The sequence below is a fragment of the Sus scrofa genome, chromosome 8 (assembly GCF_000003025.6).
Source record: "Sus scrofa isolate TJ Tabasco breed Duroc chromosome 8, Sscrofa11.1, whole genome shotgun sequence".
NCBI classification, from domain to species: domain Eukaryota; kingdom Metazoa; phylum Chordata; class Mammalia; order Artiodactyla; family Suidae; genus Sus; species Sus scrofa.
Genome location: NC_010450.4, coordinates 11,211,302 through 11,354,786, shown reverse-complemented (window position 1 = coordinate 11,354,786; position 143,485 = coordinate 11,211,302). Strand labels below are relative to the sequence as shown.

Genomic DNA, 143,485 nt, shown 5'->3' with positions numbered 1-143,485 from the left:
AGCAGTTAATGAACCCTACTAGGATCCGTGAGGACGCAGGTTCAATCCCTGGCCTCTCTCAGTGTGTTAAGGATCCAGCGTTGCCATGAGCTGTGGTGTAGGTTGCAGACGTGGCTTGGATCCCAAGTTGCTGTGGCTGTGGTGTAGGCAGGCGAATACAGCTCTGATTCGACCCCTAGCCTGGGAACCTCCATATGTGGCCCTAAAAAGACAAAAAGACAAAAACAAGAAGAATGTATTCTAAGAATGTAATATTTACCACAGTTCTTAACATGAATCAAAAAGATGTCTAAAAATGTGGAATGTTTAAATAAATTATAGTTCATCTACATAATAGATAAAGTGTAATAAAATCTTTATTGACGTAGAAAAATATATATTGCTAAGCGAAGAAAAACAGGCTAAAATACTATAACATGAAACTATATAAAAAGTCTTTTTTTTTTTTTTCTTTTTTGGCTACTGCACAGTTAAGAATGCCTGATTCTTATCCCACTCTGCCAGGCTGGGGATCAAACCTGTGTCCCAGTGTTCCAGAGACACTGCCAGTCCTGTTGTGCCACAGTGGGAACTCCAAAGAGTCTTTGTGTGTGTGTGTTGGGGGGCACCTGTGGCATGCAGAAGCCCCCTGGTGAAGGATCAAACCCAAACCACAGTAGTGGCCTGAGCCATAGCTGTGACAATGCCAGATCCTTAACCTACAAGGCCACCGGGGAACTCCCTTTAAAAGGTCTTGACAAAACCTCCAAGCACAGGATTAAACAGTTGTGTGATCATGTGTATGTGAGGGCTTTACTCTCTCCACATCCTTAAAACACCTGCTGTTATCTTTTGCAGGTGCTGTCCTTGACACTGTGGTGATTTATATTTATATAGTGTACAGTTCCCTATTTTACAATCAGTGTGTATCACTTATAATTGTGAGGGACATGCTATTTACACAACCCATAAAAGTTGTGAGTGAGAAGTTCCTGCTATGGCTCAATGGGATCCACAGCATCTCTGGAGTCCTGGAACGCAGGTTCAATCCCCAGCCCGGCACAGCGGGTTAAGCATCTGCGGCTAAGGCATAGTTCGCAGCTGCAGCTGGGATCTGATCCCTGGCCTGGAAACTCCATATGCTGCAGGGTGGCCAAAAAAGAAATTCAAAAAATGTTGTGAGTGAAAGTGGAGAGAAATGCAGGTTCAATCGGGAAAACTGGGAGGGACAAGCCAGGTTGAAAGAGTCAGCACTGGCCTGAGTGTTGGCTTGAGAGGGATGGGTGGTCCCCCACCCCTGCTGTCCTCTGAGGCCCTGCCCCACTGAAGGGCTCCCTCATTTTGTTTCCCCAACTCTAGGGAATGCTCTTGGGTTGGCTCTCCCTGGTTGGATTTGGGATTTGCCTCATTCCGCTCCTTACCAAGTGGGCAGCAGAAAATTCTGCATGAATGAAAGAGCTCTTGGGATATTTCAAGAAGATGCTGGAAAGCATCTTTGCTATGTCCTCTCACAGGCAACATCACCGCTGCCAGGGCCAAGCCCTCATGGAAAGATGAGGCTCAGAACTACTCCCTTATCCCCAGGACACTGAGGTTCAGTGTAACTTGGTGCCTCTAAGAGTTGCCAAGTACACATGCGTGACCAGAACTGTGCTCCTGGGAGTATGGTATCAATGGATAATCAAATAACACAGACTTTCCCCCTTTTCTTTATTATTATTATTTGCTTTTTAGGACCACACCCACAGCATATAGAAGTTCCCAGGCTAGGGGTCAAATTGGAGCTGCAGGGGCCAGCCTACACCGCAGCCACATTATAGCCAGATCCCAGCCACATTTGCGACCTACACCACAGCTCACAGCAAGGCTGGCCACCGAATGAGACCACAGGTTAAACCTGCATCCTCGTGGATATGAGTCGGGTTCATTTCTGCTAAACCAAGACGGGAACTCCTACTTTTCCCTTTTAAATGCAAACCTAATGATATGACCATTGCGTAACCCAAGTTACAGATTTCACAACAATAGTAATGGCAGCAGCTACTGGGAATTGAAGACTTGGTGCCTTTAGCTCTGCTAGCAGTTTATACACCTCTTTTATCCTCTTGAACTTAATAGCTTCCTTGTGGCTGTTTCCTCACCTTCCACAAGGTTGCAGAAGCCATTGCTCATCCAATTAGTCAGTTCTTCAGTAATAAACAAATCATATTCTTGTATGAATCAAATCTTTTGCTCTTTTTCTTTTTTTGGCTGCACCTGAAGTGTATGGAAGTTCCTAAGTCAGGGATCAAAGCTGAGCTGCAGCTCCAACCTACACCATGGCTGTGGCAATGCTAGATCTTTAAGGTACTTTGCCACAATGGAAACTCCTTCTTCTGTATTTAATTAATTTATTTATTTATGGCTGTGCCCGGGCATGTGGAAGTTCCTGGGCCAGGGACTGAACCCGTGCCACAGCAACGACTCAAGACTTTGCAGTGAAAATTCCAGATCCTTAACCTCCTGCACCATAAGAGAAGCCCTTATTCTGTATTTTTAATGCTTTGACATCTTGGAGCTTTGGTGACCCTGGAGCTACTACTGCCCCTCCCAGCATAGCTGATTCCTAGAAACGGGCAACGGCTGGTTTGCATGCATGAGTTTCCTTTGCAAATCTGCCAGTTCAGAGCCCATACCCCCAACCACCTCCTTGAGGACTTTCACCTTCTGAGGCACCAGCCACCTGCCCTAATTACCCCAAGGCCAAGAGCCAGACAACTAGGGATGGCATCTATGCCCCAGAGTCTGCTGAAATTACTGACACCAGTCAATCCCAAGCTTGCTTACTCTGCAGCAAGCTCCTTCCCTGGAAACCTTACTAAAGGCTCTTATTCATATTATCCCCCTGCTCCCTCTGCCTCTGGCTGACCCTGGTGCTTCCCCACGTGGCCCTACGTATCGTGCTATGCCTCCCGTTACTAGGGATCTGTAAGAATAGCAATAACACATTTCTTCCTTGGCGACAGTCATTTTCATGTCTCTATGTCTCACCATAGTGATGAAATCAAATCCTATCCCTCTTTAAACACTCCTGAGGATGCCATCTAGAGCCCCCCCTTCTCTCTCCTCTCTCCCACCCCCCCTCGCTCCCCAACAGCCTTTAGATGACTTTGTAAGCACCTAATTCCGGGTATTAATTCTCTTTTTGCCTAGAAACCACTAGAAGGTTTTCTTTTCCCCTGTGGTTAACCCTGATGGGAAAGCCACGTACCCAACTGCCCAGATGGCTAGCAACAAAGACCCACACCATCCACTCCAGCACCCATGCCCTCAACCAGGAAACCCTGCTCTGTTTACACTGATATTTGTATCACCATCTCCAGTCTCAAAGGTTTTCCCCGTCTCTGAAAGTACTTCCCCAACCACGGAATATTGCCCTGGCCATTCGATGACCTTCCTTGGCCAGCCTCCAGCTAGAGCAGTTGCCAGAGCATATGCTTTACCATTGCTTGAAGTCTGCATCCTTTCCCTGCAGGGACCAGGGCCTCCAGGTTAGGTGTTGGTCCCTGGAGAAGAGGAATCCAAGACTTGCGTGAAGCTGAGCTGAGTGTTCTTTCCATTTACAGGAAAACCTAAAGGATGGAGGGGAATCAGAGATAAACTCCTGTCATCCCCACACCTTCAGAGAGGCACAGTAACTCCTGTTGAAGCTTCGGGAGAGGGTTCCTATCAGAACCCATCAAATATTTCTACCTGCACGTTTCCTGTGGCTCAGGAAGGCAACTTCCCATGTGATATAGGTGGAATCTGAAGCTTGTTCTAGCGATTTTCAGATAGACTCTTTTCAGATAGTCTAATCTAGGCCAGATCCCTTTTTTTCCCCCTTTTCCATCCAACATCCCATTGGAAATAGTGCCTTCCCCCCATTTCAGGCAGAACAGCAGCAGAAATGGGGGGTGTGGTATGTTTTCCAGTTCACCTTTCCCTCTTCTCTCCCTCTTAGCCTTGCTGTGTCTGGCTTCTCCGGAGCTGGAGGAGAAGGATGGGCAAAGAGAGAGAAGAGGTGAAGATGAGAGCATTCTGTGGAATTCCTGTTGGAATATCTGGCTGCCAGCACCTGCGATGTGGCGGATGCTCAAAGGCTGGTCCTCATGCTAATTTCCTAAGGCTGCCGTAACAGAGTGCCACAAGCTGGGTCGCATTCATGAATAGGAATTTATCTTCCCACAACCTGGAGACCAGAGGTCCAAAATCAAGGTTTTGGGTAGATCCGTGCTCCCTCTGAAGTCCCCACGGGAGGATGCTTCCAGCTCTGGTGGCCCCTGGTGTCCTTGGTGGTAACAGCATCATTCCAGTCTCTGCCTCTGTCTTCTTTCTGTGCCTGTGTCCACATTTCCCTCTCCTTATAAGGACCCCAGTCAGAGCAGATTAAGAGCCCACCCTACCCCGGTGTGACCTCATCTTAAGGAATGACATTAGCTACCACCCCATGCCCAAAAAAGGTCACATTCACAGATACTGAGGGTTCGGACCCCAACTTTTTTGTGGGGGGGATACAATTCACCTGTTATAGCTGTCTTTCTCCTCTCTCCTTCATCAGGTGTTTTTGTGGGCTCTTCAGGGAATGTCCCCCTCCCTTCCATCCCATACTTGTCACCACCTGGGGCTCTTGGCGTACGAGGTGCCCTGTCTGACCTCTCACAGCTTCTTCTCATCTCCTGCCCTTGGCATTCACCCTGGAGGTCCCCTTGACCAGCAAATCTTTCCAGAAAAGCTCTGGCTCCTTCCTTGACTTCCCTTGGTCCGACCAGCCCCCGGAGGGGTGCAGTTGCTCTCCTGGCTACTACTCCTTGCTGGCATCAGGACAGCTCCAGGGGGGTGTTCCCGTTGTGGCTCAGCGGGTTAAGAACTCCACTAATATCCACGAAGACGCAGGTTCGACCTGGCCTCTCTCAGTGGGTTAAGATCCGGCGTTGCTGTGGCTGTGGTGTAGGCTGGCAGCTTAAGATCTGATTCAACCCCAGCCTGGAACTTTCATATGCCACAGGTGAGGCCCTAAAAAACAAAAAGAAAAGAAAGACAAAAAAAAAAAAAAAAAAAAAAGGACTGCTCCAGGAAAGTGGTGCTGCTGCTTGCCTGTGACTCCCCAAAGCTCAGGGGCCCTCAGTCCACGGTGTCCCCGAGCTCTACGCTCTGGTCTCGCTGTGCCCAGCCTGCATCTTGGCAGCTTAGGGCACATTCAGGAGTTTGAAGTGAGGCAGCCACCAGCCAAGGAACACCTGGAAGCCCCAGAAGCAGCAAGAGGTAGGAAGGACTGGCCCTTAGAGCCTTAGGAGGGAGCACCGCCCTGGCAACACCTTGGCTTTGGACTTGCTCCAGAACCATATGGGAATAATGTTCTATTATTTCAGGTCACTAGATTTGTAGCCCTGGGAAATGAATACAGTAGACATTCAATAAAAGTCTGCTGAATGAATGAATGAATGACTGCAGCGTCCAAGGTAGCAGGCTCCCCCCTCTCTATGGTCCCGGAGAACTGGCGCATCATGATGTCACTCCATGGAGAAGCAGGTGTCGAGACCATGGAATTCGAGTCCTAGCTTTGCTGCCTGGCCTCAGTCTCCCCAATGGTCCCCAAGGTCCCAGGGGTCCCCATGATCTAACAGGAGTGTGCAGAGACCGAGAAGCTTCTCTCCAAGCAGCTCTCCCCAGGCAGGGGAGAGGCCTCAGCTGGCAGGGGCCCCCCGCAGGAGTCCCTCCGGAGCAGGGCACAGGCTGAGTGCCCAGCAGCGGCAGCTGCTGCGAGTCTGTGTCTGTGTGCCCTCAGGGCCTTGGGTCACCTTAGCGATCGGCTCTGTCCCAGGCTCCCCGCGGCAGATGGGCCCAGCTGGCGGCAGGGCTGGGGGAGAACCGTCTCCTGGCTCGGGGACAACACTGGTGCCTCATGGAGGACTTAACCTCTGGGTCAGGGTGGAGGACCAGCAGTTTAGGGAATTCTGAGCTGCGCTAAAGGCTCCTTTACCACGTCATGGGTGCAGGAAGCGCCCTGGTGTCCTCAAGGCCCTGGGACGTCTGGCCGGTTTCCCCAGCGCAGAGAAGGAAGGCTATTTTTGGCAACTTGTAAAGCTCTACAGAAATTTATTTACAAGCCCTGGCTCTGTTTTCTCCCTTGAGGACTGCTGGATGGCCAAGCTGGACGGTTAATTTCAGCAGGGTTGGGTGGGTTTTTAAAAAAATTGAGATCTCAACGTTTTTGAGCTGAAGTTGGGCTGACCTCAGCCTTCTGGCCTTTCCAATGACCGATTCCTCCTGCTGCCTATCGGCGTGTTCACAGCCCCTGGCAGCTGGGGGCAGCCAAGGGGACATTGGCCGAGGTCCCAGGACACAGGGGCATGAGGACAACCTGTGTGACTTGGAAGAAGTGGGTCTTAGCAGACTCTCTTGGGAACAAGCGCTCCCCGTGTCTGCTGTGCCCACTTCCAGAGGCAGAGAGAAGGTTGGGGCAGGTGGGCAGATAGGCGCTGGGGAAGGACTTCCTAAGAAAGGGCCTGGGGCACCCAGGGTCATGGATGGAGAGGTTGGAGGAAGAGACGTGTGCAGTATAGGCTTCCCTTTGCCCAAAGGAAGGTGTGGCCTCTGGCTCCTGGGAGGTGACCTCTAAGCCCTTGGAATGTCCTGCTGGGTACAAGGGCCTTTGTTTACCCAGGTTTGGGGCTATGCAGATAATTTTCACTCACAGTGTGATCTGGGGGGACCCTTGAACCCGGTATCAGCTCGCCCCCCTTTCCCCAAGGGGCTGGATGGGAAAGTCAGCCACGCAGGCAGTCTTGCAGTGTCTCTGTCGCTGACCCCCATAAAGACTCTGGGAGATCCCACTGGGGCTCAGCAGGTTAAGAACCTGATGGGTATCCATGAGGATGCGGGTTTGATCCCTGCCTTGCTCAGTGGATTAAGGATCCGGGGTTGCCACAAGCCAGTATAGGTCGCAGATGTGGCTTGGATCCCCAGTTGCTGTGTCTGTGGTGTAGGCCAGGAGCTGGAGTTCCGATTGGACCCCTAGCCTGGGACCTTCCATGTGCTATGGGTGCGGCCCTAAAAAATGGGGGAAAAAAAAAAGAAAAAGATTCTAGACACCGAGGGTCCAGTGTGCAGTCTTGGCTGGCAAAACCCTGTGTGTGCTGTGTCACGTGGGTGCTGGGAGGAGTGAGCAGTCCTGACTCTCCTGGGAGAGGACAACAGGCAGCTGCCCTCTGGAATTCTCCTGGACCCGGCCCCAGGTTCCTCCTCATGCTGCTGATTCTAATCTGTAAGCTTTTGCTGTAATCAGCCACACCCGTGAGAATGATGGCTTTGCTGGGCTCTGTGTGTCTTTTTGGTGAATTACTGAACCTGAGGGTGGCCTTGCAGGCTCCACGCTGAACTTGCGCCAGCAAACCGTGCAGTCGGACAGGACCTCACACTTGTTTCAAAGTTTGGCTGTCACCATCTTGAAATTTTTCACAAGTTTTGAACAAGGGACCCACATCTGGTTTTGCACTGGGCCCTGCAAATTCTGCAGCCTGTCCTTCCTGGAAGGCATCGAGCATCAGAGAAATGTAAGAGCTGGTTTTATAACCTTTCTTTACCAGGAAATGATCCGATCCATCAAAACTGTTTTCACAGCTGCCTCTTTTGTTATTTATTTAGACTTAGACTTGATGAAACTGCCATCTGCCTTACCTGTTACACCCCCTGGGCATCACCCCGTGTAGCACCAGAGGCGTCTGAACCCCAGACCCACTCGCTTGCTCTGCTGTTGTCAGGCCCACTTGACTTTGACCTTGCGGGGCTGCCGCTGCCTTTCTCCTTCTGTCCAGAAACGCTCCTGCCTGGACTCAGCTATCCTGTGCTGCCAAGATTTGCTCCTTTCTCTGGCTGCTGCTTCTTCGTCTGACAGGTGAGCATCACTGGGCCCACAGCATGGACCACGCATGGTCCAAATCTAATGTCATCATCTCAGGCCACCTCTGCTCTCATCGTCTAGCTTCTGCCCCTGTGACCATGAGCCTTCTGGCTTCACCAGTCTCCACGTCTTTCTTGCATCTCTATTGTTATCTTATTTACTACATGTCCGTCAATACCATCATGCCTATAATATTTCCAAGAGTGTGTTGGGTGTATCAGAATCTCTGGGCAGGGGGCTGGGGGGAAAGGTATGTCAGTCAGCGAAAGCTGCCTGGAGCTCCTGTTAAGTCCCTCAAAGGAAGCACACCTCTAATACCTCTAAATACCAGTTTAGAATCATTGCCCGGGCGTTGGTGGCCATCTGTGTATTAGTTACAATATTTATTCAGCTGCTTCAACAATGGTTCAAATAAGTCACTCAATCAAGACTGACACCCATGTCTCTCTCACAACACAGTCCGTTTGCATGCAAACACGTCTGGCCTCCGCCCTCTACCCCATGGTCCAAAACGCCTTCTGAGCTCCAGCCATCACTCCTGCATTCCAGCCTGCAGGATTGGGAGAGAAAGAAGGACACTTTATAAAAGTTAGGCAGGATAGGGTGCCTCCTTTCCATTGGCTAGGTATCTGAACTGCAATAAACCATCCAATCCACACAGTCATAAGGTGGGATATTCTATGGAGTTCCTGCTGTGGCTCAGTGTATTAAGTATCCAACATTGTCTCCGTGAGGATATGGGTTCGATTCCCAGCCTCACTTAGTGGGTTAAGGACCTGGCATTGCTGCAAGCAGCAGCGTCGGTCAAAGATGAGGCTTGGAGCTGGTGTCGCAGGCAGCTGCAGTTCCAATGCGACCCCTAGCCTGGGAACTTCCATATACTGCAGGTGTGACTGTAAAGAGAAAAAACAACAAAAAAACCAGGTGGGATAGTCCTCATCTAAGGAAGTTAGTGTTAGTGGAGAGAAAACCATACCCAGACACACAAGCACACGTTGTGCGGAACTTTCAGGACAGCTCGTTGCAAGGAGGGCAGTGTACTCTTGCTTCTCCCACTGTCTATTCCTGTGGCCTCCAACTTGGCCGCCAGGTACTGAACGTGGATCAGGGGTTGACCTTGAAGAGGTGTGAGGATGGAGAAGCAAAAAGCCGAAAAGACTCTCAGTCTTGATGGCCGTGGAGTCAGCCTTCTACCCTGAGCAGTCTGCCTCCAGACTCCTCCGCTACCTAAGAAAGAGATAAAGCCCTGTCCGTTTATTGCTCGGTCACATGCAGGAAAGCTGACCCTGAGCTTAAATGATACGGGAGTGAAATGAGAGCCAGGCATGAACTCCAACTGCGATTTCCCTGCCTTTCTATGAACCAGAGACGAAGGATGTCACACAGCCCCCAAAAGTGCTGGGGAATCTCTGCCAGAGAATTGACAAGAGAAGCAGAAGTTTGGCAAAACAAGGCAGATTCAAGACTTCAGGTCCAGAGGGGAGTTCAGGGGATCTGAAGATAGTCCAGAAGCTGGTATTGGAGCTCATTCTGACCCAGCCAATATGCACTTTGGGAAAGGCCTGGACTATAAACAGAAGAATGATGCGCAAACCATAGAGACGCCCGTCAGTGTGGTCATGGCTGCGGCTTGGTGAGGCTTGGAAATACCGGGATAATGAGCACGTGCGCGCGCGCTCGCGTGTGTGTGTGTGTGTGTGTGTGCGTGTGCGTGTGTGTGTGTTCAGTGTGTGCATTCTGGAGGTCACCAAATGTGCACTTGACCAAATTCAGTCTTTGGTCAGAACCAAGACAAAGCTGACTGTTACCATCACAGAAGGACGTTTTAGGAGAGTGTGATGGACTGGGTTTCTTTCTGCCATGAAGCTACCCCACCTGTCCAGATGCCATGTCCTCACTGGGACAGAGGCAGCGTTATCTGAGCCAGGCACACAGCAGGGCCAACAAATATTTGTTGAGGAAATGAACGAATGAAAGGCTTTCTGCTCTCGGGGCCCCAAGAACTCAGGGAGGAGGTAATAATTAACCTGCCTGCTGGAGGGTCAAATGCGAGCTACAGTTCAGGGATCACGTTTTCAGGTTCAAGCCCTGTAACAAGAATGCTGGTAAAATAGTTTTGTCAGGTTGTTAAATATATTAAATGAAAATCTTACAGAGGTATTTGAATTGAAATGTGCCTGACTGAAAAAAAATAAAAAATGAAAAAGGGAGTTTCTGTCCTGGCGCAGCCATAACGAACCTGACTGGTATCCATGAGGGTGTGGGTTTGATCCCTGGCCTCGGTCAGTGGGTTAAGGATCTGGCGTTGCCATGAGCTGTGGTGTAGGCGGCAGAGGCGGCTCAGATCCTGAGATGCTGTGGCTGGGGCGTAGGCAGGCAGCTGTAGCTCTGATTCAAACTCTAGCTGGGAACCTCCATAGGTCTCAAGTGCAGTCCTTACAAAAGCAAAAAAAAAAAAAAAAAAGAAGTGTACCCAACTGCTCCCTTCCTGACCAGAGCTACGTCATCTCATGCCAGGCACCTGGGGTCATTTCCTAACCTTTGTCACCTCCCAGTGAGTGGTCCAGGGGCTTCGTATGTGGACACTGGGCAAGACCGTCCACTCTTGGTCTCCATCCAGCGCGACAGGATGGGAGCCTTAGGTGCTGCTGCTCAGGTTTTCTGCCACTTGAAGAAAGGTGGTCAACACTCAGGAAGAATAAAACAAAGCCCTGGCCACATAATTTGAAGCCCTGTGTCCAAATGTGCCTGGATCTGCCTCTCTTCTTTCCGATCCCTATGTCAACAACTTCCCCTTTGTGTTTAAACTCCTTTGGAGCCAGGTTTCTGTCCGTTGCAAACAAAAGACTTCTGGCAAATGCAAATTTCTACGTCTCAGTTTCCTCTTCTGCCAAGTAAGCCGCCTCCTCCTCGGCCTGGGGTGAGGATCCAATGAACGAGTATTGCATCAGAGCTTGGGGACTCTGAAGTAAAGTGATTGGTTGTCATGGACTGGCCAAAAGCACTTAGTAGCTAGGATGCTTTGGGTGGCAAGAAATAGAGCATCAACTGAAATTACTTTCAGCCATGGTGGTCCCCAGCTCAGCATCAGCACCATCTGGGAGTTTGTCGGAAATGCAAATTCAGGAGCCTCATTCCAGCCCCAATTCACATCCCTGTGTTTTAACAAGCTTCCTGAGTGATGCTTACGCATGCTGACGTTTGGAAATCAACGGCTTCAGCAACTAAGGATTTATTACCTCCTATCCAAGTAGTACCAAGGTAGCTAGGAGTAGGTTGCTTAATTTTATCAAATGCCTGGCTGCTTTCTACACTGCTTCTGGGTTTTTTGGCCTTTGTCCCCACTATCCTCATAGTTGAAAGAGGGTGGCCTCCGCCTCCAGGAGCATAGCTTCACAGAGTGATGTCCAAAACAGGAGGGGAAATTTCTCCCCACCTCCTTTCCATCGAGGACCAAATCCCTCTCTAAATCCCTAAAGGACCTCTTCTTCTGCCTCAGAAGCTAGGGTTGCATCCCACGCCCATGGCTAAGTGATCATGGATGCAGGGAATGAAGGGACCACAAACGGCTCGAATTAAGCCACATTCACTCCCTCGAGTAAGTGAGAGAGAGACTGACCAGATCTGGCCAGGGCTTTGCCAGCCGGGGAAGAGACAGCTTGCACAAACAGTCTCATAACGGAGACCCAGTAAGGAACGTGGAGAACTTGGGAGGGGGCCAAAAAAGGGCTGGAGACACTAGCTCATAATATGTCTTATAAAACGAACTGGAAGGATATGGTGAGGCCCAACAGGAGAGAGGACCAACCTCCCAGAATCCTCCGGGCTGGAATCCATCTTGGCTCTAAGGTGCACGGCCCCCAAGAGAGAGACCCTGAGTCAGAACGAATATGGGCCAAGCAAGGCCATTGGCCACAGACCACCCAGAAACTAACCCCATTCCCATAAAACCAGAGGCTGGGAGCCACATGGCAGAGCCGTTCTCCTGGGCTCTCTTACCCTGCTGCTCTCCACCCATGCGCCCCTTCCCAATAAAGTCTTTTGCTTGGTCTGCATGAGTGTCTCCCGGGACAGCGTTAGACAGTGTCAGACAAGCGCCCACGCTCAGAACCTGGAAGGGGTTCCCCTTCCTGCAACAGCGTTGCTTTGTTCTCTGATTCCTCCATTAAAGTCCAAGGCGTGGGAACTCCTCCATGTCCTGGGAACTTTCTCCACGGGTCCTGGATGATGAGGATTTTCCAGGCATGTTAAGTGAGTTTCCGTTAGTTCAGAGAGGCCCAGGAAAGAGTTGGGAGGCAGAGGCCCCGGGGGTACCACACGTCCACAGGTCTATCCCTTGTGGACCTTCTGAGCCTTCCCAGGTGTCAAGGCCACACCCAAATGCCAACAGTGTCCCCATTCTGTGCAGCACAGCACGAGAGGGCTGCACACGAGCTCGGTCATGTCATCAGCTAGTGGGTGCTTGACATCCTCAAGGCAGAGTCCAAGGCGTTGCAATCTCTAAATTCACGACTGAGGAGGTCCTGCTGTGGCTCAGAGGTGATGAACCCAACTAGTATCCATGAGGATTCGAGTTCGATCCCTGGCCCCACTCAGTGGTTATGGATCAGGCGTTGCCATGAGCTGTGGTATAGGTCACAAACATGCATCAGATCCCGTGTTGCTATGGCTGTGGTGTAGGCTGGCGGCTGTAGCTCTGATTCGACCCCAGCCTGGGAACCTCCATATGTCACAGGCGTGGCCCTGAAAAGACATAATAATAATAATAATAATAAATTCACAACTAAGCCTTCACCTGTGGATGCCGTGGGAGCTCAGAAAGCCGAAGACCTACCTGAGTCCTGCCAAGTCCCCAAAGCTGGAGGACTCTGGGAGCATCACTAGGGAGGGCTGGCCTGTTTCCAACTCCTGCTGGGCAGGCCGGCCGGGCAGCCCCCAGATGGGGCTCTTTGGGGCTGCCACGCCCTGGGTGTCTGTGCAGGCCTCTAGTCCCAGGGACTAGAGAGCAGCTCCTTCTGAGAAGTACTCTGGTCTCTGGAGGCCTCCAGAAAGGCGGAGGGCCACGGGAACAAGCATGCTCTGGAGGGAATTGAGCAGCAGCCTGAACCCTGGGTCCCCGTGGCCCTTCAAGTTGAATTATTGGCAGTGCTGTGTTGGTAAGGGTTATATTTTTAATTAGCATCCTGGGAAAAGGCTGCAGCCTCAGAGCTCTCCTGGGGAACCTCAGGGAAAGTGCTACAGCCCACTGGATTGTTTTGGTAACAGCATCACAGACTGACCGCGGTGAACTAGCGGTGCTTCGGGCTCAGGCCTGAACCATCTTCCTTGCTTGTCCAGGCGGCCTGAGGCACTTCCCCGTGTTTTGCAGGGCTCGCCCGGCTCCAGGGCAGAGTTGGGAGGCTTCAATGGATGGCGTCTGTGAAGGGAGGCCAGGCGCCTGGCTCTGAGCTGGCAGCAGGTGTATCCTGGGGAGGCCTCGCTCGAGGCCCTGGACTGTCTCTCAGCAGCACCCGAGCGGTTCTGGCGGCAGAGACCCGGGGACTGACAAGCCTGCGTCCACAGGATGTTTGCCTCCGCTCTGCTTTGGGGAGGCCCTGCATGAGCATCTCCAGCTACAGCCCAGAGATGGCCCGAGCAAGCAGCCAGGGAGGAAGTCAGCAGCAGCCCTGGGAAAGCAGGTGGGCAGAAGCAGATGCCTGGAGCCACACGGAGGTGAGGGGCCCCAGCCACGTGACTCTAAATCCCAGATCAGGGGTCTTCGTGACATGGGAGGAAGCAGGGGGGCTGGAGGGAGGAAAATACCAAGCCTGTTAAGAACCATCTCTGCCCCAACCTACTGTGTGACCTTGAACCCACTCACCTTCTCTGCAAAATGAAACAGGAATAATGACCTGGCACACACAGGTTCTCCAAAAAAAAAAAAAAATTCTGCTTCCTTTTACCTTTTGTAAAGTTACTTGACCTCTCTGACCTTCACTTTCTTCTGCTGCAAATGTAATAATTGCCATGACATTGAGCTCGGGGAAAAATATGATACTAGCTGATGTGTCTACCGTTTTCAGTGCTTCACCTGTATTATTCATTCATCTATCCCCTCAGTGAACCCACAGAGTAGGTACCATTATGGTCTCCATTGTACACGTGAGGAGAGGAGGTAAAAAGAGGTTAAGAAACCAACCCGGGGCACAGAGCTGGGTAGAGTAGCCTAGAGGCTCATCAACATTTGCTTCGGGAGAAAGTGGAAGATGTGTCCCTGAAATGTTAGTACAGTTATTCTGAGGGATGGGGCTGGGAACAATGTCAAGTTTCTTTGAGATTTTCTCAGTTGCCAGATTCTACCATGAAATATATGAGGTTCATTATCGCACACACATGAAAATCTCAACAAAGGTTAACATACGTCAAGATGAAAACCACAGTTCGGCCCTTCTCGACCTGTTGCTCTGCAGGCTGTTAAGAAGAGGGAGGCGTGTATGTATACGGATGACGGGGTCACTTTGCTGTATGGCAAAAATTGACAGACCCTGGTAAACCAACTATAATAGAAAAAAACAAAAAATCTTACTAAAAAATAAATAGAAAAGGGAGTTGTACGCTTTCATTTGTGGGGAATATCCAGAAGAGGTGAATCCATAAAGACAGATGCAGGGTGGGGGCAGCCAGGGGCTGGAAGGGGGAAGGGGTGCACCTGCTTAGCGGGAGGGGGCTTTCCTTCGGGGTGAAGAAGATGAGTTGGAGCTGGGCGGCAATGGTGGTTGTGCAAAGTTGTGACTCTACTAAGGAAGCTCTTTCTCAAGGAAGCAGCTTCAGTTGAGAAATTCTCTTCCTGAGACTGTGCCTGATGCTCTGGCAGAGGCCTTTTCTGGATGAAATCCTGTCCCCGCGCTTCCTGTCGGCTCCTTGGTGCCGCACAGACGTATCCTGGTGCAGCCCTCCAGGACCAGGCGGGTGCATGCATGCGTGCGTGCGTGCGCGTGCTCGCACACACACTCGGCGGGTCATTGTTGTTGTTCCCTTTCCTGGACTTAACAGTTGTTCTTGACCTGTGATGTGGTCGTTCAAGGGGAGTCATTTTCCCCATCAAGTCCCTCCATCCTTCGCGTCTGACCCCCTGGGTCACCCTGAGCCACAGGCGCCAGAACTTGGGTCACAGGATTATCGGGATGGAAATAAGGTGGCAGAACTTGGAAGCACCCCACCCCCCCACCCCCCAGCAATCTCATGACCCAGAATTTTCTCTTGGCTCTGCTGCCTCGGAGGAGAAGCCTGTTTTACAAAAGTAGCCACGGCTGGATGGTCACGTTGCATCTGCTTTGTGGCCTCGGGGCCTCAGTGGCAGGACCAACCGGGTTCCCAATTTCAATAACACTCGTAGGAGACTGAGCCGGTGAGAGACAGGAGAGAGCACAGAGGATCTCCAGACAGGCTGGGAAGGTGGCCCGTGTCATCTTTCTCCCTCTCCTTCCGTCCTACACGCAGCAAGCCCTCAGCACCAGACCCCAGTGCTGGCATGATTTCTAGGGCGGGACCAGAAAAGGGTGTGTTTGAATCTCAGCTCTGCGCCTAACTGGCTGGCTGGATTTGGGCTGCTTTCTCTGCTTCCTTGAGCTCTGGCTTCCTTCCCGGTCCAAGGGGGACCTGGGAGCAGCATGAGAGGCTGGGAAGGGCGGACGGCTGAAGGGCAGCAGGCTGCTGGGAGCGGGTCAGTGACCCTGAGCTGTGATGGGATGGGGTGACCCCAGCATGAGAAAGGGGACTGCCACCGAGGGCCACATGCTTTGACTTTGAAAAATGTCCCGCAGCCACCTTATTTGCTTTCCTAGTTCAGCTCCCGGGTGTGTTGGCTTTGCGATGCGATGTAAATAAGGAAGCTTTCCTCCTGGCTCCCAGGAATCAGAGCGCCTTCTGCCTCCGGGAAGGACGTGTCCTGTCCCGCCTGAGCTGGTGTCCTGTCCTGAGTGGCCTCCCAGGAGATAATTGGAATCGTCGCTACCTAAGGGCAGAAGGGCAGTGAGCGATCATAATTGCAATCAGAGGCTCCTCTGCTGCAGCGCGAGGGTGCAGCTGACCCTGAGCGTGGGAAGAGCCCAGGGCTCCCCACCCCCCAACCCCGCGCCCAGAAGAGCAGCTGGGGGCAGCGGGAAGAGGCTTAGCAGCCAAATCTCGGCCTCTTCCGGATGCAGGGACCCTTGAGGGGGGAAGGAAACCTCTCTGAAGCTCTGTCTCCCCAGCTGGAACACAGAGACAATAACGCTGTCCTTGTCGGGTGTGGATCCGTTTTCTAGAGCTGCTGTAACCCAGTATACACCCTGGTGACCCAGCAGACAGGCAGGCACCGTCTCACAGCCAGGGAAGGGTCTGTCCCAGGCCTTTCTCCTTGGCTGGTAGTCGGCCATCTTCTCCCTGTATCTCGCACGCCGTCTTCCCTCTATGTCTGTCTTTGTGTCCAGATGTCCCCTTTCCATGAGGACACCAGTCATGTTGGACCAGGGCACACCCTAACGACCTCATCTTTTCACATTACCTCTGTAGAGACCCTGTTTCCAAAGAAGGCCCCACCGTGGGCTATGAAGGGCGGGGACTTCAACATCAATTCTGGGGGATGCACTTCAACCCATGTGGGTGGCTGCCATGACGACAGGTGATGGGGTGAGGAAGCGTTCAGAACCGTGCTCGCCTCTCTCTCCTCGAGTCAGTGGCAGCCCTGGTCTTGGGGACACTTCTATCATTCTCTTCTTGCCTTAGCAGTAGTCATGACTCCTGTAGGACTCTTGCTGGTGGTTCCCTACTGTGTTCCAGATGATTCCACTGTGCCCTCGACAGTGAACCATGAGCCATGAGCTCCACATGCAATGTCATGGTGGTCCAGAAACCTGCTGCAGTGAATTCTTCCAGATTTTGTTTTCTCTCCTCCAAGCTTCAGGCTTATTTGCTTCAGAAGCAGTCTGGTGCCGTAGCCAAAAATCCCAGGTCTGGAGTTCCTGTCGTGGCTTAGTGGTTAACGAATCCGACTAGGAACCGTGACGTTGTGGGTTTGATCCCTGGCCTTGCTCAGTGGGTTCAGGATCCAGTGTTGCTGTGAGCTATGGTATAGGTCGAAGACACGGCTCGGATCCCACGTTGCTGTGGCTGTGGTGTAGGCCAGCGGCTATAGCTCTGATTCGACCCCTAGCCCGGGAACTTCCATATGTCGTGGGAGTGCCCTAGAAAAGGCAAAAAGACAAAAATCAAATCAAATCAAATCAAATCCCAGGTCTGGAGTCAGGCCAGTCTGCATCCAGCCCCGCACCTCATTCCTCAGCAATGGAGCGTTGCCAAGTCTCTTGGCCTTGGGAATGAAGAGCGTGGATCACAAGTGTTGTGTCTGAGATAAAGAATGGTCTTGAATCCAGTCTGTCGAGTTTACATATATTCACTCTCAGTATAAACACCTGCGTTACAAGGCAAGTTCCTCTTGTTCTCTGTCCTCCAAGCTCATGCAGTTTCTGCTCCTTTTGTCTCTCCTTTGAATTTGGACAATGGCTTTGCTCCATTTGTTTTGGTATCTAACTCGTAAACAGGGCGAGAGTTCTTCCGCTCAAGGCATGATGGGTAAAAGGAGCCAAACCCCCCTCCCCTGCCTGTAACTAGTGGGTCTTCAGGACACCCCTGGGGCGCCAACTGGCCCCTAGAGCCAAAGACTCAGCACCGCAGGCAGAGTTTGGGGCAAGAGTTCAGCCCCTCCCATTCCCCCACCCCCAATGCTGGGACTGCTGAGCAGAGATGAGCTTCCTGGAGCCAGGCCAGGTGGGAACGCCTGCCCCAGGCAGCTCCGGACACCAGGTGGAGCTGGGAGGAATCCTTCTGCAGGAGAACAGTGACCTCTGAGGGGCCCTGAGGAAACAGCGCTCTTGTTACTGAGCAACGACGCATGTGCCTGAGATGCCCAAAGCCAGTGTTTGCAACAAAACAAGCGTTTATTTGCCAGGCGCCAAGCGAGGCGAATGGGCAGCTCACACTACAAAGACTCAAACGCCCTGGCGGCTTTCAGGCAGGGTGGAGAGGATCTTGGGCTGCATGATCAGCCCGCGGACCTTCTTCTGATTGGTTGGTGGGGAGGCAAAGGGATGGTGGGTCAGGAGTCTCCATCATCACCTCCTGGTGCCCACCAGTCTGGCGTCAACAAGCTTGTGGTCAGCAGGTAGTCGCCACCCTCCATCTGGGTGGGGGTCTTGGTTCTTACAGAACAACTCAAAGATACGCACCGGATGGTTCTGTGGATCTTCAAGGGGTCCTTGACTCCTGTCCTCATCATTAACCTCTTGAGTCTGCTCTTTGGGACTTGGGGAAGCCTAGGGGAGTTTTTTTTTTTTAATACAGAAAAGGGGGGGTGCCCGGGGGCTTTTGCACTCAGGAGGGACCCACAGGATCCTTCTTGGTTTCAATTCCCTCTTTTTTGGCTGCGCCGGTGGCAGGTGGAAGTTCCTGAGCCAGGGCTTGAACCCATTCCACTGCAGCGACCCAAGCCACAGCTGTGACAACCCTGGATCCTCAACCTGCTCAGCCACAAGGGAACTCCCATCTTTTTTCTCTCTTTCTCTTTTTAAAAATCTTTTTCGGCCACATCCACAGCATATGGAAGTTCCCAGGCCAGGAGATTCGACCTATACCACAGCTGCAGCAACCCCAGATCCTTAACCCACTGTGCAGGGCCAGGGATAGAACCAGCGCCTCCACAGGGACAAGCCAGATCCTTAATCCACTGGACCACAGTGAAAACTGCCCACCAATCCCCTCTTTTCTTTGATATTCCTCAATCCTCAGGGGAACAATACGGGGACAAGAAGGGAAAAGAAGTTTCGGATAGAGAGGTTAACCATAAACTCAGTAAGGGAACTCGGTTTTAGAGGGACTCCGTTTCACTCATGTGACAAAGCTGAGCCTACAAGCCCTTGGGGTTCTGGGCGGAGTCTCCAGGTGGTCCCTGATGTCAATCAGGCGGGAGAGGAGGATGCTGGGACAGGAAGTGGCTTGGAAGGTGGGCCTTAAACCGGTGAGGAGCTGGCCGCCTGCTTTTCTGTGGGCCCGTCTGTGGGGACCTGGACCCCAGGGGGAGCGGGGAGGGGGGCCTGGTGCTGAGGAGCAGACGCTGCCGCCCAGGAAGAGGCTGAGCCAGGCAGGGGACAGCTGTGGGTGGCCTCGAGTGTTCTGAAAGCAGCCATGTCGGTGGCAGTTGTCAGTTATTCTATTTATGTCCCTTGGTGTTCCCTGAGTCCTCAATAAAATCTGGCTAAACCATGCAGCCTGGTGTCAGCAGGGCTGTGGCAAAGTGATGGAAACGTCTGTGTTCAGGGTTAGAGCAGAGAGCGTAGAGGACCGGTAGGGGTGTCATGACACCAGGGAACCCCCCGAGGGAAGTGGGAGTCCAGAGCCGAGCCTTCCGTGGCCCTCCTCACTGGGGAGCCTGCCTCCCCGCCGCCAGCCTAGAGAATCAAGGTGAGAACTTGACAAGGACACCAGTGGGGGAGGTGTAGCCACCTAAGCGACCAGATTCCTTCTCTATGAGTTTCCTTTCCAAAGACCTGTGCCCAGGATTGTGTGCCCTGGATGACATCAGGGCCCAGGTCTCCTGTAAGGGCAGAGGGAGCTGATAGGGGGTCAGGAGAATCTTCTCTGGAAAGCTCAAGTTCAAATTCCAGGAAGACCAAGCTCAAAAAGTCGGAGCGTGATTGTAGAGCAGTCACAGAGGTTAGGGTTTAGGAACCTCCATCTGTGTCTTCAAATCTCCGAGCTTGTCTCCTAGCACAGAGCTGGAAGCACCCAGGCCCCTTGCTGGTCCATGACCTTAAGACGTGGCTCTGTCTCAGGGCCTTTGCACCTGCCATGCTGTTCCCTGGAACCCTCCTCCCACAGGTATTTATTAACTTCATTAACTTAGGTCTCTGCTCAAGGACCACTTCCAAGAGACCACCCTGTGAAAAGTAGCTCTTGTCTCTCCCCTACTTTTTTTTTTTTTGGTCTTTTTAGGGCCATATCCAAGGCATATGGAGGTTCCCATGCTAGGGGTCTAATCAGAGCGGCAGCTGCCAGCCGATGCCACAGCTTACCTTAGACCTCAGTGAAAGCAGGTTTCCCAATCTGGCATAATTAGGACACAAGAGGGATCTGTCCTCCTTAGAAGACAATGAGCTTCTTAAAGATTTTGAATGAAGGGCTGGTTATCTCCAGGACTTTGCATCTAATAAGTGCTCAAATCATGCTTGCTTAACTGGATAAAATGGACACTCTCCTCTGAGCAGATGGGGAAAGGAAATGAATGTGTTGGGTGTGCTCTACCCTGTGCTAATAGTGCTGTCACCTACCGCAGTCCCCCAACCCTTCTTTCCAAAAAATTGCAATCTTACAGCACATATATCTTATGGATGTATATTACCATTTCTCTCCGTTTTACAACATTTTGTTGGAATATAGTTGACTTACAAAGTTGTGTTTTTTTGCTCTTTTGCTTTTTAGGACTGCACTTGTGGCATATGGAAGTTCCCACGCAAGGGGTCGAATCCGAGCTGCAGCTGCCAGCCTACACTCCAGCCACAACAATGCAGGATCTCAGCTGCATCTGCGACCTATGTCAGAGCTCAAGGCAATGCCAGATCCTTAACCCCTGAGCGAGGCCAGGGATCGAACCCTTGTCCTCATGTACACTAGTTGGCTTCTTTCTGCTGCACCACAACGGGAACTCCAAAAGCTGTGTTAATTTCAGGAATAAAGTAAATCAGTTACAGATGTACTTATATCCATTCCTTTTCAGGTTCTTTTCCCATATAGGTTGTTACAAAATGCTGAGTAAATTTCTCTGTGCTATTCAGTAGGCCCTTGTTCCTTCTCAGTTTTATACACAATAGTGTGAATATATCAATCTGAACCCTCTAATTTATCTCTCCCTCCCCCCACCACGTTTCTCCTTTGCTAAACACAAGTTTGATTTTGAAATCTATGAGTCTGTTACTGTTTTGTAAGTTCTACTGTATCATTTCTGTTAGATCTCACATATTAGTGATCTCAGATGATATTTGTCTTTGTCTTGCTTACTTCACTTAGCATGATAATTTCTAGTTCCATCCATGTTATTGCAAATGGCGTTATTTCATGCTTTTTATGGCTGAGTAATATTCCATTGTATGTATGTACCACATCTTCTTTATCCAGTCCTCTGTTGATGGACACTTAGGTTGCTTCCATGTCTTGGCTATTGTGAATAGTGCTGCTGTGAACACCAGGGTGCATGTATCTTTTCGAATTATACTGTCTCTCTTTTGTAATTGAGAGTCAGAGAAGTTGCATGAGCTGCCCAGGGGTGCACAGCTAGTAAAACATAAAACAAGGGTGTAAAATCAGACTTATGCATTTAAAGACAAAATGACGTCTATTTAGTTGAATGGCTTATATTCAAATTATTTTTATCCTTGTCAATTCAGAATGAAATTCTAGAATATGATGTAGCTAGATGTGAACAGGCATGGATTTGCAAACCTGATTCGAAAACACCCAGGGGTAAAAATCATAAATGGCATTTTCCCCCAAGGATGAGAATAACTACGTTGTCTTTTGTGTGTGTGTGTGTGTGAGGCGTTTCAATGAACTCCATAGACATCTGCCCCAGATGAATCCAAGCAAGTGGCTACAATGAGATTCCATAAACTGATGATGCCTAAGTAACATTTTTCTGGAAGCATGAACAACAAGCACAGATTTACTCAGGGCTTGAAAAGGCAAGACAGATTTATAGCGACAGTAACAGCTGATTGCTAGTATTTGTATGCCAATTAAATTTATTCTAGGAAATCTTGTAATTACCAAGTTTGGTAGCTATCACATTGGACTCATCAGCTGAAGCCACAGTTTAAAGTTTTATTTTTAAAACCTCCATCAAAGCTAAGAATAGAAAAATAACAGGGTTGGTCTGAAGAGGTGTCGCAGGGCAAACTTAGCTCACGGAATTTCACTCTGTCCCTGATGAAATAAAACTTTAAGACAGCTTAAATGGAATAAAAAGCGGTCCAAAAAAGCATCTTTCCAAATAATGCACGCTGCCATTTAATGAACATATGAGAACATGAAACTGTCCTTTAAAGCATATCCGTGAATCCCTTAAACTAAATACTTCTAGAGTGAAAACTAATGCGTTCTTAAACGCTCATGCTTTTTTCCTAGAAAACCTGGTTACCAAAAATGTACCACTTACAAACTTGAACAACAGAAAAACTTTAAACCTAAAAAATATATGTAAAAAGAGGGGTAGGATGAAGATACTTTTATAGGATTGCAGTGATTTTTTTTTCCTTCAAAGAAAATCTCTACCTTTTTTTAAAATATAGTCGATTTACAATGTTTCTCCAATTTCTGTTGTGCAGCAACTCACACACAGTTCCCTGTGCTGTACGGCAGGACCCCATTGTTACAGTTCCATCCATTCCAAATGTTACAGTTTGCATCCATCTTTTAACGATAATGCTTTCAGGCAAAAGCGTTTTTAAATAGAACATTTGGGGAAAACAGAAAATGTCTTAAAAGACTAGAAAAGACAAAGACTCAGAAAAAAAAAAAAAAAAAGAAAAAGGCTCTGTCTCACTTCTCCCCAGAAACAAATGTGGCGAACATGTTGATTTTCTTTTGCTCTGTTTCCTTTTTTCTAAGCTTGGTCTTTATGGTTTCTGTGTTTGCAGCTACTCATCTGCCCCTCCTTTTGCTCTGAACAATGCCGGTGACCTGGCGGACCGAGGTCCTGGGAGCCCCAGGAGGCTGAGCTGCTGTCCATGCAGGTGAGTTATTTCTCTCCTCCGGGCCAGAGGTTGACACAGGTCAGTTCTGAGAAGCTGAAACAATCAAGCACCCTCTGTCCACAGACCAGCACAGAGACCACCACCGCCTGGCACGCAGGTTCAGGGTCCCGGTCCAAACCCCTCAGCCAACGAGGAGCCTCAGGTTCAGCACTTGTGATCCAGGTGATTTTAAAGACCCTTTGGCAGCGATGTCTCTGCCTTCTCAGAGGGCTTTCACATGGCCTCACTTCTTGTTTACATCCCTGTGAGGTCTGGGTAAGAAGTGAGACGGTTGCCCAGGCCTCCCCATGCAGACTGCTTGCTGTCTCTGTGCATCTCGCAGGTAGATTGTAGGAGGGGGGAGGGGGAGGACTGCAGGCTTTCCACGCCTGATCCCAAGTCACTGCCGGAGACACTCAGTTGAAAACCGTCCCTCTGGGTCACAGTCAGAAAAGAAGCCATCAGCCAAGGCTTAAGGAAGGGTTTTGTTTTTTTCTGTCCCTGCAAAATGGTCCAGGTTCGTTACATGCCCTGGCACGCATTTGATGCCGCCCAGGGTTATGGCCACACCCAGGCCCTGACCATACAGGGTCCTGGGACAGCAGGACAATGACTAGAGCTGCCAACCTCCCAACAGCCTTAGTCACAGTGTGTGGTAACTGTGACACACACACCGCGTCCTCCTGGGACACAACCAAGCTTGTGGCATAAAACCTGCAGGTCAGTGGGGAACAGGGCCAGGGGCTGGCGGGAAGGGCAGAGGGCCTAGTGGAGCAACTGGGGGCCCAGGGGCAGATGGTACCGTCGGAAGGACTTTAACAGAGTGTGGAAGACGGGGATGAAGGTAGAAAGAAACAAGGAAGTACTCGGTGCTTATGAACCCACTGCTCTGTATACAGCAATTCTGTCTTATTCAAGCTTCTCAGACTTGCCAGAGGGGACTTGCTCAGCGACTTATTCAACAGGTATTATGGGCTGGGGTCTGCATTAGGGCACAGCCTGTGGGGAGGGGTGCTCGGGCCCGGGCCTCGCTGGACACGTCGGATGTCGCTCTGAGTGGAGGTTGGGAGGGCGACCATCAGGGACTTTTAAGCAAAGAAGGGACAGGATCCGGTTGCCGGTGGGAAAGGGAGAGAGCGGGGGGCACAGGGAGACCCCTCGTTCACAGATGAAGATTCAGAGGCTCGGGAAATATCAATATCCTGGCACCGTGACCTTTCCGCATCTTGGGGCGACTTCCCTTCACCCTAGACTAGAGCGCATGTGCAATGGAGTACCGCGTGGTCCGCCGCCCCCTCCCACCCCGGTCCCCCCGCTACCCCAGCGTTTCCTGGATTTCACCCTTGACTCCTCAAGAGGCCTGTGCTCAGGTGGGTAGCTCTGCGCCTTTGACCTGTTAGCTGTGTTGCTCTCATCCTGCCTGCTCACTTGGCTAAATCCTAGTCCTCCTGCGCCTCCTTAACCACCTTTCCTCAGGGAAGCCCCTCCTGTCCCCCGAAGACCAGGCCAGGTTGCTGGGTGCCGCTGTGGGGTCCCCGTCCACTTGGGTGGCATGCCTCACCTTTGGGGCAGGGGGTCCCTGTTCTTTGGTAGTGTCCCCTCTGAGCTCTGGAACACCCACCTGGCTGGCTGGCTTCTCACTTTCCACCCATCAGCGCTTCAGCCAGGCGCACGGTCTCTTGACAGAGGTAGTTTGGACTCTTGATCATGAAAACTCGGTGAGTAGAACACTTGCCAAAAATCACACAGCGAATAAATAGAAAGACCAGGATTCTGGCTTCTGAATCCAACTCCCTTGTAACCTTAGGACATGGACTTAAGGCTTGGTTTACCCCGGGACCTGGGCGCCTTTTTTTTTTTTTTAATTTTATTGAAGTATAGTTGATTTACAGTGTTGTGTTCATTTCTGCTGTGCAGCAAAGTGATTCAATTATACAGGTATAGATTCTTTTTCATATTCTTTTCCATTGTGGTTTATCACAGGATATTGAAGATAGTTCCCTGTGCTGGACGGTAGGACTTTGTTGTTTATCCATCCGAGATAAAAAAGTTTGCATCTGCTCATCCCAAACCCCTATCCCTCCCCCCATTTGGCAGCCTCAGGTCTGTTCTCTATGTCCGTGAGTCTCTTTCTGTTTCATAGATACGTTCATTCGTGTCATATTTTAAATGCGTATGTAACTGATATCATATGGTGTTTGCCTTGGTCTTTCTGACTTACTTCGCTTAGTTGAACCATCTCTAGGTCTAGGACCTGGGCACTTGTTAAGAATACCTGTCCTTGGCCTCATTCCAACCTGCAGAATCACGACTCTGAGATGCATTTGGAATCCTGGTTCTGTTTGCTTGTTAGTTTAATCAAGATCCCCAGGTTATTTTCATCACTGAATGTATTTTGGAAACACACCCGAATGGGACTTCTTCCCAGGGGAGGGTCCAAAAAAAAGGTCAAGGAGGAGGTGAGAAGAGGATTCCAGTGACTATTTCAACTCTAACAGCCATTCCTTCTCAGATGTCTTCTCTCTTTTATAAAAGGAGACTGCAACTGAAACCGGATATTTATTTATGTGAATTATTCTGGGGGCCTAATGGAAGGTTCCTGAATTTCCACTGAGAGTATAATTTCCTGGACAACTCTAAATAGCCCTGCCTGACAAGCTTTGACCAGGTCTGGATTAAGGAACACTCAAAAGGAAAACAAACAAAGGCAGGGGAACCTCTCAGAGGCCCTGAAAGGAGAGACAGAGACCAGAGAGGTTAACCAACTTATCTGAAGACACCCAGCTGGAAGGTGGAGAGATGGAGCCAGACCCAGCTCCCTGTACCCTGGCTGGTATTCTTCCTTCTCAACCATGAGAGTGTTGGCAGGGCCATGTGGCCTCTTTACAGAAACAGCGATGCTCACACGTCAGGGAAGAAGTGCTCTGTAAATGTTACCTTGGTGACCACCCACTCTTAGAACAGTGTTTGGCACACAGTAGGACCGCGGTAGGTAGTGGCTAAGTGACTGACCAATCCCAGCGGTCTATCCACTGGGACCTGGACACGTTTATTATTTCCTTCTGATTCTCACTCTGCTGTTTTCTCACCTCTGGGAACCTCAGTGTTCTCATCTGGAAAGTGGGGGTGATGCCTCCCTCATTATGTTGCGAGGATTAGATGAGATACTGCAGAGCACCTGCTCAGAGCCGGTCAGCATTAGTTAAGAGAAAACGAACAAGCGAATGACAGGAGGGAAGTGCTTCGTTCCACCTTAAATTTGGAATTTGTCCTCCCTCCTCCCAGCCTCTTGCTCTATCAAATGTGCAGCAACTAGAGCCAGGCCGTTCCTGAATGAAGAGTCTGTGGTTGGAGGGAGAATGGAAGTCCAAATACACTATGCTAATAAAGGCAGAAATGAATGACAAATAAAGAAGCCCTCACAGAATGCACCGTCTTCCATTGAATGTGATAGATTGGCATTTTCTTACTTATGAAGAAGTTTGGTTAGAAGTAACAGGAAACAACAAAAATAACTGTATCTTAAGCCTCATAGAGATTTGTTTGTCATTTATGATCACAGTGGTGGGAGAAAGGCAGAGTGGGGGTTCGAGTGATGCTCCACTGTTCCTTTCATGTTGCTCTGCTGTGCATGGCTTCCATTTTCAAGCTCACCTCATGGCCCAATATGGCTGCTGGAGCTCCGCCATCAGTCCAAATTCAGGGCAGCAGATAAGAGGAAGAGATGAAGAAGGAGAGATCGTCTCCTCTATGCTGGTTCCTTTTATGTGTCACCTTGACTGGCCCCAGGTGCCCAGTTTAAACATTGTTTCTGGGTGTGTCTGTGAGGCTGTTTCCTGATGAGATTAGCATTTGAATCAATGGATTTCATAAAGTTTGATGACCCTTCCCAGTGTGCTTGGGCATTGCCCAATATGTGGAGGGTTCGAATAGGACAAAAGATGGAGGAAGAAGAGATTCTCCCCCTTTTTTTCCCCCCTGCTTGTGCTGGGACATTTCCTTTCATTTCTCTTGACCTTGGACTGGGATTTACATTATCAGCTCCCCTGGTTCTCCAGCCTTCAGACTTGGACTGAATTCTCCCACAGCCTTCCCGGGGGCTTCAGCCTGCTGAGAGCAGGTCAAGGAGCTTCACCTCCAAAATCACAGGACTCATTTCCTAGTAATATGTCTCCACGGAGACATCCTATTGGCTCCGTCTCTCTGGAGAACCTTCATTAATACGCCCTCCAAGAGCACGTCTCAGAATTGCAAACCCCACTCCTGCCTTATTCTGGGCGACCAGAATTTGGGGATATGGGCACACCTGGCTTTGAGGAAGGCTGGGAATTGTCATCTTTACTGAGGAGGCCGTTGCTTCAAGATGCGTGTGAGTGGAAGCAGCCGGGGAGAGTGGAGCATTGTTGGCAAAGAGCAGTTCTGGCCGCATGCTTATGGTCTCTGTGCTGCTTGACTACTAGTCAAGGTCAAGGCTTCTCCTGGGCCAGTTTAAGATGTTGAATTAGGGTAGGAAATAGATTCTTTTTTCCTACATGAAAATCTCATTTAATAACCTAACACGTAACTGACATTTGGGCATTTGGTCCCCTTGAAGTAGAGAGTCTGGCACATGTAGAAGGTATTCAGTGCATATTTTTAGAAGAAGAGGTGGGAAGAAGGAAGACAACAAAGAAAGGGGAACAGAAATTAGAACCTTCTGGGTGCTAAGCACCCTCCGTAGTGTCACTTTAGTTTTATTATTTATTTATTTGGTCTTTTTAGGGCCACACCTGCGGCATATGGAGGTTCCCAGGCTAGGGGTTGAATTGGAGCTGCAGCTGCTGGCTGACACCACAGCCACAGCAACACACCATGTCTGCGACCTACACCACAGCTCATGGCAATGCCAGATCCTTAACCTACTGACTGGGGCCAGAGATGGAACCTGCGGCCTTGTGGATGCTACTGAGCCATGACGGGAACTCTGTCACCTTTAGTTTTATTTGCATACTAATTTATACCTCCCTTTACTTCTGAAATACCTGGAGGCAGCCATAAGCACAGTGAGGCCATTTCCAATGAGGAAGCTTAGGTGTTGAGAGGTAAAGGGATTAGTCTAAAGTGACTCAACTAACGTGTAGCAAAGCAGGCTTTGAACCCTGTTGGGGAGCTTATTCTATATTCAGTCATTCAAGGCATATTTATTGAGCTCCTCCTCTGCACCAGGCACCGTTCTAGGCTGGTGGAATATTTTAATGAGCAAAGCAGGTAACCACTGCTGCCCTCGCAGAGCATTCAGTTTGTGGGCATCTAGAATTTCAGTGATGTGTGCGGAGGAAAGGGCAGGGGGCTTGCTGGGAAATAGTGGCCAGGCAGGCCTTCCAGGCTGCATCTTGGGCTGAGCGCCTTGGCCATCCTATCTCCATCTCACCCTTCGTCATGTGCTTTGCCTGGGGGACAGTGGCGGAGACGCCAGGGAGCCTCTTGCCTGCCTGCTCCCCTGGGAGGTCTGAGGGCTCGAACTCTCCTAAACAGAGGGGTAAGATCCAGAAGCTGATGCAATAGTTCACAAGATTCATGAATCTCTGAATATTCATAGCTGCTTTGAGTCCAACTTAGGGCCCAGGTTTGGGAACAGACTGTAATCCCCACATCTGTGCATCCTGGAGGGATGTTGGGTGGCTCCTGGCCTTGACAGGAATCTGGAGAACCGAATCAGAATCTAGGGCAGTGAACACAGCCTGGCACCTGGCACCCCATCTTTGGAGCACCTGGCACCTGGCACCGCCATCTTTGGAGCAACACACACTCCAAGGTCAGAGTCACAGGCAGGAATGGCCAACTGGTTGAACCTGGGTAGAGCCATGCCTTGAGTGCATGACAGGTGAAGGGGGATAACTCTTTGGCTTTTGTGGTGGAAGATGCTGGACTGTAACCCACTACTGCTCCCCACAAAGGTGAGCTCGTCCCGGCAGGAAAGGGGCTGCATGTTACAGAAATCAACAAATGACAAATACTTAATACAGGCAAGGTTGAATTCTCTCTTGGGAGACTGGATAGAGCCATTAATTAAGATGGAAAATTCTGGAGAAGGAACAAACCTGTAGTTTTGGGAAAATGGCGGAAGGAAAAATCATAAGTTGATTTCATTTTCAGACACGTGTTCTGTTTTCTTGCTGCCTCTGAAGACCAGTAGGACACCTGTGGTGGTTTGCTATGGAGGTGACATGCTGTGGCGATGATGTGGTCCTTTGACACCTTGCAGCACAGCCGTACCAAAGAGCTTCCTTCTTGCAGTTGCAAGTGGGAGATGGGAGGTGTCGGAACCATCCTATACCCTATAGCTCTGGGGTCTTTGTGATACCGCTTTATCCAGCTCATCCAGCCAGCCTTAGACCTGCGGGATGGTGAGAGCAAGGCTGGAGTCTTGAGAAGGATCGTGGTCTTGCCCTAAATACAGTCAACTGAGGAGTGGCCAGGAGAATAGAGCCACTGGAACCCTCCAAGGACAGGGGCCATATACACCTTCCCTCACTAATGCTCTCAAAACCCAGCAGTGCTGCCAGCATTCATTCCATTTTACAGGTGAGCAAACTGAGGCCCCATGCGAGCTAGGTAACACATCCAAGGTGACACATGGCAGTAGGTGTGCCAGAGTCAGACTGAAACCCAGATTGGTCTCTTCCAGAGTCCTCGTTGCTGTGTGGCCCGTAACTGAGAGACACTTGACATTTCATCCCTGGCCCTTCCCTATTCAATTTTTGAAGCATTTGACATTTTCCTTTCATAAGAACTACTGTGACAAAAGTGGGCAAGAGGAGACTGATGGCAGAGCTTGCCTGGCTTGCTAACTCTGGTCTTTCACCCCACACTCAACTCAACCCTGGGGCTTCAACCCTGCAGCCATTACACCCTCGCTGGGGCTTGCAGACAGGCCACAGCCACCTCCCATTTCCCAGTGGTCCAGCCATTGACATTATTTTTTCTTTTTTGAAAAAATCTTTCTATGGAGTTCCTGTCATGGCTCAGTGGTTAACGAATCCAACTAGGAACCATAAAGTTGCAGGTTCGATCCCTGGCTTTTCTCAGTGGGTTAAGGATCTGGCGTTGCCATGAGCTGTGGTGTAGGTTGCAGACGTGGCTTGGATCCCACATTGCTGTGACTGTGGTGTAGGCCAGCAGCTGTAGTTCCAATTCAACCCCTAGCCTGGGTACCTCCATATGCCTTGGGTGTGGCCCTAGAAAAGCCAATAAATAAATAAATAAATAAATAAATATTTCTATAATGTAAAACTTCAAACCAGCACAAAATAGAACCCCCCGATACCTTATTACCCAGCTTCAATTATTTTACTGATTTAAATTTGACATCAGTGCACCCTTACAGTATCCACAGTATTATCTGCCTCTCTTGGTCTCTTTGCAAGGAGACTTTTCCTTAGAATCAACTTTGTAATTTTTGTGTGTGTGTCTTTTTTAGGGCCGCACCTGGAGCACATGGAAGTTCCCAGGCTAGGGGTTGATCAGAACTGCAGCTGCCAGGCTACACCACAGCCACAGCAAGTTGGGATCCAAGCTGCTTCTTCGATCTACACTGCAGCTCATGGCAACACCAGATCCTTAACCCACTGAGCAGGGCCAGGGATCGAACCCATGTCCTCATGGATATTAGCTGAGTTTGTTACTACTGAGCTGTAAGGGGGAACTCCTAGAATTAACTTTAATTTTACTTTCTTGCTCCTTCCCTGCCCTCACTCCTCTACCACTTCAAATTAGGTACCTCTAAGATCCTTTTGGGGGGTTATGCATTTTAGCACTTTCAGAGGGCGTTACATGGCTTCTGAAATGCTTTGAATAATGACATACCTACAGATGGTTCCTTTTGAAACCTATGATTCTGCTTTTTGTCCTCGAGAATGCTGAAATGAACATTTGCTAATAGTTGCAAAACTTGCCACTGTCCTTTGGGCAATGAAATGTCATGTTTGGGATTGTGTTTTCAACAGGATGGAAATGAAATGTCTCTCCTGGAGAACATCCATTTGCATTATTGCTGGTGTTCTACAATTTTAACTTCTGCCCTTACAGAGTTGTGATTTAGCCTAGTCAATAGAAATGCAATCAAATATACAACTCTGTAGAATCAAATCATTCCCAGAAAGTCCTTTAGATCATGCCCCTCACTCCTTTGGAAAGATGCCCAGTCATCCTCTTTGCAAGTTTCCATGTCTTGGACAATTTTTTCTACAGAGCAGAGGTCAGAATATTTCCAGCTCCTTCAGCCTTTCTGGCTTGGAATTTTAAAAATCCTTGGGACATATTATGTAAATATTTCTGGATGGACATTCAGCTTGTGGACACAATATTCCTACACCCCTAATTTATGAAATTGGAAATTAAAATGGGGGGGGTAGGGACGGGAGAGAATTAGGCAGAAAAATAGCAAGAGCAGAAATGATAGCTGCCATTCATTGCCTACTGTGTGCCAGGTATGTGCATATCTCATCTCATTTAATCTTTTGTAAAACCTGTGTTTTGTAGCCGAGGAAGCTGAAGGTCAACAAGATCACGTACTTGTTGAAGTGAACATGCTTATTGACTTGTCGGCTCTGTGTCTCATGGCCTCCTTTATGAGGAGTTTGGCTTTGGGAGGCCAAGAGCGTCCTTGGTTTTATTCTCTGCCCTGTCTCTTTGCTCAGCCTGGCCCACAGGTGCTCAGTCAGCATCTCTCAAAAGCACATGTAAGTGAATGAATGAATGAGAGAATGGGTAAGTGAGTGAGTGGAGTAACAGAGCTGGACTCATTCCCAGGTCTGTTCAGCCTCCACCTTCCGTGCTTTCCCCACTCCACCACCAAACATAGCTCCTCCTTTCACTCTCTGGCATGGGTAGCGTTGGATTATAATTGAACACCTTAATTTCTCTGGCAAAAGTGAAGAGCACTTTAATTAGAAGAAAGCTTAGTGGGTTTAAAATACATATCTGATTATAGCCCAGGTAGCAGATAAACTGTGAAGCAAAAGGAAATTTTGCAGAAAATACTCTTTTTTTTTTTTTTTTTTTTTTTTTAAGAAAGTCTCACAATGAGGGAAATAGGCAAAGGACAAGAGGAAAGATAGTGTTTGATAAAAGATTTTTTTCATGAGTTTCATTTAAATGGTTACCAGAAGACAGATTCAACACATAAAATGTAAAGCTCTCCCACATCTGCCCACACACTGTACGTGTGACTGACTTTTCATAAGTATATCCTGATCAGAGTAACTGAGGTCTCTAGCCCCTGACAAGTAGTCGTGTTACGGAACTCAGGTTTGGCTGCTCATCGCCCAAGAATCCAATACTGAGAGAGAAGTGTTGGTAAAAGGAAAGATAGCTTTATTGAGGAAGCTGGCATTCCTGGGGAGAAGGTGACTCATGTCCTAAAGATTCAACTCCCAGCTCCCTAGGTTTTGCTTGGAGATTATATTGAAGAAAAGAGGAAGGGGCTAGTCTTGAGGAGCAGGTAGCCTTCTATTTTCAGAGATGATTGTCTTGATCACATGTTTCCAAGTAGCTGTCAGGTCTTGTCTGCAGTTGGAACATTATCTGAGCCATATATCTGGGTAGCTAGGAGAGCCTCCAGAATCCTGCTCTGTTTCAGTAGATGCTGAGTAAATATTACTGAATAAATGAGTGAATGATTAACAGATGCTTAATAAGTGCTTTCAGATAGTGAGAAAGATAAATTCAAATTAATAGTTCTTTAGAGGAAAGTAATAATAGTAATTACTTCTGAAGGAGTAAAACACTGTGTATCTAGATCTAAATTTTGTGCTGTATAAACTAAATGTTCCTGGGTGAATCTTTTATGAGACATGATACAAACTGAAAACTGTAGAATCAGAAATTGTGGAATTTTCCTGCCTGCCTCCTTCTGCAATCTCTTAGTAGCATTTAGCTGGAAAGAGCCTTGCCTTCCTTAAGAAAGTGAGAGTGAGTATCCTAATGCTTTATAATTCTCTCACCTTCTACTGCTCTCATTTTTTCCGTACAGTTACTAAAGGCAAATTGTGAAGCCCCTGCCTGCCTTCTTCTGCAATCTCTTAGTAGCATTTAGCTGGAAAGAGCCTCGTATTCCTTAAGAAAGTGAGAGTTAGTATCCTAATGCTTTATAATTCTCTCACCTTCTACTGCTCTCATTTTTTCCGTACAGTTACTGAAGGCAAATTGTGAAGCCGGTTTGTGTTAGTGGATGTTAAAAAATGATGTCAGAGGAAAGGCACAGATGAAAGCCAGCCTTAGAGATAAAGCATTTATTCAAAACAGTTTCTGAAAGACAGATTCAGAACATAAAATATAAAACTACCCCACACGTTGTGTTAAATTGTAACTGAGTTTTCCATCTTCTCCTGAGGTTTTATGTGTGTGTGTGGGGTTTTTTTTTTTTTTTTTTTTTGTCTTTTTGTATTTTTGTCTTTATAGGGCCGCACCAGTGACACATGGAGGTCCCCAGGCTAGGAGTCCAATTGGAGCTGTAGCCGCTGGCCTACACTAGAGCCAAAGCAACACACAATCTGAGCTGTGTCTTCGACCTACACTACAGCTCATGGCAATGCCAGATCCTTAACCCACTGAGTGAGGCCAGGGATTGAACTCACGTCCTTATGGATGCTAGTCGGGTTCATTAACCACTGAGCCACGACGGGAATGCCACAAATTTCCGTCTCAAGACAAGACAGTGGATGTGGCGATGACACAAACATGTTCTACTAGAGGATCATCTGATGCCGTATTTGTTGACCATACAAACACGTTTTGGAAGGAACATAGTTATTCATGATAGAAATTGTCAAGGTAACATGAATAATATACTCAGTAGCCTATTTTGTTTTAGTCCTAGAGACGCAGAGAAAAATATCCTTTACGAGGAACATCTTGTCAAAGATTGAGGACTGTGGAATGACCATGTGTTGTATATGTACCCTGACAGTGACTGATGTCAATCAATTATCAGTCGCCTTCATTTCCAGTGTTACGTAAGCCTGGAAACTTTCCTTGAAACTTAAGTTTCCTTCTTCAGTCCTGCTTTGACGTTTTCCTTTATGATGGTTCACGATCCAGCAGACCTGTCTGTGATGATGGAAATCCTGTATCTGCACTGTCCAAAAGGGTGGCCTCTAGCCCTTTGTGGTCACTGAGCCCTGCTACTGACCAAGGAGGAATGTGAAACTCAGGGAGGTTACACGACTTACCAGGGGCCACACTGGCAGTTGGTGACTGAACCAGAATGCATCTTGTGGCTCTTTCTAGGGTGCCATGCTGCTCACATTTATCTATTTTTTATTTATTTTTTATTTTTTAGGGCCACCCCTGTGGCACATGGAGGTTCCCAGGTTAGGGGTCACATCAGAGCTGTAGCCCCTGGTCCATACCCACAGCCACATCTGAGCCACGTCTGTGACCTACACTACAGCTCACGGCAACAAGAGATCTCTAACCCACTGAGCGAGGCCAGGGATCGAACCTGCATCCTCCTGGACCCTAGTCAGATTCGTGTCCACTGCACCATGACGGGAACTCCTGCCTCATGTTTAGATTTCATTTTGGCAGGAAAAATGAGCAATTTCAGAAAGAGACACCTCATTTTTGCATCTAATGACTGAGGGTGTATATGGGAATAGCATCACCCCCTCTGGCCTTGCATGTAACAGATAATAGAGAAATTCAGTTGTGCTAAAGCAAAACCACAATTAGCAAATAATAGTACAAATAATACAAATAGTAAATAAATGCTGGAGAGGGTGGACAGAAAAGTGAACCATCCTGTACTGTTGGTGGGAATGTAAACTGGTGCAGCCACTTTTGTGGAAAACAGTATCCAGATTCCTCAAAAAACTAAAAACAGAGCTAGTTACTATATGATCCTGCAACCCCATTCCTAGGCATATACCTGGAAAAGATGAAAACTAATTTGAAAAGATAACATGAGCCCAAGTGTTCATCGCAGTACTATTTACAATAGCTAAGACCTGAAAATAACCTAAATGTCCATTGACAGATGAATGGATAAAGAAGATGTGGTACATATATACAATGGAATATTATTCAGCCATAAAAAAGAATGAAATATTGCCATTGCACTAACAGGACTGGACCTAGAGAGTATTATCGTTAGTAAAATAAGTCAGACAAGAAAGACAAATACTAGATGGTATCATTTATACGCAGAATCATAAAAATAATACAAATGAATCCATATACAAAACAGAAACAGACAGGAGTTCCTGCTGTGGCACAGTGGAAACTAATCCAACCAGTATCCATGAAGATGCGGGTTCCATCCCTGGCTTCGATCAGTGGGTGAAGGATCCAGTGTGGCTGTGAGCTGTGGTGTAGGTTGGAAGATGGGGCTTGGATCTTTCATTGCTGTGGCTGTGGCCTAGGCCAGCAGCTACAGCTCAGATTGGACTCCTAGCCTGGGAACTTCCATATGTCGTGGGTGTGGCCTTAAAAAGCAAAAAAACCCCAAACAAACAGACTCACAGACATAGAAAACAAACTTATGTTTACCGAAGGTGGGGAGGGGCCAATTAGGAGCATGGGATTAACAGGTACAAACTGCCGAGTTCCCCTCGTGGCTCAGTGGAAATGAATCCGACTAGCATCCATGTGGACGCAAGTTTGATCCCTGGCCTTGCTCAGTGGGTTAAGGATCCAGCATTGCCATGAGCTGTGTGGTGTAGGTCGCAGACATGGCTTGGAGCCAGTGTTGCTAATGGCTGTGATGTAGGCCAGCAGCTACAGATGGATTCAACCCCTAGCCTGGGAATGTCCATAGGCCGTAGGTGCAGCCCTAAAAAGACAAAAAAACAAAACAAAACAAAAACCCCCAAAAACAAAAATAAAACAAAACACAGGTACAAGCTGCTATACATAAAATAGCTAAACAACAAGGATTTACTGTTGTTTTGCATAGGGAATTCTAGTAAATATCTTGTAACAACCTATAATAGAATCTAATCTGCAAAAAATAAATAACTGAAACTAACATAATATTTTAAATCGACTACACTTCAATTAAAAAAAACAAAGAAAAGAAATTCAATTGCACTAAATAGAAGGATTGCAGGATGAGGGCTCCAAGGTGAATTTAATGGAGCAAATCATTAGGTCTTGGTCACTGTCTGCCTAAGGCTACTGAGAACATGTCTTAATATTATGTTCTGTGTTAACTATTTATTCAGTCACTTATTAAACACCTACAATAGTCCGTACAGAGTAGGTATGGGGGGTTATAAAATAAGATAAAAACAGTTGAAACATTCAGTGTCTGCAAGAAGACAGATGGTTGGTCATTTCAATCCACACTACATTATCTGTGAGGGAGCACAGGCCCCGGAGGGTTTTCCGTTTTCTGTCAGTGCGCAGGTGTGTTCGGATGATCATGGGCCCTGGAGGCCACATCTGGGTTCAAATTCAGTGCTTCACTTAATAGCACGACAACCTTGGGCAAGTTACTGAAATCGTTTTAGCCTCATCTTTAAGATGGAGATAATACTATGTGTTGTTATTGCTAAGATTACATGAAATAATGCCCATAAAGCTTTGGCAGAGTCCCTCAATTGGTAGCGAGTATTGTTTTTAGCTCTCAACACTACTGCTGTTGTCAAGCACGCACAGTTAAGATCAATTTAAACCTCAGATCACAGAAATGATATTCTTTCCCGCATATGCGAGATCCTGGGTTAAGTGAAGGAGCTATCAAGTTAATATTCCTCTCCATCATTCGTTGTCTGACCATCCTTCCATCCATCCATCCATCCATATTATCACAGACATTAAGCACCTCCAATGTGCTAGACACCGTCTTGAAGGTGCTTTTCTTCCCTAAGTCTTCTTTTTCCTACCAGCAGGTATTCTTGGAAGTTGGGAGTGAGTGCGCGAGATGAATGAACCTTGGGTGAGCACAGTTAGAAAAGAGTAGTTGCTTTGGGCAGAAGTCTCGAACCACTCAGTCTGTGGGGACAGCCGGCAACTTAGAGCCAAAAGACCAATGTGAAATCAGTATTTAAAGCACTCAGTGTGCTGGGAGCGAGAGCGGATGCCTGCGTGCATATATGGGAGCCAGGGCTGCTTTTCTCTGATTTCATAGTTCCAGCCACGAGCATTTGGACTGGTACACACCAAAGCACCAAATGATTGGGTTTTGTTTTATTTGGATAAATTAGGAAAAAAAAAAAGTCTTGGAATCTGGCAACAGAAGCATCTGGAGCGGCAAGGGGGAGTCAACCGAGGCAGGTTTGAATTGGAACTGGAGGGATGAGAGGATTTTTTTGTTTGTTTGTTTTTGTCTTTTTTGCTATTTCTTGGGCCGCTCCCGAGGCATATGGAGGTTCCCAGGCTAGGGGTCGAATGGGAGCTGTAGCCACCAGCCTACGCCAGAGCCACAGCAACGCGGGATCCGAGCCGCTCTGCAACCTACACCACAGCTCATGGCAACGCCGGATCGTTAACCACTGAGCAAGGGCAGGGACCGAACCTGCAACCTCATGGTTCCTAGTCGGATTCGTTAACCACTGCGCCACGACGGGAACTCCGAATGAGAGGTTTTGACGAGAGTAGCGGCGTTCCTAGAAGACGGCTCCGCTGCGTGGAGGTGGAGGAGGCGCGGTGCTGCGAGAAGGGCGTGCACGGGTAAGCTAGGTCCCAGTGGGTGCCCTGGGGGCGACGTGGCCGAGCTGCACCACTGGTCCAACTGGAAGCACGTGCAGATCCCAGACTTAGCTCTCTCTAAAGTACCGAGCCAGTGCCCCCGGACGCCTGGCCGCGCGCTCAACTCTTCCGTGCCTGGTGAGTACCTTTCGGGAAGCAGCGCATTCCCGAGGCCGCACCCCCAAGTCCCCGCCCGGGAGCCGGGGAGGCCGCAACAGGTCCCCGCGGGCACGCTGGGTCCCGCCGGCGCGCCTCCAGGGCTGGCGCCTTTCTGGGTCTGCCCCGTCCCTGGGTCTGGCCAGCGCGCGGGACAGAGGGGCTGCCTCTCCGGAAGCCTTCCTGGTGGTCCTAGAAGCCGACTCATAAATCATTCATGAGCCGGAGCCGGGCGAGCAGGACTGGGAGGGAAGGGGGGCCGCGGCGGCGGCGGCGAGGGCTGCGAGGGAGCTGGACCCGGCGCACGGTGAGTGGCCGCGTCCTCACCCCGGAGCCCGGGAGGCGTCTGCGGCCTCGACCCACAGGCAGAGCGACCCCTTTCCAGAAAGCTGGGGGCAGGGAATGGGGAGTAGAGGGGCTCGTTCTGCTCCCTTTTCCTCCCAGTCCTCCGCACCCCCTCTCCGGCCCCGCGGCAGGTGATACGAGCCCCGAGAGTGGCGGGGGAGCCAGCGGGGCTGCAGAGCCAGCGGGGCTGCAGGGCCTGTGGGGTGGACCGGGCGCTGGGCCAGCGGGAGTTCCGGGCAGGATGCAAACAGGCGCAAACTTTGCAAGCAGCCTGGTGGGTCTTCTTTCCACCCATGGAAAGGGAGCTGGCGGCTGTGGCTCACCACGTTACGAGGAGCGAGCAAGCGGTGGGAGCTGGAGCGGGACCCGGACCCCGAGGCCTCGGGCTCGCTTTCTGGGAGAGCAGCGGACGAGGGGAAGGTTCATCCTGAGCTTGGGAACTGTTTCGCGGTGAGCAGAGTGCTGGGGGGTGGGATGGGAGTGCGGGGCACTGACCCTTCCAGGCTGAACAGAGTAGGGGTCACCTTCCTCTGGTTTGCTAAAAGGAATACGAGGTGCAACCGACAGTCACAGGAGGGGGTCTCTGGGGGTACCGTGGGAGGCCTCACGGCCGTGCCCATGTGGGAGCACATACATCTCCGGCTTGAAGCACCCCCTAGGGGTCCGCTTTGGGTGCACAGTGCGGGGACTTCGGCGATTGCCACATGGAGAACTGTATGGTGGAGGCACACCCCGCCGGTAAGGCGCCCGTTAGGACAACAAAGGGAAGCGTGGACAGAGGAGGAGCTTCGCGGAGCGGGAGAGTCAGGGGCCCGAGGTCAGTTTCTCTGAAGGCCCGCGCCGAGGGAGGTGCGGGATCCGATCCGGCGGTTTGGGGCACATCACTCAGGAACCCCCCCGCTGAATGCCGACCCCCCCCCCCATCCACTCGGATTTGCGCCGCGACTAAGAACCTGCGCCAAGTTACTCGGGCAACCCCCTCTCCCAGGCGGCAGCGGATTCCAACAGTCTCCTTGCTTCCCGCGCTCGCCCTGCCGCCCATCCTTTGTCGCGCAGCCGGGGAGAAGCTACCGCCACGGAGGGAGCGACGGCAGGAGGGGCCCAGCCCGGCGGTGGGGTGGAGGGAAAGGTCGGGGAAGCGGGCGCCACTCACCGCCTGGAGCAACAGGTTGTGCCTGGAGCCCGCGGCGGTGGCTGACCTTTCTCCTGCCTCTGCTCCCCCCGGTTCCGGAGCGCAGGGCTGATCTTCGTTTTAAAAGCAGGTGTGAGGTTGAGGTCGTGGAACGTCCCCTCCCCACGCCCCAACATAGACCCACAGGAGAATCGAACAGCTGCTGTAGACATCAAAGACTTGAATATCGGCTACCGCCTACCATTCAGTGTGTGTGAAGTGACTACTTAGTCTTTTCTCACTCATTTGTGAGTTTCCTCCTTCAATATCCTGGAAATTGACCTGCCTGTCAGGGCGATCCTATGAGGAAGAGGAGTATTGCTGATGGGGGGGGGGCACAGACGCTCTGTTGATACCACGTGTGTGTGCCACCTGCTGTCCTGTTCCATCCCCAGCCCTCTGTCGCTGTTTGAAACTCCATTGTTCAGCTGAGCAAAAAGGAAAGGCATTGGCGATTGTAAACAACTGCAGTCACAGAGGCAGCACTGGGACTGGAGATGCTTGTCTCAAGAGGAGGGCTCTTGTTCCTGCCGCAGTGTCTTTTAGTTTAGTTTTCTTAATGTATCCCATCATTCTTTAAAATGAACTTCCTTATGAATTCCAGGTTGGATTATTTCTGTGTGTCTAGTGTGGTGAAGCAAAGTGCATCAAAGGACAGGTTGAAAATAAACTTTTTTTAATTTTTTTTTTTTAACACCAAATCCTGTTTTGTTGGTAAGTAAGGCTTAAAATATGAAGGAATTCAGTTTTACAGGGACCAGGAGCTGGCTCTGAGATTTATGAAGGTTCTGGCTGCTTTGCTACAAATGACAGAAGCCAACTCTGGGTAATTTTAGCATTTATTTATTTATTTGTTTATTTTTTTGTCTTTTTGTCTTTTTAGGGCCGCACTGGTGGCATATGAGGTTCCCAGACCAGGGGTTGAATAGGAGCTGTAGCTGCCAGCCTACACCACAACCACAGCAACATGGGATCCCAGCTGCATCTGCGACCTACACCACAACTCATGGTGATGCTGGATCCTTAACCCACTGAGCGAGACCAGGGATCGAACCTGCAACCTCATGGTTACTAGTCGGGTTTGTTAACCACTGAGCCACGATGGCAACTCCAATTTTAGCATTTAAAAGGACTGGATTCTGAGTGGCTTAGAGAAGTGACAGGAAGGCTGGGTAGCCAGGAGGATTGGGACTCAGGGCCTGCAAGGGGACTCCTGATGGATGCCGGCCAGGCCCCCATCATGAGACTCTGACTGTGTCTGCCAACATGCCATCATCACTGCTAGGCTGAAGGAGATACCACCTCTGCTTTAGTGTGTCTTTTGCACAAGCCCAGGAGTAAGCGTCTGATTGGTTGAGCTTGGGCTCAGTTTGGGTACCTCAGCCCGCCTCACAATGAGAGGCAGGGCTCCCACCCACAGGACTCACAAAGGTGGGCTCAGAAGTTGGGCAGCTCCCATTGCGCCCCCCCCATAAACCCTAGATAAAAACATTTACACAGATTCTTTTAAAAGAATCTACATCAAAAATGCCATCCAAAAAAAAGTAGAGAAGAAATGAAACCGAGTGGTCATCATACTTGCTTTTAAACCAGTGTGGCTGGAAGTGCAGATCTTCGGACCACAGACTCAGAATCAAGTGAGGTTTTTGCCTTAAATTCATGTCCTTGAGTCCCCTTTCCAGTTTCAATTCAGTGAGTTTGGAGTGGAAACCCGGAATCTGCACCCCGTAAGCCAGAAAATGGTGAGCCAGTCTCACCGATTAATCTAGTGCCTGTGTGAAGAGAGAGGCCCTGAAGGAGCAGTTTCTAAAGCCCGCTATTTCAGGGGTCCCAGCTGAAAGTATGGTGCCTCAGAATGGTAGACCAGTTGTTCTGTGGGTGAATCCCGGCAGGAGGCACCCTGCTGCCTGTGCTGGCAGAGACAGAGGCAAGGGATCCATTGCATCCCTTTCAGAGGCTGTAGACTGTTTCTAAACAAATGCCTGGTCAATTTTGAAATAAGTAAACATGACCATTTATGTCGGTCTTCCCTCTCCCCACTGCCATTTGATTTCAGCAGTCCTTATTGAGTGCCTGCTGTGTGCCAGGCTCCATGGGCACAGGGAAGGTGAAGAAGCCCAGACCCCACACAGCCGTTGGGCTGGATCACTTCCACACAGTGTAAGAAGGACGCCTGGGGAGCTTTTGCTTTACATAGGTGGGTCTGTGGTTATTTTGGGGAAGATTGAGGTGTCTTTGGAAAGTGGCATGGATGAGCCAGGTCAGAACACAAGAACAGTGCTGGCTCTCAAACCTTAGTTGTCTTAAGAATCACGTCACCAGGGGAACGTGTTAAAAATGCAGATTAGGAATTTCTGCTGTGCTGCAGTGCATTAATGATCTGGCTTGTCTTTGCGGAGGTTTGGGTTTGATTCCTTGGCCCAGCATAGTGGGTTAAGGATCCAGTGTTGCTGCAGCTGTGGCATAGGTTGCAGCTCTGGCTCCAATTCAACTAGGAACTTCCATGTGCTGCAGATGCAGCAGAAGATGGGAAAAATGCAGATTACCTGGCCACATATTCAGAGATGAGGTGAGATCTGATAACCTGCCTTGTCAACAAACATCCCGTTTTTGTGCTCATGTAGCTGTTGGTTGGGGGGAAGCCTTCCTGGCTTTTCTGCGGGCAGTTCCATGAGCTGCTCGCTGGGTGGCGCCCTCTACCCAGTGTGATTCCATTGGGAGGCGGCCAGACCTTTTTTAGGACAACTGATTAAAACTGGGATGCAAACCTCTTCCTTTTGGACTTGACGTTTATCCATTGTCTAGTGCTTCCTAGGTAGTGAGATTTTGATATGTTCTTAAAATTGGCTCTGAACTTTAAGAGGGATGTACACTCGGAAGAAAGGCGTAAAGAAACCTGGTCATGCTCCTCGGGTACTGCCCTTAGTGGACACCCCATCTTCGCATTGCCTTTGGGGTTTCCTTTCCCCTGCTCTTCCCTGAGGGCACCCGGAAATGGTTATGCATAACTCCCCTGTGGGCCTTGTGACATCTCCCTGCGTCCCTCGCTGAGACCTGATGGCATTACCGGGAAGTCAGCCTTTCTCAGCAGCTGAGCCTTTAATCCTTCTGGCTACTGTGCCCCTAACAGCCCTTTAGCAGAAAACCAGATAGGATGTGAGCGTGGTGTGTGTGTGTGTGTATATGTGGTGTGCAATTGTGTGTGATATTTGTGAGTGCCTCTGCATGGTTATATGTGTGGTGTGTGTCAGTAAGTGGAGTCTATGTACCTGGCATGTTTCCTCGGTGTATGAGTGTTGTGTGTATGTGAGTTGTGTGGCAGTGTGAGCGCGTGTGTGGTGTGTGTGGTGTGTGGGTACCTGCCCACCTGCCTGCCTGAAGGAGCACGCTCGCTGCTCCTATTCTACCTGAATCACCCCCCCATCTTCCTCCTGCCCCATGCGGTGCCACAGGCATCCAGAGACAGGCCTCGCGGAAGCTGACTTGCTTTGTTTCCTTCTTCTTATCTGTTCTTATCTGAAATGATTTGAAGACTGAGCGGACCACTGATTCCTGGGAGAACGAGCGAAAGCCTAGAGCACTTAGAGCCGAGGACAGGTCGTTGGCAGTGGCTGCGCCTGGCAGGGTTTTTGCCTCTTGGAAACACCGACCAGGGTCCTGGTGTGTCTGTGGATGAGACAGACTTGGAAGCTGGGATTCGATGAGGTTGGCCCTGAGTGCTGCTGGCGATCCCTGGCCCAGGATTTGATAACGGGAGGGTGGGGGGTCATTCCATGGGCAGGTCTGTGCAGTGATTGGAGGGGACGGGGGCTCAGGAGAGGAGGCGGTATCTAAGGGGACCGGATGTGAGATAGGATGGATACTATGTTTTGTGGGGTTTTCTCTTTTGGGGCGAGCTCACAGCATGTGGACGTTCCAGGGCCTGGGGTCGCACCCTCGCCATATCAGTAACAATACTGGATCCTCAACCCACTAGGCCACCAGGGGAACTCATGAATGAATACTGTGAATATTGACTACTCCTGCTTGTCTGGAGCTCTCTGGTTGGGTAGGATGTGGATGGTAGGGCCTCTGGTCCTTGTTCAACGTGTCGCTTCCTTGGCGGTCCCTCTCCCCCATCTCTCACTGTGTTTCAGGAGCACATGACTATAGTTTGAAATTTGAGAGTTCCCGTTGTGGCTCAGCAGGCTAAGGACGAGGCATGGTCTCAGTGAGGATGCAGGTTGGATCCCTGGCCTCGCTCAATGGGTTAAGGATCCGGTGTTGCCATGCACTATGGCTTGGGTCGCACATGCAGCTCCGATTTGACCCCTCGCCCGGGAACTTCCATATGCCACAGGTGTGGCCAGAAAAAGAAAAGTTAGTGAGTGTATATCTAATGTACAAATAAAATCAGAATATTCCTGATCCCAGAAGAGAAAGGACAGGCAGAGCATCCCAGTTGCTCTGGGGGGTTCTGGGTGTCTTTTTTGGTTTTTTTTTGTTGTTGTTGTTTTTTTTTAACTGTATGACTACATTTATATGTCATTTCTCTTTTAAATTTTTTTAATTGAAATATAGTTGATTTACGATGTTGTGTTAGTTTCAGGTGTACAGCAAAGTCATTGTTACACATATATATTCTTTTTTAGATTTTTTTCCATTATAGGTTATTAGAAGTTATTAAGTCTAGTTCCCTGTGCTATATAGTAGGTCCTAGTTGGTTGTCTATTTTATATATAGTGGTGTTTTGTAAATAAGTTCCTTTGCATCATATTTTTTTTAGATGCCACATATAAATGCTATCCTTTGATATTTGTTTTTCTCAGTCTGGTTTATTTCACTTAGTTTGACAATCTGTAGTTCCATCCACGTTGCTGCAAATGGCATTATTTCATTCTTTTTATAGCCGAATCGTATTCCATTGTGTATATGGTAGGTTTTGTTTTGATTCACCTGGCCTGATGTCGTCGCACAAGCAAAGCCGATATTTGGCTTTAGTTTATCCTCAGAGCTCTTACTGACCCTGGGGTAGAAACGCAAGAGCACAGGGTCCGAGCTGCCCTCACTAGACACTGGGTTGGTAGATGATTTTAGGTTCCTGACGTTCCCCCTTCTCCCGGGGTGTGTGTGGGGGGTGGTGGGAACCTCCCTCTGCTCTGCCTCTCATCACCTGGACCGGAATTATCCAGGTGGTGACTTGCGACAGGGATTCCCGTCAGAGCCACCAGGCGAGTGTGCTGGACAGATTCCCGTGTCACCCAGCCTTAAAGAGTCTGGTCCCCGCCCTTGAGAGCATGCTCTTCGTTTGGGTCGGGGGTGAGTGGAGAGACGAAATACCAGGAGCACGGTAGTGGAATAAAAGGTGGACTAAGACATATCTCCAGAAATGAGGAGAACAACCCAGAACTGGAGAAAAAGCAAGCATCTTGTCTAGGGCTGGGGGCCTCTGCTTCCTGACTGAGAAGGAGGCCTCTGTAGGAAGAGCGTCTTAGAGACCTGGTTAGAATTTGGGCTTGGAAAGCACACTACTGGGTTTGAATTCTGCCCCACTGTTAAATCAGCTGTGGCCTCAGGCACGTTGCTGAAATCCTCCTTGCCTCAGTTTCCTCATCTGTAAAATGGGATCATTTCTGTGAAGCAGGTAGAACATATCTGGAATATAGTGCTTCATACAGGTCAGTTTTTAAGTGAGCACACTCACTGCACTACCTGGTATTTTGGGGTCTGGTTCCTGGCCTGGAACCTTCTAGCTTCCCTGCTGTGCACTCGGAAGCAGGCGCTGTTTGCCTCCCCCGCAGCGGATTAGGCTGAGGGCTGCTCTAAAGCTTTGCAGCCTCTTCTCCAGGGAAGCTGCCAGCGCTTAGTGACCCCCGCCCCTTCTCTCCCTGCCAGGGATGGTGCCTTGAGCTGCCGACACCCCGGAGAGCCTTCTCAGCCGCAGACCCGGTCCTCACCCCGCCTCTTCTGCACAGACACACACCGCTGTCTCCCCCAAGGCTTCCAGAAGCTCTGAAGCGGGAGGCCCCCAGTTCCACCTCATGACTGGGGCATCTCACTAGCCATGGCCCCCGTCCTCGGCTTCCTGCTGCTGCTGGGGCTGTGTGGGGACACCGTTTCAGAGGGGCCGCTGACATCCACAGACAGGTCTGTTGGGTTGAAATTTGAATTTCCGCCGGTGAAGTACGAGACCGAAGAGTCTTATGAAGCTGGACCCATCAACATCCTCTTCCAGATCGTGCACGTCTTCCTCCACCTGGTGCAGCCCAACCCTTTCCCTGAAGGTAAGTGCCCACTGCGGGCCAAGCTAAGGTTTGTCTCCAGACCCACGCGCATGGGCGCACCCACAGCCTTGTTCACGACCATGCGATCAGCGTGGAATGTCATCGTATTTTAAAGTAGGAGATTCCAAGTGATCGAATCGCACGGGAGCAGAAAACCGAGTTCAACAGGTTGTCAGGAAGGTGATGAGAAGAAATGAGATCAAACTGCTAACTTTGTTGTTTTTCCAGGTCTTTGTCCTTCTTGTTCTTTTGGGGGGAGGGTGGGTAGAGCATTAATTAAATTATTCTCAAGTACATACCGAAGGTGCCCATCAGGGTAAAAATGCAAATTCTCTGTCATTGGATGACTAATAATGACTTCTCTTGGCTGTTTAAAGTCATAAACGTGACTCCCTTCCATTCATGGCAAATGCAGTCTTGACGTTGCTTAGGGCAGGGCCAGCCCCCTCCCCACCCCGCACCTGTTCCTGGGGAAACTGCTTCAGTTGTAAGAGTTTGGGTGTGAGGACAGGCAGGAACTTTCTTCTGTGTACACACTCCTTGGCCTTACCATTGCCGCTCGTTTGTCCTCGGAAGCCTGCGGGTGTGTGTGTGTGTGTTTTCAGGAACGAGATTATGAAAATTTCAATGGGAAGTGTCTGCTGTTAGGGTTTGGCAGTTTAAATTTTTATTGATTTAATGTTAGATCTAGCTTAAATAAGCTTGTTCTTTAAACTATAAAGATTTGGATACTATCTTTGATTATTAAGTATTATAACATTTCTAGTAATCTTTATCATTTTCCTTAGCTGGTCAGCTGTTGTTCATAAGAAGATTGTGTGTGTGTGTGTGTAAGAGGGGGGCAAGGAGGGCGGGGCGGAGAAATGGAGAGAATGGATTTAGTGAACTTGGGCACTTGTTTGTATCGTGGGCAGTTTATAGATTTTCATTATTCTGCCTCTTTATATTCATTTGTTGTATTTTTTTGATTGCACATCATACAGTGTTGGTTTTTCTCTGTCTGACTTATTTTACTAAGCGTAATACCCTCCAAGTCCATCCCTTTTGTGGCATCATTACTATACATTAATGTTGAAAAGCATTTTTTACATTTGTCTCAGATTAAGCAAGTGTAACAGTTTGAAGTGTCGTTCTCAATTTTTTGTTAAATTTCAGTTCAATGAAATAAGTCACTCTGAGCCCTTCTGGCATAGAAAAAAGTCCTGGACAGGTACTGCTTACTGTTTCTATCACGGGTTAAAAGACTACATTTGAAATTACAAAGGACAGAAGTAGAAAATAAACTGCATTTTATTAATTCATGTTGAATATGAGTTCACTATTCTCCATAAATATCTCTTGCTGTAAATGCAATTGAGTAAACATGTGCCTACTAGTTTTTTAGTCTGGACTTCTGTTTTTTTTTTTTTTTTTCTGTAAAAGGCATAGAATTCAGTTGTTTACTATGAATTTACAGCGACTTTAAAAAGATTGTGACGTCTCCACATGTCATTCTAGGCCGGATCATGTAATTAGTTTTAATCCTGTAATCTCTTTCCATATGTCGTTCTATTTTTCTCCCTGTAGATTTCAGGGGAAGGCTTCCTCACACATATTTCACAAGGGAAAGCAGTATTTTTTTTTTTGTCTTTTGTTTTTTTAGGGCCACATCCGGGGCATATGGAGGTTCCCAGGCTAGGGGTCCAATCGGATCTGCAGCTGCTGGCCTACACCACGGCCACAGCAACGCTGGATCCGAGCCGCATCTGTGACCTACACCACAGCTCACGGCAACGCCGGATCCTTAACCCACTGAGTGAGGCCAGAGATCGAACCTGAAACCTCATGGTTCCTAGTTGGATTTGTTTCCGCTGCGCCACGACGGGAACTCCCAAGGATTTTCTAAAGGTCTTCTTTCAAATGATCAGGTTAAAGGACATCCTGTCTCCATGGCTTTCTCAAGTTTCCAACTCCAGTAGTCTAGAATTAGGCTAGAATTGAAATCCTCACGTGAGCTGAGGGCTTTAGCCTTGCCGGGCCCTTGATTTTCATCAGCACTTACTACTTTGGAGAAGTAAATTCCTAAAAGTTTCAAAAGTGGATCAGAGCAGACCAGCACCTACCCTTTTCAAAAACAAATTGTCAGGTTGCTTAGAGGATTTCATATCGAATAAGCAGGTGAGGTCTTGGAGTGTTGGCTTTCTTCCACCGTCCCATTATTTATATCCATTCGCCCAGTTACCAGACTTCATCATAGTCTCAAAGTGCCCACTAGGTGGTTTGTACATAAAGGACATGATGAGACAATCATGATTTGTCCCCCCCCCCCCCCCGCCGCCACCTTTGGCATATAGCTTTTTAAGAAAAAATTGCAGTGTGGTTGATTTACGATGTCTTCTCAGTTTCAGGTGTACTGATTCAGTTATATGTATATTCTTTTTCAGCTTCTTTTCCATTATAAGTTAGAACAAAAGATTTCTTATTTTATTTTATTTTTTTTGCTTTTTAGGGCCACACCTGCGGCACGTGGAAGTTCCCAGCCTAGGGGTCGAATTGGAGTCACAGCTACGGGCCTACACCACAGCCACAGCAACACGGGATCTGAGCCACATCTGCAAGCTATACCATAGCTGTCGGCAACACTGGATCCTTAATCCACTGAGGGAGGCCAGGGCTCGAACCCGCATTCTCATGGATCCTAGTCAGGTTTGTTACCTCTGAGCCTCGATGGGAACTCCAGGTTATTACAAAATATTGAGTAGAGTTCCCTCTGCTACACAGTAGGTCCTTGTTGTTTATCTATTTTACATGTACTAGGGTGTATCTGTTAATCCCAAACTCCTAATTTTCCCTTCCTCCCTCCCCTTTCCCTTTGGGCAGCATGAGCAAAGGTTTCACTCATCTGAGCAGCAGTATCGAAAGGCCCCGCCTCCTGTGGTGCACCTTGCGGGCTGCTGTGAGCCAGCGTGGAAGTGGAATTGGGTTTGGGGAAAAGGATCCTACAGCAGCTGGTAGGGTAGGTCACAGGGAGGGGTGGACTCACGTAGAATGAGGCAAAAGCAGTGGGGGAAGTGAAGGCAGGATCTGTTTTTTTGTCCGAAAGACTTAACTCCCAGCTCCTCCCTTTTACCTGCAGGGTGACCTTGGCCGTGTTAAACTTTCAGAGCCGTGGTTCTCATTGATGTAATATGACTAATCATACCCACCTCTAAAGGTTTTACCTGTGAGGCTTAAAGGAGATGATGCATGAAAAGCCTGTGTTTAAAACCATGCCTGAAAGGCACAGAGAAAAATCCTCAGGAAACGTGGCTGCAGTTACTATTACTTGAGAATTGACCAAATTTGATGCCAGAATTGGTGTTGGGAGGGATGTACCAAAAAAAAAAAGGTGTCTCCAGGAGGGATCTCTTTTCTAAATTTTTTTTCTGAATGTTATGGCCGCACCTGTATATATGGAAGTTCCTGGGCCAGGGATTGAATCCAAACTATAGTTGCACCCCACGCTGCAGCTGCAGCAACACTGGAGCCTTTAACCCACTGTGCCCGGCTCGGGTGGAACCCATACCCCTAGTGACCCTAGCCGCTGTAGTCGGGTTCTTATCCATTGTGCCAACTGGGAACTCCCCAGGAGTTGCTGCTTCCTCAGGAACATGCTATAAGGAGTTACCTTGTCAGAAGCAGAAGCGGTTCTCGTAGCCCTTACGTCTCGTGGGCTGAGTCTCCCCAGCAAGTCCCACCCAGTCCTGGAAGCCAGGACTTGGATGCAGTGCTAGTTTGCTGAGTAGTCTGTACTCCCACAAAATACCTGAATCTCACAGACTCTTTTTTTTTTTTTTTGGTCTTTTTGCCATTTCTTGGGCTGATCCCACAGCATATGGAGGTTCCCAGGTTGGGGGTCGAATGGGAGCTGTAGCCACCGGCCTACACCAGAGCCACAGCAATACGAGATCCGGGCCGCGTCTGCGACCTACACCACCACTCACAGCAACGCTGGATCCTTAACCCACTGAGCAAGGCCAGGGATCGAACCCACAACCTCATGGTTCCTAGTCGGATTCGTTAACCACTGAGCCATGATGGGAACTCCTCACAGACTCTTGTTTACTCTGTTCTTTCCTGTCGTCCCCAGGATCTGCTGTAGGGGATGCTGGGCAAAGTCCCAACTCATTTGAACTTCCCAACAGTTTTGGGAGGCAGATGATGGTGGTGGACGGTGGTCTTATTTCCATGTATCACAGCCCCCTTTACGGATGGGAAAACCCAGGTCAGGACAAGATCCCACGTTCAAAGCACACAGCTGGTCAGTGGCAGGAGTTTCTGTTGCGGCTCAGCAGTAACAAACCTGACCAGTACCCATGAGGACGCAGGTTCGCTCCCTGGCTGTGCTCAGTAGGTCAGGGATCCAGGGTTTCTGTGAGCTATGGTGTAGGTGGAAGATGTGGCTTGGATCCCGCGTTTCTGTGGCTGTGGTGCAGGCTGGTGGCTGCAGCTCCAGTTCGACCCCTAGCCTGGGAACCTCCATATACTGTGGGTGCGGCCCTAAAAAGACAAAACAAAACAAAACAAAACATTAGCTGGTGGCAGATGGAGAACCCCGTGTCCAGGATTAGTTATATCTCCTATATTCTACATCTTACCTAGTGCTTTTAAAAAGATCACAAGTTACTGTGGTCTTTTTACTGCACATGAAAACACGCCTTCCCGAAGGTTATCTGACGTGGATGGTGAGCAGTGCCTTTTCCGGTTTTGAGCTGTGGTGTGGGTCGCACATGCGGCTCGGATCCCGTATTGCTGTGGCTGTGGTATAGGCTGGCAGCTGTAACTCTAATTCGACCCCTGGCCTGGGAACTTCCATGTGCCGCAGGTGTGGCCCTCAAATAAACAAACAAACAAACATACATACATAAAGAGAAAACATCACTGGCAGAATCGGAATCCCCGTTATACACTGTCCTCAACCCTCTTTCCCTCCTGCCTCCCTTCTCCACAGAAACCTGTGTCCTCTCGGGGCATGTTTTTATGCACTTGCTGTGTATGGAAAGAGGGTTGCTTTGTGTGTGAATATTATGTTGTGTCTGCTTTAAAAAAAAAAAAAAAAAACTCACTGGTAGGTTTTTGGTTTCTCTCCATGTTGAAACCCATGGATTCTACTCGTTCGTTTGAGCTGTGTCATTTGAGCTGTGCCATGTCGCCTTTTATAAGAAACATTGTGTTTATCCTGTTCCCAGAGCAGTGGTGTGTAGGTCTCATTTCTCATCCTTGCAACTGCTCCGCAGTGGTCCATTGCTTAGACAAGGCAGTGGACGTCTGACTTTCCAGTTATCTGCTATTTCTAACTCTGCTACAAACACCGCTCTTGAATGTGTATCCTGCATAGCTGGGCAGGGACAACCAATAGGACGAATCCGTGGGAAAGGTATTATTGTGGCATATATACTGGGGTGCGTGCATTTAAAATTTTGCCCGATGTTACCAAATTGTTCTCTAATTTGAATACCAATTTGTATTCCCAGTATTAGTACATGAAAATGCTTCCTTCCCCACACTTTTTCCAACCCTGGTTATTTTTGTTTTGTTTTGTTTTGTTTTGTTTTTTAGGGCCATACCCTTGGCATATGGAGGGTCCCAGGGTAGGGGTTGAATCGGAGTTGTAGCTGCCGGCCTTCACCACAGCTCGCAGCAACGCTGGATGCTTAACTCACTGAGCGTGGCCAGGGATTGAACCTGCGTCCTCCTGGATGCTAGTCAGATTTGTTTCTGCTGAGCCACAACGGGAACTCCCAACCCTGGTTATTAAGACTTCTTATCTGGTCAATCTGACATGTTATAGAGAAAACACGATGTTTTAATTTGTGTATCTTTAACCACTAGGGAGTCACATCCTTTGGTCCATTTGTGTTTCTATTTTTCGAAGAACTATGTGGTCTAGGCTTTGCCTATTTTCACTTAAATTACTGGTATTTTCCACTTTCATTTCATTGAACTAAAAAAAATACTAATTTCTTGAATGGGTGACAGATAATTACTATTGCTCAAACCCTAAAAGTACAAAAGGGTTTGCAGTGTGAAGCTTCTGTCCCATTCCTGATTCTCAGCCATCCAACAGGCCTCTTTTACAGGCTGCTTTTGTTGTCAGGTTTTGTGTGTGCGTTTGTGGGTCTGTGTCTTTTCCGATCTGTTTCCTACTTATGGAAGCAAACGTGTCTGTAGTCTTTTCTCCACAGATGATAATATTTCGAGTATATTACCTGGCATCCTGCTTTCTTTGTAAACATGTGGCTTGGTCACCTCTCTTTCCTTTCCCTGGTTTCATCAGCTGTTGATGTTTTTGTCACACCACTAAATACTTCAGCATGTATCTCATTAAGTCTTTCTCCTCCGTAACTACAGGCAAGCGTGACACTCAGAATTTAACATTGTTCAGCCCTTTTATCTAATATACGGTTCATATTTACACTGCTCAGATTTTCCCATAATGTTCTTTATTGTTTTTATTCCTAGATCCAGTGTGCAGTCAAGAATCCTGCTTCACCTGTGTAGATTAGTCTCCTTTAACCTGGAACCATTCCTGAGCCTTTTTTTCTTTATATAACATAACACATTTTTTGAATTGCCTAAGCCATTTCTCCCCCACCCCCCCAAAGTCCCTCACTTTGAATCTATCTTGATTTCACATGATTAGATTCAAATGAAACATGTTGTCAGGGGTACTACACAAATGCTGTATCCGCTCAGTGGATCATAACAGGAAGTTAGTGATGTCGATTAGTCCCATTATTGGTGAAATTAAGTTTGATGATTTGGTTAAGGTGATGTCTTCCGATTTTCCCGTATCCTGTCCTGTTCCCAGCACTCATTTGCCTGACACACCTGAGGATTATTCCTGCTGCCACAGATGATCGAGGCGATGATTCTAAAGTGGAGCTGTTCTCCCATTACTCTTCCATTCACTAGCGGGCTTTCTGCTGGATCAGGAGTGTGCTGGTGCCACATCCCAGCAACGAGGGAAACTCACCTCGTCTCGTGTTTCTCAGGGGCTCAAAGGTGATGTCAGTGGCGTGAACAGGGCTCAGGGACTTGGATGCTGGGAAAGTGCAGGGAAGGTTCATGTCCACGTGCAGCGAGAGGAGGAAGGTCTGTGTGCTTCCTTCATTTCTGCGGAGGCTTGATTTAGCCCGTGCGTTCTCAGTGGGGTCCGTGGGTGCCCAGGTGGGGCTGCCGTGAAGCTTTGCTCTCACCCCACTGTCGGCTTCGGGGATTCCCATCCCAGAGCTCATCAACAGGCACAGCTATACACCCCACGGAGGTTGGTCTGTTTGGTGTTTAAATTGCAAGAAGGTGGCCTTTGGGCATTCACTGCCTTCTTCTTCACTTGGGGTTTTGTGTTCTGATACTTAGGAGAGATGCAAAACATATAAGCAGTTGTCTTTTTAAAAAATTTTTCAAGTATAGTTTATTTACAGTGTTGTGTCAATTTCTGCTGTACCGCAAGGAGACTCAGTCATATATATACACGCGTATATATCATATACACACATATACATATATATATACACATATTTTTTAAAATTAAAGTGTGGATGATTTGCAGTGTGGTGGCGGAGGCCCCTGTTGTGGCTTGACTAGGATCCATGAGGATGCAGGTTAAATCCCTGGCTTCGCTCAGTGGGTCAGGGATCTGGCATTGCCATGAGCTGTGGTGGAGGTCACAGACGTGGCTCGGATCTGGCATTGCTGAGGCTGTGGTGTGGGCTGGCGGCTGCAGCTCTGATTTGACCCCTAGCCTGGGAACCTCCATATGGAGCAGGTAAAGCCCTAAAGAGACAAAAAAAAAAAAAAAAAAAAAAAAAAAAAAAAAAAGATGGTGTGTCAATTTCTGCTGTATAACAAGATGATAAAAAGAATTCTTTATATATATATATATATATATATGCGCACACATACACACATAATTTTTCTCATATTATCTTTCATCATGTCAGTTGTTGTTTTTGTATTGAGTTTGGAAAGTTGTCTTTGGGGACCACCAGGCTCTTGCTCATCCCCGTCTCTTTCTGAGTTTATCGCTCTGCCCTCATCCCACAAGGAGTGGCTCGTCGACTTTGTTCAAGGCCAGGTTCACCAAACCAGGCTCAGGAGCTGGGCCCCAACTCGGTTCCCTCTCCCTGAAGTTCCTTCCTTTCACTTGATGCATTTTAAGATGCAGCTCAAATGTCTGCTGCTCCGTCGCTTTCCTTACTTCCCACAACTCCCCCGACCTAGCCTGCTGACATTGAACCTCATATGACCCATCTTCCCACGCGGGACACCTGCTTTTTATCCACTTATCTTTCTTCCTGTAGATCATGAGCCTATTAACCATAGGATTATATCTTTACACCTCTGTGTCCTTAGCACCCAATATGGGGCCTGGGACATACTTGTGTCTATTAAAATTTTTTTAAGGCATATCTTTTTTTACTGAGGTACAGTTGGTTTACAATATCACATCAGTTTCAGGTGCACAACACAGTGATTCAAATTTTTACAGATTATATTAAATTTATTTATTTATTTTTGTCTTTTTGCCTTTTCTAGGGCCGCTCCCGCGGCATATGGAGGTTCCCAGGCTGGGGGTCTAATCAGAGCTGTAGCCGCTGGCCTATGCCAGAGCCACATCAATGTGGGATCCAAGCCGCTTCTGTGACCTACACCACAGCTCATGGCAATGCCAGATCCTTAACCCACTGAGCAAGGCCAGGGATCAAACCCGCAACCCCATGGTTCCTAGTTGGATTCGCTAACCACTGGGCCACGACGGGAACTCCTGATTACATTCAATTTAAAGTTGTAAAATCTTCGCACTATTCCATGTGATGTACCATATGTCCTGGTAGCTGATTTATTTTATACGTAGTAGTTTATATTTATTAAACTCCTACTCCAATCTTGCCCTCCCCACGTCCCTCTCCCCACTAGTTCGTTCTCTGTGTCTGTGAGTCTGCTTCTTTTTTGTTACATCCATTAGTTTGTTTCATTTTTTTGAGATGGAATATATAAGTGATAGTGTATGGTGTTTGTGTTTCTCTGACTTATTTCACTGAGCATCATACTTCCCAGTCTGTCCATGTTGTTGCAAATGGTAAAATTTCTTTCTTTTGTTGGTTGAGTGGCATTCCATTGTGTGTGTGTGTGTGTGTGTGTGTGTGTGTGTGTGTGTGTGTGTGTATAAAACAATCTTCCTTATCCATTCATCTGTCGATGGACACTTAGGTTGCTTCCATATCTTGGCAATTGTAAATAATACTTCTATGTCCATGGGGTGTATTTTCTCAACTAGTGTTTTCGCTCTCTTCAGATATACACCCAAGAATGGGATCGCTGTATCATATGGCAAGTCTGTTTTCTGAGGAACCTCCATAGTGTTTTGCGTAATGACTGTACCAATTTACACGCCCATCCTCAGTGTGCAAGGGTTCCCTTTTCTCCACATCCTCACCAGCATTCGTTATTTGTGTCCTTTTTGATGATAGCCATTCTGACAGGTGTGAGGTGCTATCTCATTGCAGTTTGATTTGTATTTCTCTGACGATTATCACTGTTAAGCATCCTTTCATATGCCCGTGGGCGTGTTTTTTAATTGAGTTGTTGGAGGGGTTGGTATTGACTTGTATGACTTGCTTATATATTTTGGTTTTTAACCCCTTCTCAGTCTCATGATTGGCAAATATGTTCTCCTGTTCAGTAGGTTGCCTTTTTGTAGTGTCCGTTTGTTTCCTTTGCTAGGCAAAAGCTTGGAGTGGCACCAGGTCCCATTTGTATGTGTTTGCTTTTGTTTGCTTGGCTTTAGGAGACAGATCCAAAAAACTATTGCAGTGATTTATGTCAAAGAGTATTCCGCCCGTGTTTTTCTTGGAATGTTATGCTTTCCAGCCTTACATTGGGGTCTCTCATCCGTTTTGAGTTTGTTCTGTATACGCCGAGAGGCCCTTGCTCACGCTCAGTGTTCCTGTACCTCCCATCACGGCAGCCAGACTCTTCCCTGGAATCTGCCTTGGTGTTGGGAGTAAGCAAGTTTTCTGCCCTAGGAGTCCTTTCCTCCCTGGGAGGAAAGGGGTTTTTCTTCCAGCCTGTCCCGCCTGAGGCCTTTGCTTATGTCCTATAGACAGGAGGGCTCCCAGCCTCTTCGCCGCTGGCAGATGGGTTTTGCTTTGATCCCACCCTAGAAGCAGTGACGTTTTGCCTTGGCCATGGGGCAGAGAGGGATGCCCCATGAGTGCCCTTAAGGCTTTTGCTTTGTGCGAGAGAAATGGCTGGGGAAATATATGGCCTCTGAGTGCGTCTCCCAGCTGTAGCTTGTCACCTCCTGCACAGCTTTGCCCCAATGGCACTTTCTCTGCTACCTGCCCTGCCCCTGTCTCTGGCACGAGCACCCAGTGGAAGCTTGCAAGCAAATGCAAACGCTTCCACATTTCTGGGCCTTTCAGGTGTCCCAAGGGGACATACCAGCCCACATGTGGCCTTTTAGGGCTTGGGAACATTTTCGGTGATTTCTTTGTGCCTGACCACAAGCTTATGTGCCCCTTGTCTCCCCTCAGCAGAGTGGCACACACAAGAAAAGCAATAATGTCACTTCTTATCTAGCCAGTTCCCCCTGCTGGTGGGGGGGACCTACCTCCTCATTCCCCAGGGAACAACCTGAGTGTCCAGTATGAGTTTCCGGAGAGGAGTTTCCCTAACAACACAACTTTGCTGATTTCCACCCCTGTTTGGGTTTTTTTATTCAAGTAACAAGAATTGGTGATGTCAACTAAGTGCCGCTCCTTTTTCTAGATTCTTATTGGTTTTCTCTGTGGCCTTGCAGAATTGCCACCCCCACAGTGCGCTCAGCAGCTCTTTTTAAAACAACTCCGTAAACATTCAATTTCGCGTTTGTGTAAACAGTTGTTGCTTCTCGTGGTCAGGTTTTCTCTGTTTGCCTAATATTTAAGTTATGAAATTACATGCAGCGAGTACAGCTAGCAGAAAGTGACTTGGGGACACACATGAGAGATTCTTGGAGATTGTCCAGCTCAGCTGGCACAAGCAAGGGGATGGAGCCAAAGCCACAAACAAATCGCTTCTGGTGCGTTAGCAACAAAACACTAGAAGAGTGTAATTTTTTGCGTGGACCACACACTTGGTGGGACAAAACTGGGCTTTTCTAGCTCTTGCATATTTGATTATTTTCCAGTGATTGTTTATTGGGCAGCATCTAAATTTTTGCAGATTTTAGCCTCTTTCTTTCTTTTTTTTTGGTGACAAATACTGCATGCTGACTTACAGCAAAAATGGCTTGGGGTCACACTTCCTGCACAAGAGACTGTAAAATCTGATTAACATTTACAGGAATTAGGATTTTTCACTTAAGAGGGTAACAAACTCTTTTTATGGTCTTTTTTTGGTGGGGGGGTGAGACAGGAGTAGAGGAGTATGTCAATAAAAGTACTTTGTTTAAAAAATGTTTAATATTCTGTTAAACATTTGGATGAGCTCAAAGTATACACAGGAAAAAAAAAAAAATCCCCCTTGGCTCTGCTCCCATCCCACCCTCTGTCCGTGGGGGAGGCCATGGCCAATAGCTGAGCCTTCCTCTGTCATGTGGCAGGTCAGAATGGGGTGGAATTGAGTCTCATTCTTATGGGAGTGTATGTACGGTAACGTAGGCTTCAGTGTAGACCAAAAAATATGACGCGAGCACCCTCAAGGCAAATGCTCCTCCAGCGAACAGCAGAGACAGCTTTCGATTTCCAGGAATGTCTTAAGGGAGGCAACGAACCGAATACTCCAGGATCCCACGAGTATTTGGGCCGTGTCCCCTGCCTCCCTCCCTGGACTTGCAAGTGATGATGACAACACGGCTGCTGGACCCCTCTGAGTCTCAGGCCCAGAGGCCCCTGCCTGGTCCCTCCCATCATCAGGGAGGCCCCTGGGTCTTGAGCCCTTATCGGACTTGCCTCTTTGTCACGGATTCCCAGCTCCAGGCGACCCCAGAAGCCTCCCTTCTCCTGTGCAACCTGAGAGCCTACTTCCTCTAAAGGAATTGAAATGATTTAAGGGCAGGTCTGCCCAGTCCCAGGCTTGGCTGCCTGTTGCCTGATGGTGAAATAGGATCCCTCGGCGTGGGCTGGCGTGAACATGTGGCCGGGGGAAAGCTACAAGGGCCAGACTCGTCCCCAGATGTAGCCCCAAGAATCACTTCCTGTGTGGCGTTTTTCTGCATTCTTTTCTGGAAGAGTGAGCCAGCGTTAATTGCAGAACAAGCCGCTGTATTTGACCTGCTGGGAAGCCACTCCAGTCAATGAAGGAGACCTGCACAGTCACGTGACAACTGGAATGAAGGCAAAACCCACACCGGGGGTGTTCGAATTGTATTTTATATGCAGGAAAGGGCGGCTGGCCCTCTTGAATACTTGGTGATGTATTTGGAGGTGGGGGTGGGTGCATTTTGAGACGTTCTAATAAACCCAGCTTGGCTTCCAAATATTGGAAGCATCAATCCCTTTATTAAAAACTAAACCAAAGGGGTTGGTCGTGCTGATGGAGGAGTTGAGCAGCAGAAGAATGTGCACCTTGAAACGGAAACGTACGGGTCGCCGGCTGCCGGAAGGGGTTGTTGAAATGCATTCTGTCTCAAGGACTAAATTCAGACAGACGCATCGCAGCTGCTCCAGAAGGAAAGAAGGTGAACTCCAGGACTCAAGGCAGTTGCATCGTTTGGGCCCCCAAATCCTCACCCACACCAGCCATAGGAAAATGTGAGCCAAAGAACGGGCAGGTCATGTTCATTCCAAGGTCAAAGGACAGCGAGCGCATTTAACCAAACCGAGCTGCTGGAAGATGGGCCTGGGAAGGCTGTTCTTCAGAGAAGCGACACTTAACCCTGCAGGTGACAAGCTAATTCAGTGCTGTCATTTTTGATGGAAATCTTTCCAAAAGGCCCTTATTTGTCTGCCTTTTAGTTCCGCACACGCCAAACACAAGTCGATTCGGGGGGTGTTTAGGGCCATCATTCAAGGTCAGTTGTCCTCAGAGATGACGCGTGGCCCCTGTCCTTACACGAACTGAGCCCCTGTGGCTCAGGTTGTTAGGAGTTGCCATGAATGATGGTGACAGGGCTGCTCCTACCTGTGGGGCATACCGTTCCCTGAACACAGCTGGTGTGAGCCGAGTCGTGGTTAGTCTTCTGTGTCCATCGCGCCAGGCTGTGGTGCCCGGTGATTCAATGAAATGCTAATCCAGATGCTGCTGTGAACGCGCTTGGTAGGTGGGGGTTGCACCTACAAGGGGTGGACTTTCAGCGAAAAGGATTTTACCCTCTGTGGATAAGGCGGGCAGCCTCCATCCCATTGGTTGAAAAGTCTTCAGAGCAAAATCAGGATGCCACGGGACGAAGAAATTGACCTTCAGGACTGTGACAGCACCTCTGCTGGCGTCTCCAACCTGCCCTGAGATTTCAAACTTGCTGATACCCACAGTCCTGACACTCAGTCTCCCTCCTACTCATTGCCTCTCCTTGTCTCTCTTTTTTCCTCTACTTCCCTGTGCCCACCTCACCCCCACGCCCCGAAAAGGCTTTATTAGGCACAGAGGGGAGGGGGCAGAGGGGAGGGGACTCAGTCCTTCTAGGCTGCCGCTTTCCTCATGAGTGCCAGGACGTGGCTCGGCTCCTCTCTCTCTTCCCCTTGGCATGGATGTGTGTACCCACGCTTTTCTCGATGAACTTGAGGCCCACCTGTCCTCGGAGACCTTGAGCCTCTCCTTGGCCCGCCGCTCATTAGTCACGAAGTGGCACACCTCCTGGATCACGTCCTGCATGACCTTGGTGTGCTTGGTGAGGTGCCCACAGTGGTGGCCCTGCCTCGGCTTGCCCACCTTGTGGCCTAAGGCCGCGGGGGAGCCCAGAGCCACGGCAGCAGCTCTTCAGTGGCTGTGGCGGCGGCGGAAGGCTTTCTCTGCCTTTTTGTCGCCATCTGTCTCTGTCTCATCTCCGACTAGTTTTGTTTCTTCGGAGAACCGGACTGACACATGCAGTTATTCCCAATGTCTGAGGCTGAGGGTGGGGAGTGTGTAGCTGGAGAAAAGTCTAGCCCTCTCTCCGTTCCCATCACGGAAGAATCAAAGAAGCGACGTCCTCCCATTTTTTTGAGGCAGAGTTTATGATCACCGAGTTCTTTCTCCGAAGTACCCACCCAGTAGGACCTTGTTGGTTATCTGTTTATATATGTTATGTATGTTAATCTCATGTATTAATATGTTACTCTCATTCTCTTATGTTAATGTGTTCATTTATCCTCCCCCCTTCCTCTTTGGTCGCCCTAAGTTTGCTTTCTATATCTGAGGGTCTATTTCTGTTTTGTAAATAAGTTTATTTGTGTCTTTTTTTTTTTCGGATGCTGCATGTAAGGAGTATATATTTGTCTTTGTCTGTCTGAATTCACTTAGTATGATAATCTATACGTCCATCCTTATTGCTGCAGATGGTATTATTTTGTACTTTTTATGGCTGGGTAATATTCCATCGTGTATGTGTACCACATCTTCTTATCCATTCATCTGTGGATGGACATTTAGGCTGCTTCCGTGTCTTGGCTGTTGTAAATAGTGCTGCTATGAACAGGAGTGCATGTATCTCTCCAAATTGTAGTTTTCTCCAGATAAGATGACCAGGAGTGGGATGGCTGGATCACGAATACAGAAATTGTATGTCTAAATTTGAGTGAAGATGTCTCTTAAAATCCCAGTTTACGTTGGTGCCAAGCCATTGGCTTCGCCAAGTGTGTCTGCTGTGTGTGTTACATGTATGTATACCTGCTCCTAAGAAAAATGGCTTTTATTTGGTCAAAGCTGGCAGGTTAGGCTCTTGGGAGAGGAGGCTTGCAGTGGAAAATGTCGGGGATCTTAATTGGCTACGGCTTTTTTAGTCAGGGTAAGTGACACCATTGGCTGTAACAAACAAGCCTAAATTTCCATGACAACAGCTTCTCTCTCATGGCTCAGTGCTGTGTAAGGGTGATGAGTGGAGGGGTCTGGACACTCGGTGTCATGTTCCATCATCCCATTGGGCTTTGGATTTCTCCACGGGCTTCTCCAGTGGGTCCTGGGAAAGGGGAAAAGAAGGCAAGCATGAAGGGTCTAGTGGGAGGTTGGAGGCCAGGCATAGAGGTGGTATGCACGCCTGTCTGCCCACATTCCATTGGCCAGAACTCAACTCATGGGGCCCCACCTATCTCCAGGGGGAGGCTGGGGCATCAAGCAGTGGGCCAGGGAAACTCAGGTCACACATGGTTCTGCTGACACTCGTTCTGTGCCACAAGCTGAAGGACTGGGGCGGGGGGGGGCAGAGCAGTGAAGGGTGTGCAGTAGCAGGTGGAGGTGAAGGATGCCAGCTTTTTCCTGTTAGTGTGTTACATGCCAAGCGCTGTGCTACACACTCTCCTCAGGGCAAAAGGCCTCCAGCTCTTCCACACCCTGTGTCACAACAGCATCTCCAAGAAGTTCACACTTTTCAAACTGTCTAGGTTTGTGTTTTATTGGGACTTGGTGGGCATTCCTCTTGGTTTGCCTGCCTGCCCCTCATCCCTCAGGAATTTGGTCTGGATGGAAGTCTTTCATGCCTGGAAAGAAACAGAGTTCATTGTTAAGCATATTTAGTTTATTAATATTATGCATTTTCAAACGCAGTATTTATAAGACTTGAACTTGAACTTGAATATCATGTTATTTTACTTGTAAGACTAATAGCTTCAGTTAAAAAAAAGGTGAATAATCTCTTTCACTTTGACCAGTGCTGATTTAATGCACACATTAGCAAATTAAGTTATTCTTAGCAGAGACCCCTACACTGTGTGATTTTAAGACCCTGCCACTGGGGATCAGTAAGGGTCACTGTGGGTGTCTCCACAGGGAGACTCTTAGCACTGTTTATGCTCTTAGTTAATCACATTTCCAAGTAAACACTTATAGTGCCCAAGAGGGCTGGCTCTGTGATTTTTATTAATAAGAGTCCTAAACACAATAATGAATTGAACCTGAGGTTTAGAAAAAAATGATTCCCCTTCCAAGGTTTGTTCCTAAAGAAAAACCTGTTGTGAATATTTTACTTTCCAGTCTTACTGCTAACATCGTAATGCTTCCAGGTCTATAACTTAATTTTAGGTTTAATGTTAATAATCTTATATTGTCGCATCTGGTCAAAGAGACTAGAAAATATCAGGTAGAAATTAAAATAACCTAATATTAAACTTACTAAAAGCCGTTTAAGGATTACCCTGGTGGCTTGGCAGGTTGAGGATTGCCAGTAGCACTGGTTTGATCCCTGGCCTGGGAACTTCCACATGCCACTAGCGTGGCCTCCCTCCCACCCCACCCCCCCCCAAAAAAAGCCTTTTAAAACAAAACAACTAGCAACTGTGAATGAAATTAACCTTATATAATATTTTATCAAGAAACTGAATTATAGGGAGTTTCCATTGTGGTTCAGTGGGTTAAGAACCCGACATTGTCTCTGTGAGGATGTGGGTTCAATCCCTGGCCTTATTCAGTGGATTAAGGATCCAGCACTGCAGCAAACTGCAGGGTAGATCACAGATGCAACTTGGATCCAACATTTCTGTGGCTGTGGCATAAGCCGGCAGCTGCAGCTCTGATTTGACCCCTAGCCTGGGAACTTCTGTATGCTGCAGGTGTGGCTGTAGAAAGAAAAACAACTACATTTTCATAATATTGTTTCACATATACTTGTATGATTTACAACATACTCAGTGCCTATTTGTATCTTTATCAAAAACTTTTTTAATATAAATTAGTACTTTTGGGAGATTCTGTGCCCAATAAATAGCAGGAACACAATTTAGAAGATGAACAGTGTAGCACAGCTTTTAATTAAGGGACCTAACCAGGTTAAGTCTTGTCAAATACCTGTTGTCAGCAAAATCTTTTCAAGAGCACTTAAGCTGGTCACACATCTGATAAATCAGCTGCCAACAAGTGAGATTTTTAAGTCTTCTATCCACTTTGCAAGGGAACACTCCAGGAGTGGGCTTGTACTTTGCCCAGCTTCAGTTAGAACCTACATATATATTGCAAGAAGTCAGGAAAGAGAAATATCTCTGTCCAAGATGAGTTCTGTCTAAGCTAAGGAAGATGGATCTGTTACAGGCAGATCCTGTACAAGGTGTTTTTCTATTTTATGTTGTGTGTGTGGCTTCTGACATCAAAAAACTCATAGAGAAATTACACACACACACACACACACACACAGCCAAAAGCAAAACTAATCAAAGCCAACCTGCTTTGTAACTTGGTTGTATAGCCAAGGGGTCCGAATTCACTCTTGCTGCCGCATGACTTAATTTCCATCATCACTTGAAATTCAAAGTAAGTCCCAGATAAGAAGACTTTATAAGGTTCAGGAGCTGAACAGAGAGGCTGACAGTCACTCATTCCAGAGGGACCCACAGAAGCAGATGTGGAGAAGCGATCTTCTACCATGAAAATAACTTCCTCATCCACCTGCTTCCATATTTCCCTCCCACTGCTCTATCTTTTTTTTTTTTTTTTTTTTTTTTCTTTTCAGGGCCACACCTGAGGTACCTGAAGGTTCCCAGGCTAGGGGTCCAATCGGAGCTACAGCTGCCAGCCTACGCCACAGCCACAGCAACTGGAGATCTGAGCTGCGTCTTCGCCCTACACCACAGCTCAGGGCAACACCAGATCCTTAACCCACTGAGCAGGGCCGGGGATGGAACCTGCGTCCTCATGGATGCTAGTCGGGCTTGTTACCACTGAGCCACAAGGGGAACTTCCCCACTGCTCTATCTTAGGCAACTTTCAGGTTGGAACGATTATGTATGGAAAGAGCATGGAAGAGGTATCGTTGGGAAATGAATCAGGGTGTGAACAAGGCAGCCAGACTGCACCACCTACCCCCACCCCAGGTCAGACAGGAGGGCTCACCACCTCCTGGAGTTGTCTGGTCCAAGGCTCAGAGCCTTTCGGGTACCATCTCAGCAGATGCCCGCTCTGCTCTGGAAGGATGAGGGGGTTGTCCACGCTGAAGTCTCAAGGGGGCGGCGGCAGCATGAGAAGACCATGGGTTTCTTAAGCAAGGGGTCTTATTCCCTTCTGTCCTGATCACAGCTCCCGGCACCCTGTGGACACTTACTGTGGTGGTTGAATATTGTTGAATGACCCAAAGATTGAGTCAGATTTCAGTGACCAGGATTCTGGCAATAGGTGGAACCTGCTGCCATCATGGCATCACCTTGTAACCTGTCTGGAGCTGTGCCCGCCTTCTCAGAGCTGAGAAGCAGGGAGACACTCTGGGGAACGTTAAGGAAGAATCTGTGCATGTGGAAGCCTGCAGAGCTGGTCACAGCGTGGTCACCTTGGACCAGCAGCCAGGTGAAGCCGAGGCTTCCGGTTTCCGTGTCCTCTGGAAGGTGCGCTCCGCCACCCTCTGGCTAATGGCTAATTCTCAGCAGGCAGTCCAGCCAGCTAGCCTCAGAATTCAGGGATCGCAACTGATCTATGCAGAGGAAGCAGCGCCTTTTTTGGGCAAAGTATTGTGTCTGTGCAGCATCAACAGCACAAATGTCTCTGGAGCCGTGGAACTGGCTGAGACATGGGTTTGTGGCTTTGGGAGGCAGCCAAGTGAAACTTGCCTCAGTACATGGAGGGCAAGGAGGGACTGAGAAAGAGGCAGGTCTCTCCAGACTGGCAGGTGTAAGAAGCCAGGGATCTTACCTACAAGGCTCGTCTTGAGCAGCTGCAAGATGAGTAGACCTCTCCACTGCACCCCCATCTTCAAAGTTCATGGAGTGACCTGGGCTCAGTCACATAGACCATCCAGATGTCTGAGGAACACATTACTCTCTTGAGTCCGCATCCTTGAACCTGGCTCCTACTGTGGGATGGGTGCGCAGAGTGATGTTCCAAGGGCAAGGGAGGGGGTGGGGAGCTTCTGATTGCCTGGGTCCAGTTCACAGGCCAATTAGGGTCACATCCTCCAGCATGACCCAGGCATGGCCTCCTCCAGCATGAGGACACAGGCCACCCAGAGGCTGAGATAGTTTCCACCAGAAGCCTTCAATGAGCAGGTGGGAGAGACAAGGACAAGGAAAAAGGACAGGGATGCAGTAGCACGAGTGTGACTCTCGCGAACCACCTAGAGTGGAATCTTGCGAGTTCCTGTTGTGGCTCGGCAGGTTAAGAACCCGACTCGTATCCATGAGGATGTGGGTTCACTCTCTGGCCTCACTCCGTGGGTCAAAGGATCCAGTGTTGCTGTGGCTGTGGTGTAGGCTGGCAGCTGCAGCTCCGATTTGACCCTAGCTTGGGAACCTCCATATGCCACAGGCGTGGACCTAAAAAAAAATAAAAACAAAAATAAAAAAAAAATAATAATAATAAAGTGAGACCCCAGTTCTTCCACATGCTTTTTCTAAGATGGACCATGATCAATGCAAAATTCTTACCAGCAGTGAACCTCCCAAAACTGAGACAGAATTTCCTGGAGTTGGGGTCCCGTGGGTTCCCAAAAGGAGTATGAGCAACAGAAGATTAACGCCAAGGCTTTTCAAGTAAAGATGCTTGGGTTGTGTTTTGCAGGCATTTCCGATGGCATTTACCCTGATTAAGAGCTATTTGAGGAGTTCCCTGTAGCCTAGCAGATGAAGGATCTGGGGTTGTCGCTGCTATGGCTCAGGTCGCTGCTGTGGCACAGGTTTGATCCCTGGCCTGAGAACTTCTGCATGCCGTGGGCAGCCTTAATTAGAGCTACGCAGGGAAGGCAAAGGAAGGAAGCATGGATAGCGTGGTCCTGACCATGAGGGATGCTCATTCTGTGTCCTTGTGACAGCGTTCCCTGGGAAGGAATTGGGGACAAGGAAGCAGATAGAAGCTTTGGGGCTTTGGGGGGAGGTGACATTGCTCTGGGGTGAGCATGGGCAGCATGACCTGTAGCCTGTGCTGTCCAGGGCAGGAGCCACTGACCATGTGTGGCCATGAAACCCTTGAACTGCATCTTGTCTGAACTGAGATGCCCCAGAGGGCATCTACACTGTGCTTCTGGACACTTGGCATGACAATGACTGTAAAATAGCTCATTAATATTTGTGTTGATTACACATTGAAAAGATGCTATTTTGCCTGTATTTGGAGGAAGTAAAACATATTAATTTTAAATGTATTAATTATCTTTTTTTTTTTTTAATTTTTGTTGTTGTTGTTGTTGCTATTTCTTGGGCCACTCCCGTGGCATATGGAGGTTCCCAGGCTAGGGGTCTAATCGGAGCTGTAGCCACCGGCCTACACCAGAGCCACAGCAACGCGGGATCCGAGCCATGTCTGCAACCTACACCACAGCTCACGGCAACGCCGGATCCTTAACCCACTGAGCGAGGGCAGGGACTGAACCCTCAACCTCATGGTTCCTAGTTGGATTCGTTAACCACTGCGCCACGATGGGAACTCCTTAATTACCTTTTAAATATGGCTACTACCCATAGTGGCTCAGTGGTTCATGAACCCGACTAGTATCCATGAGGACGCGGGTTCAATCCCTGGCTTTGCTCAGTGGGTTAAGGATCCGGTGTTGCTCTGAGCTGTGGTGTACGTTTCAGACATGGCTCAGATCCATGTTGCTGTGGCTGTGGTGTAGGCCGGCAGCTGTAGCTCTGATTCAGCCCCTAGCCTGGGAACCTCCATATGCCGTGGGTGTGGGCCTAAAAAAAAAAAGACACGGAAAAAGATATGACTGTTAGGAAATTTGAGATGACCTCATGGCTCACAGTGTATTTCTGTAAGATATGCTGTCTAGACCCTGGAAGGGAGAACATCTCTGTTCCAAAGTCTTGGGCTGGGTTTTTTGCCAGCACAGCAAGGATCAGCCTGGGCAGAGGGTCAGGGCCAGCTGGCAGCCAAAGAACAGGGATAACTGCTGATGAGCGCTGTCATTTAATGTAGCTGGGACCATGCCTGGGACACCCAGGATCACCTGAAACCCAGAAGGACTTGGGAGGAGCTGGGGGATCCTCAAGCAAACTGATAGGAGCATCTGTTTGACTTGGAGGCATGTCACGGTGTCCCAGAGGTTGCCATCAGTGCAGGATCACGTTCACTCTGTGGCTCATCTCCACAGAGCTCTTTGAGAGCAGCACCTGCTCTGTGTGTGCAGCAGAGACTAGTTCAAGGTCATCTGTGAGGCTGGGCAGCCTCAGGCTTCATCTTTTTTTTTTTTTTTTTTTTTTTTTTTTGCATCTTATGACCGCACCTGCAGCACATGGAAGTTCCCAGGCTAAGGATCAAAGCAGAGCTGCAGCTGCAGGCCTCCCCACAGCCACAGCTACACCAGATCTGAGCCCCATTATGCCATAGGTCACAGCTACCCTGGATCCTTAACCCACTGAGTGAGGCCATGGATCAAACCCTCATCCTCAGGGACACTATGTCTGGTTCTTAACCCCCCGAGCCACAACGGAAACTCCCAGCCTCAGGCTCCTTTCTGTCCCTGGTCACCACGCCCCAAGTTGCTGGGAGAAAATTTAGGGTTCGTGGGGTACCAACCAGTTTGAAAATCCCTTCTCCTGCAGCACATCCTTTAAAGATTGACTCCGTGTATCCAGCTTTTCTGTACGTGTGGGAGATTGTTTTCCAGAAGGTTCTGTAGGGAAGTGGCTTGCTTTGTTTCCTGACCTGTAAATCTGAATGTCTTTGCTTTAAAAAAGGGCTCACTGTGGAGTTTCCTCTGCCCCCCATAGTACACTTTGGGAAGGATCATACAGGATAGAGTCATAGCATTCCAGAAGCTCATTCCTGGGGTGAGAGACAGTGTGCAGTGTGGGAAGGACCCTGAACCAGGAGAAGGGAAGCCTGGGCCTGAGTCTGGCCTCACCAATCACTGCTTTTAGACCAGTCGCCCTCCCAATCTGGGCATCAGCTGTGCCATATCATTACTGGATGAGTGAATCAGGATTTGGGGTGGCCCCTGACCTATGTGACAATTTTAAAATGTCCTAAATGAACATGCACAGAAAAATCAGGTTTCGCTGAGCATTTCAGGGTTTTCGGGCACTGCTTGGAGATAAGACAAGAAGGACAGCTCCTGATCAGAACTCTTGGATCAGGTTAATTGTAAAATTCCCTTCATTGGTAAAATACTCTGTAAATGTGGAATTCTTAAAGATTAAATTGCATTTGTGATTCCAAAGTATTAAGAATTAGCAATTTCAGGAGTTCCCGTCGTGGCGCAGTGGAAACGAATCCGATTAGGAGCCATGAGGTTGCGGGTTGGATCCCTGGCCTTGCTCGGTGGGTTAAGTATCTGGCATTGCCCTGAGCTGTGGTGTAGGTCACAAACACGGTTTGAATCTGATGTTGCCATGGCTGTGGTGTAGGCCGGCAGCTACAACTCCCATTCGACCCCTAGCCTGGGAGACTCCACGTGCCTCGGGTGCGGCCCTAAAAAAACAAAAGACCAAAAATAAAAAATAAAAATAAAAAAAAAAAAGAATTAGCGATTTCATGGGGCAGAAAGCCTTAGGGATAAATTGAGTCACCATCCACGAAGGAAATCTGATGTTGCTAATCTGCCTGCAGCTGTGAATGCATTTTCCAACTTAAAAATCACCTTTAGAGTTTAGATACTCGTTATTCCCTGAGGTCGATGTTATGTCAATGCAACATGGGTCACGTAAAGTAACGGGCAAAAATCAGGCACATTGGTCCCGTTAAAACTTTAGGCCTTGTGATTCAGTGTTCGGTTAAGGTGTTCATATAGACCAAGGGTTGAAGATTTGAGGCTTTGGGGACATATGGTTTCTGTCTCTCTCCTGTTGCAGTTTGAATGGCTAAACAGCCAGTCACCAGGTGGATTCATGCAACTTGATTTATTGACAAAAAAAGAATTAGCATTTTCGGTGTAACATTTTATCAGTGACTATTCATGACGCGTATGTGATTTGCTGGTTCGTATTAAGGTGTATTGTGAGAAACTGAAAACTCAAACAAGACAACCTTATCCGGCCACCGGAGAAATTGTAGGTCAAAACTATTTGTCCTTGGAGTTCCCTGGTGGGCCTAGTGGTTAAGGATCTGGCATTGTCATTGCTGCGGCACAAGTTCAATCCCTGGCTGGGGAACTTTTGTATGCTTTGGGCACAGCCAAAAAAAATACATATGCATTTATCCTACATTCTTTAATTCTGGTTAGAGCCTCATTAGCTCAGTTGTTTAGCTACATTAAGAAAGGGGGGGAGTTCCCATTGTGGTGCGGTGGAAACGAATCTGACTAGTATCCATGAGGATGCGGGTTTGATGGCTGGCCTCACTCAGTGGGTTGGGAATCCCTCATTGCTGTGGCTGTGGTGTAGGCCAGCAGCTGTAGCTCCGATTCGACCCCTAGCCTGGGAACCTCCATATGCTGTGGGTGTGGCCCTAAAAAGAAAAAAAAAGAAAGGAATAATGTGAGAATACTGTATCGAGGTACAATAATGTGTAAGCATATATAGACCTTTATATTCTAAATATGCATTTGTATTTATTTTTTACTTAAAAAGTAATCTTGCCGTTGTTTTGTGGCTTTTTTCTCCAGATATTTTAAGAAAAGTTATACAGAAGAAGTTTGACCTCTCCAAGGATTATGAGAAGGTAATTTTGATGTATCTGTTATCAAAGATAAGTATGAGCAAACTTTTGGCTGACTTGAAAATAAATCTTTAAACAACCAGTTATTTAATCTGTGAATTTAATAACCTTTTTTGGCTAAGAAATTTTACGGGATATTGAAATGCCTTATAAATCCCATTTGAACTTCAGCAGAAATTTCGAAAGTAGTATTTGAGGAAACACTCGCCTTTCAAGCTGTGTTATTGAAAAACTAAAATTTCTTTAATAAAGGAAATCTTGTGCTACTTTTTTAGTCAAGGGAGGGGAACTCCCTAATTGAACGGAATGGTCAGAGCATCCCCAGAAACAGAGGTGCGTACTTATAATACATGCATTCGTGATTGCAGAGGAAAGATAATTAAATCTGACCAGAGCTGTTCCATGAGGAGGTGACTTTGGGGTTCACTGTAAAGCAGATAACCAGGGCGGAAGCGGGTGGGGAGATGGCTTTGGTGATGTTCCAGGCTGTGGGGCCCCGTGAGCAGAGGACGGAGTATGAGAGGAGGAAGCCCTTGGGCGGAGCCGGTGGGCAAGGAAGGAGAGGAAGGTCAGGCGGACTGGGGCCAGGCCAGGGGAGGGGCTTGAAGCCTGGTTCAGACGAGAGGACAGTATTGTCAGAAAGTATCCGGGCACCTTGCATGTCTCTAATACCCAGGCGCGGCTAATCACTCTGTTTGCATCTAGGATTAACTTTCCTAAACAGAAGAATGTGTTCTTTTGATTTTAGATTATGATGAATGTCGGCTGCCAGGGAAACAGACAGGTGTTGGCTGCACTGAATGTTAGGATAATAAAAAATAGTTGAATCTGTTTGTCGGGCTATTAGTCCTGCAGGTCAGACACCTAGTTCCATCCTTTCCTGACATAAGGTGGTTATCAGGACAACAGTAAAAGGGGTTCCACTTGTGGCTCAGCAGGTTAACAACCTGACATAGTGTCCATGGGGATGTGGGTTTGATTCCTGGCCTTGCTCAGTGGGTTAAGGATCTGGAATTGCTGCAAGCTAAGGTGTAGGTCAGAGATGCTGCTCAGATCCAGCATGGCCATGGCTGTGGTATAGGCCCGCAGCTGTGGCTCCAATTTGACCCCTAGCCTGGTGGGGCCATAAAAAGAAAAAAAAACAGCAATAAAAGTACAAGTGGGTGTTCTTCTCCCCCCCCCCCCCTTTTTGGCTGTACTCATAGCATATGGAAGTTCCTGGGCCAGGGATCAAATCTGCAACTCTGACCTATGCCATAGCTATGGCAACACCAGATCCTTAACCCACTGCACTGGGCTGGGAATGGAGTTGGAAACCCCACAGAGACAAACCGGATCATTAACCCACTGTGCCACAGCGGGAACTCCCCCATTGGACATTCTTTAATGGCCCAGCAGTAGTAACAGTGGCCTCATATTTGCAATAAATGATGCCCAATTTGCAATAAAATGATACTCAAGGGAAAAAGTGAATGCAGAAACCAGAGAGGAAGGCCTTATCTCAAGGCCATTGACATGCGTGAAAGAGGATGAGCCAGTTACTCCCTAGGGCCTGCAGCCTTCCCTGGCACCATGAAAAGCATTTCATTCTTCAGTGCCACTGGTTTCACTTATATCTTCCAAACATGATTGTCCATGTCTGCCTGCCTCCCTGGGCAGAATAAAATGACTGTTGCTTTTATATTTATAGTAAAAATGTGCACGCCATTAGCAACCTAGCCCGAATGCCAGCTAGTCCTGCCAAGGATGGGTGAGGGTGAGAGGCTGATCTTCATCTGGGCTAGGTCAGGGAGAGCCAGGTCCTTAGACCCTGAGGTGACACTGAGCAGCCAGTCAAGGAGGAGCTGGAGTTGGCTGCCACCATCGGGGCGCTGACTTGGAGTCCTTTCCGGTTGGCTCGATGGTAGATTCGGAGTTCCTCTAAAGTTGTCCCCACCCCCTGATTTCCTCTCCACCTCAGGTGTCTTTACAAATGGATAAAAATTGTTGGGCTGGTGGTGGAGCAGAGAAAGACAGAATTGGGCCCACGCGAATGAACTGAAACCTACCTTGGGTGTGGAAATGGGTCAGGTTTTCCCTTATTCAAGGCTCTGGTTAAGCAAAGACATGAAAGAAGCCAGAGCTTCTTTGGAGGGAGTTTTCTCATTGGCTTTCATCAGATACATGTTGGGTGTGTTCCGTCAGCATCCCCTGAGGCAGACCCTGAGCCAAAGACCCAGGCAAGTCATTTGTTTGGAAGGTGCAGGGAACACTGGCTGCGAAATGGGCGGTGACACCAGGGAGGGCGGGCAGCCTACAGAGGGCTGCCATTCCGTCACCCACCACAGGGGGCGACAGAGCTCCGTCCTGCAGAGCCGCTGGCATTAAACCCCAGTAGACCCGAGCCTGGGAACTGCCCCAGGAAGGTGAGAGAGCGGAGGTATCTATATACCAAGACTGAAGAGGCACCTGTTAAGGGCCGCTGGGGGCGGGGGACAGTGTTAATCCCTAAGCACTCTGACCTTCCACAGTTCCGGAAGATGTCTTTGAGCACAGATGCCAGGAGTAAGAAGTCTGAGAGGGCACACTGAGGTGGTTAAGGCCCCGGGGGACGTGGGGACATGGGTGGACACCAGCAGCATCTTCTGTATTGGATGGTCACACAGGTACGTTCTGTCCAGGTGAATGGCCCTCCGGCGTCTCTTTGGCTGTCCTTGTCCTGAGCTCAGTGTCATGTCCTGGTGAGCCCTCAGGTGGCCAAGGAGCCGGGGCAGCTGCGTCTGTGATCCTCGGGCTGGGGGCCCTTCCAGTGAACTTGCCTCATAAGGAAGTTCAGAAGCAGTCAGCAGTGCAGACCTTTGTTCTGAGGGGCGGCCCTGACCTTGGAAGGGAAATAAAACTCTCTTTTCACAGGCCCACATCCTTTCTCCACTTTAGCTGAAAGTGAAAAGTACTTTAAGATCCTTGGGCCCCTTCTCCTCCCATGATTTTTAAAAACACATGGTCTCCCTTTTTATTGAATGTATTCACTTAATCAGTATTTATCAAGTACTTACTAGAAGCAATGCATGATGGGTATAAACAGGTGGCAGCATGGTCTTTACTCCAAGAATTTTCAGTTGGTGAAAGGGAGGCCGTGGGGTAAGACATGCCTGTGCTTGGATCCTGTGGGCTGAATTGTGTCCCAAATTTGTATGTTGAAGTCCTTCCCCCCTCCTCCCCTGCCCCCCCCCACTCAGAATGGGATTGTATTTAGAGATAAGGTCTTTAAAGGGATAATTAAGTTCAAATGGGGTCATTAAGGTGGGTCTTAATCCAGTCTGGTATCCTGATGAGAAGAGATTAGGACACAGACCCATGCAGAGCCACGACCACGACCATGTAAAGACATGAGAAGAAGATGGCAGGGAGTTCCCGTTGTGGCTCAGCGGAAACGAATCCGACTAGTAACTGTGAGATTGAGGGTTCTATCCCTGGCCTTGATCAGTGGGTCAAGGATCCGGCGTTGCCGTGAGCTGTGGTGTATGTTGCGGACATGACTTGGATCTGATGTTGCTGTGGTTGTGGTGTAGGCTGGCAGCTGTAGCTCCAATTTGACCCCTAGCCTGGGCACCTCCATATGCCATAGATGCGGCCCTAAAAAAAGGCTGCTGTATAGCACTGAGAACTATATCTAGTCACTTATGATGGGGCATGATAATGCGAGAAACAAGAATGTGTATATATGTGTGTGATTGGGTCACCTTGCTGTACTGTAGAAAATTGACAGACTGCTGTAAACCAGCCATAATGGAAAAAATAAAAATCATTAAGAAAAAAAAAGGAAGAAGATGGCCATCTGCAAGCCAAGGAGAGAGGCATTAGAAGGCGCCAACCCGGTCCTCCCCTTGATCTTAGACTTGCCAGCCTCTAGAACTATGAGAAAATGAATTTCTGCTGTTTGAGTCACTCAGCCTGCGGTGTCTTGTTACAGCAGCTGGCTGTGGAGTGGACAAGGATATGCATCACGTGAGGAGTTCCGATCAAGGGCTGTGAAGGTTCAGAGGACGGAGAGTGTACTTGCACTTGGGAAATCAGGAAAGACTTCGCGGTGGAGTGGCATTTAACATGAGGCTTAAACGCAAATGAAAGTCAAGGAAAAATAAAGCCATTCTTCCGTTTGCAAACACTTGGCCCAAAGCACAAAGCGTCTCCATTGTTTTTTATTTCTTATTTTTATTTTTTTTAGGGCTGTGCTTGTGATATATGGGAATTCCCAGGCTAGGAAGAAGAGCTGCACCTTCCCGCCCATGCCACAGCCACAGCAATGCAGGATCCAAGCCGCATCTGCAACCTACACCACAGCTTTTGGCAGTGCTGGATCCTCAACCCACTGAGCCAGGCCAGGGATGAAACCCGCATCCTCAAGGAGACTAGGTCAAGTTCCTAACCTCCTGAGCTACAACAGGAACGCCTGCATTGCTTTTATTATTATTATTAATATTTTGTCTTATGTCTTTTTTTAGGGCTGCACCTATAAGCATATGGAGGTTCCCAGGCGAGGGGTCAAATCGGAGCTGTAGCTGTTGGCCTGCACCACAGCCACAGCAACACAGGATCTGAGCCGTGTCTGTCACCTACATCACAGCTCATGACAATGCTGGATCCTTAACCAACTGAAGGAAGCCAAGGATCAAACCCATATCCTCACAGATACTAGTCAGGTTCATTAACCACTGAGCTATGACGGGAATCCAGCTTTTTTTTTAAAGCATGTTCTTAAATGATGTTATCCTCCCCTTGTGATCATAAGAGCTACATTTCTCATCTGCCAAGTTCCAAGCAAAGACTGGGAGTTCTTTATTGTTTCTTATCCTTACAATGACATCTGTCCAAGGCAGACGTATTTCTGCATTTGCAGATGCAAGAAAATCCTACACTCTGGCAATCTAGAGAAGTTACCTAAGGTCACTCGGTGACTACATGGCAGCTGGGACTTGTCCGGGCACACCAACAAAAATGAGGCTCACTCCGGGCCACTGTGCCATCATCCTAAGGCCACTGATTTGGAAGGAACGGCTTCCATCTGAGTGTCTTGAGTTGTGAGCAAAGAGTGTGACAGCCTTGAAGCTGTACCTCTTACCTATTAAACCATAAAATATTACAGTGAGTAACGATCCCTGGGAAGAAATGATGAGGCCGAGGTGGAGGTCCCGGAGGGGAAGAGGATTTGGAATTATGGGGCCACAAGGAAAGCTGTAGAAGCCAGAGGAACTGCTTGAATGACCCTGGTTTGCTGGCATTTGTATAGCACGTGCTCTATAGCAGGCGGCCCTTGGACGTGATTTACAAATGGAAACTCAGTCTCCGCAAGAGGAGTCTGTCCCCAGCCAGCATGTTAAGGTAGAGGTGACACAGCTTGTGTACCCATTCCGTCCTGAGGCACTCAGCCCAGCATGGAACAAGCCCTATGATGAAAATGCAAAACTGAGCCATGCCAAGCACACGGATACTGAAGAATATATTCCCTTGGAGACCTAGAGTGTGCGTGAGGCCCCGGCGCCCCAGATTCTCCACGTGCAAACCAGGGAAACAATGCAACATTAGCCACCTCACTGCTCACTTGGGGTTTCTGCAGAAAGAGCCTCTCAGCCTGGCTTGTCACAGCAGTGACTGCTCAATTAAATAAAAAGACACAAGTCCTATCCTCAAAGAATGCAGAGTTTGCGGCAGTTCAGTTAGTGACTTATGATTATCTCCCGTGATAATTTGTAAGTGCCACTCACCCATCTAAAACCTTTCAGGGAACGTTCTCTAAGCCCCCCCCAGCCCCCCCCCCCACCGCCCCACAAAGTGCCATCCTTTTTATTCTGAGCATCACTGGCAGCAGGAAAGCAAGTGTCCTTGAGATGACTCCCTGAGTTGGTTTCCATGTGGCCACAGGTCATCTCCACGGCAGCCTCTTGGCTGACTCTCCTTTAGATTTAGCTGGTCTGTATCATTCATTCCATTTCTTAGCTACCCCCTCCCCTTTCTTGGAGCTCCTTCTGGGGGCAAATACAAGGCTTGGGACTTGTCCCTGAGGCTTTTCCTGCCCTGACTAGTGCTAACAGACATAGGGCTTCAGCGCTTAGGAAACGTCAGGTCATCATTCCAGGCGGTTTGGTGGTATTTGGAACCCACCCTTCATGTTTGCAAAAGATAAATGACTTAGTTCCTTGTTTCCTGCCCTCCCGGAGGCAGCCATGTGCTGCCTGTAAGAACACAAGTTCCCGTTGTGGCTCAGTGGTTAGCGAACTCAACTAGCATCCATGAGGATGTGGGCTCGATCCCTGGCCTCACTTGGTGGGTTAAGGACCTGGGATGTCCATGACTTGTGGTGTAGGTCGCAGACGCAGCTCGGATCCTGTGTTGCTGTGGCTGTGGTGTAGGCTGGCGGCTACAGCTCCAATTGGACCCCTAGCCTGGAAACCTCCATATGCCGCAGGAGTGGCCCTAAAAAGACAAAAAGACCAAAAAAAAAAAAAAAAAAAAGAAAAAAGAACACACCCTCCTTTCCATGCAAGAAAAGACCCTTCTGGGGAATCTCAGACAGTGTTTAGATAGAAAGCAGGGCATGACCCAGGTCATTGTCTGAGGCTCCTTGGAGCTCAAGTAGGAGAATAATGAGATCATGAATTATTATTATTATTATTATTATTGATTGAGCCTTACTCTGGCAGACACTGCCACTTAACATACATTAAATAGTACATGGCGAGCGCTTAGCACACAATGACGCACAAAGCAGGTTGCTTGTCCCTGCCTTTTCAGGTTGTCTTTGTAATAACTGCGTAAAATAGAGTCCCTGCTTATTCCCATTCTGTCCACATGGTAACGAAGGCTCAGGAGGCATTGTAATCAAGTCCTGTCCCCTGCAGGTTCCCATGCAGGGTCAGGGTTGGCTGGTTATCGATGTAATTCAGAAGGTTCCTGGGTGACATTGGCAGTTGATTGGAGTAGGGACACACAGACGCTGAGCTGCAGGGCCAGGACCGACGCTGTGCTGTTGCACAGAGGATCAGCCCAGGACGTGTGGCGGCCAGCTTGAACAGGAAGAGGTGAAAATGCACCCAGCTCCACCGGGGGCCGAGTTGGCAGCCTCGCAGAAGTGTCAGGGCAGCCTGACTCGGGTGAGAAATGAACACGGAGGAATCCGCAGACTCTCGTCACTTCCAGGTGGCTCTGCCATGACTTGGGGCTCATGTTCAAGGCAGATCCCTGGTCTTACCCAAATGTCCTGACCCTCGCTCCCGGGGAGGAGCCTGAAGTCAGCCTTTTGAACACACACTGTCAGATGCTTCCTGTTGGCGAGGCTTCCCCAGGCCCAGGAGGGCAGGCTGGGGTCCTTTGAGATGCCCCGTGGAACCCTGGGAGCCTGTGTATCTGAAGCACCCACTGCAATATTTGGGATGCCTTTAAAGGTGTTTAATACTGCGGAGTTCCCACTGTGGCACAACGGGATTGGCGCAGGTTCAGTCGCCAGCCTGGCAAAGTGGGTCAAAGGATCAAGGTCACACCTGAGGCTGGGATCTGATCCCTGGTGCATGAACTCCATGTGCTGCGAGGCGGCCAAACATTGTTCTTCCACATCTGTGAAAAGCTGCCCGCTAAAGCGATAGCTTCCGCATGTCGATTTCCTGGACCAGACAATTTCAGAAACGTCATCTGGGAAACGCCATGGGGCTACCTGGTTTTATGCAGCCACGTGAGGCTAAAATAGGTCAGCCATAACAGCAGTAATGACTTTGTTCCCTCCATATATCTACCACCTCCCTCTTCCAAAAAAAGAAAAAGAAAAAAATAGTGGTATAAATTGAGCGAATTTTGCTTTACGAGAAGCTCACTACATCATTGTAGGTCGATCCATCCCCATCACTGCCCAGCCCCCTCTCTGGACTCGGCTTGGGAATCGTTGGCCTAATGTGGTGTGGCTCCTGTTCCCTCAATTCATTATTCTACCCAGTTGTGATCAGGCAACTGTCCTCTGCCAGGTCCCTGGCTGGGTGCCTGGGACAGAGTCGTGATTGTCAAGTCTCCTGCAGCTACTGCGTGGCTCCAGAAACGGTCACATGGGAGCTGCCCCTCTAAGTGAGATCAGCGCTGTGAAAGGACACGTGTAGGGACTCCCTGGCAAACCCAGACCTGGTTATTATCTAGGCAGACTTCCTGGAGGAGGCAACATCCAAACTTAGGCTTGCGTTTCATCTGGGAAGCGTGATGGGAACAATGCCCTGGGCAAGGAGGGCAGGAGGAGCCAGAGTGAGGAAGGGGAGCGAGCATGATGCTTTCTGGGGACTAGGATGGCCAAGGAGAATGGGCACATGAAGCCAGGCTTGAATAACATAGGACCTCAGGGAGGAGTTTGATTTAAATGTGGTGGGAATCCATGGAATGCTGTCACGCAAGAATGACCCCCTCAGACTGTCATTTTAGAACCGACACTTGGAAGGTGGCACCATCTGGGCATCTGATGACTCTGTATTTGATGGAGACCACGTGGTTAGTGAGTCAGGCATTTGCAACCTTTCCTCACACTCCCCAGTCCATAACTGACGAACGGACTGATAAAGAACCTTTCGCGAAAGCCAGATGTCAGTTCAAACGCGAGCCCTTGTTTCTCTGATAAACTTTCCTTTTATGTTCCTGTCCTTTGTCATCCTTCTCGCCCTGAATTTGATCTGTCACATCTAATTAATGGTCTCGGTTGTGGTTAATCATTCCAGTAACGTTTCCATTTTCTTGATGCACGCTGCCTCTGCTTGCATAAACTCTGCAACGGCTCGGACGGCCACAGCCAGAAAACATAGTCTTGACTCTGAAGGTAATGTCCTCCCCTGCCGTTTCACGTTGCTCTGTCCAAAGCTCCAGAGGGGTGTGAGACCCATTCCAGAACTTTCTGTTCACTGTCTTCTCCATTGTGATGGTTTTTAAAATTACGTGTTTCCTTTTTTGAGTCTGCAGTCACCTTTCATGTTCTTTTTCAGCATTAGCAGTCCACAAAAGGGTAGTGACTCATCTCGGCACATTTAAATCTTGATCCTCTCTTTAACAATCCAGAGTGCTATGGACAGCTTTGGTGTATCAGAAAATAATTTAGGTCCTTGCCAGACTTCAAGTTAGACACGAACTCTGGAAATGACAGAGCATGCTCCTGACACTGTTTGACCCAGTATTTAGTCAGCAACCCTGGAAAAGTTGTGTATGCAATATAAAATTTGTATTTGGAGATAAAGATCATGCATTTAAAACATTTCGATGCACCCTCTTTTCCTGGGTTTGGGATCTGGTGCCTCCCGGGGTTCAGAAAAGATTTGAAATTCCTTTAACAGTTTACGATATTTGCTGAGAAGTGATAGCAAACTAAGTGAGAGTTTGGAGTGTCTGGGGCTGGTTTCTCAAGTAGCCAAGGATGTGAGTCCTCCAGAGAGGGCTACACGCTTGCAAATAATGATGCTTCCTGGCCAGGGAGTCCAACTTAGTTTAAGCAGAAGCATGTTTGATGAATGCAGCAAAAAATTCCCTTTTTTTTTTCTTTTTAGCATTTTAACCTTAAAACAGAAGTGATTGATATTTTAGTGCCATGTGCTCCCAGCTTAATAAGCATTTGTCCACGGAATTAGCTAATATTGATTGACCGTTTGCTGTAGGCTGGGCACTTGGCCTGTCGTTTACACATTAAATTACTCATCTGTCCCTCACAATATACTTACAACATTCATGCTAATGTACCATTTTCTGGTCGAGGGACTCAGAAGCCCCCTGCTGGGATTTAACGCCGCCTTCTGACTCCACGTGCAGTCCTCTCTCCCAAGACACGGCATTCGCTCCTAGGAACAAGACTTGGGTTTTGTTTTTCTTCTCTCGGCTTGGCTTCAGAACGAATTGCTATCCAGCTGGCCCATTTGCTGCAAACTGCCAACCTGTAATTTTCTGCCCTTCTTTTCAAATGTCTCCCTTTATGGAAATGTGAGGAGCTGGGTATGTGAATTGGAACAAGATCAAGTTTTATCATCCAGTTGCATTAATTTTTATTTAGTCTGGAATAAAGCCAGCAGTGATGATGGAAGTTATGTTTAGTCACCTAATTGTGTCCAGAGATTGTTCTAGTTCCGAGGAGCCTAGGAAGGATCTGAGACCTAGGCTGCCGAGCCCAATCGCAGCGGCCTGGCCTGAGGGGCACTTAGGGAGTGTCTGCTCCATACCAGGCATTTTACTTGGCACCTTATTGCGAGTCATACATTATCTGTAATGTTCATGATGACCTCACAAAGTCCATTATTATTGGCCTGTGGGTATCATGTCTGATTCAAAAAGTCTGAGCCTTTTTTCTAAGTTTAGATACTTTCCAGATTATTTTGTAACTCGCTATGAATTTGTCATTAACTGATGCAATCCAAATTAGTCGGAATCCTTAATGAGTACTACTGGTTCCATTTTTTTTCTGGTGAAAAGTATCCTTGGTATAGATTATTTACTATGCAAGGACTCCTACCAAAATTAGTCATGCCATTTAAAAACAAACAAAATAGGAGTTCCCTGGTGGCCTAGGGGATAAGGACTTGGCATTGTCACTGCTGTGGCTCTAGTTGCAGCTGTGGCTCAGGTTCAATCCCTGGTCTGGGGACTTCCTCATGCCACTGGTGTAGCCAAAAGAAAGTGAAATAAAAAACGAAACACCTTAGGGTTGGATTTAAACCATTTGCAACTTGATCCTGCCTTTGGTGGTTTTCATGGGAGTTGAAAAAGATACAAACTGCTTGATCTCATGTTGTGATGACTCAAATCTCTGCTTCCTCTGTTTCAAGAAGGATCTTCAAAATGGACACACACACACACACACACACACACACTCCCCTTACGATTTGACTCATGATGGCAAATATGTTCAAAAACCTGGAATATGTACCCTGTGGGATGTTCTGTGTGTAATCTTGTGTTATAGTATTGCTGACTCTTTTCTTTGATCTGCAGATTATCTACTATGAAATCGGGATTATTATCTGTGCTGTCCTGGGGTTGCTGTTTATTATCCTAATGCCTCTGGTGGGGCTTATCTTTTGTTCCTGCCGTTGCTGTAACAAGTGCGGTGGAGAAATGCACCAGCGACAGAAGAAAAACGGAAACTTCCTCAGAAAGTACTTTGCCGTTTCCCTCTTGGTGATATGTCTACTTATAAGGCAAGTAAACTGGTGAACTGGGGCCACAGTTGGTTGTGTTCTAGGTCGATGAGAAAACCTCCCGTGTTTTAACTCTTAAGCACATGAGTTTGAAACAAACAAACAAAACAGAAGAGAGAGAACAAAAATGCGTGCCCAGGACAGCTCGGAAAGATGTCACTATAGGCAGAAGTTAGCATTGTAATCAGCTGCTCTGGCCTACGTGATAAGCTAGCCCTTTGGTGGTTTTTCCGTCTTGAAGACATCTGCTAAATCTGGGACTGCAGAAAGCATTTGCCTCCCAGGCAGCGTCCCCTTCTTAAACAGCAGCGTCTGGGAAGGCAGAGCAAGTTTTCTTTTTTTTTTTTTTGGTCTTTTCTAGGGCTGCACCCGAGGCATATGGAGGTTCCCAGGCTAGGGGTCTCACTGGAGCTGTAGCCCTCCGCCAACACCAGAGCCACAGCAACTCAGAGACACGTCTGTGACCTACACCACATCACAGCAATGCTGGATCCTTAACCCCCTGAGCAAGGCCAGGGATCGAACCTGCAACCTCATCGTTCCTAGTTGGATTCATTGACCACTGAGCCACGAAGGGAACCCTCAAGGCAAGTATTTGCTCGTTGATTTATCTGTCCTGAAGGGGTCTTGAGGGATGGCTCGAGTCCCTGAATTGGGAAATTTGAGAATATTTTTAGGATGGAATTAACTTTCTAATCATATACCCAGTTTTCTTGAATTTGCAATTACACTGGAACCCTCAGCGTTTGTTCTTTGTCTTTTTATCAAAGTTGTTCAACGCAGGGTTTTTTTGCACTTTTTTAAATCCTATTTTTCTGTTTTCTTTAAAAATTTTTTTTTATTATGATTGATTTACAATGTTCTGTTCAATGCATGTTTTTATTGTGTGAAAGAAGTCAGTTCATTACACCTTTTTCCCCGTCGAGGGTGATAATTACCCTTTATCGTCACATGCACAGCTTCCTTAGAAAATTATCTTCAAAATTATAACTTAAAAACACAGCGTCAAGACTCTATTATTGAGTTAAAAATAAATAAGAATTATTTATACATCATACATAAATAAATCTAAAAGTCCAGCACCTATAGTGTACTATTTTCATGAAACATTTCCTTCAGGAGTTCTTCTCAGGGTGCAGCAGAAATGAATTTGACTCGTATCTATGAAGATGCAGGTTCGATCCCTGTCCTCGCTCAGTGGGTGAAGGATCAGGCGTTGTCATGAGCTCTGATGCAGGTTGAAGACGTGGCTCAGATCCCGTGTTGCTGTGGCTGTGGGGTAGGCCGGCACCTACAGCTCCGATTCCACCCCTCGTCCGGGAACCTCCATATGCTGCGGGTGTGGCCCTAAAAAAAAACGACCAATAAATAAATAAGTAAATAAAATTAAACATTTCCTTCAGTGTCTCTGCCTGGTGATATGCAGGCAGAAACCTGTACTCTGGTGATGTACTTACCCGGTCATAGAATTTGCAGGTTTCTGGTTCAGTATGTGTTCTTTCCTTTGGAAATAAGGTGGACCCCTCTCCCAAAGTCTGGAGCCCACTTCATGGTGAAGGATGTTTCTTCTGCAGCTGCTACTGCTGCCAAAGGTTTTCCAGTTGACCGACAGGTCAGAAGTACTCCGACTGCTTTTAAGTCGGGGATGTTTAGCTGAGTCCGAAGCAGATTCTTCAGCTAAGGCGTGTGCTTCCTGATACTGGGCCCTGGTTGTGATATTTGGTCATCTTTCCATATTCCGTCATCCATTCAGCCAGGGTGTCATATCCAGAAACCGAGTGCCTGTGACGTGAATAATGCCAGGCCTCGGAGAAGTAGCATCACGTCCATATGCCTTTGCGCCGTGAGTAGGGCTTCTCGCGTTTTTGTGAAGTAACTGACATGAGGGAATTTAAGCAGAAAACTGAAGGCAGCAGAAACTAAACACAATGAAACAGGACAAATTCAAGTCCTGAAGTTCTAGCTGCAAACCCCAGAAGAAAAGGTCTTTTTAAGTGTGGCCATCCGTAGGGGCCTGGGGAGATGTCTGCTCCGGGGAGCTGGGCACTGGGGGGCAGTACATCCATTGATTGGAAAGCGCTGGCCGGCTCTAGAGTCCCCAGGTGAGATGCGGTGAGAAAAGTGGCTGGCAGACCCTGTGTAGGACACAGCGCAGGTGATTAAAGACAAAAAAGGAGGGGGACACGAACACTTTGGCGCAGAGCTTATGGGAAAGGGTTGTTGAGACCCTGGCAATGCAGGCTGTTCCCTCTGGGAAGGAAATTGGTGGTTGTGAAGAGGAGGGATGCTAACTCACTTCTTCTTCTTCTTTTTTTTTTTCTTCTTTTTAGGGTCCAACCCTCAGCATATGGAGGCTCCCAGGCTAGGGGTCAAATTGGAGCTGCAGTTGCCGGCCTTTGCCACAGCTGCAGCAACTTGGGATCCGAGATGCATCTGTGATCTACACCACAGCTCACAGCAACACTGGATGCTTAACCCACTTATCAGGGCCAGGGATCAAACCCGCATCCTCACGGATACTAGTCGGGTTCGTTTCTGCCAAGCCACAACGGGAACGCCCGAACTCACTTCTTACTGCAGCCAGACCTCCTGCCTCTTTGAAGGGTCTGCTGTACTCAGGTATGACCTGCAGAATGAAATATACAACAAATTAAACTTGAACAACAACAACAACAAAAATTCCTACAAAAAGCAAAAGCTGATGCACTGCCACTGCCAGGGTAGTCAGTTTTTTTGAACAAAGACATGTCTGCTGAAAATAGAGAAGTGATAGACCTTAACCGGGTACTCGAAACAGGATCAAGCGAATGTGTTAGCTGATTTCCTGCACCCTTGTTTGACCACCAGGGAGTTTCTGTGTGTATTTTCTTTGCAAGTTGGGGATGTGGGGGTCTTTCTCTCCTGTTCCCCCATGTGTATTGTCTCTGTACATAATTTGAGTCTGGCCATTTCTTCACGTGAATTCAGAAAGGCAGCTTAGGATGGGGTAATTCAAGTTGGCCCTTGTCTCCATGTTGCATTTGAAGTATTTTTAGGAATGCGCAGACCTTACAGCTGTAGGAGTAGTTACAGCCTCCCCACCTACCAGAAGAATGTCACTTATAAGCACCAACGCAGGCCAGACCCTTGTGCATTTCCTCTAAGCCTGAAATTTATATCCTTTGTTTATCCAAAGTCTTGGACAGCCATGCCTTTTTCCTCTTAATACATCCTGGACATCAAAGATGAGGCTCAGGTGATGAAGTGTCGTTTGAAAAGACTTACCCTTAGGGCTTCTTATTGGCATAATTTAACTTTTTTTTTTTTTTTTTTTTTTGCCTTTTCTTGAGTCACTCCCATGGCATATGGAGATTCCCAGGCTAGGGGTCTAATTGGAGCTGTAGCCACCGGCCTACACCAGAGACACAGCAACGTGGGATCCAAGCCGCGTCTGCGACCCACACCACAACTCATGGCAACGCCGGATCCTTAACCCACTGAGCAAGGCCAGGGATCAAACCCAAAACCTCGTGGTTCCTAGTCAGATTCGTTAACCACTGTGCCATGATGGGAACTCCTGTTTTCTGTTTGTTTGTTTTTTTTTTTTTTTAATGGCACATTTGTCCTGTATTGGGTTTCTATTTTTATTTTCATTTTGCTTTTTATGGCTACACCTGTGGCATATGGAAGTTCCCAGGCTAGGGGTCAAATCGGAGCTACAGCTGCTGGCCTATGCCACAGCCACAGCAACGCCGGATCCTTAACCCACTGAGTGAGGCCAGTGATCAAACCCACAATCTCATGGTTACTAGTCGGGTTTGTTTCCGCTGTGCCACAACGGCAACTCCAGAAAATTATTTTATAAAATACATCTATGATTCTATAACCTCTTATGCATTCAATTAGGATATTTTTCCCACCCAAGTAAAACATTAATTAATATCACAATTTAAATTTTCACTCTAATTAAACCAAAGTTGATCAATTATTTGAGGCTGTGTCAAATTTAAAACTAATTTATTTTACATAATTCATTGAATTTATGTATGAATTATAAGTTGGTCTAAATAAGAGTAATATTTGAGATAGTTTTATTTTTTGTTTTGTTTACTTTAAATTCAGACTAGAACTTTAAGCTTCTTTCTCTTTTTTTTTTAACTTAAAATAGCTGCTTTGTTGTCTTCCTTTAGAAACATCTGTTGGTTTGCAAGCATCTTCAACATCATGGTTTGAATAATACTTATGCATTGTTTGCAAGTAATCAAAACTAGCCAAGAAGATTAACGACCAGGGGAAAGCAAAGATCTCCTTATTATGTGAGAAGAAAGTACATCCACAAAATCAGAAGATCAGATAAATAAGAGGGGAAAGAATGTCAATAAAATCAGAAGCAGAAAGACAGAAAAAGAAGTGTTAGCCTCTGCTTATGTTGCCCAGTAGTATCGTATTGGATACTGCTGGTAAATAATCTTTGTATACAATTTTTTAAAAACCCCTTCAAAAGCCCAGAGCAGTCCATTTGCCTTCTAGCAGGCTCAGTTCCATTTTATGGCTCTATACAAAGTGTTACAATTAACCATGACGTCGGTTTTTTAAATTAGACTTGAGTACTCTGATTTTCCTTGCATTCACCCATCTTTAAAGAAATGAAGTCTTTTCTTTTTCATTGAGAGAGGCGTAGATTTTAAGGAGAAAGATGCCCTAGGATCTATGGAATATATGTGGCCGTGTTCTCTCTCTGAGCTTTTCCAAAGGCAGCTGTGGAATGTTCCAGTTCCACAGATGCCGACGGATGTTTACGTAAGTCTGTTTGACCATCAGCAGACGATCACATTTCCACGTCTCGCTGTGGACTGTTCCAGCAGATGAGTCTTACTCCAGAAAAAGCCAGCTTTCCTCTCCTGTCTTTACTTTGTGCTTGTCATCCCTGCATTTTTCGGAATTTCAAAAAGGTTAAGAGGAACAACAAAGAGCAACAGCTGTGCCTTTATTTCTCCAGGAGAGAAGTGTTTGTAAGTTTCCCAGTAAGATAAGTCAGTTCGTGCCAATTCCTGTGATGAAAATTGAATCCCAGTCACTTTTAGGAAGATGGCTATTTTTTCACAGTTCTAGGATACGATGTCCATTCCCTGCTTGGAGGCCACAAGCTTCTAGAAAAGAAATTGAGCCTGCATGCTTGAAAATCATGAGACTTTCCTAATGAGAGGGCTGCTTCTTTCAAGTATAAATTGAAATGGAACAATTGCTTTTAAAACGGAGGAGATCATTTAACAGACTGAAAGTTCTTATTTGGCTCTTATTGTCTAATTTCACCATCAGTAGAAATTGGTAGAAAAAATTGTTATAAATGTAAAAGGTTAGCCATGCCTTTAAAAACTTTAATTAATTTGAAGTATGAGAGTAAATTGATCTGTCCATGTAAAACATGGAAAAATGTAGTGCTAATATGTCTTAAAAATAAACTCCCACCTTGTGCTAAAAATGTCAAGAGATTTTGTAGTACTGCATAAAAGTACATGTTTTTGACAGCTTAAAGGCTTTTATATCAAATATGGGAGAACTGTAGTCATTTGGCTATCCTTTGATTGAAATTTTATTCCCTTTTTGTGTGAGGTGAATTTCCCTTATTAGCCTCATATCGTAATAGTTAACTGGTGGTTGTTTAAAAAAATGAATTTATGTGGTTTTTGTTGTTGTTGTTGTTGTTTTTGGCTCTTTAGGGCCACACCCGAGGCATATGGAGGTTCCCAGGCTAGGGGTCCAATTGGAGTTGTAGCCGCCGGCCTACACACAGCCACAGCAATGTGGCCTCCAAGCCCTGTCTGCGGCCTATACCACGGCTCATGACAACGCTGGATCCTTAACCCACTGATCGAGGCCAGGGAGTGAACCTGCATCCTCATGGATGCTAGTTGGGTTCATTAACTGCTGAGCCTTGATGGGAATGCCTGTGATTTATTTGTTTCTTTATTTTGCTTAAAAGAACACTGAATAATATGGAGTGTCTAAATCAGTAGCAACAAAAGTCATAGCTTTGAAATCCTCTGTGTTTAAATAGGAGTTTTAAATTTGAGATTGCAAATGGAGGCCATCAGGTGGTTTGTGCAGTATTTAAAGTGCTTTCTTCTATTTGTTGCTAATATTTAAAAACGGGGAAGAAGTTATATGAAAAGTTTTACATACAAATCCAGATTGCCAGATTTTTATGAATCACTGGAAGATCTGGAAATACCAGCCTTCCATCACGGTAGCACTTGCTGGAGCCACAGAGCACCTGCCCCACCCCCATCTTTTATCCCACGAGCCCACACCAGACCCTTTGCTCTTCATGCTTTCTGCCTGCCCCGTAGGCATCTGAATTTGCCATCTTTAATTTAAATATATAATTACAATGAGCTATGGGTCTGAAAAATCAGCTTTGAAAATTTCTGAATTCCATCCCAGAATTGCATTTAGTACACGCTTTTTAAAAAACCATCAAGGCTTTCATTTGAGTTGGGCCCATAACTGAGTAGCAGAAATGTGTCTTTTTAAACACATGGCACTGAAATTCAGCATTGTATTGCAATGCCATGTTTACTGATGGATGATCTTTGAGAAAAGGCGTTTATTCCATAAGGAACAAAGACTGTTTCTGACTTGGACACTCCTAACATATGGCTAGTCTGCTAGATGGACCAAATGATACCAAGCCCAGCCCTTAAATCCACGAGCACACTCCGTGGACATGAGTCCCTCCACTACCCAGGGTCAACAAAGAAGCAACTATTGATAGGACAAAATGGACCTGGAGCATGGCACATGACACATAATTTGGATATGATAAGGGGAGAGAGCAAGGAACCCCCAGTGTGGTGTGGAATCCAATGGTGGACTGGTATATTCAGCTGGTGATCCCAACTTGTCATGGGAGAGAAGGTGTGAACTCGGGGTGGTCAATAAATAAAGCTCCAGATACGTTACTGTGACTCACCTTTTTTTCCTTCTGTTGACACTTGCTCCAGCGTTATTCTTTGGGATCCTTTGGCCTTATTTTGCATGAGTACATCATTTAAAAATTACTATTGCTGTCATGTCAGCCTCATAAATACCATTGTGGACTTGAGATCCACAAAAGCGGATTCTAAGGTGGTCCTTCCAAAAGTCAGAGAATATTGTTAATTTCACTTTTTTTAAAGCTTATCATCAGCATCAACCCAAACTGGAAAACTGTAGAGACCTCGTGGACCCCTGGTCCCCCTCTCCTTTGCAGCTTGAGAAGCCCTGATCATCTTGTTTTCAAGTTTTGTGATACCAGCCGACGCTCATAGAGAGAAAGGGGCCTTCTCAAGCTCACGCTGTGCGAGATAGGGGGTGTGAGACTAGACTGCACACCTCCTGCACCTGCTCTGGTGCACATTCCACGGCAGCTGGTTCACCACGAGAAAGCTCTTCAACCTTGTGCTGTGGACTTTGGGGGTTAGTTTGGAAAACCTAGTGCACCCATAGTAGTACTGCTGTGGGAAAAAAATGTTTTAAGTGAGACCAGCAAGGCTCTTTGGAATGATTCATGATGGAAATGGGTTGAGAGACTCCCCATTGACCCAAGACTGAGAGCTTTCCTGGGAACGTGGAACTTTGGGGGCAAAAATGGACACTTGGCCATCCTACCTGTAAATATATGAATGCAGGCTGCCTACGATATTGCTTTTGGTAAAGAAGCAGAAGTATTCGTATTCTGCATAAGAATTTTTTCCCCCAAAGTTTGCCAATTATTTGCAAAGCTTTTTTTTCTAGAAACATATTCACACCTTCCATTGGATGGTTACAAACTAACAGTTTATTGCAAACCATGTGACTAACAGTTTATTGCAAACCATGTGACCTCTAGGGGTGTGTTCTGAGTTTATGTAGTTGCTTGCTGCCATCTAGTGGTTAAATCCAACAGGGCCTTGGCAATTAGCAATTTTTACATTTTTTATTATTTAGTTATTTATTTTTTAGGGCCCCACTTGCAGCATATGGAAGTTCCCAGGCTAGGGGTCGAATCAGAGCTGCAGCTGCTGGCCTATACCACAGCCGCAGCAATGCCAGATCCAAGCCACATCTGTGATCTGTGCCACAGCTTGGGGCAGTGCTGGATCCTTAACCTATGGAGCAGGGCTAGGGATCGAACCGGCATCCTTGTGGATACTAATCCAGTTCTTAACCCGTTGAGCCGCAACAGGAACTCAGCGATTAGCAATTTTCAATGTAACATTTTAATGTTTTAAGGCTTTGACACAAAACAAACCAGTTAGTCAAATTAATTTAGTCAAGGGATTGTTAGTAACTGGTCAACCTTAAGGGCCCTTAAAATGATTAAATGTAGACTGGCTCAAAAAAAGTGTTTTGTTTTTTTTTTTTTTTAATTTTCATGTAGAGTAGCTTTTCATGCAGTGTTTTTTTAAACTCTCTGTGGAAGTATGTTTAGTGGAGAAAATTGTTCGCATCATGAGAACGTATGTATGAATTTCCATGAAGTGAATACACTATGTCGCTACCCACCCCTCCTCCACGTATAAGCACTGACTCAGAGCGCCATCATTTTGCTTGGTTTTGTACTTCATATAAAATGGGATGACATAGCCTGTAGTCTATGGATGGTAGCTTCTCATGTCCCATTTCGGTGCTAAAGTAAGCCATGTTCTTTTCAACCCGGACAATGCAATCGCTAATGAAAACCCTTAGATTAACCCCAAACCTTAGAAAGCCCAAACTCTTCTTGTCACTTTAGTATTTTTCCTTAGAGTCTCCTTGAGGGGAGCGGAGGTACGCAAGCATGTGTGCGCATCCACGCCTCTGCACCGAGAGGAGGCTGTGAGCCTGAATTGAGCATCTGTACAGAAGTGGGGCTGTATTCCACACCCTGCCTTTTGACCTTTGTAACTTCTGTTTCTCCTACAACTTATGTGAACATTGTTCATTTGTAAGACTCATGTTTAACCGAACTGTGTGTCCCGAACGGATGTGTGTCTTTCTGAGTGGACTGAGTCCTGTGGCCCACGTTGGGTGGTGGGTGGGTGGATTGGGGGATGGGGGCAGGAAGGCTGCAGGGGGCTGGGGAGGAGGGGCCTCTGCACAGAAGAGCTTCTCCTCCGGGCTGGGGGGCTGCTCTGCTCCCGGCCACAGGGCCGTGGCTTCCACGGTAAATGATTTCCCTTCTTTGCTCTTCCTGCAGCATCGGTATCATCTATGGTTTTGTGGCAAATCAACACATGAGGACTCACATCGGGAAGACTTGGAAATTGTCAGAAAGTAATTTCAAGGATTTGAGGACGTTCCTGAATACAACTCCGGAGGTAAGGACCAGTCTGTGTATCCCATGATGCTTTGTGTCTGGGGCCTTTCACATGTCCTGTGTGTGTTTGGTTGGAATCTCATTTGGACCGTCTAGAAACCCAGTAATCAGTGTAGACAAGTGTTATCTTTTAACTTCACAGATGAAGGCATAAAGGCCTGGCAAGTAATTTTCAAAAGAGTATGAAGCATAATTTCAAGATCGGTGTTTTTATTGCATTTCAGTTTATTACACTTTATTTTATTAAAGTATAACGTAAACCTGTAGCTCTTCTTACAAAAGTGCTTCACCCTTTTAAGGGTCTTGTATTTTTTTAGAAAGAAAAATTGTGGTACCACCGTCCATTCTTTTTTGGCGCTGTCATTAACTCCCCCATGTTTGCTTGCGGTTACTCTGGTCATGAAACCTTTTGGTTTTATAAACATTTATTTGCTCATTCTGTATAGGTGTGTAAAATTCCTTGGGAAGCGCACACACACACACACACCAAACTTGTCCTTGGGAAAAGGGGAGAGGGCGTCCTGCAGGCACTTTTTTCTATATCATAGAAGCACATTGATAGCTTGCTTATTCAGAACATTTTTATAAACCTTTCAGCAGAAACCAGCTCAAACAGATGATGCTGAATTCCAGGTGGCAACATTCAGAGAGAAGAAGGATGCCATCCTATTAAATCACTAATAAGAGCCTGCAAGAACCCACGGCCTCCTCACGCAAGGATGTGTTCTTCCAAGTTTAGTATGGTCTAAAAAAATGCCAACACATTAAATATAGTATTAGTTTTAAACTATGTGGTTGGCAAAGAGTGCAGGAATTTTTTATTTTTAATTATTGTTATTTTTTCTTTTTACAGCTACACCTGCAGCATATGGAAGTTCCTGGTCTAGAGGTGGAATCAGAGCTGCAGCTGCTGGCCTCTGCCACAACCACAGCAACCCCAGATCCAAGCTGTGTCTGCAGCCTACACTGCAGCTTTTGACAATGCTGGATCCTTAATCCATTGAGCGAGGCCAGGGTTCAACCCTCGTCCTCCTGGATGCGAGTCGGGTTGTTACCCTGCCGAGCCACAACAGGAACTCCAAGTGTAGGAATTTTTTAATATTGAGATTATAGAAGCTAATTTTATTCATAGTTTTCTTGCCCATGGAGAAAGGGAAATGCTTCATTTCCCCAATTTGTAAGTGAACATTCCTAATATTTTTTTACCCATCACTCTAAGGAGGCCAAAATAAAATACTTTTCTTAAAAAGCTGGTGAAGTTAAACACTTCACAACCATGGCTGTGAACTTGGGGACTGCTTTCATAATCTTGGCAAGAGAGTAAAGTGTTATGACTGGGGGAATTCATTTGGTTGAAAATAGATGAAAGAGCGCTAACAAACCTATAAAAAAATTGGGCAGAGAATGTCAGTAGTTGATTTACAGAGGAGATATAACTGGCCTTGAAATCATGAGATATTTAACCTTATTCTAGTAATTAGAGAAATACAAAAATTAAATAATGATGTACTTTTTCACTGAGAAGACTGGAAATAGGTATTTTATTTAAAAATGATAACAGCCAGTGTGGCAGAGGTGAGGAAATAGGTCCACTAGGACACAGTAGGAGGCAGGATAAGTGGCCCCAGCAGAGGCCAATAATAGCTTCTAAATAAAATGATCCTAGGATGGTAGATTTCACATGGCCTTGAATTCTTTGTAGTTCCTCCCTTCAGGAGGTGGATCTGTTTTCAACTCCCTCAAATCTGGGCTGCATCTGTAACCTGCTTTGATGAAAGAATGCAGCAGACATGACCTTGTGCTAGGTTTGACCTTAGGCTTCCGGAGACCTGACAGTGTCCCCTCTGGTCCTCTTGCTGGAGGGACCACTATGTGAAAACACCCAGGCCGGCCACTTGGGAGGAGAGACCATGAAGAGAGTGGGGTCCATCTGTCTCCAGCCAGGTGATGCCCACGGCCAGTCTGCAATGAGAAATAATAAATCATACTTCTTTTTTTTTTTTTTTTTTTTTTTGTCTTTTTGTTGTTGTTATTGTTGCTATTTCTTGGGCCGCTCCCGCGGCATATGGAGGTTCCCAGGCTAGGGGTCCAATCGGAGCTGTAGCCACCAGCCTACGCCAGAGCCACAGCAACGCGGGATCCGAGCCGCGTCTGCAACCTACACCACAGCTCACGGCAACGCCGGATCGTGAACCCACTGAGCAAGGGCAGGGATCGAACCCGCAACCTCATGGTTCCTAGTCGGATTCGTTAACCACTGCGCCACGACGGGAACTCCTTTTTTTTTTTTTTAATCTTTTCTAGGGCCGCACCATGGCATATGGAGGTTCCCAGGGTAGAGGTCTAATCGGAGCTGTAGCCGCTGCCCTATGCCAAAGACACAGCAACTTGGGATCCGAGCCATGTCTGCAACTACACCACAGCTCACGGCAACGCCGGATCCTTAACCCACTGAGTGAGGCCAGGGATTGAACCCACAACCTCATGGACCCTAGTTGGGTTCATAACCCACTGAGCCACAAGGACAACTCAAGCCTTGGTGTGTTGTTAACAAGTCTGGGAGTCAGAAAATAGAAATATCTCTAAGAACTTGCTCTCTTTTAAAAATGCTATGATTCAGGACAGTTTTTGGATGTTAAATCTCTCTCTTTCTCTCTCTCTCTCTTTCTCTCTCTTTTTTTTTTTTTTTTTTTTTTTTTTTTTTTTGTTTAGCAAATCGACTATATAGCAGAGCAGTATACCACCACTAAGGAACGGGTGTTCTCGGACCTGGACAGTGAGTAAAATTTAAAGTTGCCTGGAATTTGTTTGTTCATTTTGGCTGGAAGATAGCATGGCCACCTGTCACAAAACACGGACTAAGAAATGACGTATGCCGTTTCTGCAGGTTGGGTGTGAACATAGGAAGAAAGCAAAACAGTATTTCCCCAGCGTTATTACAGTGTGCTGTTTGTTACTCAGTGGTTAAACCCTAGCATTTACTGAAAGGATGCTCTGGCTGTCCTTTCCTCACAGGTGCCTCCTCCTCATGCCCCACGTGAGAGAGGAAATGGGTCTCTGTCAGGTCCGACTGGAAACGGGGCCTCCAGAGAGACCTTGGCTTCTGGGATAGAGGGGTGGGTGGTGCACGTCCCCGGGGGCCCATGGGGAGCTCACACACAGCCCAGCTCCGTGGTTAGCAACCAGGCGCTGTTTTGCCCTCAAGACAACATCTGGCAACATCTGGAGGCATTTTCGGTGTCCCAATCGGGTCTGGCCCATTGGTATAGGCCAGGGATGCGGCTGAAATATCCTGCAAAGCACAGAACAGTCCCCACAGCAAAGAGTGACCTGGTCCCGAATCTCGAGAGAACCAGGGTTCAGAACCCCTAGTCCAGCTGGGCAGATCAGGGATGCACAAGGCTACGGATCAAGACGAGGAAGCCTTCCCAGGACAGAGACCCCGGCTCTGCCAGGGGCAGCTGGAGGGGGCGTGGCCGCGTGCCAGGGGGACTCCCTGCGCGAGTCCGCGCCTGCGCGGGGCCTCCAGGGGACAGTGGCATGTCCCGGCCGGAGGGACTAAACCAGGCAAGGAAACCCTGCCTCGGGGAGAGACGGCGAGGGAAGAGGAAAAGGAGAGAACCCACCCTCTCAGCCCTTACGCTTCTTTGAATGTAGATATTAAAGTGTTGCTGGGAAGCAGAATTTATCAACAGCTCAAACCTAAGTTGATCCCTATGCTGGATGACGCCATGGCCATTGGTGAAGGTAAGCACTGCCGAGGGTGACCAAGGCTCAGCCGCCGGGCTCCCTTGCCCTTTCCTCGTTCTCCCTGAGAATTAGCTGGTGTGAGGCCTTAGTGCCCCCCCTTCCTCCCCTCCCCTCCCCTCCCCTCCCTCCTTCCTCTCCCTCCTTCCTCTCCCCCCTTCCTCTCCCCCCCTTCCTTCTCCCCCACTCGATACTTCTCTTCCCCCCCTTTCTTCCATGTCTGACCCTGGCCCATCTTTCAGTCTCTTCTGCCAACACCCCACTTTCCACTCCAGCCACGGATCTCAGTGTTCACTCTGATGGAAACCCTGCAATGTGTCGTCCTGAACGGCATGCACTTCCTCTGCCTGAAAGGCCTCAGAACCTTCTTCATCTAATGTATAGATTACCTCTATCCAGAAAAATTGGGTTCCTGGGAGTTCCCATCATGGCCCAGTAGTTCACAAACCTGAGTAGAATCCATGAGGATGCAGGTTGGATCCCTGGCCCTGCTCAGTGGGTTAAGGATCTGGCATTGCTGTGAGCTGTGGTGTAGGTCACAGATGTGGCTCAGATCCCGCGTTGCCGTGGCTCTGGCGTAGGCTGGTGGCTACAGCTCCGATTAGACCCCTAGCCTGAGAACCTCCATATGTCGCCCTAGAAAGACAAAGAATACAATAAAATAATAAAATAAAACAAAACAGCAAGGCCTGTCTTAAGAATGAGCCTTACCCCTATGGTTGAATCTTTGCCAGTCACAGCAGAGGCTCAGTGGTATCTGAATAAAGAAAGATAGATGGAGGGAAAAAAAAAAAACAATAAAAAAAAAGGTTTTCTTGTTTTTAATCCTTACAGGGATATTATTAGTGTATACCAGTTGCCCAAGCCTGCAACGAATACATTTGAACTCAGGTGAAATAAATCTTCAGCTTGTGCTTAATTTTGCTTCTGTCCATTAACCGTATTTCTCAGGGAAGGAGATGGGCTGGGGAGGGGTCCTTCCTTCCTTCCTTGCCCACCCTGTGAGGAACTGAGGCCTCTGCCAGTCACGTCGGTGACCGAGGAGGCTGATCCTCCAGCCCCAGTCAGTCCTCTGATGGACGCAGCCGCAGCTGACAGCGTGACTGCAGCCTAAACTGCAGGAAAGACCCTGAGCCCAACCACTGCGCTGAGCCAATCCCACATGTATGACCCTCAGTAACTGTGTGAGATCATAAACCTTTGCAGTTGTTTGTTTGTTTTCTGTCTATTTAGGGCCGCGCTTGCGGCATATGGAAACTCCCAGGCTAGGGTGGAATCAGAGCTGCAGCCACTGGTCTCACCAGTCATAGCAACGCCAGATCTGAGCTGCATCTGCCACCCACACTGCAGCTCACAGCAACACTGGATCCTTAACCCACTGAACGAGGCCAGGTTCGTGGATTATCATGGGTTCGTTACCATTGAGCCACAGCAGGAACACCAACCTTCACAGTTTTAAGATGCTGACTTTGGGAGTAATCCATCCAGCAGCAATAGATAACTAATTCAGTGGACATCCCACAGTGACAGCTGTTTTCCTAAACTGTCTCCAGGCTCCAGCACAGGGAAAAGTAGGAGAATGAAAAGCTTCTGATTCCCTAGTCAATATACGCCATGCTCTGTGTGACTCCTTATCAGATTGTGATACTCCTTGATTTTAAGGCAGCATATATTGTATAGACCTTTGGATTAATCAGCATCTTCTTTGGGGAAAAGAGGAACGTATCACATTAAATACAATATTGATTAACATACATCCTCGTCTCACTAAAGTTAAAGCATAAGAAAGAAGGTAAAAAGAGCTGTTGAATCGGGGATCTGGTCGTCTTTAAAACCTGAAAGCTTTAAAACTATAGAGTTGAAAAATAATGAGTGAAAGAATAAGTTCACAGGGATGATAACACAGTGGGCTAATCGGGGCATCGTTTTAGATAATGAGCTCAGTGTCCAGGGAGTGTAACCTCTTCTTCCTGTTAATTAGTACATTTTCTTACAACTGAGCATTGCATGTCTTTCCTCCAATAACCACATTTACGACCCAGAATGAACTCTTTGTGATCATGGCCAAGAGATGGCCCCAAACCCATGTGTCACTGTCCTTTATTGAGAATTAAATGGCATTAGTCAGACAATGAGCCAAGGAAAGACTTGGCAGGGTCTCCATAAGGAGGGTAGTTAAGCGCTGCTTAAAGATTAAAGAGTGGACCTTTCTCTCTTAAAAAGATGTTTGAAACAGTGAAAACCACTCTCCTTGATTTCAGCCCCTTTTTACACCAAAGCCAGGATGTCCCTCATCTGGGAGGTGGGGGGCCCCTCTACTCACAGGAAGGTGGGCTTCCCCCAAATCCTCCTTCCAGTTTTGCATCTGTGCTGAAACACAACAAAAAAGGATTTTGGAGGGCAGGTTCCAAGGCTTGCTTTGAGCCTCATCTCTGGGGAGGGGGGCATTGCCAAGGACTCTTGTTCCGTGGGTGTTGACAGTTTTTTTCACCTGGGAGCAGTTGTCATAGGTTGGCACCCGAGGAGTCCCTGATCCCGCAAGCCTTCTTCCCAAATGATCACCCAACCAACGGTGCCAAAAAATCACTTTTCATCTTTGGCACTGCCTCCCACCTCACAATCCCTCTGTAGGTGAGAAGACCCTGCCTGATGTGTGTGTGGGATTTTGTGGTTGGTAAAACATCTTTTAAAGTCTATACCGTGTGAGCATCATAATGCCCCTGAGGAGGTCCCTGGGAGCTGTGAGGAGCCCCATGGTGCAGATAAAAGTCACGTGACAGGCCCAGAGCTTGGAATCTACACTCTTTGGTGAAATCGGATGCTTTTCTTCTCTAGTGCTTACTGATGGACTCTTACTTCTCTGCTTTAGAACAAACCCGAAAGAGATTAGAAACACCTCGTCTTGTGTAACTAGGCAGTGACCTTTGCTGACACAGGGTTCCAAGGAGCAGGGAGGGACCCACTTTGGAGAGCTTCCTCCTGCCCTAGGGGCACTCCTCCAGGCGGCTGCATGGGTGTGCTTCATGGCACCGGCAGGCTGCGAGGAGCTCATTAGGGAGAACAAATTTCACCCCAAAGTTGGCAGGTCTTTCTTGCTTGGTCATTTGAAAATCCAGTCTACATAAACTAAGTCCCCTTTAAATGAAACAACAACAACAACAACAACAACAACCCAAAAGGTGCTGCTCCTTGACCAGGCATGTAGGAATTTGGGCTTAAACATCAAGTGGTTACGGGGGTGGGGTGGGGGGGTCTGTCTCTCACCAAGACAGTGCTCATGATAGACTCATCTCTGTGAAGCGCAGACAGCTATTATCTGTTCTGCCCAAGGAGGACCGCCTGCCCCTGGTACAGCAGAGATTTAAATCAGGGCCTCCTAACCCTTTTGGTTCTGTGGACTGGCCAATTCTGTGGACATTTCCCCAGAATGTTTGTCAATGCGTAACATGAAAGATACAAGATCATAAAAGAGACCAATTGGGATGAAATATCAAAACACTTAAAAAGTGAACTTTCAGAGTTCCTGTCATGGCTCAGCAGAAACAAATCCGACTAGTATCCATGAGGATGCAGGTTCGATCCCTGGCCTCACTCAGTGGGTTAAGGATCTGGCATTGCCGTGAGCTGCAGTGTAGGTCGCAGACGTGGCTTGGGTCTGGTGTGGCTGTGTTTGTGGCGTAGGCTAGGAGCAAGAGCTCTGATTAGACCCCTCGCCTGAGAACCTCCAAATGCCTCAGGTGCAGACTTAAAAAGACAAAAAAATTAAATAAATAAAAATAAGTGAATTTACAATAGAATAATATGGGCTTGTTCATTAAGCCCATTAATAGTTTCTAGGAGAGGGTCTGATAACGGCCATAATTTCAAAGTAATGATGAACAGACACAACACTGCCAGGTATCGGCCAACACTGAACATTACATGAAAATACTTCTGGAATTCCCATGGTGGCGCAGCGGAAACGAATCTGACTACGAACCATGAGGTCGTGGATTCGATCCCTGGCCTCGATCAGTGGGTTAAGGATCCAGTGTTGCCGTGAGCTCTGGGGTAGGTCGAAGACGAGGCTCAGATCTGGCATTGCTGAGGCCGGCAGCTGTAGCTCTGATTAGACCCCTAGCCTGGGAACCTCCATGTGCCGTGGGTGTGACCCTTTAAAAAAAGCAAAAAAAAAAAAAAAAATTTCTGATTTCTTTAGTGACGTTCAGCAGCACCAACAGAGATCCACTGTCCACCTTCACAAGAGAATCAAAGGCTAAAGTGTAAGGAGAGCCTAGTGGAACTATAGATGTGAGTTTGGTTTAGTTTGACTTTTTTCTTCCAAGCGCACACATCCCTTTGAATTCCTTCCACAGACCCCAGGTTAAGAACCCCTGATGTCACCTCACATAGTTCATGTTTATCCAGGTAACCTGATTACGTCAGAAACAAGGAGCTCTGGCTTGTCATTAAAGTTGAATGAATAATCTTTTTTTTTTTTTTGCTTTTTAGGGCCGTACCCGTGGCATATGGAACTTCCCAGGCTAGGGGTTGAATTGGAGCTACGGCTGTCAGCCTACACCACAGCCACCGCAACGTAGGATCTGAGCCACATCTGCGACCTACACCACAACTCCCGGCAACACGGGATCCCCAACCCACTAAGCAAGGCCAGGGATGGAACCCACATCCTCATGGATACTAGTCGGATTCGTTCCTGCTGCACCACAACAGGAACTCCCTGAATGAAGAACCTTAGTGACTACTTTGTCACTTGCTATTTGAGCATTTCTGTTGCAGGAATGACAGTGACGCCCGGACTTCTTCCACAGAGACCTTTTCCTTCCATAGCTACCCCTCCCCACCTCGCCCGATCCTGTGTCTCAGCAGGAAATATTTCTCAACTGGCAGGAACAGAACTATGAAAAGAGGGCGGGCCTGGTGGCTCCTTACTCCTTCATCTCGAGAGTTCATCACTCGTGCCAGTGGCCACAGAAAATGCCTTCCCTCCCCACTGCCCTCAGCATCCCTCTTGCCAATGGTCCCTTAGGTCCCCTCATTGCAGCTTCCAGTGTTTGCACTTGACCAATGGATTAAAAATCCTTTGGGCTGACTCTGTAAACTTTTATAGTCAAATCTCTCCAGTCATCTCTTTCATCTTCTTATAAATAAAATTTATAAATAAAATTTAAGAATAGTAAGAGAGTAAAACATTTTTGAGGAACCTGATTCATACAGAAAGTCCCTATCTCTGTCTGACTTTCAGCTAAGTAGATTATTCGCTCATGCAACTGAAACTAGCTTCAGGTGAGGCTTGATCCAGTGCTGAGATTCTTTCCATCCAGCTGTTCTCTACCATGTCTGCATCATCCTAATGCAGATGTGCCTTGCAGTTGAAAGAGGGCTGACTCTAGTCACACTGGCCCTCCTGTTCAACCAGTTTCCCTCCAGTTGTGTCGTCCAAGGTCCCATGACCAGCTCTGAACCAGTGCTACGTAGGGGGAATGGGTTGGCTGGGGGGCAGTCAAGGCCCACTCCTTCAGCTGCAGGTGGGACTCTGCTACAGCGTGAAAGAGGTGACATGGCTCCTGAGATGTCAGCCCAGCAACATCCATCAAAGCAAGTTTGTAGAAATGATGGGCCATGAAGTACAATTTAGAAAGCTGTGGAGTGTTGAGGGTCTGCCACGTGCCACTGCCACGTACCAGGCACTTTTCTTGTATATATCAGTCAGTGCTCACAGGAACTCTGGGGGTGGGGATGGTTAACCTCCATTGTTACCAAGTTAAGACAGCGAGGCTCAGAGGTCATGAAACTTGTCCCAGATGCGGTAGCTGGGAAGTGGTGGAGTTGGGATTCAGAGCCTGGTCTGGCTCTAAAGCTGATGCTGCCTGGAGCATAGTGGATGGTATTTGGGTACATGCAGGTGTGCTAAGATGTAGGCTGCTTCTGTGTCGTCCACGGCAACACAGCACAGTGTAACTTTGAAAGAGGAGGTAGGAATCTGGAGTTTAAGAGCTGATGTGACCACAGGGTGATGGGAGGCACCTCTGCACCCCAGATCCCTCATGCGTCAGTGCATTTGGAATATCAGTCTGCCAAGATCGCTTCCTGCTCCAAAATGATGCAGAGGTAAATGCTGCCCCAAGGTATCTGAACCAGGCAATGTGGTTGACCTGTACCGTTTCTCCCCCCACGTTTTGCCCAGTTTTTAATGTTTGCATTCCAATTCTATCTGGATGGAAGTCAATTAAAACAGATTTTATTATTCTTTTTAGTACATCCTGTATTATTGAAGTTTTATACATATATTTTAAAGCCCAGCCTGAATGAGTTAAACGTTTAGCCTCTGGTGTTCCAGGCATCTTAAAATATACTTAATAAACTGCTTTGGCCCAATTTTTGCTAAAAATTCTCTGCAGCCTTATGTGTCTAGTGGCCTTTGGAGAAAGGAGAAACATGCAAATGGATTTGTGCAAAGTATATTTGAGCTGCAGGCCAGGGCCTCTAAGGGAAATGTGCTATGAGCTGGTAAAATGTAAATTAGCTAAAAACTGAGACTCTCAAATATCTTTCCACTGACTTCAGATTCGTAATAGATGTGATGTTGGTGGGCTAGGAATGACTCCCAGAGTTATAACCCCGTAGACTTTTTATAAAATGTGTCGACGCCTTTGGGAAACACATGTGTTTGTTAATTCTGAATCCTTCTTGGGACCCGACAGGATAGTACGCACAGCCCTGAAGTTCTGCACATGGTACCTAATCGGACCCATGTTTTCTGGGCCATCAATTCATTTTATCATCCATCATTTTTTATTGTTGTTGTTTATTTCTTGCCTTTTTTTTTTTCATTGCTCAATGAATTTATCACACCTGGAGTTGTGCAATGATCATCACAATGCAATATTTCTTGCCTTAGTATAACTTAGCTTGAAGTCCAAGTGGAAGGGGCTATGAGAGATTAAACCACAGAACATTAAACTGTGAGGTGTGATATGAGTTATATTCGGGGAGGCTCTTTTGTGTTCCGTTACGTGGTTCTGGATGCAGCTGTATTCTTTGCTTCTCATTTCCCTATGGTTGATATTTATCGAGCCTCTAGCATGAGCTGGGTACTAGCTCCACGCTTTGCTGATAATCCTAGGAGGTGAGTGGAAAAGAGGAGAATCTGAGGCCCAGAGAGACTCTTTAATAAAGTCTTCATGATTACTGTAGTCTCAACTATTGGTACGATATGACCGGACCAAAATTCAAGAGAAGAGATTATTTGAAGAGGACTCTACGATTTTTCTTTTCAGATAAGGTGATAGAATCTGGAAAGAAGGGTTAGATAGTCCAATCCTGGAAACCTCCTGGGGCTCAGAGTAAGTCCTCAAAGCTAAGTTGGTGTGCCATCTTGGATGATATGGGTAGTGCCATCTGTAGGAGCAAACCTGCTAAGGCACAGTCTAGAATCACAGACTCTCCTAGCAACCAGGAGACGACCCAGTCACTTCCTAATTTACAGATGAGCAAAGCGAGGTCCCAAGAGATGAGTTTGCCACAGGTGCTCTAACGGAGTAGAAGAACTGAGGTGAGACCTCACACTACTGTTGGCCATGAAAGTGTGTTTGTGTGTGTGTGTGTGTGTGTGTGTGTGTGTGTGTGTGTGTGTGGTTTTAGCCCTGAGTTTTATTCGGTTGCAGGGAAGATTAGGGAAACCAGGCTTGAAGGGCTTTCACATTTTTCCTAGCAACACCCAGTTGTAGCCTGATGTCCTGCCATCTGTTTTATGAGCCCAGAAGACTTATTTGCTTAGAAGAAAAGCAATGCCCTCTAATTTCAATTTCACATCTTTTACTGCTGTGATTTTTTAAAGAATTTTATTGTATTTATGTACTGCTCTGATTTTAAGTCACTGTAGAAAAGAGCTGTCATTTGCCACCTCCCTAGTCATGAATGTGGGTTTCTATATCCCAGAGAAGTCAGGGGAGCAGACAATTATGAGGGTTTTCCTAGTCGAAGAATGTTATACACAGTCCTAGGCCGTGGGGCTTCCACAGTAAAACACGTGGACTCACTGCCATTGAGGAATTTCCATCTGGTCATTCTGATCCCCACATTCTGTGGTGGTGTCACCATTTGCAGATGGAGAAATTGCCGAAAGAATGTTCGGGAACCGGCATCCAGTTACCCAGCAGGTAGCAAAGCTGAGATCTGTACCTAGACTTGCCTGCATCCCAACTTGTGATCTTAACTGTTGCCGTGTCTAATTCCAGCTCTTGGAATATTCAGGGCTGAAATCTGCTGGGTGATCAGTTTGTGTGTGAGTTGAAACTGCTTGGGATTGAAGATGCTGAGCTGACCTCTTTAAGGCCGGGCAAGGCTAGGGCCAGCCACCCCTCTTCCCGTGGCTGCTGCTCCCTCAAGCTCCAGCCACATTCCTGGGTTCATACTTGCCCCTGCTTACTCGAAAGAACCCCCGGCTGGGGAAGCTGAGCTGATTGAAGTAGCTGCAGAGGTGGAGGAGGCCAGCAGCACCCCTGTGGTCCCCTCTCAGACTGGCCCTGGCAGCTGGTTGCCTTTCACGGTCAAGTGCAAGTTCATCTCCAGTCCCTTTAGGGCACTGTTGTAGATGAGAAGGGGTTTTTCCATCTGCCAGCCTAGTGGGAGCCTCTGTTCTGAAGCGGGCTGTGTTCCTACAGAATTGAAAACGCTCAGAGAATCCCTGGTCCAAGCGAACCTTAACTTAATGGACACGAAACAGTCACTGACACAACTTGGCCACAACCTGAGTGACGTGAGAAGGGGCTTGGAGCAAACCCTCTCTGACTCCACGTGCCATGCGGATCCAGTGCAAACCACCTGTAATGACATCAGGAGCAGTCTAGGCCTTGTGAACGTCAGCATCAATCCTGATCAGGTGACGAGCGTGACCTGGCGCCAGGGCAGGATCACTGGGACAGCTTGGGGAGGGCTAAGCATGGGCTCACCCATCAGGTATCCGGGGGCTGGGACCCTCCGTCCGCCTTCAGAGGTGGGATACCCTGTCTCCCCACTGGGATGGCTGTGGCGGGGGTGGGGGGCAGGAAGAACCGGAGACCCTTCTCGAGGCTTCTCTGCCGTTGATTGGATGAAACATATCAGAATGAATTCAGCCTTTTTTTTTTCAGATTTTTTTCTTTTTTTAATTTTAATTTTATTTTGACAGTTTCAGTGTACCTTTTATGAACCGTTGGCCATACTTCCTCTGCTGCACAATGGATACTTGTAGTTTATTTTATGCGTAATGGTTTGTACCACGTAATCCACAGCCCTGATGTTGCCCGTCCCCCTTCCCTTTCCACCTCCACTAGTTTGTTCTCTGCATGTGATGAATTGAGCTTTGAAAGGGAAAAAGGAAGCAGCATGCGTTTTCGTAGACCTTTAAAAATTAAAATATACTTAAAGTGATGGGCCTAGTGTCTTCACACATATGCCTAAATATAATATAATTTTCCCTATTCCCAATAAGATTAGAAGAAATAAAAGAATTTGGAGCAACTTGAATATGTAACGTTCTGGGGCGTAGATAAAATAATCACATCTACTCACGATTTTTAATGTATCAGTACAGACACGTCCATATCATACTTTATATAAAACAGTGTTTTAATGTAGCTTGATGCGCTTGAGTAAAATTAACCCAAAGCACATTCAGCGTCTGTGTTGGCTCTGCTACAATCACTTTTGTTGTCATTCAGCATCTTTTCAGAGCCTAGGACCTACACTTGCATTTAAATCGTTTTAAATCATGTGCTTTTGGGGCCACCTTTTCATTTCGATGTGCTGTTAAACCACGAAGATAATTTGCAAGTTCTGTACAAGGAACCCCCATCTGCAGCTCTCGCCCAGATCCACCAGTTGTCAACATTTTGCTCCATTTGCTTAATCGTATTATTTCATCCACTTATCTATGTGTCTGTCCTCTCCTATTCATCCCACCATGTATGTGCTACAACCCTAGGCATCTTCTCAGTCATTTGGGGGTAAGTTGCAGGCATTATGCCCCTTTAACCTTAAAGGGTTTTTCCTAACTTTGCATAACCGTCGTGATGACCAAAATTGCGACATATAGCGTTGACCCAGCCCCACCATCTAATCCACAGTTTGTATTCAAATTTGGCCGATGTTTCTAAAAAATTCTGTTTAAAAAAAATTTTTTTTTCCTAAGGTCCAATCTAGAGTACACAACGTCTTTAGTTGTCCCGTGTCTTTAACTTCTTGAATCTGGAACCGCTTCCCAATCTTTTTTTCTTTGGTAAGATTAACATTTTTGAAGACTGCCATTGGTTTTCTAGAATGACTTTCAATTTGGGCTTGTCTGACAGTCCCTCCTGATTCGATTTGAGTTTCACGTATTTGTCAGAGATGTCACAAAGGTGACATTGTGTCCTTCTCAGTATATCGTTTCAGGAGGCCCATGATAATTGTCCCAGTATTGATAAGAGATGGGACACTTTTTTTTTTGGCTGCCCCGCTGCTCATGGAGTTGTCTGAGCCTCAGCTGCGACCTATACCAGCCAGATCCTTGAACCCACTGTGCTGGGATGGGGGATTGAACCTTGGTCCTGGCTCTGCAGAGATGCCTCCGATCCTGTTGTGCCACAGCGGGAACTCTGAGATAGGACACTTTAAATCCATCTATAACACTGTAAATGAGAAATTTATTCCAGACCACTCACCCGTATAACCACTGACTTATTACTTTTAAACATGTTTTTTAAAAGGTTTCGTGCCGCTGTGGTCCATAATATTCAGTTCCTGAAACTGTAAGGTCACGCATACTCAATCTGTGTAAAATTTCTTTCCCTCGTTTTGTAGCTGACTGTAACAGGAGACATTGAAACATCTAAAGATTAGTGCGTGGGAAGTCTATTCTGAGCTACATGTGTTTTCCTCAATACTTTATTGTTCAAAAGAAACTGAGATCCTATCCTATCACATAGAGACTCTGGGACTTGGATGTAAGATGTCTCCTTTTGTTATGACAGGTAATTTGGAGGGTAGCCACCTTGCCTTATATTTTCTTTTATAAAATTTCAGCTCCCATCTTTGGAAGAGCATATTAATAATCTTACTGCTGTTCTTCGAACAAATTTGACCGCCCTGGCCCACCAGGTATGTTTTTTTTTTTGAAAAAAAAAATACAGTAGCTTATTTTAGGTTATTTTATTTTAGTATTATCATTTCTTTTAGGGCCGCACCTGCAACGTGTTGGAAGTTCGCAGGCTAGGGGTCCAATCGGAGCTGCAGCTGGAGGCCTACCCCACAGCCGCGGGCCTACACCACAGCCACAGCAATGCAGGATACTGCCCACATCTGCGACCTACACCACAGCTCACGGCAACGCTGAATACTTAACCCACTGAGTGAGGTCAGGGATCAAATCTGCATCCTCATGGATACTAGTCGGGTTCATTACCACTGAACCACAACGGAACCTCCCTAGATTATTTTAAAGAATAGACTAATACGTGAGAAAATAGGTAACAGTAAAAAAGCTGCAAAACTCTGGAGAGGGGTTGCTAAGAAGGATGAAAGGTATTATCCTCCAGGTAATTTTGTTCATACCTATTGCAGAATATTTTTATTTATTTATTTCTTATTATTATTGTCTTTTTGCCTTTTCTAGGGCTGCACCTGCGGCATATGGAGGTTCCCAGGCTAGGGGTCTAATTGGCGCTGTAGCCACCGGCCTATACCACAGCCACAGCAACGCGGGATCCGAGCCACATCTGCGACCTACACCACAATTCACGGCAACGCCGGATCCTTAACCCACAGAGTGAGGCCAGGGATCGAACCCACAACCTCATGGTTCCTAGTCGGATTCGTTCACCACTGAGCCACGACAGGAACTCCGGAAGAATGTTTTTATTATGCATCTATTATATGCAAAGCACCAAGCTAGGATCGTAAGAGATGAAAAGAGAAACATAATCTCACCCTCCGGGGGCTCAGAGTTTGCTGGGTCTGGTGTTGACCCCCCACTGATTCTGATAATAGAGGCTCTCCCACTCTGCTCGAGACTCAGCCGCAGTGATCTTGTTTCTTGCCTCTTCTGTGCAAGTGCCCATTCTGTGTGCTCTGCCCGACACCCCCTTCTTTCTCCTTCTCCTTTGCCTGGCTTCTTGGGCTCCTAGGGACTAGCTACGTTACGTTTTATGTATCACTTTCTTAATGATGCCTTTCCTGGGTGTCCCTTTAAATACATTCTTACAACACTGCAAATATTCTCTTTTAAGTTCCCCTTAACTGTGACAATTGCTTTCATGTCTTGGTTGTCCTTCTTAGACTGTAAACCCTAAACAACAGCAGCAAAAGGCAGGGAGCACATTGATCTAGAATACTGTAATTTCTCCAGTAACCGCAGAGGGAAAGAATTGTTTTATTCTTGACTCCGTCTTTGAGCATGGGTGCTAGAAAGTCATCAAGTAGCTATTAAACACTCACCGGCATATACTGACAAAGTCATTGTCCCCTAAAACAAGTCATGAGAGAGTCTTGGTCTTTGCACTCTCATGTCACCTGCTTGGTGACCTGAAGGAATGGAAGCAGGCCCCTTCTAGCCGTGAAACCTCTTATGATGGGGGTACCCTCCGCACGTCCAAACACAGGTAAAGTAGGAGGGGTGAGTTGCACTCAAACCAGCACAAGCTCTGGCGAGGAAACAGAAGTCACAGGAGTTCCTTTTATGGCACCGATGTCAAACTTGCAGGCACCGGTGATCCAAAGATAGAAAAAGCCTGTGCCTTAGATTGGACTGCAATAAACAGTCGTAGACTAGGTGGTGTATAAACATCAGACATGTGCTCCTCACACTTCTGGTGGCCAGAAGTCCAAGATCAGGTTGCTAGCATAGCTGGGGACCCCTTCCTGGTTACAGGTGACCTTTTTCTCATTGTATCACGTGGGAGAGAGCTCTTGGAGGTCCCTTTTCAAAGGACTCTAATCCCATTCATGCAGGCCCCACTCTCATGACTTCACAGCCTCCCAAAGGCCCCACCTCCCAATAACGTCGCTTAGGGGGCTAGGATTTCAACACATGCATTTTAAGGGGACAGCTTCAAGTCCATCAGAGGCTGTCATCATTATATGGTCCCCCCCGTACACCAGCAGATGGTTAAGAGACACAAATTAAACCCCTCCCAGAAGAAAGGCAGGCTGTTTAGTTGAGTTGCTTGGAAATAATGACATTTTCCTGTCCTGGATTTAGCCCCAAAGCGATCTAGCGTGGTGTGGTGGTTCAGGTGTTCATTTTAGCCCCACTACAATTTGTATTCTTTGTAAGTTGTGGATTAGGCCATCATTATTTTCTATGAGACTAGATCTCTAATTTTATTGTGTAATTGCAGTGGAAAGTGAGATTCTATTTTTAGAAATTCACTTTATATCTGCACATAGGGCATTGTACAGATCAGAGTTTCTTAGCCGCAGCACAGTTTGGGCTGGGTAATTCTTTGTTGTAGGCGCTGCCCTATGCACTGTTGGAGCTTTATTTGCATCCTGGCCTGTGCCCACACAATACCAATAGCACCCCACAATTGTGATAACCGAAATGTCTCCAGACATTGCCAGATGTCTCCTTGGGGGCAAAATTGCCCCCAGTTGAGAAACACTGGTATAGATCCAGGTAAACTTTTAACATGAATTAAACGTTAAATATTAGGGAGTTCCTGTTGTGGCTCAGCGATTAATGAACCCCGCTAGTATCCACGAGGACATGGTTTGATCCCTGGCCTTGCTCAGTGGATTAAGGATCTCGAGTTGCTGTGACTGTGGTGTAGGCTGGCAGCTACAGCTCCAATTCGACCCCTAGCCTGGGAACTTCTGTATGTCTCGGGTGCAGCCCTAAAAAGACAAAAAAAGTTAAACATTAAAAACTTCTTAAACAAGAGTTCCCGTTGTGGCTCAGTAGAAACGAATCTGACTGATAATCCATGAGGACCCAAGTTCAATCCCTGGCCTCTATCCGTGGGTTAAGGATCCAGCGTTGCCATGAGCTGTGGTGTAGGTCGCAGACACAGCTTGGATTTCAAGTTGCTGTGGCTGTGGTGTAGGCTGGCGGCCATAGCTCTGATTGGACCCCTAGTATGGGAACCTCCTTGTGCCTCTGGTGCAGCCCTAAAAAGCGAAAAAAAAAAAAAAAAAAAAAAAAAAAAAAAAACATGCTTTTTAAAACATGCTTTTGAATGGGTATTTATTTGTTTGTTTCTTTGTTTTGGGTTCCACCTGTAGCCTGTGGAAGTTCCTGGGCCAGAGATTGAACTCAAGCCACAACAGTGACCACACCAGATCATTAACCCACTGAGCCACCAGGGAACTCCAAGAATGGATACAATTTTAAAAAAGTCCTCTTTAAAGGGGAATATTTTTTTTAGACTTTTAATGACCATATCATGACCATTTCAGCTTTTAAGATGAATGTTCGTTTTTATTTGCTTCTCTACTCCAGCCTAAGTGAAAATGAATACTAGTGGGAGTTCCTTTTGTGGCTCCGTGGTAACAAATCTGACTTGTATCCATGAGGATGTGGGTTTGATCCATGGCCTCACTCAGTGGGTTAAGGATCCAGCATTGCTGTGAGCTGTGGTGTAGGTTGCACATGTGGCTCGGATCTGGCGTTTCTGTGGCTGTGGTGTAGGCCAGTGGCTGCAACTCCGATTTGACCCCTAGCCTGGGAACGTCCATGTGCCGTGGGTTTGGCCCTAACAAGACAAAAAAAAAAAGAGAGAGAGAGAGAGAATACTAGTGAATTGCTCTTGACTTATTATGTATATCAATTTACTTTGAACTATTTTTTAGGGCTATAATTATCTTTATACCATACCTGAGAGAGTGCAAAATGAAACTGTGAACATCATAGCAGGTGAGATTCCCAAGCCATTTGGTATCTCTCCTCATTAAGGGTTGGCTGCTTAGCACAAAGAAATGCATTGTTAAGAATGGTATTGTTGGGAGTTCCCTTCGTGGCTTAGCAGTAATGAACCCAACTAGGATCCATGAGGATGCGGGTTCGATCCCTGGCCTCACTCAGTGGGCTAAGGCTCTGGCGTTGCCGTCAGCTGTGGTGTAGGTGGCAGACCTGGCTCAGATCCCGAGTTGCTGTGGCTGTGGTGTAGGCCGGCAGCTGTAGCTCTGATTCAACCTCTGGTCTGAGAACTTCCATATGCTGCAGGTGTGACCCTAAAAAGCAAAACAAACAAACAAACGAAAAAACAAAAAAAAACCCCAAAGAACGGTGTTCTTTTTCTGTCTTAAAAAAGATATTCTCTCACTGAAACCTTAGCAACCAAACAAATATTATACTGCCTTCACCAAGTGAGGTGGATTTGTAAACATTATAATCCACTGATTAACCTGCCCCCGCCGGCCGGAAGTGGCCTGGCCGAGGGCCACAGTGCGATGGCCAGGCTTCCTACATCAGGAGCAATCAGGGCCAGCCACAGCCAGCGTTTACAGTTTGAGGGTCCCATTTTGATTGTGTTCCCTGTAAATTTACTTTATTTTCTAATGTAACTTAAAATGCCTTTTTTTAAAAAAAAGTATACTCTGTATAGGGATTTATTTGTCTCTTTAGGAAAATGTGCTGTGACCTTCTGATGCCGATGTAATGCTACTTTAGGGTCTTAAGGTTGCTTACAATCTTGGAGAAGCTGAGCTGATGTTGAGAGAGTCCCCCTGGTCTCAAATGAACCGAATCAATGTTGAATTCAGGTTATGGTTTCTGGGGTGAATGTACAGAGAAAGAATGCAGGGTAGGCAGATCTTTGTGCAGGAATTGGGAAGAAACCAGGAGCGTTTGCTAAGAGAAGACACCTTTGATGCTGTTGTCGATTAAAAAAAAAAAAAAAAAAAAAAAAAAAAGCACAATGTGAGAGTTCTGAGTTACGTTTGATTTGCGGCAAAATGAGGACTCTAGCCCGGGACGCAGCATTTCAGATAGCTCTGAAATACCGCCCCAAAGAGGTAAGAGGGATGTCGGTAAATGTATGATTTTGGTGGAGGGGGAGGTCCATGCACCCGAGCACACATGTTGCAGAAGGTCGCTGCTGGTCTCCTGAAGGTCACTGCTGGTCTCGAGGAGCAGTTACCATTGAAGGATTTTAGTGCTCTTCTCGATACGAGAAGATGCAAGAATTGGGCTCAGCAAATCTTCTCCTGCAAATGTCTTAACTGTTTGAACACCTGTTCTGCCAGTTTTCCCAGAGCGCAGAGCGCCTCCCTCCTGGTCCCCCCCCTGAGCTCCTTTCAGGGGGTGTTGAGGGCCGGCCCCTGCAGTGGCTCATGATTCAATCCGTGTAGAGGCGGATGGCAAGTGCCAACCTCCAGGTCACACTATGTAAGACTGTCTTCTCTCTCTCTCTCTCTCTTTTTAAGTCATCTATTACTGCTTCTTTTTATCTGTTGACTGGTTTAAAAATGTTGTTTTACAGGCATTTGATTTTTCCCCCCCAAGAATGTTCTTTCAACCCATTACGACTTTGGATAAAAGGGATTTTGTCCTACTACATGAAATGTGGCTATTTTGTGGGTTCCCTTCCGTTTAATCTAAGATGCTGCTTTAAAATATGAAGATACCACACATAAAGTTCACGCTTTCCTAGGCCAGCCTCTGAGGGCAGACCCACACTGTGCCTCTGATTGCCACCTGCCTGCTAATCCCTGTGTTTACTGTTTTTTGTTGCCCCTTTCTGGACCTCTTCTGCCAGATACCTGCAGCCCACCCTTGTAAGTCTGGCCAAGCGAGGCGTGCGGTTTGTGTGAGCGAGGCCCGCTATACACAGTTTCATTCCCCGGTCACAAGCCAGAGTTTTCCCAAATCCGAGCGAGTGCCACGAGGCCAAAGACCCAGCGCTAATCTTCATGTCCTTCCAAAACAGATAACCCTTGGCTCCCCTGTCGTGAGCCCTCCTTCCTACCCAGCACACATATTTGGTTGGAGTGCCTGCCGTGTGCCAGGCGCTGCTGGGCTCTGGGGATGGGAGATGAGGAAGGCCTGCCCCTGCCCAGCCTTCAGCTGGGCATGTATAGAGATGTCCTTTATCACCCTCTGCCAACGTGGTCATCGGAGATGAGGAGAGGGCAGCGGAAGTCTTCCTGGAGGAAGCAACCTCCCAACAGAGGCCCAAAGAGGGTATTTGCTGAGAGAGGGCACAGCCCCGTACAGAGTCACCAAGGCTCTGGGCTTGGGGAAGGCAGCACAGCCCGAGAAGCAGAAGGGGCTGGATTCTGAGTTGAGAGGGGGCGTCTCCAGACCACGTCTCTCAAACTCCCAGAAACCCCAGGGTTCAAAAGCAGACTCGCAGATCAGCCCACGCAGGATGCGCAGAAGCCATTGAGCCACTGTGAGTGCTTCTCCTCTGAGCTCTCGAACTTTCATACCGAGGTGAACCACCGACTTTGAAAAAGATTCCCACGGTTGCTGTGTAATTTCCCTGTGGACCGTGCTGCCACCTCCCCGCAGTTCCACAGGGGCCCTGGGGTCCTGGTGTGAGGACGGCCCACCTTGTTCCTGTCGCTGCAAAGACATTGATCTGCTTTTCCGGCTCAGGGGACTTGGAACTGATTCATATGTTTTTAGTATGTCCCCGTCAAGAGTCCCGGTGGATAAAGCCACCTTCCGATCTTGTGTGAGTGTCGGACCAGGTGACAGCCCCCATCCCTGGTGGCTTTGATCCCTGGACCTGACATGACAGAGGAATACTTTGCAGAAAACTGGAACTTAGCTCCTCTCTGAAAGATCGGGATGGATATTAACAGGAACACGTTGACCGCTGGGAATACGGTTGCTTTTTTGCATGTAAGAGACACAGATGGACTTGATCATGTCTCCGTTTTTTTGGAATCAAATAAAATGTTGACAAAAATGTCACCTGGGGCCCCTTGTTCAAAAACTTGGTCCTGGAAAATTAGTGTGTTCCCAAGTGCCATTCTGTAGATGGAAGAATTATTATACTATGAAATTATTTTTCCAAAATCACTTAAGTTTAACAATTAGATCAACCCGAGTTTTTTCATCCCCCTTCTAGTGCTTTCTGAAAAACAGACAGGTGGGCAGGTGATTTAATCCCCTGAGCCTCAGCGAGTGAAATGGGACTAAGAAAAGCGTTAACATTTACAAAATATGCCTGGCCCGTGGTAGGCACTCAGTACATTTTAATCACTTGATACTTTTTTTTTTTTTTTAGTGAAATAAGTAGAAGAAAACTCTGGCTTGATTTCAGCACCATGTCATTAAGGTCAGCTCTCATCAGCTTGCTGTTTTGTTAAGTAATTGCTTTCCGATGGCCTTGGCTACATTCATGCTTGTTCTAGAACTTTTTCATGCTTTGAACACACATACATAACATGGAAAAAAACCAAAAAGGGTTCACACTTTTCAGTTGAGTTCCAAAACACAGTTCCTGTTTCCTCTAGGTTTGAAAATGCATAACTGAGCCATCTTTTGTTTCCAGATGTCAAAAGGGCCTTGAATTCCATTGGTTCAAATATCGAAACTGCGAGCCAGGGGTTTCCTATTCGGGACAGGCTGTCGTATTTCAGTAGCTACCTTAAGAAAGCGGAAGATTACATCCACCGCTATTTACGTGTGTTGGAGGAATATGATCTATACAGGTGAGTGCCTCCTCCTCCGAGCAGGTCCACCAGGAGAGTGAAACTTGCAATGCAATAGGGTAAAAATCTGACATTTTAGCCAGAATGATCTCATGAGAGCAGATTGTACAAAGACATCATAATGTGTTCCATGTTCACTCTGGTTTATGCTCATTTAAGAAACCGAAGAGGGGAGTTCCTGTCGTGGCTCAGTGGTAACGAATCCAACTAGTATCCATGAGGACACAGGTTCGATCCCTTGTCTCGCTCAGTGGGTTAAGGATCCGGCGCTGCCGTGAGCTGTGGTGTAGGTCGCAGACGTGGCTCCGATCCCTCATTGCTGTGGCTGTGGTGTAGGCCAGCAGCTGTAGCTTCAATTTGACCCCGAGCCTGGGAACTTCCATATGCCACGGGTACAGCACACCCCCCCCTCAAAAAAAAAATTGAGGACTGGACGTTCTTGAGCCAAATGGTCAATACTTTACAATTTTGATGTCTTTAGTGGCTTCCGGAATCTTGATTATAATTATCGAAGGCGTGTATCAGGATTTTAAAGTGTAAAAAGAATTAAGAAGGTATTTGGATAGTATTTTTTTCTTTTTTGTTATAAAATAAATATATAGAGAAGTGGGTTCTTACAGAAAGAGCATCCTTGGAACCAGCAAGTGGTCTGAAGCGGCTGTCCTTCCCAGCCATTTGCCCTTTAGAAAAACGCTAATGGTAGGGTCTGGCTCTGGGAGAGGAGGCTGGTCCCCTCAGACAAGAGGGCAAGGGATGGGGAGACGTGGAGGCTCAGGTATTTCCAGGGGCGTGTAAGATGCACGCTCTGCTCTGAAAGGCTCAGCCCCACGCCCGCCCACGGGAGCTGCACCTACTGCCCAGACCCACGAAAGTTCCAGAGACTTCCGTTCCTCACTTGGGTTATGTATTATGCAAGAACCCAGGCTAAAGAATAAAGTAATAGCAATAGTCGCTCGCCTTTAGGAAAGAATCACGATATGCCTACCACGTGCTGACCGCATGGATCTCTTTTAATACAACCCCCCCGGGTCGGGTTCTGCCTAGAAGACCGTTTCATAGACAAGGACATTGAGCTCAGGGAGGTAAAGTGACGTATTTAAAGCTGATGACAGCTTTGCAAAGGTGGGTTTTCCAGAACCTACCTGACCTTGCCCTTAATTATCCATCTGTAGTCAGCAAGCTGTTTCCTCCTCAGTGGCTTGGCCACCCCAACAGGTGTCAGGACAAACCTAGGACAGACCCTTTCTCAATGAAGTTACAGCTTCATAGAGGCCAGGGTCTCACAGAGGGAAGGGATGGTACAATGACCTGCTGACAAGCCAGCTCCCCCTTCCTTCCACCCCCCTCCCTGCCCTCAGACTCTTAAGAGTATTTTTAAAAGAAATTTCAGGAAGCCCGATGAGGCATGCATTCACTGTCCAAGGCCAGGTTCCATGGCTTATTTAATTTTGTGTCTTCGGTGCCTGGAACAAAACCTCACAGGATGGGTGCTGGTGGCTATTATTATAGTTATCAAATTTGTTCTTAATTGAATGAAAGGCTGTAGTGGCAGCTTTTGTTGCAGAAGTAAATTCTTTTTTTGTTTGTTTGTTTGGTTGGTTGGTTGGTTGGCTTTTTCGTTTTTACCGTTTTAGAGGCTGGAGAGCATTTCCACCCTTGAATGCTCCTCGGTTGCTGGAAAAGGTTGATGCCCATTCCGGGAATGTAAGACTTAACTGAGGATCCATTATCCAAAAACGGCTCGCAGGACCTTTCCAAATTCGAGTCTTGCATTCTGCAGGCATTTGATTTAGGACACTCCTAAAATTCTAAAATATTCAGTGCGCTCATTACACAGAGCGTTTCTGGCTCAGTAAAGAACAGCATTCTCTCCGCGCTTCCCAAATATTCCTGCAACCGCAAAACATTTTAAAGAAAGACTGGGGGGAAGACCTCCCTATTTCTTTATCTGTGGTCTAGTCATAGACTGTCCACATCTCATCATCATTATAATAAGTACGTACAGCATCAGGGACCGTGGAAAGATGTAAAGTCTTGAGGGGTATGGGCCTCAGTAGCCTTGCTTCTGGGCCCCATGGAAGTAAAGCCAGGGAAGGAAACAGTAACCCCTTGGCCGCTGAGAGTCCGGCAGAACCAAGATGAACTTCACCTTGGTTGGACCGGCGAACGCGAGGTGGAAAGGGGTCTTTTCACAGCACCGTCCCCCTCTGGGGGGACGGAGGGATCTGATATTTGATTGCCGAGTGGTACCCAGCTGTTCCCGCACGGGTCCGACAGCTTTAGTGTCGTGAGGATGTCACCTCTTACGTTTGCTAACACCGTGCTTGCCCCGCCAGGTGGCTGGGCTGCTTGGTTGCCTGCTGTTTGCTGACCCTCATAGCGACTTTTTACTCCCTGGGCTTGCTGTGTGGCACATACGGCTACGACCAGAGCGCCAGCCCAACCGGCCGAGGCTTCATCTCCAACACCGGAGGCGTCTTTCTCATGGTGTGAGTGTTTGCCCTTCCTGGCTGTGTCGCTGGGTGGAAAGGCAGGGAGGTGACCCTGGTGGGACAGGGACCCGGTGACCTCTGGGTCCAGCCCTGGGAGTTCCAGTGAAGTAGGCCTCCCGGGGGCGGTTTGGGCAGTCCCATGAAGCATAAAAAGCGAAGGAAAACTCTAGATTGATTACACTTTGATAGACAAGGTTAAAAGCAATGTTTATATGAATATGAATGTATATGTGGTGAGCTCCTCTTTACAGCAGCTATCAGGGAAGTTACTTCCAAGTTTTCTTTCTTTTTAAAAAATTTTTATTTTTAAAGTATAGTTGATTTACAATGTTGTGTCAATTCCTGCTGTATAGCAAAGTGACTCAGTCATATATATATGATTCTTTTTTTCTTATTATCTTCCTTCCATCATGTTCCATCACAAGTGATTAGATGTGGTTTCCTGTGCTGTACAGCAGGACCTCATTGCTTGTCCATTCTAAATGTAATAGTTTGCATCTACTAACCCCAAACTCCTAGTCCATCCCACTCTATTTGCTTTCTTCATTCTTAATTCTTTTTTCCTCCATATCTATCTGTCTGTCTATCCATCTACCTATCCATTCATCCACCCATCTATTCATCTATTCATTCACCCATTCACCAGATACTTGCTGAAGACTGACCTGGTATCAGACACTGTTCTGTAGGGTCAGCCAGCTTGTTCACTTTGAACCTCTAGAAACTTGATTTAGAACAAGAGGTTGTCCACCTGGCACCCTTGGGAGTTCGACAAGTAGCCTAAATTGGTGATGAGATCAGGTGTGGTACCAGCAAACAGTGAGCCTGCAGGGGACTGAAGCAATTGTCTCTGTTTCAATTGCATTCATATCTTTCCTATCCAAGTTCATGTTTTTGAAGGAAAAAACTACCAGGGTATAACAGCATAGCGAGCATGAGATGGGTGGGACTGGAGATGGAGCCAGAAATGTAAACCAATAACCAAGGCTAAAAGCTTTAAATTAGCTTCCCAGAGGGGAAGCTGTTTGGATTCCAACTCAATATGCTCTTTTTTTTGGGAGTTCCCGTTGTAGCTCAGCAGATTAAGAACCTGATGTAGTGTCTGTGAGGATTTGGGTTCCATCCCTGGCCTCCCTCAGTGGGTTAAAGAATTGCCACGAGCTGCGGTGTAGGTCGCAGATGCAGCTCAGATTTGACCCCTAGCCTGGGAACTTGCATGTGTCTCAGTGGCAGCCCTAAAAAAGAAGCAAACATTCACTTTTCTGATAAGCTTATGGAGAATCAGTGGTGGGGGTTTTAAGGGGCTGAAAGCCCATCATAAAACTGCCAGTCGTAGCTCTTGAAACAATGCCCAGATTATCCAGACCTTTGAAGAAAAGCTAATGCCAGATGTTGCCAGGGGCAGTTTCGGCTGTTGCAGGTATTTCAGAGAGCAGTTTGTCAGGCTCTAGGAGGGGCCATAAGGAGACCATGGCCCTTGGTCTGGTCATTTCCATTTTCGAGGACTTATTTCGAGGGAATAGACCAAACGATGGAAGAAGCATCCTGAGCAGAGAAGCATTTTCACCGTGTTAGCGCTAATAGTGAGAGGCATTCAGAGTGGTGTGAAGTCAGCTCCTGGGGGGGGGGGGGGCTGGGAGGGTGGGCGGGGATCACGTGACCACCGAAAGGATAATGAGGTTGTCTCTCCCGGACACTGCAGTTTCTAAGCTGTCCAGCGAGCGCCCACAACATCATGCATGTGTCATTATAACCGTGTGAGTCAAACTTTTCCTATCGAGTCCGGATAGTATTTTAGGTCCTGCTGGCCACATGCAGGCTTCGTTGCGTCTCATCCTTCTGTTCTTGTTTTTTCTTCTTCTTCGTCTCCTCCTCCTCTACAACCCTTTTTAAGCACAGCAGCCATTCTTATGTTGCTGACCTTACGCAGCAGGCCCCTGGCAGGAAGGGGCCTTTTCCTGCTCTGGGTACCTGCGTTGAGAAAGCAAAGGCTGGGAATGTTGACAGCATGCTCATTGGAGCAGCGGATTTGTTTTGAAGAGTTAGTTTTGTTTTTGTTTTTTTTTTTTTTCTTTTTAGGACTGGACCCATGGCCTATGGAAGTTCCCAGACTAGGCGTCACATGGGAGTCACAGCCACAGCAACGCCGGATCCGAGCCCCATCTGTGACCTACGCCGCAGCTTGTGGCGATGCTGGATCCTTAACCCACTGAGTGAGGCCAGGGATCGAACCCACATCCTCATGGATACTAGTTGGGTTCTTAACCTGCTGAGCCATAGTGGGAACGCCACACCTCTCTTGGAGCTTTTGATCATTTGTGTAACTCTAATATTCACACCCACGCACATGCACACACACCAAGGTGCACGGCTGGAACTCTGCTGCCCGGCAGAGCGCTCGCACGCCTTTCCCTTCTTTATACCTTTCCGGACTCAGTCACCCTGTCAGTCTGAGAAGGTCCGGCCTGATCGCGGGCCCTCCAGCAAATAGAGCTGGTGCACGCGTTTCTAATTGTGCCCTGAGCACTTGCCCTCCTGCCCCGAGGGAGTGCTGTTGGGACATCAGCCTTCACAAATCTAAGGGCCCTTCCTGCTGTGCACCAGCAGCAGTGTAGGGTGGGGCTCTTCCATCTGGATTGCTTTTAGAGTTTGCTCTCACCGGGCAACTGAGCACTGCTGGAGAGAAGTCACCCAACAGGGCATATTAGGATCCCTACAAAATTACGATTCCTCATCTCAAGTGGACTCTCCAGAGCCCTGCAAGTTCCTTCTTCCCTGCCTCCCACACCCCCTCCCTCCCTCCCTCCCTCTCTGCCTGCCTGCCTTCCGCAGTGGCCTTTCCACTCTGATACGCCCATGCTCCTTATTTTCCTCTTCTCTTGGCAGATGGCTTTCCCTCTTTCTTCATGGAGAAAGTGGAAGCCATCACCAACTTTCCACCCCCAAACCTCCAGAAGCACCTGCACTCACACACCTGCCAAGCCAGAGGCAGAGGGGTGGCTCCATCTCGGGCTGTCCCCTGCCTGCTGTGCTCTCAGCCCACCCTGCCCACTGTCCGAGGATGGCATGGAGCTCCCTTCTCTCTCTCTCTTCATCCTCTTCTCTCAAATGGTGACACCCCCCAGGCCCAGTCTTAAGCTGCTTCTCCCTCCAACCCCAGCCCCGGATCAGTCACCATTTCTAAGCTGCTGATTCCCTAAAGTAGACTTGTCATCCAGGCGTCTGTGCTCCAAACACCCAGCGGACTCCTCCGCAGCATCTCCTCCAAGCCGTCTCCCAGGCAACGTGACCAAAAGTCCATCTTCCCTTCCCTCCCTGTCCCTGCTGCTGACAAGCCCTGGCACCTGCCACCCCTGCCCCCATCCCTCCACCTCCAGTGCAAAGTCCTCACCGCGTGCCGCTGACGCCCGGGTCATGCCTCCTTCACCCGCTAACTCCGCTCCCTGATGCTGATGGTGTCAGCCCACCATCCGGGTCCAGAAACAGTCTGCTCAGTGGCGTCCTCCTCTACCTGGACACCTGTCCTTCCATCCTTCCTGCTCTGCCTAAAGGTCTTCAGCAGCTTCTTCCCTGGATTCCCCCAGGCCTGCCCAGGACTCCCCTCCCAGCCTCTCCAGCTGCCATTCACACTGCCCGCTCCCTGCCATCTCTCGGCTGCAAAACTACGTCAGCCCTTTCAGGGTCCTAAGAGTACCTTTCCCACCATTGGCTGAAAAAAAATGCACACCCTAAAAGTTGAGAGCTCTGTTTTATCTGAAGGACTTCCTGGGGACTTAAGCCAGAACACAGCCTCTCACTGCTCTGAAGAGGTGAGGGAAGAGCCAGGATCTGTAGGAGTTTCTGCAACAAAAACCAAGGAGTCAGAACATCCAAAGATGACTGTAAATGAAAGAAAACCAGACATCTCAAGCTAGGGAATTTAGTGCTTTGCTATGTATGGGAAGATACAAAGGTCGGAGCTCACTGAAATCATTGCTGCGACGTGCACCTCAGCTCTCTGGGGCTGGCATCCTTTGCTTTCTCATCCTGAGTCTCCTGGGGGCCTGGGGTTGAGGTGGGGGCACTACAGCGGCTGACCACTAGGTGGCGGGCATCCATCCTGTTTCCTTCCTGAGTTCCCCCAGGGCTCACCTTTGGGCCACTGTAAGGCGATGGCTTGGTGGCTGCAGCCTCCTTTGTTCCCTGATAGGGCAGCCCTGTTTTTCACTGACACTGCCTCACAGCCTCCTCGCTCACTAGAAAGCCTTAGTCCATACTGCACAGACTCCAGAGCCCACCTCTGACCCCCAGCGCTGGGCTCCAGGCAGGTCAAGGACTAAGTCATATGTGTCCCTTAAAGAGGCGCCTGGGACTGGAGAATGCAGCGCTCACGGCTTCCTGTCTGCACTCCTGGGGGCGCTGACTGTTTAACCTGCAGGAAATTGACGTCGCCAGGTCAGTTTATACACTGAGCAGATGGAATGAGAAGTCCTGGTAGGCGTTACTGAATGACGCCTTGTAGAGTTATTAACTTTCTTTCTGTTTTTTTTCCCTCCCCAGCGGAGTTGGATTTAGTTTCTTCTTTTGCTGGCTATTGATGACCCTCGTGGTTCTTTCTTTTGTCCTTGGTGCAAACATGGAAAAACTGGTCTGTGAACCTTATCAAAGCAAAAAGTTATTCCAGGTAAATATGGTTTTCATGCCCACGACGAAGGGCTTGGGCCAAAATTTGTTGTTGTTGTTGTTGTTGTTGTTGTTGTTATTGTTGTTGTTGTTGTTGTTGTTGTTGCTATTTCTTGGGCCGCTCCCGTGGCATATGGAGGTTCCCAGGCTAGGGGTCCAATCGGAGCTGTAGCCACCGGCCTACACCAGAGCCACAGCAACGCGGGATCCGAGCCGCGTCTGCAACCTACACCACAGCTCACGGCAACGCCGGATCGTTAACCCACTGAGCAAGGGCAGGGACCGAACCCGCAACCTCATGGTTCCTAGTCGGATTCGTTAACCACTGCGCCACGACGGGGACTCCCTATTTTTTTTTTTGTTGTTGTTGTTGTTGTTGTTGTTGTTGTTGCTATTTCTTGGGAGGCCAAAATTTTATTTCCCCGTATCTTGTAGGTTTCTCCAAGCGCAAAAGATGAGGAGTTGGGTTTGCTTGTGTTTGTTTGTTTTGGCTGTGCCGATGGCATGCAGAAGTTCTAGGGCCAGGGATTGAATCGGAGCCACAGCAGTGACAATGCCAATCCTTAACCCAGTGAGCCACCAGGGAACTCCAGCAGTGGGTTTTTATTTAATAAGTTGAGATCCTTTTTATTTGTCAGAGAAAAAAATATGGCATTACACTTGACCCTTGAACTTCAGGGGGTGAGAGGGCTGACCCTTCGTGCACCCCGAGTCCTCATACAGCTTATGCTCTGCTTCCGCATGCATGGTTCCTCCGTAACCCCTTTCTTGCACTCAACCAGCCTCAGACCACATATACTGTAGTATTAGCTGTTGAAGAAGTGTGCACAGTGGACCCTTGCAGTTCAAATCCATGGTGTTGAAGGATCAACTGTATTCTCTTTTTTTTTGGCTTTTTAGAACCACAGCATATGGATGTTCCCAGGCTAGGGGTTGAATCAGACCTATAGCCGCTGGCCTACACCACAGCCACAGTAGCACTAGATCCGAGCCGAGTCTTTGATCTACCCCACAGCTCACAGCAACGCTGGATCCTTAACCCGCTGATCGAGGCCAGGGATCGAACCTGAATCCTCATGGGTGCTAGTCTGATTCGCTTCTATTGAGCCATGATGGGAACTCCTGTATTCTTTTTTTTTTTTAACATAAGTGAAATCAGTACCGGAAATTAAGGCCTGCTCATCATTGTTGATTGTGCTATTGGAGGAGAATAAAATTCTCCTCAGTAATAGTTCCTAAATATAGCTGAGAATATCAGAGGATAAATGCCTGGGTTCCTTAACCATGATTCCAGAGATTTCAGACATTTCAGAGAGTTTCCCAGATGAAGCTGCCACACAGATGGCTTGAAGCCCCCCCCCCCCTTTTTTTGGTCTTTTTAGGGTTGCACCTGCAGCATATGGAAGTTTCCAGGCTGGGGGTCCAGTTGGAGCTGTAGCTTCCAGCCTATACTACAACCACAGCAACACCAGATCCGAGCTGCGTCTGCAACCTACACCACAGTTCACAGCAACGCCAGATCCCTGACCCGCTGAGCGAGGCCAGGGATCGAACCCACATCTTCATGGATACTAGTCAGGTTTGTTACTGCTGAGCCATGACAGGAACTCCTGACGGCCCTAAATTTGAAGTACAAGAGACTGATAAATAAACACTTCCTAGCTGATGAGGTTGTTACAAATTGAATTTGAACTTCACTCTCTCCCCCTTAAACCAAATACTTCAGACTCTAAGGCATCAGGTTCAAGTTTAGCTCCATTGATTAATCTACATGGCTGTCTCCTAAATTTGGATTTTTAGTGTTTTTCTCCAGATTCTGATTTTTTTAAAAAAATTCTGTTTTCCTGTTTTATTGTGTATGTTTATTCTCCTCAAATCTTTTATGAAATCAGAGGAATGACTGCTGAAATAAACCAGTTGTGGTAGTATTTTAATTACTCAGTTGACTGAAGGAAATCAAGTTGGGAGCATCAATTTGTCACATTAGCTCCATTTGGCCTCTTGAGGAAAAATAATAACACATCGAGCCAGACTTCATCATCTTTGGTACTTTGTTAAATTGTTAAAAAGGAATTCTTAAAAAAAAAAAAGAGGATATTTTGAAACTGTCTACACACTTCAAGCATATATACAGTTGTGTACTAATCAGCTCATCTTAAAAATATATAATGTGAAGTGGAAAATGTCCCAGATTTAATTCCTTTAGTCTAGAGACAAGTAGTAGAGAATTGAGTCTCCTGCTTTGTGGCTTTCTGTTAGCTATTCTGAATCAAATTGTCTATTTTTATCCCATTTCTAGTATGTTTATTTTACTAAAATGAAATGTTTCCCCCCAACCAAAAAAGCAATCTCCATACCTACTGGTGCTGTCCAGTGGTTGATCTGTTTATTCTAATCGCACTGTTATTTTCTGGTTGTGAGTGGAAAATCAGTGAGGAAAAAACCATGATATGAAAATCCCCCAAATTCTGTATATTTAACAGATGATGCCTTTTATCATATCTATGTATATTACTGTAAAACTGCCATTAAAAAAAAGGTTTTAAATCTGTTCTAGGTTTTGGACACACCGTATTTACTGAAGGAGGATTGGAAATACTATCTCTCCGGCATGATATTCGACAATTCGGATATTCAGATCACTTTTGAACAAGTTTACAGGTAGTGATATTGCATTTTGCATTTTTTTTTTTTTTGGTACGTGGATGCTATTTTTCTATAATGAGACTTTTGCTTTCAGAGTACCTTTAATTTTAATGATCAGACTTTCCCATTTGCTAGTTGCAGAATTAATCCGTTCTCTAGTCTTAGCAGTAAGACCAAAAAAGATGATAATCCCTCTCCTGAAGCCTTCTAGGAATGAGAATGGTGCTGTCCCATTGTCTCACTCACTGGTGAAAGTGACCCTAAAATGCATTGATGGGAAAACTTGCTTAGGAATCTTCCTGCCCCAAGAAAATGCCATAGAACAAGAATTCATTGTATGGGTCCATTGAAAGGAATGATCAATAAACCATCTCTAATCAGAATAGGCGGTTGTGAGGGGGGGGGGCGTTGTTTGTTTGTTTTGCTATTTTAGGGCTGCACCCTCGGTATACTCGGAGGTTCCCAGGCTAGGGGTCTAATCCGAGCTATAGCCGCCAGCCTACACCACGACCCCAGCAATGTGAGATCTGAGCCACCTCTGCGATCTACACCACAGCTCACGGCAATGCCCGATCCTTAACCCACCGAGCGAGGCCAGGGATCAAACCCACATCTCCATGGATCCTAGTTGGGTTCATTACCACTGAGCCACATGGAAATGTCATGGCTAGATGTTTAAATAGAAGGATGTAGTAATTACCAGTCCTGTGTTTTGTTTGTTTGTTTGTTTTGTTTTGTTTTTTGTCTTTTTGCCTTTTCTAGGGCCACTCCCACGGCATATGGAGGTTCCCAGACTAGGGGTCGAATCAGAGCTGCAGCTGCCGGCCTACACCAGGGCCACAGCAATGCGGGATCCGAGCCACATCTGTAACCTACACCACAGCTCACGGCAACACTGGATCCTAAACCCACTGAGCAAGGCCAGGGATTGAACCCGCAACCTCATGGTTCCTAGTTGAATTTGTTAACCACTGAGCCACAACGGGAACTCCATTACCAGTCCTGTGTTATCTGTCCCAACCATGGCTGTTTAATAAAGCAGGGATTGAGGTCAGGAATCATGAGCGCTGGGCGAATTCACGTGGCCACAGGTGATGGCCTGTGCTGTCAACACCCACTTGCCACATCTGTGTTCAGAGATTACACAGAGAGGAACAGTTAGCCTTTCTCTCCATCCTTAGCAGAGGACATCTGCTTCTCTGGATCCTGATCTCTCTGTTTATTCCCTCAGTGATTGCAAAGAAAATAAAAGCATTTATGCCACACTTAAGCTAGAGCACGCCTACAATATCACTGACCAGGTCAACATTACAAAGGTGAGTCATTAGAACCAATCAGGAAATTAGCACATTGCTTTACTAATTCAGTTGTCTTTTTAAAATTATTATTCCAGTTTTGTTTTTTTTGTTTGTTTTTTTTTGTCATTGTTGTTTTTTTGGTCTTTTTAGGGCTGCACTTGCAGCATATGGAGGTTCCCAGGCTGGGGTCGAATCGGAGCTGTAGCTGCCGGCCTACACCACAGCCACAGCAATGCAGGATCTGAACTGCATCTTCGACCTACACCATGGCTCATGGTAACGCTGGATCCTTAACCCACTAATCGAGGCCAGGGATCAAATTCACGTCCTCATGGATTCTAGTCGGGTTCGTTAACTGAGGAGCCACGGCAGGAACTCCCGGTTGTGTTTTTTTTTTTTTTTTTTTTTTTAATTGAGGTGAAATTCACATAAGACATCATGAACCATTTTATTTATTTTTTATTTTTTTGTCTTTTTGCCATTCCTTGGGCCGCTTCCACGGCACATGGAGGTTCCCAGGCTAGGGGCTGAATTGGAGCTGTAGCCGATGGCCTACACCAGAGCCACAGCAACATGGGATCTGAACCACGTCTACAGCCTACACCACAGCTCACGGCAACGCTGGATCCTTAACCCACTGAGCAAGGCCAGGGATCGAACCTGCAACCTCATGGTTCCTAGTGTCGGATTTGTTAACCACTGAGCCACGACGGGAACTCCCTCATGAACCATTTTAAAGTGACTTTAGTACATTTGTGAGGCTGTGCTCCCCTCCCCTCTGTCTAATTCCAAAACATTTGCAGCACCCTCAGCCACTTCAGGTGCCTTTGGGATGACCTTGCCTCTTGATGCAGTGTTAGTCTGTTCCACATCCCACCCCCTCACACAGTGCTTGGCGTGGGGCACAGGGAAGGGGTGGGGGGGCGGGGGGAGTGGGAGGGGAGAGAAGAGGACAAGAGGTGCCAGTTGGGTGCATGTGTATTTGGCTTCTGGTCTGTGTAATTGTATTGCTCCTTTAAAGCCGTAAGTATGTGACATTCTTGGAGCAGCGTGGACTGATAGCACCTTTTCTCTTTTATGATGCAGTATACCGGAGACATATACAGCAGTTTTGAAAATATGAATATAAGTATTAAGAATGTAATGAAGGTGGATGAGGAAGGAAGAAGAAACCTGAGGGCTTTCCACTCCTTAGAATTAGACAAAGTAGACTATGCTGCCATCATGGCTGAGGTATGATGCGTGTGTTCGTGTTTGTGGAAAATGACAGCACTGCATCTGTATAGGTTGCATTTTTTTGTATTTATTTTTGTTCTTTTTTTTTTTGAGGTGAGATTCACATAACATAAAATTAACTCTTTTACTGAGTGAGCAACTCACTAGCATTTAGTGTAATTGCACTGTTGCACAACTCCCATCTCCATCTAGTTCCACGGCGCCGTCATCCTTCCAGAAGAAACCCCTGTTCCCGTGAAGCATTGCTTTCCTCCCCATTCCCAAGCCCTGGCAGCCGTCACCCTGTGTCCTGCTTCTATGACGTTACCTTTCTGGATATTTCCTGCGAATGGTGTCATGCAGTAAATGACCTTTCATGTCTGAGGACCTTAACCAGTCCCTCTCATGCAGTGTGTACCTTATAACATGTATCAGTACTTTATTTCTCTTTAGGGTTGAATGCAAATAACACTGTCTTATGTGGATAAATGTGAATGCAGAGGTGTCACCTACGGCAGAGTGTCTGGCTTACTTTATGGGTACCATCCGGTGGTCACCCTGTTGCTTATTGCATGTGGTTGAGGTTTAAAACTCCCATGTCCCTAACACGGCTTTTTCTGCCTCTTTTGTAGACGGCTAAACCTCCCACACAAGTGAATCTTCTGACATTTGCAGATAATCTAGATGCAAAGGCCAGTAATTTGGTGAGTTCAGACGGTCGGGGTCAAGGCTGTCCTTGCCGTAGATGTCCAAAGTCAATCCCCTTCTTAGAGAAGCTGTGCAAGAGGCTCCTTACACCAAAAGGTAGTTTGTTTAAAAGCGCCTCTGCACATGTTCAAAGTTCCCATCAGCAGCCACTGCCGCGTGGCCCCAAATCCCGTGAGCGTGTGCGTGTTTCCAGGAGGCTTAGGGGGCGGGCACCCTTTCCCAGCCTCTGCTCGTGGTGCTGCTGTCTTCCTGCCTTAGCACCGTCAGCCCCTCTACCACCAAACACCCATGTGCATGCTTTTCCTGCTGTGTGGGGAGTGGTAGCAGGACGTGGGAGGCAGGTTCCCTTTGGTGCTTTGCATCGCCAATAGTTAAGTGGATAAGGGGAGGGGCCGAGACACCATCCAAACCCCATAAGCTTCCCTGTCACCAGCGCCTCTTCTGGCTGGTGACTTGCAGCTGTAACCAGTCCCTTTCCCAAAGCAGCAGAGCATGGCGATGGGGAACCTGAGCTCTGGAGGAAGACCAGAAATGAAATCTGGAGTCAGCCACTTCCCAGCTATGGGAACCTGGGCCATGATATTTTGATTCTCTGGGCCTTAGTTTCCTCATTTATGGAATGGGAGCTGTAGGAATGATTGTTATACCCTGTTGGACTAAAAACTGTTCATGTGTGGGTTCAAGAAAAGTTTTTTCAGTTGAGCCTCAGCTTTCCCATCTGTAAAATGGAGCTATAGCCACGGAAAGTGATTTTCCAGCGGCTATAGCACAGCGAGGTGGGGGAGGGAAGGCAGCCGCTGGCACTCAGAGCCCATGAGTGTGGGTTGTGGCTGAGACTTCATAGTTCCTTGATTTGAAACGAGGTGTCTTGGAGTTCCCTTGACACCAAGGAAATGACACAACTCGTTTCACAGTGGAAATGAATCCAACTGGTATCTGTGAGGATGCGGGTTCGATCCCTGGCCTTGCTCAGTGGGTCGGGGATCTGGAGTTGCCATGAGGTTTGATGTAGGTTGCAGATGTGGCTCAGATCTGGTGTTGCTGTGGCTGTGGTGTAGGCCGGCAGCCGTAGCTCCGATTCGACCCCTAGCCTGGGTGCCACCCTAAAAAGCAAACAAACAAACAAACAAAAAAGTGTTTTGGCGCTGTCCCTGCTAGTCAGCCCCACACCGGCCTCATCATCACTTAAGTGCTGCTGCATATACTTGTCGGAGTCTGGAAAGGTGGTACTGATGCTTATGTACTTTATTCTCTTGGTAGACCCCTGGAAATTTGAAAAACTCCCTGAGAAGTCATGCAGAAACTTTAAGAAGGATTCATGACGTCCAAGTCGTTCTTTTGCAAAGATTATTGGTAACAGTCCACAACCCCTGATGTTTCACTGTGCCCGGGGAAACTCCATTTCACGTAGCCTAATGACATACTAGCCTCTCACGTGCAGGTCAAATGCCATCAACCTCAGGCTAAGAAACGGAGCCGTTTTTTCCGATTCCCGTCGTGGCTCAGCAGTTAATGAACCCGACTAGGATCCATGAGGATGTGGGTTCGATCCCTGGCCGCCTTGATCAGTGGGTGAAGGATCCGGCATTGCCGTGAGCTATAGTGTAGGTCTCAGAAGTGGTTCAGATCCCACGTTGCTGTGGCTGTGGTGTAGGCTGGTGGCTACAGCTCTGATTCGACCCCTAGCCTGGGAACCTCCGTATGCTGCGGGAGTGGCTTAAAATAGCAAAAAAAGAAAAAGAAAAAAGACATGGAGCTGTTTTTAAAATAAATGCCAGGGGCTGGGCTTTGAAGAAGACTCAGTTTCAGTTGTCCCCGCTCCTCCTCTGCCTTTCCCGGGGTGCGAGCCCTTAGCTTCAGCTCTTTTCCTCATTATGGTGCACTTGTTCCACGACCTTCAACGGCCTCGCCTCAGCCACACCGCGGCTGAAGCGCTGGTGTGCTGCCCAGACTCCCTCTTACGTTATAATTATCAAACCCCTTGTCTCCGTGCCCTGCCAGGAAGTGTGTGAAGGCCTGACCGTGTCCTTTCTTCCTCCTCCATGTAGCTCTGCTCCCTGTTCTGACGTTCTTTGCGCCTCTCGTGCATCCAGCCGTCTCGATTTTTTTTTTCTTTTTCTTTTTCTTCTCATCGCCTTCTGGCTTCTTTCCTAAAACTTAGGCAGTTGGTAGCAGAGGCAGAACCTGGCCTCTGCTGTCAGGTCGGCTTGTTTTCACATCTTGCTTCCGTCCCCCTAGAGTCTTGCAGCCTTCCGTTTGCTGGTTCTCAGACGGTGGGAACGAATGGATCTTGCCACGCTGTGACCTGGCACTTGGAGGTGACGGGTCTGATGTTTCACAGGGACTCTGCAAACAGGAGCCAGTACCTCGCGCTTGTGTGGGGAAGCTTGTTTGCATTGTCCAGCGAAACCTTGCTACAGACTCAGCCTGCTCGGGTTCCCAGCAGCTGACTGTCACTCCTCTCAGGTCTGGCTGCTCGCTGCTCCAAATGCAATACTCGAGAGAGAGACAAATGTGGCTAGAAAGGGACATCGCCTTCCATCAGCATGCTGGCCATCCGGGGTGATGGCGGACTCAGGGTCCACCCCAAACCCTCTCCGAAGAGTCTGCTTGGCGGTGAAAGCTTTTAAAGGGAAAGAGGGAAGTTATCTGCAGTTAATCTTGGAGATAGAAGGTCAGGGTCATTACCAACCCCACTGCGTGCCGGCTTACGTGCAGGCTTGTCAACTGCTTCTGAGCTTTCTTTAGATGCTGTCTTGCTCACACGGTTTGTTCATGAGATTACTGAAGGGGAGGCTGGGGAAGAGGTCTGGCCCTCTGTTAATGACCTGCTCCTCGTTTCCACTTCATTGATCTATGGAAAGAATCAAGTTTTTCGAGGCATTGTGTCAACAGATCTGAAAGTTATGTTAGGACCGACACGTGACTCCAACTTCAGAACCTTCTAGAACTAGCTTTTACCATCTCTCCCTCTTCATTTTTCCCCCTAACTTTCCTTTTTTTTTTTTTTTTTTTTTTTTTTTTAGGGCCACACCCACAGCATATGGAGGTCCCCAGGCTAGGGTTGAAGCAGAGCTGTAGCTGCCAGCCTACACCACAGCAGCAGCAATGCAGGATCCGAGCTGTGTCTGCAGTCTGCACCACAGCTCGTGGCAATGCCAGATCCTTAACCTACTGAGCGAGGCCAGGGATCAAACCTGCATCCATCCTCATTGGTTCTAGTCAGCTTTGTTTCTGCTGCGCCACAATAGGAACTCCTCCTCCTGACTTTCTGGTTCATGCAGTTCTCCTCTAGAATTTTCTTCATTGGTGTGCTGTGCTCATCACAGTTCTCTCTCTGCTGGACTTGTTTATGCTTAGCACAAATTAACGTTTTCAGCTGGGTCTGACCTGTTCCTTAAATGCTTCCCCTCAAGCTGATACCAGTCTCCCTGGCCTTTTCAGGGCTGGGGCAACCTGCAGTTAAGCAAGTTATTCTGTAGGTGTGACCTACCATCTAAGCCAGGGTTAGCAAACCATGGCCTCAAAAACTGCAGCCCTCGGACCCCATCCGGGCTGCTGCCCGTTTTTATAAATAAAGTTTTATTGGAACACAGCCACACCCACTTAGTTTACAGATGATCTGTGACTGCCTTTGGTTACCAGGGCAAGGTTGAGCGATGAGGGCAGGATAGGTATGGCCTCCGAAGTCTAAAATAGTCATTCTCTGGCCCTTAAGTGATAAAGTTTGCCAGTTCCTCGTCTAAGTCATGCAAATGAAGCAACTCTTGTGCAGCGGGTTTTACTGTAAGCAATACCTGCTGCTTTGAGCAAGCCCGATTCCAAACGGTTTTGCACATACCTTTCGTGTAACTTGGTGCTCACTGAAGCTCTAGAATACGGATCCAGATTTTCCTCTCCAGGGTTTTTTGTACCCAAGGTACGTGAGGTGCATGTTGTTACTGGTGTCTGTGGTTTTTTTCTAGAATGAACCTGTTACAGAACAGAGTCAGATTTGCTGGCTGACTCGGGGCGGGAGGGCCACAAAGCATGTCATCTCACAGCTTCTTGTCACAGGTTGGGGAACATGATCTATGTTTTTTCACCAGAGCGCTGTGTACCAATGCATGCAGGAACTTCAACAGAAAACCACTGGATTGGGGGTAAGGACTTGTTTGCCTTTTCTGTCATGGGGTCTTGTTACAAAAGCACACACAGGCGTTCCCATTGTGGCTCAGCGTGTTAAGAACCTGACATACTGTCCATGAGGATGCTGCTTGGATCCCTGGGCTTGCCCCGTGGGTTAAGGATCTGGCGTGGCTGCAAGCTGTGGCGTAGGTTGCACATGCAGCTCGGATCCAGTGTTGCCATGGCTGTGCCATAGGCAGCACCTGCAGCTCCCGTTAGACCCCTAGTCCCCTTCTGTATGCTGTATATGGAGCCCTAAAAAGGAAAGAAAAAGGAAAAGAAGGAAAAAAAAAAAAAAAAAAAAACCACACACACACAGACTTTCAGAGATGTAGGTTGTGGCAGGGACTTTAGGTGAAACCAAGTCTTGGTTATCCACTCATTTTAAACCTCCCACCATCTCCTTTCTGCGAGGACGTCTGTATGCATGCAAACTGCATCCTGGCGCGTTCTGGGGACACAGGAGCAAGCCCTGTTTGGGTGTGTAGGATACAGGTGTAGAAGGCACATCAGTCATTTTTGCAGAGGTTTTGACAAACAGCCTCCAAACCTCAGCACCTTTGAACCACAAACTTTCGTTCTTACTGTGGGGTCGACTCCACATCTCTTCCCACTCAGAGACCCAGCCTGAAGGAGCAGTCCTGGGCCACCTTGTGTCTTTGGAGTGGAGGACAGAAATTCAGCGGGTGAATAGAAACACAGGTTGCCCTTTAAATCACTGGGCAGAACTGGCACGGTGCCACTTCCTGTTCATTCCGTTGGCCAAAGCAGTCACACAGCCAAGCCCCCCATCGTGGGCAGGGGGGACCTCTACTTCTCTGGGGACCCAAGTCTGGGAGGGGATCACTAATTACGAACAACTAGTACAGTCTTCTTAACGAGTCAGTTGTGGGGTGTGGGGCTGAGCTAACGCAGTACTCATGTTGGCATGTAGACTGTCCCCGCGAGATCCCTTTGTCCCTTGATGGCATTGCTGTTTTCCAGGTGAGAATGCAAAATATCCTTTTCTTTGTGAATGATACTCAGAACTTTGTCACAAACTTGATCACCGCAGTCGTTCACGAAGTAAGTTTTTTTAGAAAAATAAGGATGCCAATGCCAATGCGTGCGTGCGTGCGTGCGACCGTAACCTCATGGTTAAATGGAGGGCAGTAGAGTCATTTTACTGGTTTTACTACCCTTTGCTGTCTTTCCAGGAAAGGAGGAAGTATGTGACTACGATACTGAGCTACTTCGAACAGTATCTGCAGTGGGTCAAGCACTCGGTAAGTGGTTTATCTCGTGGGATCGTCTGTTTTCTAGGATAAGATCAGGAGGCAAGCCAGTGAAATTTGCAGTCATGAGATAGGAGATAAGCAAAAGGACCTTGAACGTGGGGGCCGAGAGGGGAGGCACCGTAAGACTCAGCGAAGGTGTGGTCCCCGCGGGGAGGGCGGCTTCCTGGGGCTGCCCCCTGGAGAGCTCACCCCTGTGTCCTTCTGCAGCTCCCTCTGCTCAGCACTGTGGGGATCCTGGCCCCCTGGACTGTCTCCCCCATGAACCGTGAGCTCTTTGTGCTACGGTTCTTGACATTGTGCTGTGTACACGCCCTGGGCAGCTCTGACCCTGCTGTGTTGTTGGTGTGTCAGGGTGGCTTAAACGACAGGAGTTTATTTTCTCACAGTCTGGAGGCTGGAGGTCCAAGATCAAAGTGTCTGCAGGTTGGTTTCTTTGGAGGCCTCTCTCCTTGGCTTGTCGGTGGCGTCTTCCCTCCGTACCTGTCTCTGTGCAGATTCCCTCTTCTATATATATATATATATATATATGTGTATATATATATATATTTTTTTGTCTTTTGTCCTTTTAGGGCTGCACCCGTGGCATATGGAGGTTCCCAGGCTAGGAGTCTAAGTGGAGCTGTAGCTTCTGGCTTACACTACAGCTGATGCAACTCGGGATCCGAGCCTCGTCTGCGACCTACACCACATCACAGCAACACCGGATCCTTAACCCACTGAGCAAGGCCAGGGATCGAACCGAAACCTCATGGTTCCTCGTTGGATCTGTTTCTGCTGTGCCACGATAGGACCTCCAGATTCCCTTTTCTTTTCTAAGACAGCAGTCCTGTTGGATGAGGGCCCATCTTAGTGATGCCATTTTAACTGAATCGCCCCTTCCAAGACCCGTTCTCCAAAGATGGTTGCATTCGGAGCTACTGGAGGCTAGGACTTGATCATGGGAGCTTTGAGGGACACAGTTCATCCATCGAGTTTGGTCTCCATGAACATATCGAAAGTTGAGGAGGAGAGCGAAGTGTTCAGAGGTGCATGTTGCTCCCAGCATGTGACTTACGGAGAATTACAGTGTCTTGAAAAATGCCTTTGGGGGCGTTCGCTCTGGGTGCAGAGGATCGATCTCTGGCCCCGTGCAGTGGGTGAAGGATCCGGTGTTGCTATAGCTGTGGCATAGGTTGCAGCTACAGCTCGGATTCAGTCCCTGGCCCAGGAACTTCCATATGCCACAGATGTCGCCAAAAAAAGAAAATTGCCTCTGGGAGTTCCTTTTGTGGCTCAATGGTAATGAACCCGACTAGTATCCATGAGGACAAGGGTTCGATCCCTGGGCTTGCTCAGTGGGTTAAGGATCCAGCATTGCTGTGATGTAGGTTGCAAATGTGGCTTGGATCCCGTGTTGCTGTGTCTGTGGCGTAGGCCGGCATCTATAGCCTGGAACTACCATATACCACAGGTGCAGCCCTAAAAAGCCAAAAAAAAAAAAAAAAAAAAAAAAAAGAAAAGAAAATGCCTCTTGTTTTCTTGGGCTTTAGGCCAGATCCCCACTAAGGATTATCCCACTGGGGCTGTGCTTGCAGCTGAGTCACCTAGCAGGAGCTGTTAGGCAGGATGGACTTTCAGAAGTCTAGCGACTCGGGAAAATTTAGGCCGCCCTGAGCAGGCTTTTCGCGTTCGATTCCCGACCCCTCCCTGTGTGAGCCACTCCTCCCTTCCTCGTGCCCCACCCACCCTGTGTTCCAGCCACGCTCAACCTAAAGCTCTCACGTTCTAGGCCAAGTACCTGGTTCTCCTTCAAGGCCCCACCTTGATGTTCGAGCTGACCCCCCAGCCCCCACCCCCCCACCCCCCAGAGGCGAAGACCTCAGGGTCATCTCAGTGCAGGGCACACGTTCAGGTCAGCAGTGGGGAAGCAGATGCACTGTCACCATCGTCACTCTGTGTCTCCTCCTCTTGACAAAGGACCGCGTTTTGGTCACACTCATCCCCGCGACTCAAGGCAGAGACCCTGAAGCCAAAGCAAATCTTGACAGAAATGGTTAAATCCTAAGGAGGCCGCGTGTGGGAATATTAAATGCCATTGGTACAAAATGAGTCAGAGCTATACCAGGCGACTTGGAGAGATGGGCACAGGGTGTCAGTAAGAGAGACAAGCAAGGTGCAGAAAAGCATACAGAATAGGACCCTTAGCCCCCTTTTTATTTTTTAAAAATTTTATATTGAATATAGTAGTTTTATAATGATTCAGATGTACAGCAAAATGATTGAGTTACACCCATATTATATATATATATATATATATATAGTGTACATATATACTTATTCAGCTTCTTCTCCATTATAGGTTATTACAAGATATTGAATATAGTTCCCTGTGCTTTACAGTGGGACCTGTTGTTCCTCTATTTTATATATAGTAGTGTGTATCTCTTAATCCCAAATTACCAATTTACTCCTCCCCCTCTTTCCCCTTTAGACCATAAATTTGTTTTCTATGTGAGCTGTGGTGTGGGTCGCAGATGCAGCTCGGGTCTGGCGTTGCTGTGGCTGCAGTGTAGGCCGGCAGCTGTAGCTCCAATTAGACCCCCAGCCTGGAACCTCCACAGGCTGCGGGTGTGGCCCTAAAAACCAAAAAAAAACAGAAGTTCAGAAATTCCAACCTTGCAAGGCACTGGGCTGGCCTCGTGTATGCTTTCATTCTCTCGGGAGTCCAGGCGGATGGTCCCTGCTGTTCTAAATAGCCAACGGGGGAACTGAAAACCGAGGCCCGGAGAGAATGGGCTCTTGCTTTCATTGATAGGCCGCTGACCTCTCCGGGAAAGCGGCTGTCCACTCCCCATAACCAGAGGGCATCGGGATGTGGTGAATGGCATGTCTAATTCTCCTGGGATGTTGTGGCTTTGCTCAGCTCGCCTGTGTTTCTTACGCTCGTAGGTCACCGAGCAAATCGCAGCCTGCAAACCGGTGGCCACCGCTTTAGATTCTGTGGTTAACATCTTTCTGTGCGGCTACGTCATTGACCCCCTGGTAAGAATCTCATCTTTCAAAAGAAGAAGATGCAATAAACTCATTACTTTTGCTTTTTTTTTTTCCCTCCCAGGTTGTAGTTCACACTATAATATCGCATAATCTGACTGATTCTGTTACAGCTGTAGAATCCATGACCTGGAATCTAAAATGTAGATGAGGAGTTCCCTTCGTGGCTCAGCGGAAACGAATCCGACTAAGAACCATGAGGTTGTGGGTTTGATCCCTGGCCTCGCTCAGTGGGTTAAGGATCCGGCATTGTTGTGAGCTGTGGTGTAGGTCACAGATGCAGCTCGGATCCCGAGTTGCTGTGGCTGTGGCATAGGCTGGCCGCTACATCTCGCATTCGATCCCTAGCCTGGGAATGTCCACATGCCGCAGATGTGGCCCTAAAAAGCAGGCATAGGGTAGAGCTGGATAGGATAGGATAAGATAGGATAGAATAGAATAGAAGGTAGATGAATGTGTTCTGATACTTTATAAGTTAGAATTTTTAGTACAGAAGGCAGGAGACCTGCATGGAGAAAACTCCCGTTTGTCCAGAACCATTAGAAAGGGCGTCAGCGGCGTGCAGGCTGCCGGTATGCCACAGGAAATTTGGTGCAACTATATGTGTAACCCTAAAGCTACAGCAAACTCATTTTAAAGTTTGAGTTACAAGCCCTCTGAGACGTTAGCACTGAGTGGTGAGTTCCAATGAGTCAAGTTTATTCCTCAGCTGTGTTCACTCCTCCGCACACACTGACTGTCTCCGTAAGTCAGTCCCCTTTACTCCTTTCACTTAAAGCACCTCAGCGGCTTACTCTCAACATCTCATGAAGATCAGGATCCTTAATGTTTTACACTAGGCCCTGCAAGTTTGGGTACCTGACCGTGGCCACATTTTGTGCAATTTGACCACTTTTCTCACTGTGCTCCAGACACGTGTTTTCTTTCATTTCTTTAAAAACATCTCAATTTCCCCACCCCAGGGCCTTTGCACGTGCCGGTTCCTCTGCCTAGAAACTGGACGCCTGCTTTTTCTCTCCTCCTCTCATTGCTCCCCTTCATGCCTATATCCCACCCAGCTGACTCCTTTAGGTCTTGTAAGGTAACGGTGGAGAACACAGACTCTGAACTCAAATTCCACATCTGCATTTTCCGAACTCTATGACTTGGAAAAATTTTGATGGTTCAAAGAGAGATTACATGCAAAGCCCTTCACCGCATTCCTGGTACATGAACACACGCCTGGTGATCATTAGCCACCATTCAGTTTTTGGGTCCTAGCTCAAACATACATTTTTTTCCAGGAAGCCTTTTCTGATCTTCTGAACTAGATTGGACTCCTTTTTCTACACTTCCATGGAACTTTCTGCTTTTCCTTTAGAGATGTTATTGCTGTTTGAATCGGACCTTTGTGTGGCCCTTTAAGACCCATCCCCCACAACACACACTAGACTCTGTAAACTCCATGAGCTCGGCCCTGTGTGTTCACTGCTGTGTCCTGGGCATCTGGAGTGCTGCCTGGAATAAATGAAGGGTGGTCAGGTGGCTGCCTGGCGCAGTGCCTTCAGATCTCTCTCTCCATCCGTCTCCCTGTCCCACATCCACGTGTCCATCTGTCTGCAGGATGGACTTTTGTACCTGAGTGGAAACCATCCTGCCACCGATCCAGCCACGCAGACCCCACACCTTGGCCTCCTGGGAGCTTCCCTCCCCTTCCACCCCCTTACCCTTTCCATCTGCTGCTTGGAGCCCCAGCTGGTGGCTTTGGTTGAAGCTGTCCTTAGGGGAGCCTTTGGTTAGGCTGGTTGGTTCTGAATCGACCTCTTCAAATCCAGTCTCCACTGCCTTTCCTCAGCCGGTCCCATACCCAACACGCAGATGCCTCTTCCAAACCATCGAGGACCACCGGACAAGGGCCCTGGAGGCTCTCGGGAAGCCTGTAGACTGGAGCTCCTACAGGCTCTTGTAGTAGGTGGTTTAAATAGTAAGGAAGAGGTCTGGCCATTGACTCTGCCAGGAAAATAGATTCCAGGCTGGCTAACATGTTTCTTTTATATCTTAATTGTACCCAGCAGGATTGAGGCAGCTTCCAGTAAAAGCTACGGCTGTCCTAAAGCTCTAAAGCCTCTCAAAACAAGGCTGAAAGCTTAGGAATCTACCAATAAAAGAACATGCAGGAAAGGAGAATAAATTTACTGGAAATTCTAGGCCAAGAGGTGTCACTCCATCCAACACAAAGCCCAGCCAGGAGCAGAGCAGAAACTCAGGGGCTGAGGCCTGAGGGTCTAGGCTCCTGTCGTTATGTCTAAGCTGCTCTTTGCCTCGCGGGGGGCTGGGGAGGGCTGCTTCAGTGTTAACTGCGTTATCCTAAGGCAGGGGCTGCAGACCTGAGTCGCCCTAGGAATCTGGCAGGTTGTAGGTTTACAGCGCAGGCCAGGGTCAGGCACTAGCTGGTGTCTGGTCCCCACAGGGCCATGCTGGTCGTGCACAGCCCAGCCTGTACTGACTGGTGGGTCAGGTTAAAGGTTGCATGTCCTCCTGCCAGGGCTAGGGGCGGGACCTGCAGCAACTGAGGACGGATGGCCCTTTTGAAGAGAGAGCTCGACTCCAGCCGATGCCGCCCTGTGGGAAGGAGGGCTGAGCGTTAGGAGCTCCGAATTGAGACTTTGTGAGAAAAGACGGAAACCGGGGTGTTTCTGTGTGAAATCTGACTTAGAGACATGGACAGCTCGCTCGCACTCTCTCTTTTTTTTAAATTATAGTTGACTTACCTGTTGTCAGTTTCTGCCGTACAGCATAGTGACCCAGTCACACACACACACACACACACACATACATTTTTTTCCCTCATGTTATCTTCCATCTTGTTCTAGCCCAAGAGATTGGGTATAGTTCCCTGTGCTGTACAGCAGGACCTCATTGCTTATCGATTATCCATTTTAAATGTAATAGTTTGCATATACTAACCCCAATGGCAGCTGTCTTTTTATTTATTTTTTAGATTTTTGTGACACATGAAAGTTCCCAGGCTAGGGATTGAATCGGAGCTGCAGGTGCTGGCCTACACCACAGCCACAGAAATGCGGGATCCGAGCCACATCTACAACCTACACCACAGTTCACAGCAATGCCAGATCCTTAACCCACCGAATGAGGCCAGGGATCGAACCGGTGTCCTCATGGATGCTCGTCAGATTCACTTCTGCAACACCACGATGGGAACCCCAAGCTACCTTTAAAAAAAAACAAAAAAACCCAAAACACTTTACCACTGCTTTTTAGACAAAACAGGATTGAATTCAGCCTATGATGGACCTTAAAGATTGAGGACATGGAGTTCCCGTCATGGCGCAGAGGAAACGAATCTGACTAGGAATCGTGAGGGTGTGGGTTCGATCCCTGGCCTCGCTCAGTGGGTTAACAATCCTGAGTTGCTGTGAGCTGTGGCGTAGGTCACGGATGTGGCTGGGATCCTGCGCTGCCATGGCTGCAGGGTAGGCTGGCAGCTGCAGCTCAGATTCACCCCCTAGCCTGGGAACTTCCTTAGGGCACAGGTGTGGCCCTAAAAAGCAAAAACAAACAAAACAACAAAACACCCACACACACAGAAAATGACTTTCCCCAAGCAAGCGTTGTTTTCCATTTCCCATCTTCAGGCGTCTCATCTTCTTGATTATCTGTTTTTCCTCCCAGAATTTGTTTTGGTTCGGCATAGGAAAAGCTACCGTATTGTTACTTCCGGCTCTAATTTTCGCTGTAAAGCTGGCCAAGTACTACCGTCGAATGGATTCGGAAGACGTGTATGAGGACGGAAAGGTAGACAAGTAAGATGCTGGGGGATCCTTTTCTCAGTGGTGCCACCTTCCAGGAGCTTTTGCTAAACAAGGGCTCTGATGAGGGTAAACTGGACTGTTTTTTAAGGCGGCAGGATGTTTTCTTTGAAATGTTTTCCTTCCTGGGATGTTTTCTTTGTACCGATGTTCATAGGCTTATTTGAATTCTTCTTCCACTTGTTTCACCGTCTCAGCTTCCTTAACCAGCCTTCTTATTTCTTGTTTGCAGTTCCTCTGTCTCGGGGACTTGGCACTTGACTTTATAACTCTATTTACTCGTTTTCATTCTGACTCTATGGCCCACCCTTCACTCTGTCTCGTGAACTTGTGTTCAGAATGTGTTCATTTTCGCCTCCTTCTCAATACTCGTGTCTCCTGAATTGGCTCTGTCAGCATCTGTATTAGAGTAAAAATATGGAGGTTGCAGCTATTGAGGTGTAATGGGAATTAAAAATAACTTCATCTCCCTTTTTGTACTTTATAATGTTGAAACTACATGCATGAAATAGTAAGCCTTTTCTTTTTTAAGCTATATTTACCAGGTAGGACGGGGAGGGTTTTCTTATTAGACGATGAACTTTTCAAATTAAATGAATATATTAAAATCATGTAACAACAGATATGTCCAGATAAAAATAAATGCGGATGCCTCTTAAAGTGAGAGGTAACCCTTGGAAAATACTGAAGAAATACTTGTTGAATTAATGAAAATGTTCCGTGTTAAAGTTATGAGTGTATGAAATTGTTGTTTCGAGCGTTAGTTTTTAAAGAGAACAGAATGTAAATACCCCTTTTTACTTTGTAGATTTGACAAATTGTTGTGTACTCTTTTTAGCCGTGATGTTGGCGTTGCCATCCAACGATGTACATACTTCCTCTCAGAGATAACATGGTGTTTTGGGGGGTGTATTTATTTTTGTTATGGAAAATGGTAGTATTAGTTTTCATAGACAACATCAAGCCACTCAGACAGATTGGACGTGGTCCGCCCTTCACTCTCTCTCCGTCCAGTAACCCTGTATTCAGAATTTGTTCATTTTACTCACGTCGCCTCCTTCTCAATCTGTGCATCTTCCAAAGTTGCTTTGTCAGCATCTGGATTAGGGTAAGAATGTGGAGGGCGCAGCTATTGAGCTGCAGTGGTAATTCAAAATAATTTCATCTCCTTTTCTTGTATTTCATGGTATTGGAACTATACCATGAAAATGTAAGCCCTTCTTTTTTAAGCCGTGTATTTATAAGGTAGGACTGGGAAGCGTTTTATTATTAGAAATGAACTTTTACACTACATGAATATATTAAAATTACATAGCAGCAAATACGCCTGGATGAAAATAAATGCTGAGGCCTCTTAAAATGAGATCTGTCTAGCACTTGGAGAGTACCGAAGAAACGCATGTTGAATTAATGAAAATGTTCTAAATTCCATTTATTCCTGTATAAAAATGGCTGTCTTGATCTTTGGTTTTTAAAGGGAGCAGGATGTAAATACTCCTTTTTACTTCCCTTGTAGATGTGACAAGTTGTTGTATACTTTTTATGGCCATGCTGTTGGCTTTGTAGTCTATGATGTAAACACTTCCCCTTGGAGATAACATGGTGTTTTGTTTTGTGGGTATTTATTTTTGTTGCAGTATGGAAAATGGTAGTATTGGTCTCTATAGGCAACATGGAGCCACTCAGATTAAACAAAGTTTTTAAACACATCCAACGGCACGAATTCTTCATCTGCAACGTCTGCCAATCTTGGAAAAGAAACCTTCCCTTCCGGACTTGACAGAGCTCAGTGAGACCACACCAAGGGGCCTGAGAGTGGACGGCACGCGCGCCTGCTTTTTAGAAGCTCTGCTTGAACCATCTGAGCCTTCTGTGAAAGTTTCCATATGTAACACGTTCATTAATTCCCAGTTTAGCCTTTGGAACAAGACAGGAATTTGGGCACAAGTCATCACATGAGATCTTAGACGCCTCGTTAGGGAAAGTACAGCCGATAGCAGATATGTGTGTGAACAATAAAAGGATGGTTTCAGAATTCTGACTCCAATCTTCTTACTGAAAGATAGACCTCAACTACAGGTGTCAAGGAAGTCTCTGTATTATCTTCTTTTTTTTTGCCTTTTCTAGGGCTGCTCCTGGGGCATATGGAGGTTCCCAGGCTAGGGGTCGAATCAGAGCTGCAGCCTCCCGCCTACGCCAGCAACGTGGGATCCAAGCCGCGTCTGCAACCTACACCACAGCTCACGGCAATGCTGGATCCTTAACCCTCTGAGCAAGGCCAGGGATCGAACCCACAACCTCATGGTTCCTAGTCGGATTCGTTAACCACTGTGCCACGACGGGAACTCCTGTATCATCTTCTTAGGGCAGCTGTCACACATCCCACAAACTGGGTGGCTTCAAGCCACAGAAACATGTTCTTGTACGGTTCTGGAGACCGGGAGTCTGAAATCAACACAGCCCCAGAAATGGCTCCTCCCAGAGGGGCTGGAGGCGGAGTCTGTCCTGGGCCTCTTTCCTAGAGGCTGATTGCTGCCACCGCTGGGTCTTTCTTGGCTTGTAGGCCCATAACCCCAATCTCTGCCTCTGTACTCACGTGTTTTCCTTTGTTTATCTGTGTCCAAACTTCCCTCAGCTCCTAAAGACACCAGTCATTGGATCTTCACCTGAACTGTATCCCATCTGCAAACAATCTGTTATCAAACATTCAGGGGTTCTAGGTGGATGTACTTTTGGGGGCGGATATTATTCAGCTTGTACAATCACTCAGCAGCAGTAGCACATAGCCGGAGAGATGGAGAAGTGGATCCACAAGGGAGCAACACTGTACACACAGAAATCAAATGACCGAAATCCGAAATGACAGAAAATAAAACAAGTTACTAGACTATGAAAAATAGTGACTCATTCCCCTCTTAATTTTATGTTTGTCTTTATCTAAGACGCTGCTCATGCACGTAAATTGTGTCTCCATGTAACTCAGTGGTGCCCAGCCCTGCTACACAGTGGACTCACCAGAGGGGAACCTTTAAAAAATACTGATGCTTGGGTCCTATCCAGGAGATTCTGATGCAGCCGGTTAGGGGTGTGGCTTAAAGGTGTGGATTTAAAATTTTCCCCAGGTGTGGGAGTTCCCGTCGTGGCACAGTGGAAATGTATCTGACTAGGAACCATGAGATTGCGGGTTCGATCCCTGGCCTCGCTCAGTGGGTTAAGGATCTGGCATTGCCGTGAGCTGTGGTGTAGGTCGCAGATGCAGCTCAGATCCTGAGTTGCTGTGGCTCTGGCATAGGCCGGCAGCAACAGCTCTGATTAGACCTCTAGCCTGGGAACCTCCGTAAGCTGCTGATGTGACCCTATAAAAGACAAAAGACAAAAATAAAAAATTTCCCAGGTGATTCTGTGTACAGCCAAGGTTGTGAAACACTGCCTCCAATAACTTAGAATTTCTGAGACGTGTCCCAGGTAATTGTCATGTGTAGTCTGGGTTGAGAACTACTAATTCAGCTTCTACATCCACTTCATCCAAATAATAAATACTCACTGATCAGATGAGCCTCCTGAGAGCTCAGTGTCAGTGGCGGAAACCAAGACGACACATTTGATGAGTGACAGAAAGCTGTGGGGTTGTGGAGGTCAGGGGAAGTTTGCTGCAGTTGAATTTCTAAAAAAGGTGCTGGCTATTTTGAAAAGAATGTTGCCTCTAGCCTGAAATATACAGGAGAGTCTATTCTCAAGGCTCTGACCTTTAAAGGCATGACACCTTTCCATTCATATAGAGAGAAAAAGTTGCAGAATGGAGAATAACATTTCTCTTGCTGGAGATTTGTAGGAACTGATCACCACATCCATGTGGACAGCTGCAAGAACAAAGGGTTCCAGCACCAAAAGGTTTGCAACACCAGCGACACACACACCACCTCCCGCCCCGCCCCGTCCCACCCCAACCCCGTTTTAGTATAAAAGAAGCCTGAGTTCTCACTTGGGTGAGATGGTTCTTGGGGACACCAGTCTACCCTCTTTCTCAGTCTCCTGACCTTCCAGATGACGTCACCATTTCTTACCCCAGCAGCTCATCTCCTGATTTATTGGCCTGCCCTTTGGGAAGCAGCATGAGCTTGGACTCAATAATAACGTCATAAGCTAGGGTGGGTTTTGGCACAGACCGTAAACTGACAGCATTTCAAACTAAAACCACCAGATAGCTGTCTGATGGTTTCTGATGATGAAATGTAGTGTAAATCACGGCTGCTCAAAATGTGGCCTGAGGACCAGAAACATCACTTGGAGAGCTCAAGAGAGGATAATTCTGACTCCACCGCAGACACACTGAGTCAGAGTCTCTTGAGGGTGAGGCTCGGGAATATGTATTTTAACAAGTTTTCCAGATGAGTCCAGGATATGCAGAGTTGGCCAAGCAATATTTCAAATTGCCCTGAAAGAAAAGATCCTGATTCATTTAGGAAAGAGCTTTTGTCCAAGAAACGTGGCGAAGCCCCACGGCACCAGCCTGTTGGTTAAGCAATCTGTGACTATGTCAGCGCTGCAGGAAAAAAAAGGGGGAAGTGGAGCCAGTCCTGGGGACGTGGTCGTGGGGGTGTTTTCCATGACTTACCGCTGGTCCCGAGCCCACCATTCATCCATCTAAGATGCCCACCTCTACTCCCATCTTCCTGGTAAAGGGGTCCTGCACCTTCATCCCCTCCCTGAACCACTGGGCAGATCAGTGATGCCCACCGCATCTCCATCCTCTTCTAAATGAGCAATTCTTTTATTGCCCCCCCCAGCAAGATCTCAAACCCTTGTGTACAAAGCTCCTGCCTTAAGTCCTTTGATTCCCCACAGCCCTTTAGAGTGTTAACCACAATTTCAGAGATAGAGACCTGGTTAAAATAAAGAAATGTGTATTTGGAGGTAGGGGTCCAGCTCAGGGTTCACGGATTAGAGATGTAACTGAGCAGGACCCTGTGGGCCGTCCAGGGACAGACACCCCCACTCTCCCATCATGTTCTCTGCCTGCCTCTTATTTGTAGAAATCCTTCAGCCTCCTCGCCTTTCCCCAAGTCCCAAAGAATGCACTTGTTCAGAGACGTGAGAAAATGCAGAAACGAAGGGAAACAGTCAAAAAAAAAAAAAAAAAAGAGAGGTTAGCCATTAAACAAAGTCAGGGACTCTGAGTTTCTCCCTAAAGTCTATAGATACTATTCTGAGCTATATCTTTTGAGCTGTTTTGCAGATACTGAAGCCTCCACCAGTGGGAGACGCTAACTCTATGCTGCCCACAAGTACGTAGACCCCAGACCGGTTGGAACCAGAAGGTTGATGATGTTGGCTTCCAGTTGCCTCACTCACAACCAATCGGAAGGGTGTCTATAAGCTGATTGCATACCCTGCAACCCTCTCCCTCATCCTGTTTTTTAAAAACCTTTCCCTGGAGTTCCCGTCATGGCACAGAGGAAATGAATCCAACTAGGAACCGTGAGGTTTCAGGTTCGATCCCTGGCCTCACTCAGTGGGTTAAGGATCCGGTGCTGCTGTGAGCTGTGGTGGAGGTCGTAGACATGGCTTGGATCCCACATTGCGGTGGCTGTGGTGTAGGCTGGCAGCTATGGCTCAGATTCAGCCCCTAGCCTGGGACCCTCCATATGCCATGGGTGTGGCCCTAAAAAGCAAAAAATTAAAAAATTTTAAAAATTAAAAACCTTTCCCTGAAAGCCATCAGGGGGTACAGGTCTTTTAAACACTAGCTGCCTAAACTTCTTGCTTGGCACCTGCAATCAGTGCTACACTTTTCTTCACCACAACCTGGTGTCAGTAAATTGGCTTTACTGCACATCGGCTAGCAACCCAAGTTTGGTTTAGTAACGAGGAAGCACTTGAATTGCGTTGCACCAGACTAGAAAATGGGGGAAGCTTATAAAGGCAAAAACCCACGAGATTACATAAGTTGTTTGTCAAGTATTAGAATTGGAGCTGGCAGAGTTCCCATTGTGGCTCAGCAGGTTAAGAACCTGATATAGTCTCCGTTGCCCCATAGGTCACAGATGTGGCTCGGGTCCAGTGTTACTGCGGCTGTGGCGTAGGCCTGAAGCTGCAGCTCCAATATGACCCCTAGCCCAAGAACTTTGGAAAAAAAAATTGAACCTGGCAAGAAGTAAGAGTGCTCTTTAAGCAAGGATTGGTTGGGGTTTGAAATGATTAATGAGTTGTGATGGGCAGGGGGACTTTGCAAGTTCCAGTTTGCAGCTAGCAGCTGCTGGCAGATAATACTTTGCAAATGCAATGCTGGTGGTGTCCTTGGGTTTGATACCGTTCAGAGAAAATTCACGTTCTCAAGGTTTCAGGGACATGTCTGAAACCGCATCTGCAATGGCCATCCAGCTCCATTTTGG

At 47.6% G+C, this 143,485-nt stretch overlaps 1 protein-coding gene across 15 annotated transcripts; it reads left to right on the top strand.

Annotated features, from left to right (window-relative positions):
- On the top strand, positions 23,345-139,128 carry PROM1 (prominin 1). Of its 15 annotated transcripts, none has more exons than XM_021101023.1 (24): positions 23,345-23,418; positions 44,915-45,303; positions 68,894-68,949; positions 79,918-80,123; positions 89,302-89,422; positions 92,134-92,197; positions 93,079-93,168; positions 101,835-102,052; positions 104,215-104,289; positions 107,977-108,040; positions 111,630-111,789; positions 114,126-114,278; positions 118,821-118,944; positions 121,501-121,604; positions 122,821-122,905; positions 123,974-124,120; positions 124,735-124,806; positions 126,071-126,163; positions 128,899-128,952; positions 129,962-130,042; positions 130,174-130,242; positions 133,183-133,275; positions 136,957-137,087; positions 138,731-139,128. In XM_021101023.1, exons 2-24 carry the CDS (start codon positions 45,084-45,086, stop codon positions 138,795-138,797), a joined length of 2,547 nt encoding a protein of 848 aa, XP_020956682.1. In that variant the 5' UTR covers positions 23,345-23,418; positions 44,915-45,083; the 3' UTR covers positions 138,798-139,128. The 15 variants fall into 15 exon arrangements, with proteins under 15 accessions (XP_020956682.1, XP_013833996.1, XP_013833991.1 ...); XM_013978542.2 differs by lacking the exon at positions 23,345-23,418 and adding an exon at positions 23,473-23,663; XM_013978537.2 differs by lacking the exon at positions 23,345-23,418 and adding an exon at positions 37,357-37,506.

Excerpts from the sequence above, each read along its gene's own strand:
- PROM1 (XM_021101023.1), top strand. The coding sequence starts at position 45,084 with ATGGCCCCCGTCCTCGGCTTCCTGCTGCTGCTGGGGCTGTGTGGGGAC. Across the intron at positions 118,945-121,500 it reads AAAGCAAAAAGTTATTCCAG|GTTTTGGACACACCGTATTT; the intron begins GTAAATATGGTT and ends AATCTGTTCTAG. Across the intron at positions 126,164-128,898 it reads TTCTTTTGCAAAGATTATTG|AGCGCTGTGTACCAATGCAT; the intron begins GTAACAGTCCAC and ends TTTTTTCACCAG.